Source organism: Lissotriton helveticus, chromosome 7 (assembly GCF_964261635.1).
Source record: "Lissotriton helveticus chromosome 7, aLisHel1.1, whole genome shotgun sequence".
NCBI classification, from domain to species: Eukaryota; Metazoa; Chordata; class Amphibia; order Caudata; family Salamandridae; genus Lissotriton; species Lissotriton helveticus.
This window is the reverse complement of record NC_136068.1, coordinates 139,729,152-139,873,330: the sequence shown is the minus strand read 5'-3', so window position 1 is coordinate 139,873,330 and position 144,179 is coordinate 139,729,152. Positions and strand designations below refer to the sequence as shown.

Genomic DNA, 144,179 nt, shown 5'->3' with positions numbered 1-144,179 from the left:
GTTTCATAATTTCCCAAAGAAAGCCCCATGAAACGCGGTCAAAGGCTTTCTCGGCATCAAGCAGGATCATTGACATTTGTCCCCCCGTGGTAGCTATGGCATCAAATAAGGCGATTGCCCTACGGGTGTGGTCTGTGGTTCCTTTGCCAGGTATAAAACCATGCTGCCACGGAGAGACAAGGTGTTCAATGACCCTGCTGAGTCTAAGTGCCAAGATTTTTGCATACAATTTGGAGTCCGAATTAATCAGGGATATAGGACGGTACGAAGTTAGCTGTTCGGGGGATTTTCCCTTTTTAGGAAAAACGATTATGGTAGCCTCATCCCAAGAGGTGGGTGGGACACCATTGTATTGAATCCCAAGAAATAAGCAAGACCGGGGCTTAGAGTGAATGAGAGGCTGAATGACGATAATCTCAAACAGAGATCTCCTGTGAAGTGGAGTATAAGTGCAGAAAAGGTCGTTATTTGATTAACTTGTAGAGAACATAATCACGGGAACTTTTCTTGTTTTTGTGATTACTTACCCTGTTCCCTTGTGGCTCAAGGGGTTACGCTCCTTCTTTTTATACTGTAATTCTGAATTTACCAGCAGTCGTACCCTGTGCATGTAATGCCCAATACAATTTTTCCTAATGCCAGTTCAATGGAGCTGGTGCTGCTCTTCGTTAAATGGTAGGATGCATGGATAACACATTAGCTCTTTTGTCACAAAATGTAAGAATGATTAGTATGATTAAAGAACCAATGAGCTTGGGCGTGGCCAAGATGGCGGAGTGAGCGGACGTGTCTCGCCTCAGCTCCTGCCAACGGCCCTAATTTCGCACCGGATCCGGCGCCTTTCCCGACTGAAGTCGGTGTCCGAGGCTGCCGGGTCCGTCCTTGCTCCAGAACGGACCCAGCTAGGGGGTCGGCGGCGCCGCGCACAGAGGCGGCAGAGCGAAGCGGACGGAGAGCGCCCTTCCCCCCATCGGGCCTGAAACGAGGCCGGCGGGAGCAGCGGAAAGCCGAGCTACGTGGCCTTGGTGCGGCGCCTGTGCGGAGCCCGGGACCCGCGGCCCCAGCGGAGGGTGCCGTGCACGCCCCGGACTTGTGACCCGGCCGACTGGTCGGACGGCTCCGCTTGAGGGCTTCAGGAGGAGCGGAAGACGGCAGCAGTCTGCAGCGCCATACTGAGAGGTGAGAGCGGGCTGGGAGCGCGACAGGCGGCGCTTGCCTGACTCTGGGTGGCAGCGAGGAGCCTAGTGGGGTGGGCCTCTCGGCGGGCACATCGGCCCGAGGCCTGAGTGTAAAAACCTGATTCGGGTCGGGGACAATCGATATTTGCCCGGCGGTATTGCCTCTGTGACCCTCTAGTTATTTAATCAATGAAGAGGCAGGCGCTGGAGACTGGAAAGCAGGAAACAAGGTTTTTATTCTCTCCGGAGGAGAACACGGCAAAACGGACAGCAGGTATCGTTCTGAGGTGCTCTACCTTATGTCTGAGGTCTGGCCCCTTATATACAGGGTTTTGCGGTTTTTATTACAGTTTACATACTCATGACAAAGCTTTGATGTACGGAAAGACATTCTCGGAATCTCCCCTTTGGGTCCGTTCCCACACACATTTACAGTTGAAGTCCCCACCCTAGTCACAACAGGTGATGAGTATCGCGCAGCTGGATATTCCGCCGATTCATGGAATGCGGGGTTCGATCGGATCTCATGGGGTGGGGGCTTTGATCAACCCGGGGATCCTTTGATGGGGGAAGCTTTCTATTGTACGGGGAGGGGCAAGGAATAGTATCGGCAGAGCTGGGTGTCGGCCTGGGAACGAGGAAGACAAACGGGCACACGAGGAAAGGGGGTTTGCATCAAAGGGCCGGGGATCATGAAAGGGAGGAAGGGAGGTGTTGCGCAGGGAACAGGATGAGGGCCTGAGGCAGAGCAGCGCTGAAGAGGGGTTTATGATTCAAGGCAGGTGCAAGCAGGGGGGGTTGATCAGCGTGCAGGCTTGGTGAGGGCGAAGGGCTATGTCAGGGGCCAGCGGCATGCAAAAGGGTTTGTTCTGCTCAGGGCATCTTAAAATGGCGGGTGCGCATGACAAAAGTGTGGCATCAGGGGAAGAGGCAAGATGGCGCAGATAATGTTCACCAAACCGTACTAATTTTCAACAGTCCTCCCTTTAACATATTCAAGGCATCTTGCTGGTTCATTTTCTACTCGGTTCTATTGTGGGTGGCATGAGAAAGAAAGCAGTAGGAACCCTAGATGAAAGAGTTGTAAACAATACATTTTAAGATTTCTAGTTTTAGGAGGCGGACCTATTGATAAACTTTGATAAACTTGTTTAGCAGGAAAGTCATAGTAATGGAATGCAAAAGTGATTCGAAGTGAGAGCAGTGAGTACATTTCATAAGGTGAACTGATAGATTGTTACATATATCAGATTCGGATTGGAGCATAATCAATACAATGGCGGCTGGGAGAGAAATGAGGCGCAGCAGAAACGGTGATTGAGGATGTCAAAATGTTCGCAGTTAATGAGTTCTCAGTATTCTTTGTTGTCTTTCGTTGGCGCTGTGGAGCACCGGCGGTGGAGCTACGGGTCCAGCTCTATTCTAGGTCTCGCGTTGCAGGGCACGACCTTTCCCTCGCATTCCTGGTCGGAAAGGTCCTTTTCGCCCTGTGTCCTTTAAGGTGATTGTCAAAAAGTTCAGATGGAAGAAGGGTGCATGTGAGCAGTTCTTTCGGGTAGGTCGGAGGAAAAAGGGGGATGGAGCAGGGCCAGATCGGGTACAGACTAGGGGGACGGAGAATTTCAGATAGGCAGGCTTATGACCGAATTCAGAGAGCGGGGACTTGTCGGCAAACACTGGACGTCGAGCAGGGGCATCAGGTCGGCCCTTTCTTCTCATTTTGTCGAAAACAGTGCCTCGTCCTGCAGCTCCTTTCTGTAGTGGTCTCGCCTTGGCCAATGTCGCAGGTGTTCCATAGTCATCAGTCAGGCCTCGTGCTCCCACATCCGGTCCTTCTCTCTCCTGACAGCCGTACCCTTAAACGAGTTTGAAAAGACAGTCTTTAGAGAATTTGCAGAGGAAGGTAATCACAAAAGTCTATTTCTCTCCCAGCTCCAGACAGAAATGAAAACGTCCGTTATATTAGGGTTCACAACTAACATATAAATGACCGATGACGGGCCTGTTGGATTTACTATGACTTTCCTTCACAATTATTTATTACAGTTTCGACAGTTTATCTGATGGAGACCCACCATCGTAAGACGAGCCTGACAAAGATATGCCGTTCTCTAGGGTTTTATATTTACCAAGGGTACTGTGTGCTATCGACATGGTACTAAACAGGTATTTTGCTGAGGGACGAACATAGGCTAAACATTTCTTTTTATCAATGCGTCCTGCTTTTCAACCAAACATTTTTCACTTTCGGCAGGGTTCATTTCTACGATTTCTTCACTTTGGTCTAGTCTTTTAACCTTGTAAAACATCATTCTGGTTCCTACGTAGCTTCCTACGGCCTGATTACTTAATCAGAAAAGACAGGGGTTTTATGGGAAACAACTAGGGACATAGAAAACTTGTGGTAAGGGCGTAAATCGACCCATCTCTCACAACCGGGAATGAGGGACAGTTTCATAACTCCCGTCCGGAGCAGCTGATATGGGGACAGGGGCGTTCATGGAATATGAGGATGTTTTGATCATTTTTACTGTTTGGGTATTGCGACAATTCGGGGCGGGGAAGGTCGCGTATTCTGAGGCCCTTTATTATAACACAGGAGCCGCTGACTTGTAGTTCCCTTATTGCGGGTCAGATTAGGGAACCTCAGTCGTCTTACCTGTCCTTTCCCTTTCGGCCCAACCTCGGTTTCATCGACTTTTAGCAGGAAAGGAGAGGTAATGACACGGTCTCAGGGGGATGGTACTAAAGGCAAGTTTTGTGCAAATACTGACGGTATTTGAAGCCAATTGGGTGGTGTGCTAGGGGTGGCAGTCTGCCAATTTCGGGGCTAATCGCTCGGAAGAGTGGGAGTGCGAAAATAGAGAGAGAGAGAGAGAGAGAGAGAGAGAGAGAGAGAGAGAGAGAGAGAGAGAGAGAGCGAGAGACGAGAGAGAGAGAGTGCAACGGCAGGCTAAATAGTACACGTGCAACAGAGAGGGTGGCAGTGTATTCAAGAAAGGCTATTTAGTGCATTACACAGTAAAGGACATTCACGGGTCTGCGTTAGAATCTTGTAATCATGCAGTTTGAGCATTAGACAGGGTAGAGGGGACGTGCCTTGAGAAAAAGGAAAAAAGAAAGGAGGTACCATTTTGTCGCACTTTCTCGCATTCTCGGTCCTTTGACCAGTTGGGTCAACGCCTCAGTCACACACACACATTCTCTCATAGTTTCGCATCATACGTGACATGGGTTCATTCGTGTGGTCTGGTTCAAGGGTGATCACTTTTTATCAGGTCATACTAATTTTACGGGTTTGTTCGATACGTGAGTAGTTAGTAGGCGTGCTTAGGCACCACCTTGCAGCGCTAGTCTGCTTCGTGTATTAGACACGGCAAGGCTTCAGATCTTCGCCACACCTCGGCTGTAATCTCTGATGTAACCTGCAGAGGGAGGAAAAAAGGGGGGGGGGGAACAGCATTCGCGCATATTCAAATACATGGATTCAAGAGTCCTTTACTTACCTCTTACTCGTCTTTCCTCCTCGGGGCAGAGTCCCCGGGGATATGGTTTCTGGAGTCGGGGGGGCAGTGTGTCCATATAGGTCATGTGCGGGGAAACGTAAAAAGGAAACCAGAGGTGCCTAGTGCGAGGTATCTAGTCGAATGATGTATCTCACTATCGGGATCCTTAAACCTCCTTCAACGCTGTGACGTTCTAAGGTTCTTCGGTTCTTGGGTCAGCTCTGTTCCCTAATACCTTTGAACGTCGTACTTTATAATATTTACATCATTTCATTTCACCCTTCTTTTACATTCCCTCATTTACACCGTTCGTTTTACCCATCCTTGGAAGTCGAGGTCTTCCTCCATGCGAGAGTTCATGAGTCAGTCGCGTACTTTGAAGGCAGAGTGTCGTGTTGTCGATCCGATCCGACCTCCAGGGCTGGGCAACCATCTTCTTTCAACCTTAAAGAGAGAGCAGAGTAGGGTGCACAGAAAAGAACTCTCCCACCGATCCCACATTTTTAAAATAAAACATGCAATACCCGTCCATAGTTTCGAAAACCTTTATTTTGCAAAATCATTTCAGCACGTGGATTATGGGGGTGCGGTCGTATTTGGCCGGACGTGGCAATGGCTAAAGTGCGTACAGTGGGGGGTGTCGTTTTGCAGCAATAAAAACATTGGAAAGTTGTATTCATTCATTTGTAAGAAACCAAAACGTCTATTAATTGGCTGGGGGTTCGGGGGCATTTATTTCATAATTTAGAGGCATAGTCAGAATAGTTGCAATCAGATTTCCTATATGCATACCGTATGTGTGCGTCATAAATGGGGTTATACATCAGCTATAAAAATATAATACACCGTACATTTGTAATCAACATTTTTAACGGGATCCTTTCACAATGTTCGTCGAGTGAGCTCTCCTTGTCTTTTCTAGCCAAGTGTACAAAGGATCATATAAGTCTCAGAACATCAAGTTTGTATTAGTGCGAAGGAACACCACGAGGTGTTCGCAAGTTCCTATTGATACCAGCGCCATTTTGGGCGGGGCCGGCTCAGTCCGGAAGTAGCATCAGGGGGAAATGTTTCCCATAACTGGCAGTTGGACCAGAGTCCTTTTCGGCAGTTCAAGAATTCGTGCTAACAGAAGGAGTGGCGATGTCATGCTTGTTTCGTTAGTGATCAAGGCAGCCGTCCCTTACCGGAAGCCTGCAGGGGCCGAAGGCTCCGCCGGGGACCTTTGTAGAATCTTCAAGGCTGCGGAGATGCTGTCGGAGATGGGGGCTCGTGCCCCAGTGGGCAAGTGTCCGAGTTATATTGCTGGTCAAAGTTACTCTAGCGGCCGGGGCCCGCCTTCCAGCGGACCCAGACGCCATTTTGAGGCCCTACAGGGGCCACTCTCGTCGAGTTTGCAAGAGTGGAAGAGATCCTTCGGAGTGAAAGGAAAAGGGCTCTGTTTTGTGAAAGCAGGACGTTCGGCTGGGGTGCAGCTGTGATGCCCCCACCTGGGGGGCGAGGGAGACTCGTTCGCGCCGTCTCCTTCTCCCGGTGCACTCCAGGCTGCTCTTTTTCATCGGCCCGCACGAAGGTCTCTCCACACCCTGTGCTCCACAAGGTCCATGCTCGATGCTGTGGAAGTATGGCCACCTGCGGCGCACATTCGGTGCTGTGCAAGTATCGGTGCAGTCATTGCATATTCGGTGCTCCGAAAATATGGGCACCATTGCACGTTCGGTGCTGCGCAAGTATTGGGGCACCATCGCCTGACTGGGGGTGTTCGGCGTTGGGCCGGGGGCTGGGAGACCTCCTATCCATGGAGGTGGGGGAGGCTCGTCCGCGTCGCCTCTCCCTCCCAGCCCGACCTGGACGCATTCCTGCAGAGGTATGGACAGGGCATCCCGCCGCCCAGAGCTGCTGCGACTGTTACGGAAGGGAAAAGAAAGAGGTGTCTCGTTCTTCTCTGGACATGTGGCGGGACTACCTAAGACTATCCAGGCCCGTTGCGGCTGGGCCGAGGAGGCATGTGGCGGGACTACCGGCAACTACCTAGGGCCGTTGCGGCTGGACTCCTCTGGCCCCTGCCTCTCCTCCGGCTCCCCCATACGTTAAGATTTCCTGACCAAGTGTTGGCAGCAGGGCCCGCCTTATATGGGTTGCCGCCGGTTGGGCGTAGCCGTAACCCAGCCCTACTTTGGAAGGTTCCAGAATGTGGGGGGGGCGAATGTTCTGTTGACTTTCATGTTCTATAGTTTACCGTTCTTGTTTTTCTAGCGTTATTGTGTTTTTCTTTGCTTGTTATGTTAAAATAAAAGTTCGTGTTTATCAGTGGCTTACTGATTTCGTTTCCCATTTCTTTCTTTCCAGGTTGTTTCATGCTAAAATTTCTATTAACATAGTTTATGTAACATGGAAGCGCGTGCAGGGGGATGACGCAGATTCATATATTACGTACACACAAACTCAGACGGGGGGACAGTAAAAGCATGACACACAAGATCCAAAGACAAACATAAAACAGTGATTATTTGGCCAAAATTATCTTTTTCCGTCTGTTAATTTAGAACTAGGCTGGGTTCCCGTTTTTATATTGTCCGACCTAGGAAAACTCGAACATGTCGCTGAAATCGTTCTGGCGGAACCTGTGCCATCGGGCATAATCAAACGTGGTGGTTCTATCTGGTCTGTCCATGTGAGTCTGATTCTTCTTTGCCTCGCGCTTTTTCTCATTCTGCCGGCCTGTCGTTCCTGTCGGCCCTCTGCCCTTACTCACGCTCAGTAGAGTCGGGCATTGGGCTTTCCAGTGTCCGACATATCTACAAAAAGCGCATTGGTCTTGCCCTAAGTCTGGCCGTCTTTTGCGTAGTGTCGGGGGATAACTTTTGGGCCGAGGTGCCCCGGGGTTGTCCTGTCGGTATATTTCTCTACCTGGTTTGTCCTCGTCTTTTCTCTGTCGTTGCATAGCCTCTCTGCGCCACATACCGAGACTGTCGAGCATAATAGGCGTTGTCTTATTATTGCGAAGGGCTATTTCCAACGTTTCTATTTTATCAAGGTCAAAGGATCCTGCCAATGGCCACTGTTTTTCTTGACTTTCTTTGGTATACCTGTGCCACAATTTATTATAGGCTATGGTAACTAATCCATAGTTTATGAACATGTCCTTATTAGGGGTGCCTTCTAGTGGAGCTATATGGTCCACCTCTAATACACGGTCCGGGCTGAACCAATTATCAATCAGTGGGGAGAAGACAGACATGACGGCTCGTAACGAGGGACTAAAAAGTCAGCACTGCCTATCTTATCACTAGGTGCAAAGACTAGACAGAATATTCCTATTCTACGTTGTTTGCAGGCAGTGAATACCTCATGAACAAAAAGTAACAAATAACGAGGAACAATCAAACAATCAATAAATAAATAAGATAGAGTAAGATCAATGGGGAGAGTAAGTAGGGCGCAAAAGTCTGCGTCCTCTACCCTTTCACTATCCGCAAAGAGGAATCTGTTGTTTCCGGTTTGCAGACAGAGAATCTCCAGAAGACAATCTGCGAACAGTAGTTCGGGGTTAAAGAACCCAGTTAATCAGTGAGGGAGAGGGAGTCTCCCAAAAACCGTTAAGAAATAATAGAGTCAATGGGGGAGAAAGATAGGCGCGACGGTTACGTTACCTATCCTTCACTGTTTGCAAAAGAGAAGGAGCCTACTGTTTCTCCGCGTGCAGACAGTGAATCTCCAAATAAGTTAAAAAAGGGTAATACTAGTATATTTTTTTGTAAACAATCAAGCAATCAATTATTTTCGCAATCCGTCGTGTTTACACGACCTTACCCGGACCGTGTGGACAGTTTCTTGTCTTCCGAATCCAGCGCCCGTTCGTCCTCTTTTTCTCGTATTTCTCACGGCACTCCTAATGGTCCCCAGTCAGGACCGTAGATCACTCGAGAGAGGTCTGTTCGGAACTAGTGAAGTTCGGATGATCGGCTGCCAGACGAGGGTCTATTGGGCAAGAGCTCTCCCGATCGTTGCAGTCATTCACTCTGTCGTCGGGACCTCTCCCACTGGATCCACGAGTCGCTGATGGGCCCCACGCTTGGGACGCCAATTGTAAAAACCTGATTCGGGTCGGGGACAATCGATATTTGCCCGGCGGTATTGCCTCTGTGACCCTCTAGTTATTTAATCAATGAAGAGGCAGGCGCTGGAGACTGGAAAGCAGGAAACAAGGTTTTTATTCTCTCCGGAGGAGAACACGGCAAAAGGGACAGCAGGTATCGTTCTGAGGTGCTCTACCTTATGTCTGAGGTCTGGCCCCTTATATACAGGGTTTTGCGGTTTTTATTACAGTTTACATACTCATGACAAAGCTTTGATGTACGGAAAGACATTCTCGGAATCTCCCCTTTGGGCCCGTTCCCACACACATTTACAGTTGAAGTCCCCACCCTAGTCACAACAGGTGATGAGTATCGCGCAGCTGGATATTCCGCCGATTCATGGAATGCGGGGTTCGATCGGATCTCATGGGGTGGGGGCTTTGATCAACCCGGGGATCCTTTGATGGGGGAAGCTTTCTATTGTACGGGGAGGGGCAAGGAATAGTATCGGCAGAGCTGGGTGTCGACCTGGGAACGAGGAAGACAAACGGGCACACGAGGAAAGGGGGTTTGCATCAAAGGGCCAGGGATCATGAAAGGGAGGAAGGGAGGTGTTGCGCAGGGAACAGGATGAGGGCCTGAGGCAGAGCAGCGCTGAAGAGGGGTTTATGATTCAAGGCAGGTGCAAGCAGGGGGGGTTGATCAGCGTGCAGGCTTGGTGAGGGCGAAGGGCTATGTCAGGGGCCAGCGGCATGCAAAAGGGTTTGTTCTGCTCAGGGCATCTTAAAATGGCGGGTGCGCATGACAAAAGTGTGGCATCAGGGGAAGAGGCAAGATGGCGCAGATAATGTTCACCAAACCGTACTAATTTTCAACATGAGGCTCCTTACGGACTACGCCCGCGCTGAGGGCCCGGCCTGGGGGTGTGCTTTACCTCCCTCGACCCACACCGCAACCGCTGGCCGTGGCCAGGCTCTCCTTCCTCCTTGCGTGAGTGGCGACATTCGCGGAGGGTCAGCGCCGGGGGGCCTGCTGCGGTGCCCCGGGGGACATCGTTTGGGGCAGTGCTCCGCCACCCTGGTCCCGTGATATACTTGATCTGGCCGCGCCACGCGGTTTCTCGCACACGTGGCCTGCGGCTCTGCTTGGCGGGGCGCCCCTCCCGGAATCGGCGGCCCTCGGACCTAGGGGGCGCGGTGCCGGTGCCTTCTTCGCTTGCTGAGACCCTGGCACCCGTTACTTGGACGCCGCGGAAGGAGCCCTGCGGCTAATAATTGGATAAGAGGCGACGAGTGGCGCTGCCATACCTGCTCGGATTTAGCGGAGAGGCCGCCACTGGGAGAGAGGCCGGGCGAGGCCTCCACACATTGGCGATCGCATAGAGACGTGGGACCGGTGGTCTGCGAAGTGGTCGCCGGTGTGAGGCGTTTGGACCGCCGCGACGGAGGGATGTCCACGGGCAGGCCGCCACGTGGCAAGACTGTGAAAGAGCTGTTCGCCAAGACGCAATCCCCTCTACAGAAGGACGCCATGGCCCCGGCGCCGAAGAAAGTGGAGCGGGCCTCAGAGGACGGCGCGGAACCCATAACGAAGGCTTTCTTGGAATCTCTCTTTGCCTCCCTGCGCGATGATATCCAGACCTTTAAGACTGAATTCACCAGTGAGATCCGCGAAGTGCGGCGTGAAATGGACGGCATAGGCGAACGAATGGCAGACCTGGAGGCTAAGAGCGATGAACGGGAGACGGAACTCTCTGCTCAACAGCAGGAGATTATTCGCCTACACGACCAACAGGTAGACCTGCAACTCCACCTGGAGGACCTAGAGAATCGGTCCAGGAGACACAACCTTCGCATTCGCAACGTAGCAACATCGGATGCCACTCAAGATGTCTTTCGATATGCCAGGGAGCTCTTCAACCACGTGCTGGGTAAACCGTTGGATTCGCCCCTGCAGCTTGACAGGGCCCACAGAACTGGTCCTCCCCGTGCGGCTACGGCCCCTCCGCCCGACATCCTGATGTGCGTTCAAGACTATCGGACTAAGGAAGAAATATTACAGAGGGCGCGCCAGAACCACCCGATAATGTTCCAGGGCACTTCGCCGCAGTTGTTTCAAGACCTCGCGGCACTCACGCTCCACAAGCGCCGGCTCTTTAAGCCGGTCACCTCCTTCTTGCAACAGAAGGGCATCTCGTATAGTTGGGGCCACCCCTTCCGCCTCGTCTTCAGAATGGACAATAAACAGTACCAGCTTCGATCGGTTGCCGAAGCCTGCTCTTTGCTTGGCTTAGAGACTCCGGAAGAGGAGACGGCGGCTCAGGGGTCGGTGCCCGAGTCTGGGGGTCGGAAGCCACAATGGACCCAACAGTGGCGGCGGAGGCGGGTCAGGAAGCCGCCGGCGACGGAGATCGTAGCGGGACAACGCGCAGCAGTGAATGCAGTGGCCGCAGACGGCGGTGCCGGCCCCACGGGATGAACGCCTCACGATACATCTTGCCTTGTTGTTCGCTCTGGCCATCGGGCCGTTGGCGGGAGGAAGACTCCCGAACTGACTAGTAAGACTACCTTACTTTACCTCCTATTCTTCTTTTCGTCCTTGGATGAGAGACAATGGAACTTTTTAGGGCATACATTGACAGTTTGCAGTTGGGGGGAGGGGGGCAGGGAGTTGGGTAGGGGAAGAGTTCTTGGGGGTTGAGGGCTGGGGGGGGAGTGGGGTTGGGGGAGTTGGGTAGGGGGGGTGTCCTTGGGAGTTGGGGGTCTGGGGAGGGGTTCATGGTCCATGGTCGGCGGGTGTTGTGCTGGGTTAGCTCCCCTGGGGGAGGTGGGGCGGTACCGATGGGGAGTGGGGGATTCTACCAGTCGGAGCTCTAGGCGCTGTTTTAATGGCGGGCTAGCATACTTTCACTTTCTGGATGGCGCGGGATGACATTGTTGTTCTCACTTTGAATGTGAGAGGCTTGAACAATCCAGTGAAACGCAAAGCAGTGCTCCTGTTCTTAGAACATTCCAAAGCAGACATCTGCCTATTGCAAGAGACACATCTTCTAGCTAAAGACTGCCATCGCCTTCACTCCCCCAGGTTCCCGCAGCAATTCTTCTCCTCCTGTACGGAGAAAAAAGCCGGGGTGGCAATACTGGTGGCGCGCACCTTCAAGGGCAAAGTACTGGGTAAGGTGGCGGAAATTAAGGGGCGGCTACTGGTTTATAGATTTACACTGGGAAACATACACTACACGATTGGCTCGTTATACGGGCCGAATGAAGGTCAGGAGAAGTTCCTACACTTCGCACTTACGGAAGCGACTGCGACGCTAGATCGTCACATGCTGTTGGGGGGGACCTGAATCTGGTTCTAGACAATTCACTCGACCGCTCCTGCCAGCGCGCTAGTCAGGTGGGGGCACTGTCAGCGTCTGGCTTGGCTCGCTTGAACGACCTGGGGCTTGTTGATGTCTGGCGCGAGCTTCATCCAGGGGTGACAGAATACACACACTTCTCAGCAGCGCGTAAAACATATGCACGCTTAGATTACCTGCTTGTCTCCACAGCGGCGCGCACTTTGGTCACCAGCGCTGAAATCGGTACGGCGTCGCTATCCGACCACGCCCCGGTCGTGGTCGCCCTGGCTGGGACACGGGAACCGCGCCCGGGTAGGGTGTGGAGGCTTCGTGAATCCCTGCTTCACAAACAGGAAGCGGTTGCCAGAATTCAAGGAACCATAAAAGATTTCCTGTCCCATAATAGTAACGGGGACACCACGCTGGCTACTCAATGGGCCGCGCTCAAGGCGGTGCTGAGGGGCGAATTCATTTCGATTTCCGCCGCGGAAAACGTGGACCGCCAGGCCAAGAGGGATGAGCTCACCCAAAAGACCAGGGAGCTGGAGCACATTCACAGGAGGACGGGGGCCCCGAGGATCTGGCGTCAGTTACGAGCTGCTCGCCAACAACTGGCGGCACTGGACATTGACAGGGCGGAGTACGCAGCGCTGAGGCTGAAACACGCCTACTACACCGGGGGGACAGATGCGGGCGTCTCTTGGCGCATAAATTGCGGACAGTTGCCCAAAAACGGGAGGTTAAAGAATTAAAGCGGAACGACGGTACCGGTGTCACTGGCGATCGAGCGATAGCGGAGGCCTTTAGCGCCTTCTATGCTACGCTATACGGAGCGGACCCGCCTGACCCAGAGGCGGAATCAGCCTTCCTCGATGGAATCCCTCTACCGGCCCTGACCCAGGAGCAGATGGAAACTCTGGAGAGAGACATCCGCCCTGAAGACGTCATCTCAGCGAACTCACGTCTCAAAATCGGGAAGGCGCCGGGGCCGGATGGTTTCCCGGCGTGCTTCTACAAAACCTTCTGTGTTCAGCTTGCGCCGCTCCTTGCTAGACTCTTCACAGCGTTTGCGGAAGACGGAGCGATCTCCCGGGAACTCTTGGAGGCCTCCATTGCAGTTATACCCAAGCCAGGTGTAGTAATAAATCACTACCAATGGATAGGTTCCAACATTAAGTTTATTGTCATGAATACAACAGGTGCTTCCAGCTTGGCGGCAACAGCTTCAATCCGAACATTCTAACCCACACTCCAGGATGGAGCGCGGTTCATACCAAGAGGAAAGGGAGGAGAGGGGGGAACGGGGAGGGAGAAAAGGAGAGGAAGATTACAACACACCTCCCTCCCTATGAAAAGATGGAGAGAAAGCGTGCGGGGTGAGCTGGGATGGGGGGAAAAAGGAAAAGGGAAACCAGGGGGGGGTGGAGAAGAACTGAAGCGCATAAGAGGGTCAAAAGAGGGGACCCCATGCAAGGTTCTAAATGGAATGACAATGAAGGCTACACAGGAAGTGAGTACACTGTCTGAAAACTGGCTATGGTGCCCACTGGGGGTGGCTGGGGAAGGGCTAGTTAGATTCTCCCTCCCACCAATAGTTATAAGGGTGTAATGAATATGTCTAGACTATATCTTAAACCCATGCTGGTCTAGCGGGGAGAAAGGTGGAGCACTTACAAACTCATAGCGTGCCCAGTACAAAATTGTCATGTTGCTACAACCTTATCATACTACTGTAACTGTCTAAAGCAACAAGGGTGGGTACCCTCAAAGTGTGAACAAAGCAATTAGGTGGATGCACAAAGAAGTGCTTCAGCATCCTGGCATAAGTGATATGCTGGATAAATGTGTCACCCCTCAACGCAGGGTGAAGCTCTGCAAACCCAGGGTGAAATAGGAAGATTGTCATGGTGCATCAACCCCTCCTAAACAACTGTGACTGTCTGGTACACCAGGGGTGTGCACCAACATGATGTAGGCAATGCAGTTCAGTGGATGAACGAAGTGGAATTACTGCATCCTGGCATTGGCGGATTGCGGAATGTAAGACACCCCCTTTCCACCTTTGGCTCATCATTGTCTGATCTTGCCTCACCATCTATATTTCTGTCGGATTCCGCTCTCCTCATGTTGTAATTACTACTCCCTTTCTGAAGAATGAGAACGGCTGTACTATTCTTTTCTCTAGGCAGTGGCTTGGGCCAGGACACCCCCTGAATACTACCTCCTTTGAAATAAGCTTCTACTTCCATGTCCTTGTCTCTGCCTGGACTAAGCCTTCTTCTGCTCCTTTTTCCTTGGCCCTGACCAATATTACCATCCTTATAGCCTTTTATTTTCCACCGTCTTTGATCATTAGCATACGCCTCCTCAGCCCTAGATATGTCTTGTTGTTCACTCTTGGACATGTCATACAAGATCATATCTGTGTTTCCTGGACAATTAAACTTCGGCTTCCTCCAATTATAATAGACTGGACACCTCTCCCCTTCCATGACTTTTAACGGGGATCCTTTAAAGTTTCTCAGGATTTTCGTTCTCTCCTTCGTCATCAGCCTGTGATCCACCCCTTGTAGGTGTTCATCTTTGTTATCTCCTTTAGGCTCAATATAACTTGCACCACTTTTCTTTTTCCAATCAAAATTGTCCACATACTCCTCTGACATCCTGATTCCGAACCCGTCCCACTTGCTTATCTGCTGCATCTCCTTGTACTTGGACCGGTTACTTTTATTCATCTGACCTCCACGTTCTTTAGTAGTGGTCCTTTCCACCATTCCATCTGTCTCCATTTTATGATTCCTACTGTCCTTCCACTCCAGTTTCTTACGTATTTCTCTTTCTTCCACCTGACTTTGATATGTGTTATTTTCCTTGCAGGGTTCATCCCTAATAGTTCTTTCCTTCCACTCCTTTTTCCTAGTATCTCTTTCAGAAGCTGTATTACTCTTGGATGGCTGCATGAGAACTTTAACCGTTTCACCTCTGTTCTCTTGTTTGCTTAGACTCCGTGCCTGCTCATCATTTTCCTGGTTGTATTCGTCCCTAATAGTTCTTTTCTCCCACTCCTTTTTCCTAGTATCTCTTTCAAGTGCCGTATTACTCTTGGATGGCTGCATGAGAACATTAACCGTTCCACCTCTGTTCTCTTGTTTGCTCAGACTACGTGTCTGCTCCTTACTGAGTTCCTTTATTTTCCCATCCAATGAGATCCTCAACTTCTGTTGATCTCTCCAGCCTAGCATGTTGATACTACCTTCCATTATGTGTATAGTACTCTCCGTAATGTTTTCTTTGTAAACTATGTCCATGACTATGTAGCCAATAACCTGTATACTCTTCCCCGTATACGTCTTCAGGGCTGTGTTAGCCTCTTTCAATTCATCACCGTGTTTCTCTGCAAATTTTCTGTCCCAATCGCTCTTACTTACTAGACTATATCTTGAACCAGAGTCCACAATCATTTCTGTCTCAATTTCACCTATGATAACGGTACATCTCTGAGGTATCCTTCTGGTCTTTACATCCTCTTTGCCAATCATTTCATTCTTGAACCCTAATTCCCTTTGCACCTTTCCACTTGTAGCTTGTGTATAATACTCCTCCCACACGTACAAAATATTTTCGTAGATGTTTCTATCAGTTCCTTTCATGAATTCCTTCTCCATGTTGTGATAAATTTTTCTTTATTCCCTCCTAACTTCACACATGAAGGGTTAGGCAGACGAAGTCCTCCTTCTACTGTCCCTTTTCAGGGCCGGAACTTCCCGTCGACGACTCTGCGCAAGATCGGAACAAGACCTGCTCCGTCTTCTCCTCACGAGAGTTCCCTGCTTCTCGCCCACAGCATAACAGTCCTCACAAACCACGGAGGGGACTGAGCTTGGTGCCGATGAACGTCTCTTCACAGCCTGGATCGGAGCACCGCTGCCTTGAGTCATACGCTTCACCTCAACGTCGACGGTTTACTCCTAGTCTCCGCTCTCAACCGGCCTCGAGGTAGACCGAAATCTTTTTTTTTTTTATAAATTGGGTGAGACTTCCTTGTTGCTTTGCTCCGCTCAAGCGTCAAATATATCCAGGGGGAAAACACCACACTGACCCTGGCTCAGTATCCCGTCCTCGTCGCCATAAATGTAGTAATAAATCACTACCAATGGATAGGTTCCAACATTAAGTTTATTGTCATGAATACAACAGGTGCTTCCAGCTTGGCGGCAACAGCTTCAATCCGAACATTCTAACCCACACTCCAGGATGGAGCGCGGTTCATACCAAGAGGAAAGGGAGGAGAGGGGGGAACGGGGAGGGAGAAAAGGAGAGGAAGATTACAACACCAGGTAAAGACCTCACCGATTGTGGGGCGTACAGACCCATCTCCCTTTTAAACGTTGACCTTAAGCTCTATACGGGGATCCTCGCCTCCAGACTGGGCCCCTACATGGGAGGACTAATTCAACCGGACCAGTCGGGCTTCATCCCGGAGCGTCAGACTTCTGACAACACCAAACGGGCCCTCCACCTCATTGAGAAGGCGGCCCGCACGCCGGGCGAGTACATGATGCTGGCCATTGATGCAGAGAAGGCCTTTGATAGGGTTCATTGGCCCTATCTGGAGAAGGTCCTGCAGAAGGCGGGTATGGGGCCCAAATTCCGGACAAGAGTACTGAACTGCTATAAATTCCCTTCGGCCTCGGTCAGGGTTAATGGCTTGTCCTCCCCGCGTTTCCAGATTGAGAGGGGCACCAGGCAAGGGTGTCCGCTGTCCCCTCTCCTGTTTGCCCTCTACATGGAACCGCTAGCACAGCTCATCTGGTCAGACCCGGAGGTCAAAGGAATCAAATTTGGAGCGGACGTCCACGTCATCAGTCTCTACGCGGACGATGTCTTGTTGTCGCTAGCGGACCCCCGAAGTTCTCTCCCGGCCTGCATGGCCGACCTTGATAGGTTTGGCAGAGTGTCGGGCTTCAAAGTCAATCTGATGAAATCAGTGGCCCTTGACTTATCCCTAGCTGTGGACACGCGAGCCTCGCTGCAGTCCCAGTTCCCGCTGCAGTGGGCTACGGAAGCGGTCCCCTACCGGGGTATCAAATTGGCTGCCTCCCTTCAAACCACGGTGGACGTTAACTATGACCTCCTCCGGCGGAGGGTGCGACAGGAGTTGGGACAGTGGAAACACTACCCGTTATCCTGGCTAGGCAGGGTGGCGGCGATCAAAATGACGATTTTGCCCCAGATTCTCTATATTTTTCGTACCATACCTCTCGCCCCCCCTAAGGGATGGATTAACATGATGCAGTCGGAACTTTCCCGATTTGTCTGGAATGGGAGGAAACCGCGTCTGAAAGCCCAGATCGCGATGCTCACGCCCGAACAGGGAGGGATCGGGATTCCGAATCTATCCGCCTACTTTCAGGCGGCGCAACTACGCTTTCTGGCGGAATGGGTCCAATGGGAATCCGGGAAGCACTGGTTATTCCAGGACCAAGCGGTGGCGGGGCGCACTCTGCAGGAGATCCCGTTCATACGCACGGCACACAGACCCCGTAACCTGTATGCTTCCCACATTACTCGAGTCCCCCTTGAGATCTGGGACCGGGTTGGACTGGAACTCGGCCTTACCACCCCCATTTCACCTCTCACCCCCATCCTCGATAACCCTGACTTCCAGCCGGGGCTGGATGGGAAGGCCTTCGAGCGGTGGAAGTCGGCTGGCTGTCGATCTCTTTGCCACTTGTATGATTCCGAAGGGATAATCCCCTTTCCGCAACTTCGCCGAGACTTCGGTCTCCCGGAGACCGAGCGACTCCGTTATTTTCAAATCAGGCACTGGGCCCTTAACAGGTCAGTCAGAGTAGAGGCGGATAGGCGACTAACGGCGTTTGAGTACTGGCTGATCACCCGCAAATCAGACAAGCAGCTAATCTCGGACCTGTACAAAATGCTCACACACAAACACAAATACACCTATAGCGCGAGTAGGGCTCGTTGGGAAAGGGAGATGGGGAGGTCCTTTACACACAAGGAATGGGAGGGTATATACTACAGAGCAAGGCACTCGGCGTATCATATGGGGCTCACTGACACTCTGACGAAAGTGGTGACCTACCTGTACTACACACCTGAACGACTGTATGAAATGGACAGCAGCAAAGACCCCCTTTGCTGGCGGGGCTGTGGACAACTAGGCACCCTCACGCATACACTGTGGGAATGTAGTCTTCTGCAGGAATACTGGGGTCGAGTCCTGGACGACGTAGATAAACACTTTGATACCGAAATCCCACGCTTCCCCTCTTACGTCGTACTGGGGCTCCCAAATGCACTGACCTACCCATTACGATCACGAAGGGGTCGCCTGATAGCTATTGCCATAGGTTCGGCGCTACAAAACATCTTAGCACATTGGCGCACGACCCACATACCCACATATCAAGGTTGGCTCCACCGCCTATGGATGGTTCTGGGTATGGAGAGGCTCTCCCTGTATAAGGCGGGGGAGGGGGCGAAGTATGCTGAGCTTTGGCAGCCGTTTTTAGCCCTCCTGTCCTCGCAGTTTGTAGAAATCACCTGTCCAAGGTATCTCCGCTTGCTGAGGTTGACGGAGCCGGCCCCGAAAGTGGGACACAACGATCCCGCCCTGAACTCGAAGAAGTAATGGAGTGCGAACAGCTGACATGAGACTGTGGACCAAGGGGAGGGGGGGGGTTTGGATTTGTTGGGGTGGGACGTTGGGGGGGGGGGTGTTGGGCATGGGGTGAGGTTAGTGGATGCATGAGAGGGTGGGTGCGGGGGACGTTTCTGAGTCCTGGCAACCTACAATTAGATTTATGGGGGCCAGCCATATTCTACTTCAGCGAGGGAGGGGACGGATTGGCGAGAAGACTGGGAGCTGCCTTGCATAACATCGCACTGCTTGAAACGCGGCCGGCCCGAGATGGGTTGTAGGCGGCTTGCTGTGTATAATCACAATTTGCTATCTACTGTGTACCTCCGACCCTTTGATGCACTTGAGGCCTTGTGCGGGATGCCACGTACGACAGGTGCTCTTGTTTGTTGATACCTGTACTGTGTTAACTTGCTTAATAAAAATATTTAATACTAAAGAACCAATGAGAGAGATCGATCAAATGTAGATGAGCTCAGGACCATGTTCAAATGTATCTTTTTGGAAGAAATCAAGATTTATATTTTGCACGGACCATAAACCTTGACTATCTTCTTGCTAAAAAGTCTTGGAAAAGACAAGACAAGTTCACAGCTTTTGCTAGCACAATTCTAAGAGTTAAATTTTGATACAATGGCCACGTGACAGATTATTTGTCACACTTACCTGTCATAAGATGGGTGGTCCGAAGTTGAGTACGTAACTGGTCTAATTGTCATTGTGTGTGAGAGTAAGAATTCAATTATACAGAAAAAGTGGAAAGAGCGATGATCTTTGGAGAATATTTTGAGACAAGTTAAATGATTTAGAACCAAATATTGACCTTTACATACAATGTAATGCAATGTGGGTGGCCCAGTTTAGCCGAAGGTCTATGCATATTTGTGAGTTGTAGCTCTTTATAGCGTTCAGGCCAACAGAATGGTTGAAAGAGTTAACAGATTGCTCAGAGAAAGTAGCTATTGGACGTTGGAGCGGGGTTGATGTGTGTGTAACACTTTCATCAAGTAGTCTTAATTGTGGGTTGGATTTTGAGGTTTTTGCATCTTCTTAAGCATCCAATAATACCAGTGTGTTGGGCAATCACCAGTTTTGGGAGAGTGTACTTTTTAGATTTCGCAAAAGTGTATGGGAGCGAAAGTTGAGGTGCAGGAGGCTTTGAACAGTCAAATCACGTGGCTGAAGGTGGGAAGTGTTGTGACGGTTGCATGGAAGGGATCATGGATAAGCATACCCTCCTAGAAAAAGAAACTAGAGACCCGTCTTCCTTTTCAAACGGCAGCAAAAATATGGTTCTTCAATTTAAGTCCCTGAGTAATAAAAAATCAAACTCTTAAGAAACATACATCAACCACGAGACCAACCAATAGAAATACAAATCTTGAGAATACAACCCCAGACAAAAATTCAGAAGTACTAGGGCCATCCAAAGTGCAATTTCTCAATCATGAGCAGGCATACAAGTAGTGCCACGTTTGTAGCAACATGACCAGACCACCGGTCAGATCTTCATGCACCTCACCCAACTTTTCCCACTTAGGGCATACTACAACCACATCAAGCAATCAAACATGCAGGTCTGCCAACAATCCTACACTGAAACACTAGTCGCCATCACATTCCATGAAGCTCAATTTATCTCTCACATACACTTTAAACAACCGCATTTGGGCCAAAAGTGCCACTTTGCTGCAACATGAGCAGGATCTCATGCACTACAACCAAGCACTTCTGCAACCACACATGCAGGTGTCAGTGGGGGCTGGCATGTAAGGAGGGTGGTGGTGCAAAATAAAGTAAAAAGCGAAAGAAAGAATGAAAAAATAATCCCACTGACCTTCTCTGCGCGACATCGTCTTCCTTGCTTTGGTAGGTCTTCTCCAGGCAGGCATGATCCAGGAAACTGTAGTAACCAATTCAGGCACTGCTTTCATGCAGCATGAAAGAAGCGCCAGGATTGGAGGGAGCAGCCTCCATCAGCGCTCCCAGGGATACTGGAGCCCTATGCTGTCTCTAACCTAGCTGCCTTAGACAGCTGGGTTAGAGAGGTTTACACTGAGCATGCCTAGCTGGCCATCGCAAGACACCCGACCAAAAAGACGTGCACTTTAAACTGAAGTGCCCTGCTTATCACTGCTTTCTTCTGCAGCCAGACTGACAGCAGCGGAAAGCCCTGACACCCATCCTGACGCTCTGCTTGGGACAGGGTTTTGAAAAATAAAATAGTTATTTATCACCATTTTATTTTTCTATCCCTGGGGGCATTTTTTTAGTGGGGCAACGCTCCTCTGGCTTAACAGAGAAGCTACCCCTGAGAGGTGTGTAAACATATTACAAGCACACAAGCTGGTGCGCTGTATTCGTCCTGGAAAGTTAAAGTGCCACAATTCCACACTAGTGGCAGTTCAGCCCTATGCAACTACCAAATAACGTAAATTAATGTAACATAACATAGCATAACCATAACATACCTCAAGTGACTTGTCTAAACGGGCTATTCCTGCTTCCAAATAAATGGACGACTATGTAATATTGTATGGAGCTATGTTTTTAATCAATTTGTATTATTGTCTTTAACTTTTATTTACTGTGTTATTGTATATTATTCAAGTGATTAATTTTATTGTGCTGTTTTATGATTTTTACAGACAAATCGAATAAAGATATTGAATTAATTAATTAATGACAATATAATATATCAAATTGTTTTGTCAATTTTGTTTTACAAAGTAATCTGTTGGAATGATTAAGGACCATATTCAGAGTTGAGCGAAAGCAGGACATCTGCCAAAAAGTGGTATTAAGAGGGCAGTGATTTCAATAGCATTCTGTATACAGCTGACAGGATAGCAGGCACTTTTTGATGGATGTCCCACGCCACAAAACTCTAAAGATGGCCCTCAGTTGTTAGTTTTTTATTTTTGGTTGTTTTGTTCATTGCCATTTTAATTTAACACTCTGTCTCCATAAATTTAGATCTGTATCTGGTATTAATGGGGGGAATGTATTCTCTCTGTATTAATATGGTTTAAAATTGTTTTGTATTGATATGTTTTACTGCTGCTTCCAGCACTGACATCCCACCCCAATCTAAACACACAATAACACAATCATCCCATTAGATTCCAGCCTCTGTTCTCTGGCTCTAGAATAATAGAAGCTGTAAAAAGACATAACATAGGACCTGCAGAGTAAATAATAACCGTCAAATATAACTATATTTGTTTTGCATCTATCTCTTCCCTCCTCCTCCCATCACACTTCGATGCACTGCACCGGTCAATCACACACACACACATCACCAAAAGTCTTCCCACACAGGATAACTACAACCACCCCTCTCTACCAAACATGCACTCCTTCATGGTCTAGGGTGCAGGGGCGGTTCCTCCGTAATGGCGGAGGAGCATCACCCCACTGCTCAGAGCCAGCAGATCATAAATAAAATGATAATAACCCAATGCTAAGATCATTTCATTTATTGCTGTCTGAGCCACACAATAGGTATAGGGCGGGCAGGGCATAACAGGGAGGAGGAGTAATGTGCACTTATAAGAGCGCATGTCTGTTTGGCTGGCTGTCCTAGGCTGGCCAAATAGACAAGCACATTTGTTTCTCCAATCCAGTTGTGTTGCACAGCTGGGTTGTAGAAAAGCCACCGGCTCCAAGGCACTGTCTGAATGGCAAACGGGGCTGCTAAGACCAATCCTGGTGCTGCTCTCATGCTATGAGAGCTGTGTCTGGATTGGGTGTGGAGCCTGTGCCCTGGCCATCCACATCCAGGCCGTACGAGAGAAGCAACAAGGCGGCCTTGGGCATCAGCGGGAGCGGAGTGGCAGGTAAGTCTTCTTTTATTTTATATTATTACCCAACCCTCCTCCCCCCGCCCGCCCTACCACCCTAGATAGGTGGCGGCCTCCACTGATAGGATGAACCCCCGTCTGAAATTGCACTTTGGCACTCCACAACAGGGTACAAAGCACTATATAAATGCTATAGTTCAGTACAATTTCCAAGCAGTCAGTAAGTGAACCGTTTTTGAAGGAGCTGCCTGCTCTGCGTATGGGTTCTATTAAATAAGGAAGTATATTTTACTTCACGACCTCTGTATGTTTAACAGCGCTTCGCATGGTCTAACGGAAGTGGGTTGTACTCCTGAATATCAACACCAATAAAATTGTGGAACAAGGATATCGAAAACAGGATATCGAGGGACTAAATTTTCAAAAAGTAGGTGCATTTAGAGAAGTATATCTTTACTGTTTCTAACTCCGCATCTACGTACCTTGAAGGTATATGTACCGTGGAGGTACGTATAGATGGCGATGGGTATAAAAAATCTAGACTTGCAGGTAGATGCATCAAGCATTTTTGCGAGCGCAAGCGGTGCGAATCGCCGGCAAAAATGGCATTTGAGATGCATTAAGGGTTCATGCACTCAAAATTTAAGAATTCGCAAATAATTGTGAGTTCTCAAATTGCGCTTGCATTTAAGGAATCGCAATTTGCGATTCCTTAAATGCAATGCATGAACCATTCCTAGATTGCGAATTCGCAATCTGGGGCCGCTATTTACTGCGAAGTCAAACTACGTGGTAAATAGCTAAAACTTAGAAATATGCACTTTAGTGCATTTTTCTAAGTTGTATATTACACACACACATGTCCTTGGGACATGTGTGTGCGCAACACCAGTGAACATTACCATTTCAGGGGTGCAACAGGGTGTCCTTTGGACACCCTGGCACATACATGCCAACAGACCCGATTCAGGCGGGAGACTACCGATTTTCCAAGCCAAAAATGGCTTTATTTTAGCTGTCTCCCGCCTGAAATTGCATTTTCTATACGGAAGTCAATGGGGAATTTTCATTCTCCCGATTTTTTATTTTAAATCTCCCACTTCCTTGTCCTAAAATGTTGGCATGTATGCCCTGGCACCCTTGAAATTGCGGCAAATTTGCGATTAGCTAATTGCTAATCGCAAATAAGGAATGACTCCCCATTGAATGAATGGGAAAGCCATTCCTTATTTGCGATTAGCAATTAGCTAATCGCAAATTAGGAATCAGTAGGAATCGCAAATAACATTGCGATTCCTACATGCATCCCGTTTTGCGAGTCTTTAATAGCGAATCCTTAAAATTCGCTATTAAGGACTCGCAAAACATAACTTTGATGCATCTGGGGGTTAGTCACCAGTCGATATTTTATCTTCAATAGTCTGTCCTTGATGTTGTGTCCCATCCATATTGTGGTTTCGATATTCAAGATGGCGCACGCAGAAGTGCATACCGGAGTGAAGTTATAGCGCAGCCCTGGCTTGAACACAACACACAACTCGAATAAATGCTCACGTGCAGGTGCAAGATGCTTGTGGCTAAGCAGAGTAAGTGACTTTTTTTTATATTTTGAGCGCTCTTCATTCAGGGGGTGGCAGCAGGTTCTCTCAAAATGGCGGAACAGCCGTTGTGTGGGATTTCGGGTGGGCGATGAAAGAAAAAATGCAGTGAGGAGACAGACGAGAAAAACGAGGCCTGACAGATAAACACACACACTGGAAGCAGCCTGCAGCCGGGCTCTACTGAAATGAATTTTAATATTTTCATGTAGCAACAAAATTAAAAATATACAAAAAGTTTGTGGTATACAAAAAATGTCTTTTACAGAATGCCATTGGCTTGCCCTCCCCGATGCAGCCCTTTCCCTCGGATCAGCTCAGTTCAAAGGTGACATCCCCGGAAGCGGGTCCAGCGGCAACCGCATACAAAGATGGCGCTGGAAGCAGAGTCACAGACGGGAGGCCTAGAAAGATGAGACAGAGAGTGACAGGTGACGTTCTGATTGACAGCCAGGAAGCACTGGTAGCTGCGAGGGAAGAGACCTTCGCTATGGAGCAAGGTAGAAAGCGACTCAGAAAGAATGGACAGCCTGGGGCCATCTGCAAGGACAGAGAGAGGCCGTCAGTAGGCAGAGAAGTTGAGACAGTCGTGTGAGAGATAATGATCCTCTAGGACACGGGTGTCCAACACAGGTCCATGAGGGCCAGAACCATCCAACTTGTTCACGCCCCTGAGATGCATGCCCCCATTGTGAGGTCAGTGTATTTGATGACTCGACAACAAACAGGGTTTCCAGCCAAATCGGAAGGGAATAAATACATCAATGGTGCCTCAGCCTTCGCTCCCAATGGTGCCTCAGCCTTCGCTCCCACGCCCCTACCCCCTACCCCCCACCACCACATTTCACTAATCTCAGCAGCTATAAAATGGTGAATAATGAGGATGAAAACGGGTCTAAAAATGGAGAGATATGGATTTGGACACATCATTACAGATTCCAGCTGTAATTCCTCATTTCCCAGGGGACCCTCAGGAGCAAACCTTGCAGTCAGTAGTGAAAGGTGTGACTGCTTGCACTAAGGCGCACCATCCTGTATAACATGTCCACATCCAGCCACAGACCTGTCTGTCACTTCGCCCTGTGCACCCCTCTCACTCCTTCCTGCACCCCCGCCTGACACTGTTCTTCCAGGCTCGGCTTGCGCTTCGGCTCTTGGGGCCATATGTATCAAGGCCAAATGGGTTCGCAAACGCCGAAATTCACAGAATTTCGGCGTTTGCGAACTCATTTTCGCAAACTGGTATGTATGAAAGAATTTGGGTGCAAAATAAGGAATTGCAAAATTTGCGATTCCTTATTTTGCGATTGCATTTAAGGAATCACAAATTTTGCAATTCCTTAAATGCAATGTATTAAGCAAAAAAAATCCAAAATGCCCTTAAGGAATCGCAAATTACCACCAACTTCTAGTTGGTGGTAAGTTGCGATTTCCTTGAAAAATGCACATTTCAGCATTTTTAAAAGTGCCATGTGGCACACATACATGCCCTTAGGGCATGTATGTGCACCACATGTGCACCCATACTTACTTCAGGGGTGCAACAGGGTGTCCTTTGGACACCCCTGCACCCTTGCAATTATTCTCAATTTGCGATTAGCAAATTGCGAATTGCAAATTGAGAATAAATTCCCATTCCTTCCTATGGGCCAGGAGGCCCATAGAAATGAATGGGAAAGTATTCCTTAATAATTGCGAATTCGCAAATTGCGAATTCGCAATTAAGGAATATCAAAAAATCGCGAAAAAAATTGCGATTTTCTTGATACATACCAATTAGCGATTCTGAAATAGCGATTTCTTAAAAATCGCTATTACAGAATCACTAATTGGTATCTTGATACATATGGCCCTAAGAGACAAGCGGGAACCTTGGCTCGGCTCTGGCTCGACTCTTCCCATAAATTATCTGGCTTGTCCACTTCTAAGTGAGACAGCCAGACACAGAATAGCAGCAGTCAGAAGGGAGCGATTTAATTGACGAAAAGTGCGAGGCAGTCTGCACTCAGACAAGGGATTACCTCAGTCAGCGAAGGCAGAAAAGCAGCCAGGTGAGAAGTGCAAATAGACAGTCACAGAGGTGAAATCGTATGAGAAGGAAGCGTTCAGACCAGAGGAAGAAACAGTAAAGTGACTTGAGTCGGGCAAAGGAATAAGAGAAGGGAGAGAGATAGTCAGGAGACAGGGGCCACCAGAGAAGCAGGGGCGGCTCTAGGCTCATGGTGGCCCTGGGCAGGGAGCGTAGGTAGGGGGCCCCGGAAGAGGGGGTCCAGACGGGGCCCCGGATGAGGGAGGAGGGTCAGGGTGTTTGGAAGTGGAACAGAGCCGGAGGCCGCCAAATCCCTGCCAGGGGCCGCCACGCAAATATGTATCCATCCTCAGAGGATTATTATATTAAGGATATATATGCCACGCAAATATGTATCCATCCTCAGAGGATTATTATATTAACAATATATATTGACGTGGTGGCCCCTGGGGTTTGGTGGCCCTGTGCAGGTGCACAGCTTGCACATGCCTAAGGCCGCCCCTGAGAGAAGGTAGGATAGCTGTCAGAGTAGGAGAAGAAATAGACAGTCACGCCATGGAGGTGAAATAGTAAGAGAAGGAAGCGTTCAGACAAGAGAAAGTGAAGTGAATGAGTCGCACAAGGGAGCGCAGCAGTCGGGCAGGCAGACAGTGAGTCAGTGAAGTGAGACAGTCAGACATAGGACCGATGAAGCAGTCAGAGAAAGAGACAGCAAAGCCAATGATGTAGAGGACCGCAGCTGTCAGGGAAGGAAGAAAGACTGTCGGGGAGCTGAGTGAGGCATTGAGACGTAGGACTGACGAATCAGCGCAGAGAAACACAGCAAAGAGAGTGAGACAGACAAAAGTATCAGAAAAGGGAGAGGGACAGGTGGTTGAGTGAAGTTGCTAAAAAAGGAACGGAGACAGTCAGAGATGGCAGAAAAGCAGTGAGAGGAGGAAAAGAAACAGACAGAAGAGCAACAGGCAGGTAAGGAAGTGTGGAAGTTAGGAAGTAATAAAGCTCATATGCATTGATAGATGAAATCTGAGCTGGTCATTGCCACTTAGTAAATAAGTGAGGCTGCCCACAGCAAAAAGGGCGTTCAGTTTAACTTTCGAGCCTTGCCACTCTGAGATTACACCCCAGTGCATCGAGTGAGGACCCACATAATTATGCCACACAATTGCCACGATCTTTGAGGCTGATGAACTGGCTGGCGTGGGACACTATGCCGGTGACATCACCCATGTGGTAATAGCTCTATAAATACATAAATAAACAGTTTCTATCAAATAAATATACCCTCCCTAGAGAGGTGCAACCACTCCTTCACCCAGAAGAGGCGTGTGCCACAAGGCTCCGCTTCCTACAGAAAGTAAGAAAAGGGGAAGATATTCTGTCTGCACCTCTTCCCCTCTCATTTCGCTCCCCTCCATTAGTGAGTAGACCTGACTTTTTCCATTTCAAACCTCTCATCAGTGAACAGCACTGCTTTTCACAAGGTATGTGGTAACTTTCGGAAGTGCCTCTATTTGCTTTCTTCTTTGCGGTGCTGTCCCAGCAGTGACTACCTTTTCTCTGTTGCACCTCACCCAGCCTCTTCTCAATGTTGTACTGCTACCTTAACATCTCAAAGTTGCCTTCAGCCTCACAGGGCTATCCTACCAAGTCATCATTAACAACAGACCCAATCTCTTCTGGCTCCGGCCACTGTCTTCTCAGAAGACCAGCGCCATCCTACCGTCCCTACAGTGGTACTTGATTGAAATTCCTGAAGTGATGTCCTACATCCTTCTAGTCTCTTCTCATCAGTAGAGGCAGGTCGTCCACTCTCATCAGGACCATCCACCCTTCTTGGCAGTGCTGTGCTAGCCTATATATTCAGGAGTGCCTCCACCCAATCTACCCCTCTGATGTGGTCTGCTCCTCTATAGTATCGGCAGTGCCTATGCACAGCCGGTTCACAGCAGCGACGCCCTAACGCCCCAGCAATACCTCAGCCTAATCTGGTCCTAGCAGCACTTGAGTATAATCTTAGCAGCGCCTCCATTAACCATATTTTAGCACTGTTGGGCTTGTTTATCAATTCAGATGTGCCTACAACCCAACTTTTATCAGAAGGTCTGGGCTTCCCTAACATCCCACCACAGCCTCCAATTATTCTCCATTCAGCATCAGCATCCCTCCCTCTCTGCACTTCTGTGGTGCTGTAAAATCTAAGTGTTCCCTCTACACTCCACCAATTCACCAGTGTCCCATCATAATATAACATGTTTTTGTAAAATGTACATTGACCCCAAGAAGTATCTTGCTTCCAATAATAGATATTTATCGTCACACAGGCTAAAGGACTTCAGGTTATTGACCGGTGAAGACCCACCAGGCATCAAACCTATGACCATAGCATCAAACACACATCCCTGCAGTGGATGCGCTGGTCTTTTGAGCCACCAGACAGATGCTCTTCCAAAAAGTACTGTCCTGTTTTCTGTACCCCTCAATCCCTAGCTCCATAGACCTCCATCATGTTCGAAAGAAATTAAAGTCAGACACGGAAACTGTTTTCCTCTTACGGCACTGACAGTTTTCAGAATATATCTGATGTTCTCTCTTTGCTCAAGGACTGGGACACTAGTGTATGATTCCACATCTTGAAATGAATGAATGGCTGCAAGAGTTTAGCACCTGATGCCAACATTTGGTGGCATCTGAGCACCCCCAGTTTATGGATGTGAAACTAAGGCACAGGAGCATTGTTTGATTTACCTAATTCATCTTGTAGAGGCAGAAACCCAAGACTCACACCCGGTTCTTCAATCCACTCTTAGTTCCCGTCACTCTTCACTTCAATTCCTGCAATGAAAAGTTCTGAAAGTTGTATGGGTGGAATTGTTTGTCCTAGCTATTTCTTTGGGGGCACAAGACGGTCTCAGTGATGGCCTAGACCCAACTGTGAGATTTACTGATGTGATTGAAGCTCTGGCTGCTCTTCGTAATCTCTAAAAGTACACATTAAACATGCTAATACCTGAAGTGGTCAGTTGACCTTTCTGCCTGCCTGAAGGCACCCATTGAGCCTGCTGGGGGAACCTCTGGACCTCACAGGATCCCTGGAGATACAGTCAGCCTTACACATCCTATGGGGGTCCTAGAGTATCTTGTGTCCTTCTGGGGGCACTGGTTAACCCACCCACTCCACGAAGGCACCAGTGGACCTTACTAACTCACTGGAACTAGCAGCTGCCTCGCTCACTCCTGAATGGCCCAGTTAACCCCCTGACTAGTCCTGAAGCACACGTCAGCTTTGCTTATACTGGGAGGAACTGGCTGAATATATTGATCTTTTCTTTCTAGCTCCCTGTATGCCCAGTTTGACCAAGCTGACTTCTTGAGGACTCCATCTTCCTTCTTTTACTCAATGCAGGTACTAGTTGACAATGCCTACACTTCAGAAATCCATGTTATTCTTGTAAGCGAATTGAGGAACCATCACATAGCTCACCCCACAGAATCACTCCTTTACTGTTATTGACTCCCTAGAACCAAGTCAATCTTGCTCACCTTCAGGTGGCCCTATCGTATGCACTTCTGGAAACACTTGGTAACCTCATCGCCTTAGTGAACACATCATTGGCCCTTACTAACTCACTGAAACTACCATTTGGCCTTGCTTATTCCCTAGAGGGCCCAGATGATGCCATTTACTCCTAGAGGCAAAATGTAACCTTCCTTCCTTACTTACATGACAGGCACCCTTTGAACTTGTTGATTTTATGGAGTTAGTGGTTCTTCTTACACACTCTGTGTATGGCACTGGTTGACTGCAATCACTCACTAGAGACACTATATGGCCACATCGACTTCCTGGAGACTCAAGTGACCTTGTGTATTCACTAGAGCCACCCCTTTACTTTGACGACTCTCTACAGACATTGTTTAACTTTGACGGGTCCGTGGAAGCACTCGTTGACTATACAGATGCTCTGGAAGCACAATTTGGTCATTGCTCTCTCCCCAGATGCACCGTCTAACCTTGATGACTCTCTAGAGGCACCAGCTGACTATTCTTACTTCCTGGAGACACCAGTCCACCCTCCTCATTCTGTAGACATACTCGGTTACCTCCCTTATTCTTCGAATGCGCCACTTTACTGGCTTCTCAGAGGCTCGGCTTGACCTTGGTGATTGATTGGATGTAGCAATAGACTCCACTGTCCCCCTGGGGGCACACGTTGGCACTGCTGATTTCTTACAGAGACCAAATGGTCTAGAAACTTCATGGAGGCACCCATTCATCTTGCTTATTCTGTGGAGCTATTGTTTAGTCTTTTAGATTCTCTGCAGGCACCGCACTGACCAGCCAAGCTGGAAGCAACTGTTGACTTCAACTTTTGGCATGGAAACCACAGCTGACTTGGTTGACTCTTTGCAGGTGCCAACTTGTATCAATGATTTACCTGAAGAGCTAACTGGTCTTAAAGGTATATAGATGATGCCATCCAGTTTCAGAGACTACAAAGAAACTCCACACATTATCCACCTTGAGATTCTTAACCAAAGTAGGGGTATGTCAAGAACAAGAATGGCTTAAATGAGAAAGAGCTGAAAAACTTCAACTAAATACATAAAAAAAGAATATCCCACTACCTTCAGAACATGAAGGACACAACTCTAGCACCCCAATAAACAACGAATGGCATAAGCCCAGCCCTTCATCAAGAGCTGGTGCTTTTAAGACTTGGACCTGCCAGTGTCCTAACGGGAGACAGGTGTACATTACCAATGCACGAGCCAGGCTAGCACTATCACTCACCAAACTCGGAAAGTAGATTTGTGTTAGTGGCTTTGACTGGAAATAGCGATATATGACACAATTGCATTTAGTCTACACTTTAAAAAGTGTAGTTTGTAATAAAACTTGGCACCACACAGGTCTCACGTTCTTTTTAATTGAGTACAGTAATACGGGGTAGACTTGTTTCATTACCTGGCTCTTGCTTGGGATACCAGAAGTTAGACTGGCGGACCTCAGTTTCAGTTCCTTAGTTAAAAAAGGATACTAACTACTGAATCTGTATCTACCACTGTTCAGCAATGAGATTTCTGGTGCACTGTTAGCACTAAGACTGGGATCTTTCAGTGCCCCATAAGGTGAAAGATACCGGCATATGGCCTCCTGGTACCTGGCACAGTTGTATACTTGTTGGATAGGTATTTCAGCTTTGTGTCGACATTGGTTGTAGTCCTAGCCTTTAGCTAGAAACTGGTGAATTCCAGCTTTCCGATTTGAACCATATTGGACTTGTCAGCATTAGAATGTAGAACATTGGCGTGCAAGCCATCACAGTATCATGAAAGGAGTTTCCAAAGTAATATTTGGAAACATTACATGATCTGGAATCTAAGAAAAACATTTGCTCTACAACTCCTCAGACAGAAATCAAGTGAAATGAGAGCAACTTTAAAAGACACAGCAAGAAACATTCGAGAATCCATAAATCAGGGATCCAGTGACACCACCAGAGCTCCAACCCCAACGACAGGGACATTCTGACATAACTCAATTGGAAATCCAGAGACACCATGGCACACCCAATCTCAGATATGACATTTGTGAACATCTAAATCAACAAAGTGGTGATATATTCTCTTTGATCATGGTTTCAGGAAGACCAGGGTTTCTCGTTGAGGTGCGCCAGTTACATTACAGGGTTCAGGCCATGTTTTAGATGATAATTCATTTATATCAAAGAGTTTTAGTAGTAAAGTTGTAGAGTCAATGACAAGACCGGGGGCTAACGGATTATGCATTGGTAAAGTTATAGAGTCATTGCCGTTAAATTGCACTGTCCAAGCGAGGAACTGTAAAGCCTTGTCTTCAACTCTACCAATGGCAATAGCACATATTGCTGCAGCATGGAGTTTGTTTACGGTATGTCAGCCACCTCTGCCATAGGTTTGCTGCCACTGCAGAGCCACTCAGATTCCATGCATGCTGAATAGTCCGTCTCTGAGCTGGAGGGCCAGTCACCTGTGACAAGGCACACAAGATTGCTCTTAGTAAGGATTTGGGAGAGGTGTGGCGCAGCGGCCAGAGCAGATGACTCTGGAGCACAGGGCTCATGGTCCGATCCCTGGCGCCGGCGGCAGCTCAGCATCATGTAACTCAGGGCAATAGCTCACTTAATCTCCCCAACTGCACCCAGCACCTGAAACCCTTATTGGGGCGATAAGTTTGTGCTTTACAAATAGGAATTATTATTATTATTATTAGTCAGGGACTCATATTGACCCATTCTGATTCTGCTCTCATTTCCATATCTTCAGACCCAGACATTTTTCAGCAACGTCTAAGTCTCAGTTTATTTAGGTGTCTATGGTAGCCCACCATGACCTCATCAGGGCAGACTTTTCACCTCAAATCAACAAGAATAACGCTGAAAAAGCTCCCTTCTCTTCCTCTCGGATTGGAACCATTTCCTAAACATTTGCATCATTATAGCTATTTGGGATAAACCAGCTATAAAGGCAATGGGCACATGACTGGCAAAGCTGTCATCCACTCATGAGCTGAGGTGCCCTCTAAGCTAAATGGAAAAGACATATACATTTGTTGGTGTGTAAAATCCTCCTGAGACCATAACTCTGTTTGTCTGAGGTGCAGCATCGACGGTCCCACCTTCTTGATGAAAGCCTTAACTGGTGTTATGGTCACAACTTTCTCCTGAACCCAGGGTACTTGGCATAATGCATGTCCCTTTGTCGGCTCAAAGTAGACAGTTCTCCTGTTTGAATCATGTGGGCATAGTTAAACTGGACAGATAATTTGCTTTTTGCATTACCACAAAACTAGTGTTGTTGCTCAATAAATATGTTCTTTTCCCTTTGGCATTCCAAGCCTATCCGTAGTGTGTATGGAAACGATGTCGGGATTGACTAGCGAGGTAGAGTTCCGGAACAGGTTTGTTGCCACTGTGGCACCCCCTGCTCGCTGCGATTGGCACTGCTCTGCCCTAGCAATGGGAGAAAGATAGCTTTCCTCTGGAGGGTGGTCATGTCAACTTGTTAGGTTAAAGGCAAAAAGTAGCATTCCTTCCTTGACGGGACAGGCAACTATGTATTCTGCCTGTTGGTGGTGGAAGTTCTGCATGGTAAAGGAGGGAGTAACACCCTTACTTTTTGAGGAGGCAAAGATTGTCACCTCTGTGACAGAACATTATAGATTTCCCCTGAGAGGCAGAGCATGGTACCCTTGAAGGGGGAGACTGAGTGGTGCTTCTCTAAGGTAGAGGCTCAGAGTGCCATCTCTTGCTGATGGATGCTGATCAGTACCATTTTCTGGTTCAGTTTCAGATTCATACCTCTTTCTGGACACTGGTAGGTCATGAGTATCTCAGCCTTATGGAGATGGTTGTCAAGGTACATCTACATGCTTGATGTTAGAAGTAGCACCATTACAATGGGTAGATTACCTGGCCAGGCTGAAGGCCAGCATCCTATCACTGTGGACCTAATGCCGCTCCGGGCGGATAATGGGAAAGCACCATAGTGTGTTGGCAGATTATTCTTTCTGTAGCCTGTGACTCTGGTGCCAGGCATTTAGGCAACACTGCTTGCATATCTTAACAATACATCATCATGCCCTTGTTGGTGGAACCTGGTAATAATAACTGGCCTCTCCTAGATGGGTGCTGTATGTCCTGCCAGCTCTGCTTATGCTAACCATCCCCACACAGGGTCAATGCTGTCCTGATATTAGTATAGAAGAGATCTCTGTCCTCCTTCTGGGCCCTCTTGACACAGAGTTGGTTCAAAGCATGAACGCCTACAATGCAAGCCCTCTGAATGAGCACACCATGAGCACCACATGCTCTCCAGGTCTCCTTTTTTTCTCCAATTAAATTACTTGTACCTAAATTCAGAACCCTTCACATATCTCCTCACCTCTAACCCCATCTTCCCTGGTTCACTTATTACAAACAAAGGACAAAACGTGGTGAAATGCAAAGGAGATAACGTGACAGTCCCTCTGAGCAAGGGCGCAGTGGTCAAGAGGAGGTTGCACCACAACCCTGGCAAGCAACGACCAACTGCACTTGGACAAGGAGTCAGGAGTAGTGGCCCCTCAGGCTTCTCTGAAGCAGAGAATTGTGTCAGCAATAGCACTCTTGTGGCCTACACGGTGGTCTCGTACTCCATCACCTCCTGAGCCTCACCCACACTGCGATATTGCAGACGTGGCGTGGCTGGAGAGGAGTATTCCAGTGCTAAAATGGTTTTACGGAGGCGCCGGTCTATAAAATGTGCGTCCCATGCAGGGTACTTCTTCCGTGGCAAGTCTATCCGGATGACAGGCCCTTCTGTCCGTAGAGTGCGGGCCACAGGTGTGGGTGGGAGGCTAGGCCGCACTTGGAAGACAGGTATGCAGCTGTCCCTGTCTCCTGCTATGCCTTCCCGCTCAGCGCCTGTAGTCCGAGGCAGAGACCTTGGTGGGCTGGTAACCACCTCCCCAGGAGTCCCTGGACAGACCTCTTGCACCTCCTGGAAGACTGAGCCTTGAGTCTGGTTTCCAAACATAGGCCCATTGGGGTGCAGTAGGCAGTAGTAGATGCACATGAAGAAGACTCCCAGGGCAAAGCTGCAGGTCACTACACAGACTATAAGGAGTGCACTGTAGTCTGAGATACTGTTGTGGTGAATCTCACGGTATTGGAACCAGAGTAGGGTGAGTGCCGCATTCTCAGAAAGCACAATGAGGTAATAGGTGGTCATGCGGCAGCGCGTGGGACCCTCCTTGACGTTGAACCAGCAGAAGATGTAAATGATGCCCACCACCATGTTGTAGATGATCTCCTCCCACTTGGACATGCAGAAGTCTGTCTCGTCACGGATGATCCAGAAGGTCATGAAGAACCAGTGGGCGACAATGAAGATGCCAAAGTAGAGCTGGAACACAGAGGCGAAGAGGGAGAAGGCGATGGCACGTGCAGCGATGGTGAAGAGGTGCCAGAGAATCTGCACAAGCACCCCCGTGTAGGACATCGGCATCTTGTCATCTCGTGAGTCGCGAAGCACTTTCTGGTAGGAGCCAATCATCCAGGCCAGCGAGACCAGTGAAGCCGAGGCTGACAGACCTGCAATGAGAGAAAATTAAAGAAAGTGTCAACTGAGATCCACAAGGACAAAGAATAAAGGGTATTGTGAGGTAGGACTCAGGATAATAAAGCAAAAAAAAAGCATAAAACATACTTCCGGCAAAACTAGTACCCCAGTAACCTGGCCCATAAAAAAATAATCAGTTGTTATAGAATTTTGTATTCTATCCCACGAGCTCCATATAAACACCCAGAAGCGGCCCGTGGTGGGAGTGCTGCCAGGCAATGATGTGGGGCGGGGGAGGGGCAGGGTGGGGGGTGGTAAACTCCAGAATATGACCGCACAGAGGTAAGTACACAAACAAATACATTAAATGAATTTCGTTGTTCGCGCTGCATCGCCAAATGCAATGCAGCGTGCGTAACAAAATTCTTTTTATTGATTTGTTTGTGTGCTTACCTCTGTGCGGCTGTATTCCAGAGTTTAATACCCACGCCCTGCCCCTGCATGGATGGGTCAGAGAGACCACTATCTTTACGAAACACAAAGGTCCTCATTTACAACAAAATGATGCAGCGCGGTGCCGCAAGCCATTTTGCTGCGCCGTGGCTGCATCATTTTAAAAGGACAGGGATGTGTCGTATTTACCACAATACAAATCATCCCTGTGCTTTCCCCTGTGCTGGTGCACAATTGGCTGCCATGCACCAATGCAAGCACCCTTTCACCATGGTGAAAGGGTGCTTGCATTGCGGGGATGATTGTTGTTGTGCAGGAAGGGACACCTTCCTGCACAAAAACAATCATTGATGGCGTTTTCCTCTTTCTATGGTCATAGAAAGAGGAAAAATGAGGCGAAAAAAAAGTATTTCTTCTCTTTGCCCCTCCTTATGCCTCTCCTGGGAGGCCTAGGATTCTGATGCATTCCCAGGTTTACAAAACAATGTAAATCTAGGAATGCAGCAGAATCCATGGGTTTTGCGTTGGAACACCCAAAGCAACACACCCTTTCATGCAAAGTGATGTGTGAAAAGGGGCTGTGTTAACAAGGCCATGAAAGCCGCGCATGGTAGCTTTGTGAGGCCTTGTAAATATGGTGCAGCACTCTGCATAAACAAGAAATATTATATTGAAATTCAGAGTAATTAAATTGTATTTGTTAGTTATCATGACTTAACTACACATACCCAAGTTTTATATCTAACTTCCCAAAATATATGCATTTTCTCCAATGCTTGTGGGACTGGAGTTAAACTGATTAATCTAATCTCCTCTTCCCCCAAACAGACGTACTTTCCCAATGTTTGTGGAAGTGGAGTTAAAATAGTAAATAGGTCCCCACCGCCCCCAGATATATATATACTATCTCCAATGTTTGTGAAACTGGAGAAAAAATAGTAAATCACCCTGCACCCCCAATTATATGCACCCTCCCCAGTGTTAATGGGGCTTGAGTCTTTTTAATATGCCCTCTGTAACCCAAATATAAGCACTTTCCCCAATGTTTGAGAGATGGAGTTGAATAGTAAATCTTTTCTCATCAAAATATATGCAGTTTCTCCAATGTTTCTTGGAGTTGATATAGAATATTTTTGTTTTTTTGTTTTTAGGTTGGGCTTATTCTTTTAAAAAATTTTTTTTTATTGCAGATACACAAAAATTCCAGCATTCAAACAGTACTCCAGCTAGTCATCATTGCAGTACATAATAAAAGCAATAAAGTCTCACACTGCCGTTTGGCCCACACCCGAAGGTCGGGCGGCGAATAACGTCATTGCGCTGGAAATACAAACTCAAAAAGCAATCGTATGCACCTAAGAACCATGTAGAGCATCTGCTTTTACTTTTTGTTTTTTAATCCCTCCCACCCCCCCAACATTTCAGTGCAGCAAGAACTAGACAAGATAGTCGAGAATCAGCAGTATAAACACTCCCACGTCCCTCCCTACCCATCTCGCAGCCAAAAACAGTCCATCACAGTGTCACACATTTCCGAAGGAGCCCCCCCTGACACATAATCGAGTAAATTTAACACTTCCCATCCGACGTACCTCTATCAGCATTCCAACAGTGGAAAGGCCAGGTCCTAGAGTTCCGGGCCTTCACAATCCCCCATCCAACCCATGGTAGGGCCGCCATTTGGTCCACACCTTTCTAAATTTTTTCAGGCACCCCCTTGCTTTATACGTCACTCTCTCGGCTGCCATGTACATGTCCAACCCTCTTCTTCACTCCTCCAATCCCGGCGGTTCCGGTGACCCCCAATATCTTGCAATATCCCTTTTAGCCACTACTAGTGCCAGTACTAAGAGAATGAGGAGTGGGTGCGGCAGATCTACCTCGTTGGTCATGCCCAGCAGTGCCAGCTTGGGTTCACACTGGAGCGGGATCTCCAGAACCTCTCCTAGTTCTGTAAAGATATGCGTCCAGTACGTCTGGATCTTGTCGCATGTCCATATAGTGTTAAAAAAATCCCCATCCTGCTGGCAGCCCCGAAGGCAGTGTGCGTCTTCTACTTTCCCCATTCTATGAAGTCTCATCCTGTCATAGTAGGTTCTATGGAGGACGTTGAATTGAATGAGGCGTAGTCTGGATTTAATTGCCACTTCCCGGGGGTGCATTAGCACTACCTCCCAGTCTAGGTCCTCCATGTCTCCCAGCTCCCCTTCCCATGTGCGTCGAAGCTTCACCAAGTCGCCTAACATATTGTTGGTTAGGGTTTTGTTTGTGAGGGAAACCGCCTTCCCCGGGATCTGCTCCTGAAGGAGCCGTCCTTCCAAAGGCGCATATTCAGGGATATCAGTGAGTGGGACTTTCTGTGCTCGCCAAGCATGTCGTAGCTGGGTGTATTTGAAAAGTTGGGAATGGTGAAGCCCGAATTCTGTCCTGAGGGCTTGAAAAGATTTCAGCTCTCCTTTGGCGACCACATCCCCTATTGTGGAAATGCCGATGTCGTCCCATCCCCGGAAGCCACGTAGCTTGTGGAGTTCTGTCAGCCACTGGCAATGCCACAGCGGCGTCTGCCGAGTAGGCTTCTTTTCCCATCCCATGCGCCTCGTGGCCCTGGTCCACGCATTGAGCGTGAGGGTAGTGGCTGGAAGTAGCGGCGCCCATCTAGAGCCTCCGTATATGTAGTACAGTAGGTTTCTTGACGACAATTTCAGCCTTTCCAGGGCATAGGTTGGGTGATCCGCCGGGGCATGTAGTCATTCATTAATCGGTGCCATGTGTTCCGCCCAATAGTAAGCCTCCAAATTAGGGAGTGAAATCCCCCCACTATATTGATGCCTTTGGAGTGTGGTCAGAGCCACCCTAGGTTGCTTACCCAACCACAGGAAGGTTCTCAGATCAGAGTGAATTTTGGTAAGTACCGAGGCCGGAAGTGGGTAATATTCATTTTGAAGTGCGTAAAGAAATTTTGGTAGAATGATCATCTTGTACATCGCTGCTCGACCTAGGAGTGTGAGTGGGAGCTGCCTCCAGCGGTCCATGTCTGCCACCGAGCTCAAGATAATCCGTTCCAGATTCTTTCGGAACTATAGAGTCTTGTCTAATGTGATGTATATCCCGAGGTACTGAAAGCCTCAGTGGTCGTCAATAGTTGTTCAGGCAACCCAACCCACCAGCCCCCTCCCCCCGGGTCATAGAGAACAGATTTGTGCCAGTTAATGGTGTGTCCCGCCCATCTACCATAATGCCCTAGCTCTTGGAATAGTTCCGGTACCGTAGTCTCAGGTTTCGTAATATATAGAAGGACATCGTCTGCATAGAGTGAGATCTTCTCTTGTACGGGGTCCGTGTCGGTCCTTTTAAAACCTGAGATGCCCTCATTCTGACGTATCCTGGCTGCCAGGACCTCAATAGTGAGTGTGAAGAGGAGGGGTGACAGGGGACAACCCTGACGGGTCTCCGGCTGGATCGGGAATTCACGGGACAGCCTTCCATTGACCCGTACCCTAGCACTCGGGGTAGTGTAAAAGAGCTGGATCCACCTCTGGAAGTTAGGACCAAATCCAAATTTGTGGAGCACAGCATTAAGAAAAGGCCAATGAACCGCATCAAAGGCCTTTTCGGCGTCAAGGGAGAGAAACCAGTGCGGCTCGCCCCGACCCCTCACTTCCTGCAGCTAATTGTGGGTTCGTCGAAGATTCAGTTTGGTGGCCCTGTCCGGTAAAAAACCCGATTGGTCTAGGTGTATAAGGTTCGGGATAACTGTCCTCAGGCGTCGCGCCAGGATGGTCGCCAAAAGTTTAACCTCCATATTAGGGAGGGAGATGGGGCGATAGGATGCACAGTCCTCCTTTGGTTTACCCTCTTTGTTTATCGGGACAATCATGGCCACGGAGAGGTCTGGGGGGAGCCTTCATGCCTGGTAAGCCCCGGTGAAGAGCCCCTTAAGATGTCGTCCCAAAAGGTCCGCCGTACGTTTAAAAAACTCGGCCGGAAAACCATTCGGCCCCGGAGTTTTCCCCGGTCTTAGTTTGGCTATAGCTTCTGATATGTCGTCAGCTGTAATAGCAGCCTCCAAGACCCGGAGTGCCTCAGGAGACAATGTGGGCAGGTCCGTCCGTGCCATGTAATGGCCAGCCTCCTCGCATGTTCCTAAATCCCTAGCTGCGTAGAAAAGCTTGTAGTGTGAGGCGAATGTGTCGGCAATTGCCGCATCAGAGGTAACGAGCACCCCATTCGTGTTCCTTATGGCCTCGACCCATCTAGCCGCCTGCTCCTTTCGACTGAGCCGCGCTAGGAGTTTGCCCGACTTATCCCCCACATCGTATAGACGATGAAGGGTGGCAAGGGATTGGGTCTTCGCCTCATTAGTGACCTATAGCTATTAGCTCTCTATATTGTCTTTGGGTATCTAGTAATCTCCTAAGGGTCCCAGTATCTTTCCGGCACTGGTAGTCCCTTTCCAATGCTAGGATGGTCTGTTCCATGGCTGTGACCTCGGCTTGGAGCTTACGGCGTTCATCCCCCCTTCTACTCTGCAGTCTGTCCCGCAGGACCGGCTTCATGGCTTCCCAGAAGGTGACCGTCGATTCCACTGTTCCCTCGTTTTCTGCCACATAGACCTTGATGTCCGCCCTTAGACCGCGCAGAATAGCTGCGTTTTGAAGGTCTCAGGCCGCAAGGCGCCAGGAGGTTCCCAAAGAGCCCCGGATGTGACCCGTCTGCACCCATAATGGCGAATGGTCCGATATCCCTCTGGCCTTATATTCCGCAATATCGTCCACCTTCAAATACTGTCTGGACATGAATACATAGTCTAACCTCGAGAATACCTTGTGGGCCCCTGAGTAGTAGGAGTAAGCACACTGGGTAGGGTGAAGCCACCTCCAAATGTCTGTGGGACCTAAAGTAGCTATCTGACGGGCCAAGGCGGTCCGGGTCCCTCTACCGACCTCCCCTGAACGGTCCAGTCCTATATCCATCACATCATTAAAATCACCTCCCATGACTTGGATAGTGTCAGCCGTGTCGAGGAGAATGCTAGCAAGAGCCTTGAGTGTATGTGCCTGCAGCTTAGGCGGTGCATAAACCGAAAGTATTGTGTATGTACGTCTATTCCATGTCCCTTGAACTCCAGCGTACGTCCCCAATGGGTCTATCGAGGTGCGTGAGATGGAAAATGGGGAAGATTTGTTGATAATGACCGCTACCCCCTGGAATCGGACGTGTAGCCCGCATGCGCCAGTACTTTGAAACGTCCTCTGGCTATGAAGGCGCAGTGTGTGCCCTTAAGAAGGGTTTCCTGGAGTAAGGTAATATCTGGATCTAATCTTTTAAGGTAGGAGTTCACTAGCCCTCTTTTGACTTTGGAGCCCAATCCGTTCACGTTCCATGTCAGGATACTAACTCCCCTGTTGCCCGCTTGTGGTGTCATCAGGGCACTAGCCATTCGCGGATGGGATATGTCAGAGAGGCTGTGCTCCGTTGTGGGATAGTGGTGTAGAACATCAAAGTGTGCAACTGCTTCTTCCCTACTGCTACCCCCACCCCTCAACTCCCCCCTCCCCGACCCCCACCCGAATGAACGTGAGACCCACCTTTCGCCCCACCCCACCTCCCTCCCCTTCCAGTCCCATCCCATCACAAGACAGAACTGTCCGTAGGAGAAGGCCTGTCGCCCTCCCACACATCCCTCCCTTTAAGCTCTCCTAGCTCCCCCCTCCACTACTGGGCAAGGAGAGTGGTCAGAAACAAAAACTTATACAAACAATGAACGTAATTAACAAAAAGGGCGTGTCAACTTGCGTGCTTCCCATCACCGAGCTGCATACTCAATAGCCCAATCCACCATTGTTCATGATCTGGAGTCCTGAGTCTCTGATTCGGGCGCGCTGTGCTGTCCAGACATGTCCTGCTCCAACACTCGGATCGCATCGACCAGCGGATAGACAGATTGTCCCTCCTCCCCCCTTCCTCCCCTCCAGAAGTGCGGCTCTCAAGTTCCTCCTCGTCGTCTCCCTCTGAACGAGCCGTGGTTCGTAGACAGGTAAATCTCGAGCCCGCCTCTGCAGCTCCTCTCGGGGAGGCCGATCGTCCTTTCCGCGTGTTTCCCGAACCCTGGCCCCGATAAGGTGTCGCCGGAATTTGTCTCTTCGACCTCCTGGACTTCATCCTCTGTGCCTTCGGTAGTTCCCACTGGGGTCCATTCCGCAATTGCCTGTCCAACATTTCCCGCCCGACGGTCTCTCTGCTGTTGAGAATTGGGCGTTCCTCCAGCCACTGCCAGGCATCCTCCGGATGGGTGAAAAAGTGACTGTTCCTTGTAGAGCACCTTGAGTTTCGCCGGAACGAGGAGCATGTAGGAGATCTGTAAGTCTCTAAGTTTCGCCTTCATGGCATCAAAGGAGCGGCATTATTTTTGCACCTCCTGACTGTAGTCCGGAAAGATCATGATGTGCGCGTTTTCTAGACGGATCTCATCCAGTTTCCTCGCCTCTCGCAGGATCAGGTCCCTGTCCGCGAAGTTAAGAAAACGCGCAATGTTTGCGGTCTCGCTCCCTCCGGCGGCTTTGCCAGGAGGGCCCTGTGGGCTCTCTCAATAATGAAGCAAGGCGAAAATGATACCGCTGGGAAGGTTTCCATCAGCCAGGAGTGGAGGAAGGACACCATATCTGCCTTCTCAATCCCTTCCCTAAATCCAACAAAGCGCAGGTTGTTGCGTCGCGCTCTGATTTCGGCGTCATCAACCTACCACAGTAGTTGGCGATGGGATGCCTTGAGCTCCGCCATGTCTTTTCTCAGGGTAGAGATCGAACCCTCAGCTTCGCCCATCCGCGTCTCAGCAGAAGTCACCCTGTCGGATAAGTTTCGGAAGTCTTGCCTCAGCAGTGTTACTTCAGAGCCCACCTCGCCTATCTTGACCTCTAGGGCCGCTCGGGACTCCTGGATATCGGCCCGTGAAGCCTGGATGGCCCCCATCAGCAGTTCGGTGTCAGAGCGCACACCTGACGCGGTCGGGAGAGTCTCCGCCATCTGTCTCGGCGCAGCAAAATTGTCCATGGGCCCTTGTTTAGGCGCTTTGGGTAGTGGGTCCCTCTTCCCCATGGTTTGCAAGGCTGCTGCGTCAGGCACGCAGGGCAAGCAGTGTTACACCCGACCTCACGGGCACTAGTCGCGGCCTGATGGATGGGCCTTCGTATCTGTACCTCTCCCGGTGCGCTGGGGGTCAAAGAGCCTAACACTGCCATTCTCGTGGGCCACTGTCGTCTCCTTCTCGCACTCTGCGGTAATCGGGTCGCTGGTGAGTGGTGCCAGGTAGGTCCTTCAGGCCAACTTCCTCCGATGGTCGCCTCCCAGGGTTGCTCACCAAGCCCCGAGCCCCTGTCGCCACCTGAGACAGACCCTCTTTCGTGGGAAGCCGGGATGGGGGCGCAGGAATAAAAATCCTCTACTGTCCGGGTTACATTCAGTGACCAGGGCCTCCCTCAGACGGTCCGGGGATGAGTTATGTTATGTAAAAGTATTTGTATAGCGCAGCTTCCACCAAACGGTTTCTTGGTGCTGTGGGCGTGTGGGGACAGATCGGAGGGGAGCTTAATTATGAGCCTTGCAGAACAGATGGGTTTTCAGAAGGGACCTAAAGTGGGGGTAGGAAGCAGTGAGTCTGAATTCTAAAGGGAGTGCATTCCAGAAGGAGGGGGCCAAGAAGGAAAAACTAAGCCCACCATGTTTCTTGCGCCTAAAAACAGGGACATTTAGTAAGGCATGATGAGAAGAACGAAGATTACGGGGAGGGGCATAGTGATGAAGAAGAGAAGAAATGAAAAGAGGACCAAGACCAGCTAGTAGTAGGTGGAAGGTGTGCAGAGCAATCCCCGAGGCGACTCCTGCTGTGTCTGTGGTCGTTAGGCAGTAGGGCCGTCTGAGCTCTCCGCCGGGTGGTTTGCTGTGCGCCGTTATCTGGCTACAGGGCGTCGGGGTCACCGTAGGGTCCGATGCTGGGTAGTGGGCGTCCCTATCTGCGGTTGGCGGTACCGGCCGCCATCTTGGTGTAACTGCAGGCCCGATGCAGGCCCACGATGGTTCCTCAGGGGCTCCCTCTCAGACCCCACCCCTGGTAAGGCCGTCGCCTCTTGCCTCTCTGCCTCTCACCTCACGGGCCCCCAGGGCGATGGCTCGACGATCCCTCGGCACCCCTCATCACATCGCGGGTGTTCCCGCCGCCATCTTAGTTAAGGGATGATCGTCTCCGGAGCTTCTAGCCCCGCAGGTCGGGGGTGCCCTGGCCTGGCGAATCGCCACACAAAGAGTACTGCCCTCTGACCCCACTGCAGGGGCCGGTCGCCGGATCCGAGGGCCGGGTTTCAGCTCCTCTGCCGATGCTCGAGCGCCGCAGCCGCCATCTTGCCTCCGGCCGGGCGCGCAGAGCGGTAACAAAAAGTCAGCATATTAGGCGTTTCAGCCAGGTACACCGCTTGTTGCTCGCCTCTGCTGGGTCCCGCTGTGCCCCCGCTTCGTCCCTGCTAGTTTGGTGGCATTTTGGGTATCAAGGATGACGGATTTTGAAGCAGCTCGCCGGGAGCTCTGGAGCCACACGTCTTAGCTCGCCATGGTGTTGGCCACGCCCCCCTGATATAGAATATTTAATCTTACTTCCTACATATATTAACAGTCCCAATGTTTGTTTGAGTGGATTTACAATATTAACTAAGACCCCTACTCGCCCAAACGTATGTACTTTTCCAACTATTTGTGGGACTAGAGTTAGAACAGCAAAGCTATTTCCAATTCAGACAACCCTCAGCAATATGCACTCCCAAATGTTTGATAAGATTAGAGTAATAATATTTAATCACCCCAAAAATATATGTACTTCCCTCAATGTGACTGGGACTGGAGTTAAAACAGTAACCATGAAATACCAATTATGTGCTCTTTCGCCGGTGTCTTTGGGACTGCAGTTAGAATATTTATTTATACCACGTCAAATATAAGCGCTTTCAACAATCTTTATGGGACTTGAGTTAGATTAATAAGTACATCCCCTAAATATATGCACTTTCCCAAATGCTCATGGCACTGGAGTTAGAATATTAAATGTGACCTCCTCAAACATATGCACTTTCCTCAGTGTTAATTTATTTGGAGTTAGAATGCCAAATGCCATCTCACTTCAAATTGTATATATTATTTGCGTTGGTAGGAGTGTAATTATCATATCAGATTTTTTATGTTTTAACTTTTTTTGTACTTTTAATTTTCAATTTTATAGTGTTAATGTTATTTTTTTTAGATGTAAGAAAAGTTTTGACATACAGCAATTTATTATTTTACAATAGTAGAATAAATATTCGAGTATAGGTTTTGAGATTTGTGTTCACATTTAAATTATGTCTATTGACAATTAAGTATTTCCATATTGTTGGGAATAAATTAAATGATTAAATATTTTTTGTACAATTTAAAATAGTGTACATTAATTTATAAAAACATTTCTTATTATTTATGCTGTTAGGCCAAACATACTTGTTACAAAATTCATCAGATTTCTTTATAATGTATATTTTGTCAACTATTTTTTTAAATATAAACTGTTTATAGCACTTTTAATTATTTATTCAAATTACAAATGTAGTCGTATTTTTCGGTAGAATATTTTAGATATATTTTTAAATAATTACAATATTTTATTCAGTTTAAATACTATTACTTAAAAATAAATATATGTTTCATAATTATAGCGATACTTTGGAACACTATTTTTTTTGTAGATTTTTGTTATGTATAACGTTCATTTTAAATTAGCATATAGTTATAAATGATATATTGGTAGTAAATATTTTCAAATGTACTACATTTTTTACTCTCACATTTTTACAGTAGACTTTTTTGTCAACTATATTATAGGTATAGAATGTCCATAACTTGGATGCAGTTATTTTAACCTTGCTACATTTGTTTGGTTACATAATTTTGTGGTCGATATTTGGGATGACAACCTTGTTTAGTAGGAGCAGACCAGAAGATAACTCTAGATTTGCTGAGATTAATTGGCAGTAAAAGTGGAAGTCTGTTTAAGGAACGTTTATCCTTGGCACACTTCAGGCTTGGAAAGCGCATCAATAAAATCAAGTATTGACCCAGATAGTGTTGTGATGGATCCCTGTAAGCTTACCATAAGTTCTACAACCTACAGACTCTAAATGGCTAATTACAGAAGAGTCTGTTTGCCCCTACCAGAGATCCTATTGTACTGATCCCTATCAACCAGAGTTCTAACAGTCAACTACCTGATTTGTCTCTGAAACACTAGTGCTGTCTTGCCCGCTGCTTTTACTGTGGAGAAGTGTGGCTCAATGTTTAGAGCGGCAGACCCTGATGCAGAGGTCTAGCCCGGGACCAGGGTTCAATTCCCGCCTCGGCGGGTCTTGGGCTCAATTTCCACGGACCTGATAATTCTCGCCTTGGTGCCTATTCTAATCATGGGTCCCACTCTGCAACTCAGGGCAATAGCTTGCTTAATCTCCACAACGGCCCCAACAACGCTATGATGCCTGGCTTCACCTTGGGGGTGCCCAGGAGTGGACACTTCACAGGGAAAAGCCAGGAAGGGTTCCACAGCGGTATGCGTACACGCGCCTGAGATACCCCTTCGGGGGTTGATTCGGGCACTATTCAAATACTACATTTACATTTACATTACCCGCCACCCTAATGTAAGATATTTGAGTACCTGAAGTGCTAGCAATACTCATACAAAGATGTAACCTTGTCATCCTGCTCCAGCCTCTTCTCACTGCAGGAGCTTTTCCAACTCTTGCAAAAGTCTAGACACTTTGAGCTCCAGCCAGATACATTAGAAATCATAGAGCACAGCTTGGACTGAATCATTTGTCTCAACCCACTCAACAGAGAGAAAACAAAGGCAACAACTAAAACTCCAACTGAGAGAAATCTTTGTGAGCATCCATACATCTTGTTTTGAGTCAGCTGTCGTGGGACATGTTCAACTACTTAACTCTTTTGACTTTTCTTTTTTCTTTACTACAAAAACCTCAAATGCAGGCCCGGTCTTGTGAAACATCCATCGGAAGAAGGCGGCTCTGTATATTGTAATCTGTTTGATATTATTTGGATATTTTACATCTGCATTGTAAGATTTATCGTGTTTTGTGAAGTTTTGTTTTGTTTGTGATCCTGTGCTCAGTTGCCAAGCATGATTTTAATGTGGCGGCCACATCAATCTAGCACAGAATGAAGAAATTAAGGGCCATATGTATCAAGCAAAATTGCATTCGCAAACCCCGAAATTCGCAGAATTTCGGCGTTTGCGAATGAGATTTTGCCAAATGGTATGTATTAAGGCAAAATAAGGAATTGCAAAATTTTCGATTCCTTATTTTGCGATTGCATTTAAGGAATCGCAAATTTTGAGATTCCTTAAATGCAATGTAAGAAGCATCAAAAAAGTGCAATTTGGCCTTAAGGAATCGCAAATTACCACCAACTTCAAGTTGGTGTTAATTTGCGATTTCTTTGAAAAATTCACTTTTTTGCATTTTTCAAAGTGCAATATGAAGCACATACATGCCCTTAGGGCATGTATGTGCACCCACATGTGCACCCATGCTTATTTCAGGGGTGCATCAGGGTGTCCTTTTGACACCCCTGCACCCTTGAAATTATTCTCAATTTGCGATTCTCAAATTGCGAATCGCAAATTGAGAATAACTTCCCATTCATTCCCAATGGCCTCCTGGCCCATAGAAATGAATGGGAAAGTATTCCTTAATTGCGATTCGCAATTTGCTAATCGCAATTAAGGAATATTAAAAAATCGCTTTAAAAATGTGATTTTTTTACATACATCCCTATTTGCATTTCTCAAATAGCGATTTCTAAAAAATCGCTATTTTAGAATCGCAAATCAGGATATTGATACATATGGCCTTTGGTGAACTAAGCCTTGGGACCTTTCCCGCTGGTGGAGATTTTGCTTCATATAACTAAATACAAACTAGTTTTTCCCTGTTTGACTGGGTTTCAGGGTATATGTCTGTATGTGTGCATGCATGCATGCGGTCCTAAATGGAGGGCTTTGATGACAGAGATTTTTAGACTTTTTTAGTAGCTGTCGCCATTGGTAACTGCTGCAGCCCATTTCCCCAACCCCCCGGCAACCATTGCATATGTCCGTGCATCTCAAATTTGGTTGCTATGGGTTAGCCACAAATGCTACAGTGAAGAAGAGATGAGAACTTATCCTAGAGTGGCTTCACCTGAGTTTGTTAACCTGGTCCCCACCAAAATGGATGAACCTAGCCGCCTATGCCACAGCACGTCCAAGCTAATCAGAAGATGATAATGTCTCAACTGAGAAACGCTTGGAAAACCTCTCTGGACTACACATAAGATGCACATCGCCATGCCAGACTAAATAGAACAAACACAAGGTGGTACACCTTGCTCCAGAATTAATGCATTCATATCTGTCAAAATAAGAAGATTCCCAAGCTTATGGAAACAATGTAAATATTGAGCTACTGCAATTTACTAGGCTTGTTAATCTTTTTTAAACAAAAGAGTTGCTTTTTCTTCAAAAGAAATAGCAGCGACTGGACATTCAGGTTATGGTGCATTGTTCAAGTATCAACTACATCTTAGTTTTTAAATCTCACCCTTCAAGAGTAGACTTTGACTGACTGACCACGCCAGGCTTTGAGAGTCAGTGCCCCAAAGGAAGGCTCTCTTCAGTTCTTTGAGATGCGCAGTAGTACCAGTCCCTGGGGTCCAGGGATGACTGGCAACCCTTATCACGAGGATAGGTCAGAACTTCTTACTTACCCCCAAACCTGGACAAATGGCCTGATTACATTCCTTCTGTTTCCTAAAGAAAAATCCCCAGACCTCTGGCAGAGGATGAATCCCCAAAGAGTACTTAGTCCCATTGAAACAAATCCTTTACAGTTCCTGATGTAATTGAGTCATACATAAAAAAGGCTGCTTATATGATCCAGGCACTCCCTACAGTACTGGTAAACATCAGTCTCAGGGGAATGTGAGAGGCAGGAAATGAACTCCTGCTGCACAGGTGAATGGCTGAGGAAAGCTGTCAGAGAAAAGGTCCTAGTTGTCAAAGAAAAATATGAATCTGGAAGAAATCATGAGACACATGAAGATTGTTTAAAAGGAGTTGTGGCAACTCAGCCGGGGGCGTAGTGGTCAATAGTGTACCTATGAATAGTGCAGCAAGGGCAGTGGCACCGGGGACCAGGGGGGCATTTGCATCCCAATAGGGGTGCTTCTCAACTACTCACCAGGACAAACAGGTATGGGGCTGGAATGCATTTGCACCTGGGCTTCATATCCTCATTAGAAGATGTGAACTATATTGTGCGGAGGTGCTTCAGACCAACCAAATAGTGAAAGTGAAAGTAGTGAAACAGAGGAGCAAGACAAAATAAAATAAAAAGTGGAAGCGAGAAGACGTGGTAAGAGAGCCCGTTAAAATATTTTAAAAAAACAGGGAGAATTTGTAAAATTATGTAAGAGAGAAAGAACAAAACATAAACAAAGTAAAAAAGGTACTCCCATGCAATACTAGGATGTGCTTCAGTTTTTTGTGTGTTTTTTTGCAGATTTTTATAGCCTGAACTCGACCCGGATGTATTGGAGCGCTTTACATGAGCACCGGTTACGTTACACAAGGACACATTCATTCAAGATCAGTGCCTCCCATTTATGCAATATCAGCACTTCGTGACATATACCATGAATGACCATAGCGTGAATGTTGGAGGGCACTCCTGTGAGGATAATGATATAAGTAGGCTGGCCATGCTTCTGGATTTGTTGGGACAGTCTTGGGGTTTTTCATCATCTGGCCCGCAGAATTCACTAAATTTAGCACATCAGTTAGCACATATGCAGGGGTGGCTGCTCTGTTGGAGCGGAGGAACCTCACCCCACTTAATACCCTCCATAACCCCATGAAAAAAAAAATGGTAATTTATTACCATTTCATTTTTCATCCCCATCCCATGCCAATCGTCAGGGCGGGGCACTGCTGAGTGACAGCAGCAGGGAGGAGGGTAGGCTGTCTGTGAACTTATTTTTAAAGTATGCGTGCCTTTTTGGTCGGCCGTCTTGAGACGGCCAGCCACACATGCGCACCTTAAACTTCTCCGACCCAGCTGTCTCCAGGGCGCTGTAGAGCGCTGAGTAAGGCAGCTCCCTCCAATCAGGGTGCTGCTTTCACAGCATGAGAGCAGTGCCTTGATTGGTCAAGGGAGTTTCAGGCTTCGGCTTCCAGTCCCTGTGGAGGTCGAGAGCGGTGGGCGTTGTGTATGCCTGGTAAGATTTTTTTATTTTATGTGCCCCCCCTCCTCCCACTTCCCGGTAGATGCCAGCGGCTTCTGCACATATCCTAGATTTAATTGAGGGTTGATTGAACACAGAGGGAAGCAACATTTCACGTGTTCCAAAACAAAATTAGTCAGCAACCCCTAGCAGAAAGTGGTTTACTAACACAATTAATACTTTGTGTAAAGATTGCATCTAAGTACCCTTAATGTCTCAATGCCTGTGCTTCCTATGCTGGCAAGTGCTGTCAATTAAGTTGTTCTGCGCCCTTCAACCTGTAGTCCTACATCTATGTTTGTGGAATGTCCTCGTTTTTTTTTAATCTGGTCTCTATAGAAAGGAGTGGGGGGAGGAATGCTAAACTGAATAGAAGGACTCGAGTGAAGAAGTAATATGAGGTGGCTAGGTTAGGATACAACTGGTAGCCCATTGGGAGTTTTACTAATGTCTACCTTATACACCACACCAGATGTCAATGTGAGAAGATAAATATGTGATTTATTATGAGATGAAGGGTCAGTGAAAGTCGTTTGTGGTTGCAAAGCCTGAAATTCGCCAGATCCAAACCTTTGTAACCACAACATAGTGCCGCAAAATGGTTTTATTGGTTCATTCTGAATCACAATTAGGAACGGCATAAAAGGGGTATTATCGCAATTGTGGTGGCACGGATGTGAATGACGTGATGAGGTCTTCTGGCCTTTGTAGTCCTACATCCCTGCATTTGCACCCATTTGTCTAGGCTCCCGTAATTCCTCCTGTTTCATTAATATTAAATGTTGTAATAATCTCATCACAAAATCTATATCCGAAGGGGGGTTTTGTGACCATGGATTTACTTACATATCTTTTATCACAGTTTTGGACCAGGGAGCCCACCATCCATATAGGGTCTTGAGCCCAAATATCCACGGACTCGATAATTCTCGTTTCGGTGCCTACTCGAATCACGGGTTCACACTCTGCAGCTCTGGGCATTAGCCTGCTTAATCTCCACTACGGCCCCCCTGTGGCGGGATGCCTGGCTTTCACCTTGGGGATGCCCATTACGGGTATCTCACAGGGAAAAAAGCCAGGACAGGTTCCCAAGGCAAGCGCCGAGATGCCTACGGGTAATCGAGTGCTGTATAAGACCGCATAATAATAATAATAATAATAATAATAATAATAAATAATAATATACCAAACAGCCAAAATGACCAGAGCACCATTGGAGTTGAGAAGGGAATACGTTACCCTGTAACAGATCGATTCGGCTCTGCTGGACCATGATGCTCAGCTGCAGGACCAGCTGAGGGGCGCTCTTCAGGAATGTTTCCAGGAGGCGCAGCATGCTGATGTCGGCACTCTCAAACATCATCCTCCAGTAGAAGTGTCTTTGCCGGTGCTCAGACTGCCAGCGGCTCTGTACTCCGAGGTAGAGGGCCCGCAGGTACCTGCAGAGTAGAGAAGAGACAAACAATCGGACAAGGAGTGAGTGTGGTTGTCTTGAGGTCAAAGAAGAGTTCTAGTGTTGAAGGCACTCAGGTGCCTTCTGATGAAGTAGACACAAGAGGCAAGACATAGGGTGAATATGTAAGCTGGGTGACGGGCCAGTATAAAAGTTACGCTGCTATCCATTGGTGCAAGAAGTTGGGCAGAGAGCGAGTGGGTCAAGATAGAGAGGAAAGAGATTCCCGCAGCCAAGAGAAAGCAAGAGATTAGACAGATGTGGATCAAAGCATGAATATCTGAACTCATAGACAGTCATGAAAGGGATAGAGATCAGAGAAAGGATGAGAATTGATATCTTCAGGCCAAGGTAGACATTGAGGTTAGAAGGTAAGGGCAGAAGGGGAGCGCAGAAAGCCAGCAACTCAGCAGACGCAAGCAGTGTACAAAGTAGGCATTTCCCAAGGACAATGAGGGCGGAGGACTGGGCAAAGGGCGAGGATGGAAATGTACAGATGATGGGAGAGGGCCAGGGTGCTTGTCTCATGGGCATTTGTAAAAGTGAGAGTTAAAATAAGAGACCACATGAAGAATGGGGTTTGGGATTTGGTGGGCACAGCACTGATGGTGGAGAACAGGAAGTTCTAAAGTATTGAAAGGCACTGCTCTCTGTCTAATACTTATGTGGAATAAGGCCGTTTGATTTTCTATTTGCACTCTACCCATGCCTTCAGTACAGCTGTGACATTGTTACTGCCAATGTCCTTGGAACAGTATTCATACCAGCTGTCTCTACAAGGAAACCCATGGTCTTCAATCATGTGATCTTCGGGAACTCTACTGATCTGTTAACTTTCACTCAAAGACTTTCACTGCTGAAGGCAGGAGAAATTTCAGTGTGAAAGTCTGGGCAAAAATAAGCAATTACTGGCAAAATCAGGACCCAAAATTACAGATTTCCATGGTATTTACTCAGTTCCTAGAAAGCCCAACTTGCAATAAGCCTCATTTCCACACCAACAGAATTAACAATCCACTCAGTATGGTTAACTCCATTTCCAGATCACTTGTAATAAGGGCTTATATGTTTCTTAAAATTTTTGTTAAGGAACAAGTTAAAGTCAGTGACTTTGGTAGCATTTTAGGACACCGAATGAGTAAGAGAAGTCTCAAATTTGCATATTTCCTCCAAAAGTTAAAGAGGCGGCTTTCACAAATAATGTTCAGCTCCAGGTTACCAATGTGATATGCAGTTCAGATTCAAAGTTTGAGGTTCAAAGATTGCAATTTCTAATTTGTAAACCACATTACCAAAATAATCATTATTTTTATTCTCAAAATGTTGGGGACTTAAAAACACAAAAATGCTGGACAGATTTACACTAATCCAAAAAAGCATACCAAATGCAGTGGCCTGTTTGCTCGTGCTCACTTTGGTGATGATCTTTACAGCATTTGTTGTGATATTCTTGACAGCAAGGCAATGTTTATCCCCAGCTCTCTAAAGCATTTTGTTCAAAAAGCATTTTAAGTGATGTATTTCATTATTTCAGATTTAGTAGTCACTTATGTCACAGCACAAAATTAGGAAGTAAAATTGAGTACCAGGATTAGTGTTATTGCCAAACTCAGGACTTTGAGATGTGCAAAAAAAATGAGGCATTAATTATGGTACACCGTTATTATGTTCCCTTGCACACTTTTCACTGCACAATACCAACCAACGTTTTGCTGGTGAAATCTTGACAGTTTGCAAAAGCGGGTAATGTTTAATATATCTGCATCACCTGTAGAGGGTTTACTGATGAGAGGAAGTGGTTTATTAGTTGGGGTGGGTAGAGGTCCACCACAAACAATAGAGTTACTGTCTTGTTAGGTCCAGTTAAAGGCTTCGTTAATTTAAACCTGAGCTTCACCCTTGGTATCTATTGCCGAGAGCAGACAGGCCTAACTTAGAGAAAATGTGTAAAGCATTTATATCAAAGCAGTTAAAAAGTCAGAAATTGAACACACTAATCATCCGACTCCAATTTAGAAAAAATATAAGTATAATTTCATGAACAAAATGACACCAAAATGATAAAAATCAATTAAAGGGAGCCAGAGATATGAATATTTAGGTAAAAATAGCACCCAAAAGATCAAAGTGCCAATGATAGTCTATGGTCACAGTAGACCGGGACCTAGGTGCAATTTCAGGTAGACTGCAATGGAGCACAGGACAGATAAACCAACCAGATTCAACTCGATCAGAGGTTTTACCTTGGAACTTAGGGCCCGATTAGGATAGTGGTTGGTTAGGTTTGTTGCCTATCTGACTTGTAAGACAAAAGCTGGGGCCGTTTTATAGGGCCACCTAGCATTTCCTTGTGACAGGGAAGGCCCCCTTGAAATAAATTGAGTTCCTGGGCAAACCCAAACTGGTCTTACTGTCAGGGGATCAAAAACACTTCCAGCATCAAAGCCTTTCTCGCACCTAATCAGGGGCTATACACTGGCTAGCCAACAGTTGGAGAGCTAAAGCAATTTATCCCCCCGGGTGCTTCAGGCTGGGAAAAGGTAACTTTCTAAAAGTTAGTTTACCGTAATAATTATTATAAATCCAATTTCATCATTGAGTTGGGCTTTTAATAAATATTAAAAATAGTTGTTTAATACTTTTTTTAGCTCGTCCCTAACCGGGAATGACAGAATTCATATTTAATATAGCTTCTCAGTGTTTCTCTATGGCCTAGCTTGCCATGCTACACTGAAAATATGTTTGGGGTGGTAGTCATTGTAAGGATATGTGCAGTTTAAATTTCTGCATGTCCTTTTAAATATCATGCACCCTGCCTTGTGGGCTACAAGCCTATAAAGTTGTGACTAAGTAATATCTAAAAGGAAGGATTTCTCATTTCAAAAACGGTTATTTTGACAGCTCAGCCTGCAGGTTTCAAACTGCAGCAGCCAGGCTAAAGCAGTATGCCTGGTGTCATGTTTGCCTGGCCACACTGGTTGGTGGCACAGTAGTGGTGTATTCCATGGTTGCCATTTAACTTTCCATGCCATAGGTGTATTTTGAGAATTAGATACAATTTCCTTTTAGGAAAGTTAAATATGCCAATCAGGAATTCGTCAATTTCAACATGTTTTAGGAGGGAGATTACATGCACTTGGGCCTAGTTAGCAGGGTCACAGTTCACAGAGCCAAAAAACAGCTGCATCAGTCCACAAAATATGTGGGTGACTATGCAAAAAGCAGCACTTTCTCACAACTGATAATACTTTTTTTGCAATAATGGTGATGTATATGGCGAAGTAGCTAACACATACATTTATTATCTGCACTCTACTCAGAATGAGCATTTTGTAAAAGTAATTCTTATTAAAAAAATTATGACAGTGTACAAGTCGTGTTATGTTATATAGTCCACAGAGACTCTCTAGTCAGTATATGTGCTATTCCCACATTTGTTTAGTGGTACTCATGTGAAAAATTATCTTTTCCCGGAATTATAATGGCTTCATTTCCGGTCTGTTTGCTTTGTGCATATTTACATACATTAATTGGTATGAACCTATATTTGTTGCCCTGAATGTGCATCCAGTGGAGCAAAGATGCCTTTGTTTGTCCGAATGTGCATTCATTTGTCTGAATACATTTCAATCAGAGCAAATGTACATTTATTTGGGCTTAGCTCCATAAACCTGTACCGCTAATGAAAGGCCTGAATCACAAAGTCATTTACAGCTCTGAGCCTACGTTTAAGGCCATATAAATATCGATTTCCACATGTCAGCCATTTACATAAGGATATCTTTCAATCTTTAACAATGTACAATTCTTTCCCAGGGGTGCATTCAATTATGCATTAGTAGGTGGGGAGTGACAGGAACAAGGTGTGGTTTTCATTTTAAAGCCACCCATTTCCACCTTCAACATGGTCTGAATTTTACAACAGAAAAGGGCTGAAGTAACTCCATTTTGAGGGTGGAAAGGCCAAAACCTGCCTAGAGAAAATTGCAGTTGCTGCAGCGATATGGAAATAGAGTACACCGCGTAATCTCACACAAGCGAGGGACATGAGTACCCTCTTTTGATCAAGGGATGGGAAAGTTCAGGAAGGATAGATCATTTGCGACCATTTTGGTAATCTTGGAAATATTCTGCAGGAGAGGAGACATGACCTATGACCTCTAATGCTACCAAGCAATAGTTACTTCTGGGAGGAGTAAACTGGTCAAGGGTGTAAAGGATGTCTGGCAAAAAACTCTAAACATTGGTAAAGAAGTAGCATCTGTCTAAATTAAGAGGCTGTGAAATAGAAACCTAGTTGCCATCTAAGAAAAGGGGAGTAACAGAATTGGCACAGAGCTCAAAGTGAGACCAAATAGGGTGAAAGAACGAGAGACTGAACTATCTGGCGACGTCACAGCAGTTCCCCCATAGAAAAAGAAAAAAGACTAATACAGAAGATTCGAATTGTTCTGGTAAAGGCCATACAGGGAACAGACAGGGACACAGAATCCACATTCATGCAGGCGCGTATAAAAACAGGATATCGATTTAAAGGCGCTCAGAGACATAGGATGGACGCCAATTCATCAATATGGCATACATTTTATGAAATGACACAGTGCAGGCTCTTCTTCCCAATGACACCACAGGGTTGACCCCAGGGCTAGCTAGAGTACCAAAGGGCAAGTCTAGAAGAGCAGGTGATATCCCTGACTACTACTAATTGAAGTCACTGAGAGAGAGGAAACAAACAGGTGATCACAAAGACAGCATTCAACCCACACAGATGAACTGAAAGACAAGATGCAGACAGACATAACTTATTAATGCAGTTTTCTAAAGCGCGAAATAACGTAAATACACCAGGACAATAAACACATTCCATATAATCAATTATTGATGAAGGGTCTTGTTACTGACGAGGGGCAGGTCCGCGTAACAGGGGAACTATGGGATAGAGTTATCTTGAAATACACAATATAACAATGTCTAATGGAATAAAATATAAATTAGCATTACTGGATATAATCCCAAAATAATTTTCAATCAAAACCTGAACATTAACTGTGGGTTAACCTAAAGTCCATAAACAGAATTCATTTCTGAACATTGTAAGCAATGCTTCAGGTTACACCTGCATGCCTAAATTTGAAATCCCTATTTACTTCACTACCCTTTCGCTCTGTGCTTTGCATGTACTTTTTGACTTTTTGCACTCTTCAGGCCGGTGAATCAAACATGAGAAAATTCTTTAATGAAATAAATGTTTGCAGTGTGTTTATCAGATTAATTTACAACACTTTGCAAGTACATTATTTTGAACATTAGACTCTGTCTGGACACGGCTCTTACGGAACCGAATCTTTCAGATAAATTCAGCATAAAAACCTTTTATAAGTATATCGTCAATGTCATTAATATTCTAGAGCACACCTGAACTTTACGGACGTAGTCACCAACGGGCTCCGGTAGATAATAATGGTGTGGTTTTTACAACCATGACAGTAAACTCCTTAGGCTATAATTCAGCAGACACTGATAAAGCAAACCCCTCTGTAGGAGGTTAGAAACACTAGTGTCCTCAGTTCAGAGCAAGATGCACCTAAAACATTCGAAAGCCCCTTGGCCATCTGGTAGTATATGCTGATCAAAAGGGGGAGGAGGAAATCCTGATCCTTCAGTTTCCTAATTTTAATCCAAATAATCAAATGGGGAAGGATCACTTGTCCTGCATGAACCAGGGTATGCAGGAGATAAACAAAGTGTCTCCGATAAAAAACCCTCATGCACGTGTTGGGAAGTATGGGTAGCGGTATATCTTGATTCTCCTCTCTTCCTACACGTGTGTACATAATCATAGGGTTAGTTTTGGTATGCAGCCTCCACCTGGAGGATCTTACCCATGGTTAAAAACAGTAGTGACCCAGTGATGTGGACAGTGTTCAGTTCAAAATACCCGTACAGCCAGATAATGAACTTTATTAATTCTGGATTCGGGTAGCCCCTCTAGGGGAATGCTAAAAAATAGTGCGTTCTATTGAAAAAATTAGGATTTCAGAACGCGCTAGCATTTTAGTGAATAATAAAAATGGCCGACATGTCGGTCATTTTTATTATTCACTAGAATGCTATATCAGAAGGAAAGTCTTGCATATATAACACCATTGTGACCACCTGGGGAGGGGGTGGAGAAAACTTTGGTGGGGGATTCAATTTCCTAATTTTCTTGCATTGGAAGTGGGGGCGGGGGGAGTTTTAGGTTGTAGAAACTTAAAATGACAACATTCTTAGCTTGAAAATTGGGAGTCTCTCGCCTAAATAGACAGCGTTGTTTTGTATAAAATCCATGGGGATGCTGCAGCACCCCCAAAATAACCATGCTAGATGTCAGAAGGTGAATGAGCTATAAAGAAGCCTTTAAGACGCATTTGCAATACGTCCAAAGACAGGGGTACAATGTCAGGCTGTCTACTGATAAAATAATGCTTATCCTTTTAAAAGGAATATTGGTCTTTAGTATTTTGCTGACTCTAAAGGGAGAGGAGTTTGATTAGCGAACTACGGACTATCTTGCTGGGGTACAGGGAGCGTGAAAGTAAAGCCTTTTTTAACATACAGCACAATTTAAATGCCTGTAAATGAAGTGTACACATACTTCAAACTGTATCGGCATCAACTTCAAGGAAAGCATACATGAGGCCCATTTTTAGTTCTGAAGTGTGATGGAACCAAAGATTTTAATAGAATCAAAGCAAATCAAGATATTTACTTGGTGAAGCACAAATGATATTTATTTGCTGAAACCTGTGTTCCACACATCGTTTGTGTGCTACATCATCTTATCAATAAAACCGTATGTCTGTGCAAATTTAGTGGAAATTGTGCTATCTTAAATGACAATGAGCTACCACACAATGCTTTAGTAATATATCTGGGACCGTATGTTCCAAAATACACCACCGGACACATGCTACTATTACCACTCTCTTGCTGAATGGGCGTGGCTCATTTACTACACTTGCGTTTTTGTGTGACACTTGGATTTTTCCCAGTCCTATGTCTTTTGTGAGGTAGCATTGGTGGCAGGACCTCCATTCCAAATTGTTCCAGCACCACTGTCCTCGGGATCCTTTCAGAACCTCTCTTGTTCCAACTGACAACTGATACTTAGATTCAAAAGCTCCAAGCATGCTCAACCTTCCGAATGCCTCTGGCTAGCTGTCCAATCAGAAGACCGCTATTCACAACAATGGAGCAACAGCACATTCCATTTATGCAGAAAACAGAAACTCCAAGTTTGAAAATCCAGATTCATAGTCACTCTCAAAACTAGTTAAGGTCAATCAAATAAATGCGTGAGAATTCATATAGAGAAACCGGCTACACAACATGTCTCTCTACAGGTACCGGCACAGGGTCAGACTGATTTGCATACGGCCATGTCTGAACTGGGGTGGCTGAGTGAGTTAAAGAACGGTGATGGATTAAACCCAGATCAGTTGACTGGGGTTGAGTGTTTGATTGGCTCAAACGCTCCGTCCATCATCCCCTTTTGTATCGCTTTGTTCGCGCTAAGTTGGCAGGGTATGCTCAGACGTGAGTCCCTTGCTCACTTGGCCACTGGATTCAAGATAGCCTGGCTGATGAGGATTTTGAATCCGAAACCGGTCCCAGGATGCTTGTTTCCGGTCCAGGGAAGACATGGCTGGGCAGTTCGGGCTGGACTGTTCTCATGAGGCACAGGGTCAGACTGATTTGCATACGGCCATGTCTGAACTGGGGTGGCTGAGTGAGCTAAAGAATGGTGATAGATTAAACCCAGATCAGTTGACTGGGGGTGAGTGTTTGATTGGCTCAAACGCTCCGTCCATCATCCCCTTTTGTATCGCTTTGTTCGCCCTAAATTGGCAGGGTATGCTCAGACGTGAGTCCCTTGCTCACTTGGCCACTGGATTCAAAATAGCCTGGCTGATGAGGATTATGAATCCGAAACGGGTCCCAGGATGCTTCTTTCCAGTCCAGGGAAGACATGGCTTGGCAGTTCGGGCTGGACTGTTCCCATGAGGCACAGGGTCAGACTGATTTGCATATGGCCATGTTTGAACTGGGGTGGCTGAGTGAGCTAAAGAATGGTGATGGATTAAACCCAGATCAGTTGACTGGGGGTGAGTGTTTGATTGGCTCAAACGCTCCGTCCATCATCCCTTTTGTATCGCTTTGTTCGCCCTAAGTTGGCAGTGTATGCTCAGACGTGAGTCCCTTGCTCACTTGGCCACTGGATTCAAGATAGCCTGGCTGATGAGGATTATGAATCCGAAACCGGTCCCAGGATGCTTGTTTCCGGTCCAGGGAAGACATGGCTTGGCAGTTCAGGCTGGACTATTCCCATGAGGCACAGGGTCAGACTGATTTGCATATGGCCATGTCTGAACTGGGGTGGCTGAGTGAGCTAAAGAATGGTGATGGATTAAACCCAGATCAGTTGACTGGGGGTGAGTGTTTGATTGGCTCAAACGCTCCGTCCATCATCCCCTTTTGTATCGCTTTGTTCTCCCTAAGTTGGCAGGGTATGCTCAGACGTGAGTCCCTTGCTCACTTGGCCACTGGATTCAAGATAGCCTGGCTGATGAGGATTATGAATCCGAAACCGGTCCCAGGATGCTTGTTTCCGGTCCAGGGAAGACATGGCTTGGCAGTTCAGGCTGGACTATTCCCATGAGGCACAGGGTCAGACTGATTTGCATATGGCCATGTCTGAACTGGGGTGGCTGAGTGAGCTAAAGAATGGTGATGGATTAAACCCAGATCAGTTGACTGGGGGTGAGTGTTTGATTGGCTCAAACGCTCCGTCCATCATCCCCTTTTGTATCGCATTGTTCGCCCTAAGTTGGCAGGGTATGCTCAGACGTGAGTCCCTTGCTCACTTGGCCACTGGATTCAAGATAGCCTGGCTGATGAGGATTATGAATCCGAAACCGGTCCCAGGATGCTTGTTTCCGGTCCAGGGAAGACATGGCTTGGCAGTTCGGGCTGGACTGTTCCCATGAGGCACAGGGAGGTGTGCCGCCGCGGCCAGGGCGACTGACGCTGGAATCTGGGGACCACGGTTCGATCCCCGGCTCCGGCGGCAGGTTAGCCCAGCACCATGTGACTCTGGGCAATAGCTCGCTTAATCTTCCCGACGGCCCCCAGCGCCTAGAGACCCTTACGGGTGATTGTGCGCTTTACAAATGTGGACTTTACTTTACTTTTTACTGACTTGCATATGGCCATGTCTGAACTGGGGTGGCTGAGTGAGCTAAAGAATGGTGATGGATTAAACCCAGATCAGTTGACTGGGGGTGAGTGTTTGATTGGCTCAAACGCTCCGTCCATCATCCCCTTTTGTATCGCTTTGTTCGCCCTAAATTGGCAGGGTATGCTCAGACGTGAGTCCCTTGCTCACTTGGCCACTGGAATCAAGATAGCCTGGCTGATGAGGATTATGAATCCGAAACCGGTCCCATGATGCTTGTTTCCGGTCCAGGGAAGACTTGGCTTGGCAGTTCGGGCTGGACTGTTCCCATGAGGCACCGGGTCAGACTGATTTGCATATGGCCATGTCTGAACTGGGGTGGCTGAGTGAGCTAAAGAATAGTGATGGATTAAACCCAGATCAGTTGACTGGGGGTGAGTGTTTGATTGGCTCAAACGCTCCGTCCATCATCCCCTTTTGTATCGCTTTGTTCGCCCTAAATTGGCAGGGTATGCTCAGACGCGAGTCCCTTGCTCACTTGGCCACTGGATTCAAGATAGCCTGGCTGATGAGGATTATGAATCCGAAACCGGTCCCAGGATGCTTGTTTCCGGTCCAGGGAAGACATGGCTTGGCAGTTCGGGCTGGACTGTTCCCATGAGGCACAGGGTCAGACTGATTTGCATATGGCCATGTCTGAACTGGGGTGGCTGAATGAGCTAAAGAATGGTGATGGATTAAACCCAGATCAGTTGACTGGGGGTGAGTGTTTGATTGGCTCAAACGCTCCGTCCATCATCCCCTTTTGTATCGCTTTCTACAGGTACCTCCATCACTTGTTCTTGAAACACACCTATTGCGATGTGATGAAGGACCGATGCAGGGATAAGAGCTAAGGTGAGGTGGAGCAAACACTACGGAGGTCGGCGTCACAAAAAACGCTTTTACTGCCGCCTCCAACTTTTACCAATCCAATGTTCTGATTAACCTAAAAGAAAGGTGTAGGGAAGGAGAGGAGGAAAAGAAAATGGGATCTGCAACAATAACAATGGATTGAATATGACCCATTTCAATTCTTTAAGATCAAAAGGTGACCATGGCAGTCATTTTTTAAGGATTTTCTCCTAGGTAAATACTTCAGGCAATCAGCAACAGATCCATAATCTACAGATCAAGTTTCTGCCTGCGAGAAACAAAGGAGACAAAAAAAAACTGGGGTTTGAACGCGCGAATTACTTTCCTCAGCAAAATGACTTATTTTGGACAAAATATGTCCATGGAACTGAATGTATCGAAGGAATGGACTTTTTGCAACTCGTGTCTGAATGAATGCAGGTTGCACATAATCTGACCTAAAGTTAAGCTTCAAAATCCATTCCTGGCCACCAGAAATGAATTCTCAATAATATATTTAAGGAGGACTTCACATATTCCGGGGAAACACACTTCTCGTTACAAAAGACACATTTCTTATTACACGTGAAAAAGAATGCAGAGAACCTTTTATGGTCTTGCTCAAGAGCCAGCCTTCATGAATAGATATTTTTTACTGGATTGAGGTCCCTATCTCCTTCACCTTTAAAAAGCCATTCTTCCTCATTCACTCTCCTCGCATTGCAGCAGGATCATCAATGTAGGCAACAACATTCTATTCTTCATCAACAAATGTTTCCTCCTTGGGTTTAGCACACCGCAATCTAGTTAAGCAGTTAGTTGACATCTGTGAACAGGTACATATGCAATGTCAAAAGTGCACTCTTGAAGCTTCATACTAAGGCTGAGAATACACATTGTTGAGGCCAATTCTCCTCCTGGTGACAAAATCTGCACCAAAGGCTAGTGATATCTATGTAGAGAAAATCTATTCTCCCACACAAAGTGGCTGAATTGGTTTGTGGCCCAAACATATGCAATTGGCTCATTTTCAATACAGAATGTTATCTTTCATATTCATTCAAATGTTTGGAGGAAACACCACTACTCATTCTTTCTTGCCAGAACTTTGGAAAAGAAATGCCCCCAAACCATATGTGCTCACATCAACACAAACAATACAGAGTTTCCTAATAGGAAAGGATTGTATAATTGGCACTTTGACAATACATGTGTAAAATAAGTCAAATGCACACTTTTATCCTGTTCCGCTTCTACTGCTATCTTTAGAAACATATATGAAGTTTCCAATACTGTGGCTAAATTCATTACAAAGTTAATATAGTAGTATATTAAAAAAATCAATGTGGCCCTGTTGCCAGGGGCTGTGGCATTTCTAATAGCATCCACCAAGAATTCTTTGGAAGCAACACACTTGGCAGAAACAGTGTGACCATGATAGTCCACCTGAGATTTGAACAACTTGTATTTTTCAGTAGATATGATGACTCAAAACTGTTCTAGGATATCAAAATATGTTCCTTCTTGTCTTTCATGAAGTCTAAACAACATCTTGAAAGCATCTTACATGCTCCTCCATATCCTTAAAAATATTATCTTCAAGTTGGAAGACAATGATGCTGATGCTAGACAGAAGGCATTTTTTGTTTTGAAAAACACCAAATGGAGTGATGAATGCTGTAGGAGGTCTAGAGTCTTTTGAAAGTTCAATCTGGTGGCAAGCCTTGTGGAGATCCAATGTAGATTAGACAGTTGCCCCACCCAGTAGAAACAAGAGTTTGTTAGTCTTTGGTAGAGGACGATTGTCCGCAGTGATCCATGTGTTTATAGAGATCAAAGATCTGCATATAGTTGCTAACGCGGGATTACTGGTTACTAATTATCTTACCAAATCCCATTTCCTGTCGACTGAATCGTTGGTACCTGTCTTGAGTAAAAGGTAATCTCGCAGTAAACAATCAATTTAAGAACTTACACCACTCTAAATGACCACTGACCAAAATTAAGTTTTAAAGATTTAATATAAAGTCAAAGATAACTGAAGATACAAACTTCTCAAAATGAGATTAAGAAGATAAATCGGTATCACTATGAACATGAACTTTTTGAATAATCTGAGTCTGAAAAACAGAATAATAAGTACAAGCTCGAAAACCATCAGGTTTGCCAAAATGGATATAAGTTGCAACCTCAAAGTCATTACAGAAAAGAAAATTAAGGTTAGTCTGTCCCTACACTACACTAAATGACATCCCTACTGCAAGATCTTAACCCTCTAGGTGTCAGCCGTGGTGACTTCCTAAGAAGATCACGCACTTCTCTTTGTCTCTTCTCTGATAATGGGTCTCTCCTGATCAGCCTATCTGCCTACCCATCCGCTTTCTTAGGCTCCCAAAATCATCTGCTCTGCTCTCCTCCCGGGTCTCTTTCCCTAATACCAAATCACATTTCTGATAGGAACGCCCCTTGGGACGCCCCTCACGTGGTACATCTTTGCGCGGCAAACTCCATGATGGTACTCTTGAAGACCCTCGTTATAGTTGACCTTGGTTCCCAGGCTTCTTCTTCCGTGCGCTGATACCCCCTGAAATTCCTGGAAACTCCTACAGGCCTGCGCAAGGCGCCACTGAACAAAGTCCCTTTCATTCGAGCTGATTAGGACCCTCGCACCTGCATACAGCTCGTCCTGCAGTGGGCCTCAAATTCCAGACTCCACCATATCTCTAGTCATAAAACACTCTCAAAGCTCGGTGCTGGACACCTCGCGACCTCTTCTCTAACGAGCACATGACGATTTACACGACATGACATTATCTCCTCTGGCCTACTTGATTTACATGCAGCAGGTCCCTGCACTCTTAAAACGTTAACTTGATTTAAACAGCAAACATTCTTAACTAGCATACGTTTCTAAAATAACACATCTATAAAGCATATACTTTTAACCCTAAGTTCAATAGTACATTTGGAAGAACCATGTCAACCTTATCTCACATTAATTTAGCAGCACGTTCAGGTTTGCTGTGAATTGCCCTAAGGCCTACACATAATACTGGATTTCAAAGTTACATTTAATTCGGACATGATTCTTTTAACATGAGAACATGAGGTTTTCACATATATTCCAACATTTCTACATTAATCTCACACCGTTATAATTATAGTTACTCTACTTAATATTCTATATGTTTCACTACTGAATATAAACCACTCGTGTGCAGAACATGTTTAAACTAACTACGTGCTTGTAAATATGGCATACTTATACATTTTTTTCAAACTTGTGCTCTCTCAGTCCCCCCTTTGATGACCTTCAGGGGTCATCATCACCAAGACATTAAAAATGTAGAACCTTTTAAAGTGAAGACAGGGCAGTTCCACCTCTTTTCATACTCTCTAATGCTTTCAGACTCTTATATTGAGTGTCCTGCATCGCTGTCAACTCTTCTTCCTGTTTCTTCATAGCTCTCTGTAACCTATTTGCTCTATAACATTGATACAAACGCACCAATCCCCACAAAGTGATTACACAAATCACTATTATGATGATGGGTTTCAGTATGTACCAAACGATACCTTTCCCTAGGTTGGCAAACCAACTTCCAACTTTACCCATTCCATGACCTACTTTTTCCCACACATTTACCTTTGCTAGGTCCTCAATTTCATAGTGTATGGCAGTGATATTTTGTATATACTTCTCTAGAGGCTTTGAATTGTCTGGAATGTAAGTACAGCATTCCTGGACCTTCAAGGCCCTACAGACTCCTCCCTCTTTTGCTAACAGAACATCTAAAGCAAGTCGGTTCTGAAGAACCATTGCCCTAATCGATTGCATCTCCCCCTCTATCAGCATCAAGGATCTTGCAGTACTGGCAGACAGTCTATCTACGACTGTAGCTAACCTCCTGATCTTAATGTCATTCATTATCAATCCTAAGAAAGGGAATGCAGCACCTATTACATCTCCAACTACTTCTGCTGCACCCAGCCCTCGCTTCCATCTAGTTGATATTTCTTTCTTAGGCGTGTCTAAATTCTCAACATGATATATTTTAGGGAAGACAACAGCCAGATAGCATGATCCGTACCAATTATCTGGTAACTTCACATAGGCATATCTTCCACATACAAAATATACATTTGGTATTGCTTGCATCCCTTTCATGAAGTTCTTAGAGTAGTACTCCAATTGAAAGGCATGTTCACAATTTACTTGTCCTACATAAACGTTTTCATAATAGGAGTAACTCCTGTGAATGCACAGTTTCCCCCGTTTCTCCTTATCCAAAGCAATTGGACCAATACTACCTTTTCGTTGTTGTGCCCTTTCCTCCTTGGTCCAATCTGTTTCCCCTTGTCCTGATGCCTTCAATATCTTCTGCCTCCTGTATCTAGTATCTACCTGAGCTATAAACTTTTTCTCAACTTCTGATATTTGACAAGTCAGATTGTTGATTCGAGCATGTGAAGTATCTAACGTTCTCCATGGAATAAACCATTTGTGTAACCTGTCTTCGCTTTTGTAGTAGTCCCATTTGTTCAAATGCTTGAAATTCGGAACCTCTGGCAATGTCGAGTCGAAATTCGAGAAGTAATACTCAAATCCGTCTCGTCCATAAAACATACTTAACAATAAACTGCACGTTATCCCATATGTCAACGGGAGATGATGGTATTTGATACCCTCCTCCACCGAAATTGGTAATTGCATACAGACATAGCAATCCTTTACCTCCATGGCATCAACATATTCATAAAGCAACTTAGCATAAGCATTTGACTTGTAATTCCCCTGTGACTCATCCATGTGTAACCTTTTTACTTCTGCATCTAACAACGCTTTGTCTTTCTCATTGATGTTTCCCTTCTCCTTAATAATGGTAGTTCTCGGTGTTGACACTCCCTTATCCTCCTTAACTGTGGTTCCATCCCCTTCGTGTCCCGCTAGGAATGAAACAGTTACCACTAAAATTATAAGAGAAACCACTACTCCTAAAAATGTAACAGCTATACATTTTGCCCTGCGGTTCGGGTTGCCAGCCTCCATGTTCTCAAACAGTGTAGTTTTCGACTATCTTCCAGCATTCACTTCCTCTTCTTTTCAAACAAAGTCTTTCTCTCTTGCAATGTCTTTCTTGGAACACTTGGAAGCTTGACAATTTATTTCCGCAAAACAATTCAAAGTCCAGTAATATAGACAACCCTAGCCCTTCTCCATCCGCTAAAAGGAAACCCCTACCATTTTTTTTTTCTTCTTCCACTCGGCGCTAGGTTATCTTGCAACAATTTACAATTTCTTTTCAAAAGTCTTATTTTCGTCTGAAGTTATGTATGACTCAAGGAGTGACACTACTTCTTCATAAACGTCCATCCGAAGTATCATTCCCTCAGGTTCTGGACAGTTCGTACCACAACATGGAAAGTCAACCTTTTCTAGGATTATTCTCCTTATTTCGCTCAAGACAAGTGGACGGACGAAATTGAGAGTTAGCGTTTTTTCAATTTCCAATCCTGGTACTATCAGTTCTACATCCACAATTACAAAGGGGTCCGTTCTAATCAAGATCACTTTCTTCACCTTTCCAGTTCTGCGCCCCTTTGAAGACATTCACAATATGGTATTAATCCACAACAATAAGCGCTCCTAACATTTCTACTATTCGCTCAAGCATTTCCAAACGAAGAAGAGTTCCCTCCAATATTGGATATCGTGAACAGCAAACTGGAAACTCAACTGTCTCTAAAATCAATTTTCTTATTCCACTCAGGAGAGCAGGATGAACGATGTTGAGTGTCAGCAACCTTTCGGTCTCCGCTCCTGGTAGTAGAAACCTTATTTGCACTGTGATGATCGGGTCAGTTCTGATCAGTTCCACTTCCCTGATCCTCCCTGTTCTGTGTCTCCCAGACATCTGCAACGAGGTAGGTCCAGTCGGGAGTAGAGTATCTTCTACTAGGCACTCGCACCCTCCTTGATCTTCTAAGACCCTCCTCGGCTTGATCCTGGATATCTTCTTCTGGATCTGAGTCTTCGGATATAGGAGTAAGCGTTTCTTCCTGGGCCGACCTCAAACTTAGCCTTCTTCTCCTTGTTGGCCAAGTGGCAGCTCCAAGCCTTATTCTCCTATTCCTTGTCCTCCCACTTGGTTCTTGGTCGCTCCGATACGGATCTGAGTCTGAGTCGTATTCACTTCTGCTCTCTCCTTCAGTTGCGTCTTCTGTCTCACTGCCGTCCTGCCTTCGCTCTTCTTCTGAATCCGATGCGTTCCCAACTTCTTCCGACACCTCCTCAGCTGCCTCAATCCCTTCTTGCGACTCTTCTTCCACTTCCGGGCTTTCGTCTGGGATGGGAGCTGTTCCTTCTAGAGGTGCTGGAACTCTTCTAGTATGGGATGCATGGATCCAATTTGGCAGCCCCCCGCACTTCACCGCGGTGTTCGTGATCAGGATTACCTGAAAGGGCCCACGCCAGCGAACATCTAGGCAGTTCTTCCGGACGTGTTTTTTAACTAAGACCCAGTCCCCTGGGTTCAGGTCATGACACAGGTTCCTCGCTGCTGGAACTTCAACTGCATGCACCTGAAGGGACACAGAATGGATGGCGTCAGACAGTCCTTTACAATAATCCAAGATCAGATCATCTGTAATATTCAATAGAGCAGTAGTTGGAACTGTAGGAAGTCTCATGGCCCTCCCCATCAGGATCTCGTGGGGAGAGAGACCTGTCCTCCTATCAGGTGTGCTGCGCATGCTCATAAGCACTAGAGGAAGAGCATCTGGCCAACTCAAGGATGTGGATGCCACTACTTTAGCCAATCTATTCTTCAAAGTGCCATTCACTTGTTCCACAATTCCTGAAGCTTCTGGTCGATAACTACAATGCAGCTTTTGATTGATATTCAGTGTGGAGCACAACATCTTCACTATTTCGCTGTTAAAATGTTTTCCTCTGTCAGATTCCAAAGAGGCAGGCACCCCGAAGCGCGGTATCAACTCCCTGAGCAACAATTTAGCCACTGTGAGTGTATCGCACCTACGTGTAGGGTACGCTTCAACCCATCTGGAAAATACGCATACAATCACCAACACATACCGAAGGCGATTGACTCTTGGCATTTCGATGAAATCTAGTTGCATTCTATTGAAAGGCCCCCCCGACCTCCCAATGTGACTCAGTGTGACTGGTGTTCGTTTGCCTACGTTCAGCTGTTGGCAAGTAACACATCGCTTACATACTGATTCTGCTGCTATTCTGAATTTCGGGCAATACCAAGTCTGCCTAAAAACTCTCATCATAGCATCCCTTCCTAGATGTACTGGACCATGTATTTCTCTCGCCATGGGATTAGCTAATTCTTCAGGTAACACAGCTCTCCCATCTGCTGAAACCCAAAAATCCATTTCACTTCGCACACAGCCTGCTATTTCCCATGCCTTTTTCTCTGTTTCAGGTGCGTTCTCCTGCATTATCCTTAAATCCTCCCAAGTGTCTACAGTTTCTAACATCATACTTAATTCAGTCTTTTCTTCTGCACCTTCTATTTCCACCTTTGAGAAAGAATAACTTTGTTCCGCACAATAGCGTGCGACTTCATCAGCATATCTATTACCTTGTGACACAAAATCTGTATTCTTAGTATGAGCTACACACTTCACTACTGCAATGTCAACAGGACCTTGTAATGCTTCTATCAGCAATCGCACAAATTCTCCATTTCGAATGGGCGAACCAGAGGAGGTCATGTAACCCCTCTGAGACCACAACTGCCCGAAATCATGAACCACACCGAAACCATATTGGCTGTCCGTGTAGATGGTGACTCTCTTTCCATTTCCTGCTATGCAGGCACGAGTTAGGGCAATAATCTCTGCTACCTGTGCGGAATGTACTCCTTCCAGGCAAGCGGCTTCCACAACTCCAGTAATGGTACAAACAGCATAAGCTGCTCTCAACCGACCAGTATCGTCTCTTAAACATGAGCCATCAACAAAGTAAATTTCATCGGGGTCAGACAATGGCTCATCCACTATATCTGGTCTGGGTTTCGTGCATAGTTCAGTCACATCAAGGCAATCGTGGTCTTCACATCCTTCGCCTTCTATTACCGAAGGTAATGGCATCAAAGTAGCAGGATTCAAGACAGAGCATCTCCTGAGAGTCACGTTTTCTGCGGCAAGTATAACTTGCTCATAACGCGTGAGCCTGCTATTGGTCAGATGCTGCGTCTTCGTCCTGGTCATTAACAATTCAACTGAATGCGGTACATACACCACCACTGGATGTCCCATTACAATACTTTCGCTCCTTTCAATGCTGACACCCGTTGCGGCAACGGATTTGAGACATCCGGGCAACGCTGCGGCTACTGGATCTAATGTAGCCGAAAAATATGCAACTGGTCTACGGGCATTACCGTGGGTCTGTGCCAAGACTGACAAAGCACATCCCTCTCTCTCACAGCAATAGAGTGAAAATGACTTTTCGTAATCTGGCATTCCCAGAGCCGGAGCACGACATAAATCGTCTCTCAGCTGTAAAAACGCCACCAGACATTCTTCATCCCATGGTACCGGATCACTCACCTCCTTGTGCGTCAGTTTCTGTAAGGGCTTTGCTTTCAGTGAAAAGTTAACTATCCACTGTCGGCAGTAACCCACCATTCCTAAGAACATTCTAACTTCTCTCTGTGTTGTAGGCGCATTCATTTTCATTATCGCCTCAATCCTCTCTGGGGACACCTTACGTTTCCCTTTTTCTAACCTGTGCCCTAGATACTGTACTTCTGTCAGACAATACTGTAACTTGCTCGGAGATACCTTATGTCCATTTTCAGCTAAATGATTCAGTAAGGCAATTGAATCTACTTTACAAGCTTCCTCTGTTTCTGACGCAACAAGTAGGTCATCTATGTACTGTACCAGAACCGAGTTCTGTGGCAGTACTAGATTCTCAAGATTCTTTTTCAACAACTGATTAAAGATGGATGGACTGTCTGTGAATCCTTGTGGGATTCGACACCATGTTAAAACGCGATCTTCCATTTTAAACGCAAAAAGGTACCTGCTCTCTTCATCCAATGGGATTGAAAAGAAAGCCTGACAAAGATCTATCACTGTGAACCATTCTGCTTGACATGGTATTTGAAACAATATTACTGATGGATTCGGTACCACGGGACAACATGAAACGACTATGTTGTTAATTTTTCGTAAATCCTGAACTATCCTAAACTTCCCGCTAGGTTTCTGCAAACCCATAATCGGGGAGTTACAAGGACTGCCCACGATTTCCTTCAGTATTCCCTGCTGTATCATTGACTCGATCACAGGCTTTATTCCCGCAATCGTTTCCTGGGACAATTTGTATTGAGGCGTTCTTGGAAACTCAACATTTGGTTTTACCAGAATTTTTACCGGTTCTACCCCTTTAATCAATCCTATATCTTCTCCTGTGAAATCCCACACCTCTGACGCCACTGCATCTCTTAAGTCTTGTGGAAGATCTTCTACAGTCAGAGTAGGATATAGTTCTACACAGAATTTTGAATTGGCCACCTTAAAGGTAGCATCATCGTCGGTAGTCTGTACCTCCACTCCTTGTGGGGTGCAGTATATGGTGCAATTCAATTTGCATAACAAATCCCTACCTAACAGACATACCGGACTCGAGTCACAAACCACAAACTGATGTTCGTTCATGTGGTTTCCAATTTTCACAGACACTGGTTCTGTCAAGGGACTAGTCATTCTTTTATTTGCGACTCCTACCACTTGAATTGTTTCCCCTGACATTGGCAAGTCTGGAACTACCGCTGATCTCAGAGTCGAACGAGTAGCCCCAGTGTCCACTAAGAACGTAGTGGGACACCCTGCCACTTCTGCCTCAACAAATGGCCCTCTCTGATCCACTTCTAGAACTGCCCCGAGGGTACAGTCCTCTTCACTGCTCACCCGTTGTCCTGTCAATGGATCAATGTAATAACATTTTTCTTCCTCAATAAACAGAGGCATTTGTTTAAAGACCTTTCCTCCAGCTGTTATCTTCGGTGGCTGTGGGAATTGGGCCCGTGGAGCCGAAGTCCCCCCTTTGGCCACCTTATTACTTGGGACTGTCACCTTTTGCACTGGGTCTTCTTGGACCTGTTCTTCTACTTCTAGCTCCCCGTTTTCAGGGTTAAAGGGACACTCGCGTCGCCAATGCCCCACTTGATGACACAGATGACACTTTGTCGTTTTCTTTAAAGTGGCAAAGTCTATCCTAGGTCTCTGCCCTTCTTCATTATCTTTGTTCTGACCATTTGGTTTTCGTCCCATCCCCTGCTTCTGCTGGCCACCCTTCCCAGCGGACTGCATTTGCACCACCATCAATTTCTCCTTTAGATTCTTGGCTTTAGAATCTATCTCGTCACTGCAGTACCTCGCATATCGTAAAATCTCATCTAGTGGTTTGTTCTGCCAACAGATTAAATGTTGCTGTATCATCAAACAAATATCAGGTCTCAACCCCAAGACAAACTTTGACACGAACTGCCCTATGTCTTTGGGATCCATTACATCTAGTCCACTGTATTGCTTGAATGTTTTCAACAATCTTTCATAAAACTCGTGAACTGTCTCCTTGGGTTCCTGCCTTGTTCGGTCTATTTTTACCCAATCTATATCCTGTGGTGGTACCTTATCTTTCAGCCATGCTATTACCCTTTCATACTTTCGCATGACAATCTCAGATGGTCCATTTGTTCGAGCATCCCTCAATGGTTCAGCATTTGGCCATTCGACACTAGTCTTACAAGGGGTCCATAGATCAGATGGGACCACGATGTCAAACAACGTGTTCAAATCTATCCACAGTACTTTCGAGATTTTAACGAACCTCTCTACCTGCTTATACCATTCGACTGGATTGTCCCGCAACTTCGGAAATGAGTTGGTAAATGCGGCTAAGTCTCCTCTACTCCAGGGCACATGTACATAATTTCCATTTGATATTTCTCGCAAAGGGAATGCCTCCATCTGCATTACCCTTCCCTCAGGGGTCATCACATTTGTACTTCGCCTAACTGTGCCCTTTTTCGACCACCTTTCTTCCCATTTATCCAGTTCTCTCCACACTCTTATCCCTGTTACCAACTCTCTTATGTGTGTTTTTAATCCAGTAGTTCTCTTCTCCTCTAGATCTTGGTCTGCGTACTGTAATCTGTGGTTGCTCTGCAATGCCCTTGTCCTAGACAAATCCACGGCATACTTGTCTGCCAAATCAGTCAGTTTTTCATGAAACGCTCTAGCTTTCCTAGTAATATCCTTTGCCATGAACAATAACTCATCCTGTTCATACAATTCTATCCTTTCCAAAGGCAATGTTCCATCTATTATCTCATCAACATCTGATTTTAAACTGGTAACATCAAGCCTTTTTGCCTTTATTTCAGCTTTCAAGACACTCAATTTAGCTCCTCCATCCGCATCTCTCCCATCCCAGCTCCGAGATCTACGTTTAGGTATTGGTGAATTATAGGGAGTCCTCCCCTGTTCCCATCTCTCTAAGTCCCATGCCTTTCCATCTTCTCGGGGTGGGTGGTGAAACACTCCTTCATGCCTCCCAGCCTCTCTCTCTCCATCCTGGCTAGTTTCACGGGATAGAGGGTAAGAGGTTCTATTACTCCCTCTTTCTTCCCTACTTCCCTGTGATTCCTGATTATTCGAGGCGTGGCGGGACCTATCGCTGTTCTCCTTTCTCCAATGTTGAACGTCTTCCCCAAGTGTATGATGAAGGCACCTAAACCTATTCTGAAAAGCCCGTACCGCCTCATCTCCTCCGTTCCCCCAGAGACGGGACATTCCCTCACATTCTACAATCTTAGTATTTTGTTCCGGCTGTTCTCTCTGATTTGTAGGACATGCATCCCCTCTATTCTCTTGACTTTGGCCTTCCCGGCTCTGACTACTCTCGCTGGCCCCACAATGAGATACTGTCCCGTTTCCCCTGCTTTCCCACTCTGGTTCCGTTCTTGTCCTGTTACTCGGAGATACTATGGACCCGTCCCATTCTCTCAAATCAGCTCTTAACTCTGAAAAAGATCTTGGCCGCGGTCCCCTTAGATCCATTGGTCCTCTCGGACCTCCCTGTTCTGAATTGGGACCGACAGTTGTGTCTAATGGGGTGTTCCACGTTACCGAACCTGGTAATTGTTTCCATGCATTCGTCACATTATTCCTCCTTTCCATCTCAATCCTTTCCCTATCCAATTGCCGTTGTTGTTCCCCTCTATCTCTCTCAGAATTATAGATCGAAACTATGGGTCCTATGGTAACAGGCACTTGAAGAGCGTCTGGCAATCCCACAGACTCAACCCTTTCTGTGGTTGGCGTTTTCTGCACCACAAACCTTCCCACTACACTCTGTACAGTGTTGTTTGGAGGTGTTTCTCCGCCTTTGCTAGGTGTCCATTCCGATATAGGGAGTGGTGTATATCCCTCTATCTCATTCCCATCTTCCCTTGCGAGCCCTCTATCTTCTATCGATCCCACTCTCGGAGGTGGTCTATCCATTAACAATCTGTTTATCAGATTGTCCTCCGACTCGCTTTCCTCGTCTTCTTCCATGAGGTTTCCTCCTCCTGACACCTCCCTCATCGGATACATCTTCTCCACCTCAATAGTCTGTACCCTCCAACGCTTTTCCTCCTCATCCCATTTGGAATCTCGCACTGCCCTTACCGATCGCGTCAGCCTTTGTTGACGCCTGTTCAAATTTCGGTCGTGTGCAGCCTTAATCCATGCATTAAGAGCCTCAAACTGTGTTGGTCTAGGTGAGGGTTTCGATGAGGACATGGTTGCTTTTAGCCGATGTAACACCTCTAACTTAAACGTTCCATACCTCGGGAACTGCATTTCCTCATTCCCTTCCGTAAGCTTATTCCAAGCCCCAATCCACAATATCGTATGCAGCCCAACATTCGTTGCCATATAATGAGCTGGCGTACCCTCTGGGGGAGCCTCTTCCCCGTAATAATGTTCACTTCGTTTACGTTTAAAAATCCCTTTCAAACACTTAAAACACTTCATGATTTCTCTTTTCTCCGCGTTTGTTTACTTCCTGATGACACTCCACCAATCTCGGCGCCGTTCTCACTAACTGGCCTATCCGTACGCGACTTTCCTCCGACGTCACGCTAGCCGCCCAACCAGAGCGCGGCTCTAGCTAACGTCACACCAACCGCTCAATCAGAGCGCGGCTCTAGCCGACGTCACCTGTCCCCCTTCGCAGCAGTTCCCCTCCTTTCTCAGCTCGTCTCCTCGGTCATGCACGCATCCCATTCATACTCTGAAAAATGATTACTTCCGTCCAAGCGATCACCTTTCTTGACTGTACGCCCACAGTCTTTCTGTAGTTGTCACCTTAACTTGGCGAAATGTCTTTCCGTTTACTTCCAGACAATCGCCTTCTCCGATAGGTTACTCACACACAGTAACTTTGGACCAGCGTCCGTTACTCATACACTCACTCTTACACTCCCCCTATCTTGGATCCACGGCGGTCAATGGTACCTCGTGACCTCCGTACTATGGTCGACAACTACCCTGGATGTTCGATACACCCAAAACCACTTAAGCTCTGGCCTGAACTTAAGATTTCACCAGTTCACCCGTTTACCAGGTTACCAGCTTACCAGGTTGCGCGCGCTCACAACCTTCTCCGATTCACACTACAGGCATTCAACTCCGCAAGACATTACAATACAAATACAACACAAAACACCGCAATCTATTCACGCATGACCCTTTTTATACTCACTCTCCGATACTGCTGCTTTTCTCGCACCGTCTGCACCTCTCGGCACACGATTCTTCCGCTGCTCGTCTCTCGGCGTCTCGGGCCTTGGGGTAAACTAACCTCTCTAGATTACCTTCCTCAAGAAGATAACCATCCTCACTCTGCTACCAACTGCTAACGCGGGATTACTGGTTACTAATTATCTTACCAAATCCCATTTCCTGTCGACTGAATCGTTGGTACCTGTCTTGAGTAAAAGGTAATCTCGCAGTAAACAATCAATTTAAGAACTTACACCACTCTAAATGACCACTGACCAAAATTAAGTTTTAAAGATTTAATATAAAGTCAAAGATAACTGAAGATACAAACTTCTCAAAATGAGATTAAGAAGATAAATCGGTATCACTATGAACATGAACTTTTTGAATAATCTGAGTCTGAAAAACAGAATAATAAGTACAAGCTCGAAAACCATCAGGTTTGCCAAAATGGATATAAGTTGCAACCTCAAAGTCATTACAGAAAAGAAAATTAAGGTTAGTCTGTCCCTACACTACACTAAATGACATCCCTACTGCAAGATCTTAACCCTCTAGGTGTCAGCCGTGGTGACTTCCTAAGAAGATCACGCACTTCTCTTTGTCTCTTCTCTGATAATGGGTCTCTCCTGATCAGCCTATCTGCCTACCCATCCGCTTTCTTAGGCTCCCAAAATCATCTGCTCTGCTCTCCTCCCGGGTCTCTTTCCCTAATACCAAATCACATTTCTGATAGGAACGCCCCTTGGGACGCCCCTCACGTGGTACATCTTTGCGCGGCAAACTCCATGATGGTACTCTTGAAGACCCTCGTTATAGTTGACCTTGGTTCCCAGGCTTCTTCTTCCGTGCGCTGATACCCCCTGAAATTCCTGGAAACTCCTACAGGCCTGCGCAAGGCGCCACTGAACAAAGTCCCTTTCATTCGAGCTGATTAGGACCCTCGCACCTGCATACAGCTCGTCCTGCAGTGGGCCTCAAATTCCAGACTCCACCATATCTCTAGTCATAAAACACTCTCAAAGCTCGGTGCTGGACACCTCGCGACCTCTTCTCTAACGAGCACATGACGATTTACACGACATGACATTATCTCCTCTGGCCTACTTGATTTACATGCAGCAGGTCCCTGCACTCTTAAAACGTTAACTTGATTTAAACAGCAAACATTCTTAACTAGCATACGTTTCTAAAATAACACATCTATAAAGCATATACTTTTAACCCTAAGTTCAATAGTACATTTGGAAGAACCATGTCAACCTTATCTCACATTAATTTAGCAGCACGTTCAGGTTTGCTGTGAATTGCCCTAAGGCCTACACATAATACTGGATTTCAAAGTTACATTTAATTCGGACATGATTCTTTTAACATGAGAACATGAGGTTTTCACATATATTCCAACATTTCTACATTAATCTCACACCGTTATAATTATAGTTACTCTACTTAATATTCTATATGTTTCACTACTGAATATAAACCACTCGTGTGCAGAACATGTTTAAACTAACTACGTGCTTGTAAATATGGCATACTTATACATTTTTTTCAAACTTGTGCTCTCTCATAGTCTTAGGTTGACATTAATCTTATTCGCCAGATTCTCGGTTGAAATCCTGGTAGAGGATTCCGTCTTTTCATTGATATCATCATTTTGTAATTTGTCAAGAACGTTCTGTAGGTCTTTAAATTCACAAAAAGTCCATTTCTACGCTTGTATTTCACAGTTACTGCAGTATTCTTCAGTTTTAAGTGATGCATAAATCCCTTTAACATCCTATGGTGTTATTTTTTAAAACTACGAGACAAGAGTTGCTGATGTGTCCTCATGTCAGGATTTGTTATCACCAAGGCACAGGAATTGAGAATTATTTTAAATAATTTTTGATCCCTCCTAGGTAGGATATCTGCCAATCTAAATATTTTTATGTTGCTATAATTAATCCCTTTCTCCTTTTGAAACTTACAGTAGTAGTAAAGAAACTTCGCTTACATTTAGTCCAAAACATTTCTGTACTCTAGTAGAAAACAAGAATTTGAAACTGTTCTTAGATATTATTGTCAGAGGAGAACCGAAGTCTGCAATGAAAGCTAAATTTATATTAAACACCTTTAAAGTATACATTGGAGGTTAAGCCACTCTTTCCTTCTCCGTATTATTATATACTTGAAAAACAAGGATCATATTCTTAGTTGCTTCATTTTCTTAATTTTTGCTATATTTTAGGCATGGGTTCCTCAGAAATTTCTGCAATTTTAGATTTCCCTACCTTGTTCTCCATCTCTGCAGAGTTTTGCAAAATGCAAGTTAAAATGACATGGCAGAACGCTGTCTGTAGGCACGCATATGAGTGGAGCTGTCACATCTATAAGATAACAACTTGGTTTCATAACTATGGTAGTGTGTAATTTCTGTTATGTTGGCTTTGGTACTCAAGTAGCAAAGTTTACTTTCTTTTTTTGTGTTTGTCTTCATGTACTCCTTGAACCCAGAACATAGATTATTTAATTGCTGTGGCTGCCTTGATCACTTCTTCTAGAGTAGGATCTTATTATCTACAAATATACCTGATTATGTTTATTTTTAATGTTAGCCATTAGTGGAGCCCTTATAATTTCATCAGTATTGGCACCAAATCAGCAGGTACTAAACAAGCATTTTGATACAATGAGAAAGTCATCAATACTCTTACAATCTTTCTGATGCCTGGTATAACAAGCATTTGCAATGTGATGGGTCTCGCATTTGCGAGAGTTTAAGCTATTGGCATTGTAAATGACAATGCCTTTTATTTAGCTGTTTTGATAATTAACACATAAATAAAATGTATTGTCATTTACAATGCCAATAGCTGAAACTCTTGTAAATGCGAGACCTATTTGATTTGAAAGAAGCGGCTGCCATTATCCTGGGCTGCTTGGAAAGTGAAAGCACACATGGCAGGCTGAATGTTGCAGGAAAGCATGTCGTGCCCGCAGTAGGAGAAACTCAATAAAGAAAATAGTGATTACAGACTAAATAAGACTTACGGTATAACAACAAAAGTAAAAGGGCCAGTGCTTATGATGGGAAGTTACAAATGAAGACAAGACTGTATGTACTAAGGGGGGACTAAGACGCCTATTAACGAATCAGAAGCCAGCATTTACATAGGACAATGACACAAGCCAATGAAAAATATAGGCGGAGAGTGGGCAGAGTTTCAACTCCATACTCGAATACAGCATGCATCGCAGAACAACACATCCACTGCTCAGGCTCGACCTAAAAATGAACTCTTGCTAATGTTTTGCTTCTAGTGGGTTTAAAACGTCCGTCCTGTGTCAACATTGCTTCTTTGTATTTATCATATGCAAGCTGCCCTTTAGGGTCTTAGACTGTGAGAAAAGATCTTTAAATTTCTTGTTCTTCTGAAAATAGGAACTCTAAAAGAATGCATTTTTTGCCTTTCTATCAGCATCGTATCAGCATCAATCGCCACTAGGTATGCGACAAATTATTCTTTCCATCTTTTCCATTGTAAGGGTGTAGAAAAAAACAACTTTAATTGCATGTGAGATGGTGCTATATTTATTTTGATTAGCACTGGAATAAGGTCACTGGGATTCATTTCTGTTGGGGCAGGAATGCCCCCTTCATGGAGAAAAGGGGTGTGTACTGAGTGTCTGACTATCTGGTATTCCAACATGTTATTTTGGCCCTGGCAAACTAAACCTATGCCGGTCTCTGACAATGCATAGTCCAAGACTCTTCCTGAGACCTGGTGGGGGCGAGAGTACAATCTTACTACTGTCCTTATCGTGGGCTTTGAGCATAAGGTGGTGGTGGCAGCACATCAGGATTTATGGTCTCCTATAGTTGACCATGCCTTTTTATCTGTGCCAGTGGGGGTGTGAACTACTAGCCACTCTCCTGTAAAGTTCTGCTGTAATGTAAAAACTCAAGTATATATATAATAGGGGTCATGCCCAAATCGCCCTCATATACCTGAGCATAAACATCAACGATGTAGAATCAAAAAAAGAATGGTATGAAGGGATCAATCAAAAATTATTTCTTTTCAGTACAATTAATTACCCTGTTGGTCTCTATTTTTATTAAAGACAAATTAATTTATGTTATTCTAGCTTGTGTACGTTACAAGTGACGGGAAAGAAAACACAGTATAGTCACAACAAACTAATACATATACAAATTTCATGTATACACACAATATACACTTTGTTGCAAAAACAATTAGATCATACTTATATATATGATACACTACATATATAAAATATATACAACATATACAACATATATCAATCTTATACACATATCAAAAAAACAGTAGCTCAATAATTGGTTCCCCTACTGAGAGTGTACACTCTTAAATCAGAGCAATACACTACAAGGTATTCCCTATAGCGCCTGAGGAATAACACCTCACAAAAAATATACAAGGGGCGCTTTACTTTCTTCACACAACTCTACTTGGTGGGACTCCTTTAGTAATGTAAAAACTCAGCACCTTGTGCTGACATCCTGCGTGTTTCCGAAAAGCCTGTGCCTGTATAATTTGAGTGTAGTACATGTGTAGTATTGGTGACCAGAGTGATCCTTGGGTGACCCTGGTTTTGCAAGGCACAAGATGGAGGACAGCTTCCTCAGAAAGTGGAAGTGCATTGTCTCATTGATGTAGCTGGAGCATAGGGAGCTAGACACTGATGCGGGTGGAGGCGGGGCTACCTTTAAAAATTCCACAATTACTTTGATAGCAAAGGGGTGAGGATTAGTTCTTCCTGAACATTGCCCATTGATAGACCATAAGGATGACAGGTGACACTGCACCCCATGAATCACACCATCAGGTGGGGTGGCAATAGGGTTGTAGGGAGCTGGAGGTACCACAGCTTATTATCTACATTTTGTTAAAGGTGTGGGTGGGGACATGCAAATTGGGTCATTTTGTCATGGCTAATTATTGGATGTGGAGTAGGAGAGGGAAGCAAATGAAAAATCACAAGCAGATTCAAGGGGTTTGGTATCAACAGCATTGACCCAGGAGGGACAGTGCAAGAAGCTCACCTTGTTTTTGAAAGCCACACACTGCACTTCTCTTAAGTAATTACACCCCTATGTAGCTCCACAGATTTAGATGATTTAAACTGCTTGATACTCTTCTGTCAAACCACTACTTCGACCAACTTAGTGATGGAGTAAGGAAGGATGAAGAAGAAAGAAGTAACTTGATGTTCATGGTCTGGAAAGAAGAACATGGCGACAAGGTGGGGGGGGGGGGAGGTGGAATATGTAGAGACACCTCAGAAGGTGACCCCATAGAGGACGGTGACTTCCTTGGTTGGAAACAGTCTTAATAGGCGGACAGGGGTCACTATTGTGGGGACGCTTTAACCCTTGATACTGAGTGGGAGGGAAGGTGCCAGTATCTCAGTTTGCGGGATATCAGACTAACAAATCTGTGCCCAAAATTGGGAAACAGTTTCACATACCTGGGAGATGAGAGGGAGCAGCGCGGATCAGTCAAGCCCAGCAAAATACCAAAAATGACATGACAATTTTGAAAGATAGGGGTATCGGGGCTCAGAGTTATATGAGAGAAGGGACCAAATCGGGCGGAGGTGCAATAAAGGAAGTCGAGGGACCAGAAAAGGCTAGGGAAAGGACAGGAAGACCATGTATTATTTGAAGAGACAGGTGTGTGTATTTGGGTGCATATATACCAATGGTGCTAAATACATATGAGCCTTGTTAAATGGTTAAAAGAGGTTATCATTTTGATCATTCGATGAGGCATTTATTCAGATAGAAAATCAATTTAGGATGGTTTCTTTTATCTCATCTGAATGTTTCTCATTCTGGTTTTTTAGATTATCTAATATTTATTAATGCATACATATTTTTTAGTATTTATGTATTTGAGTATGTGTACAAGTATATATATGTACATGCCCAAACGATTTTCACATATCAATTATTGGATGGAACATAATGTAAGGTCCTAATTCAATGCAGTCTTACTTCTATATTGAAAATACTGCCAGCCGGCGCTATTTATGCTACAATGAAATATAATATGCAGCTTTTGTCTAAAACAAACGTAATAATGATTTAAAGTCTTTTTTCCATGATAATTAGTGGTCACGTGACACACTAGGGTGGTATAATATAAGTCACTGCAACGTATTTTCACATGTGATCAAGGCCGTTTTATCTGCTTTTGATCACATGTGGAATCATTGATTAAGTTGACTGTTACCTGTGAGAAATAAAGAAGAATTTCGCATAATTGCAGAGGTAGTTTGTGCTTTCTTTATCGCCACAAGGAGGTTGAGGAAGGCTAAGCAATCGAGTTGGATATATATATATATATATATATATATATATACACACACATATATATATACATACATACATACACACACACACACACACACACACTAACACAATAATATTAAAACTGCTCTCAGGTTTAGCTTTTTAGTTAGGCTAGGGAAGGGCAGGAAGACCTTGTAATATTTGAAGAGACGTGTGTGTGTGTGTGTGTGTGTGTATATATATATATATATATTCAATGAAAAAACCATAGGTTTGAGACCATATTTAGGGGCCGATTAGGATGGCGGACGGACTTGCGTCCGTCCGCCACCCCTGAGTAGGAGGGACCGTCCGCATGGGCAGCGGCGGTCCCTCCATGGCAATTAGGATGTGACCGCCAGGGTGGCGGTCACATCCTCTATTTTTTACATTGCGGCGGGTGCAGCTTCAAGCTGCACCCGCCGCAATGTTAAAAATGCATGTGTTGCATTTACATGCACAAAGCGGCAGGCACCGCACGGTGCCTGCTGCTTTGTGTACGTAAATGCAGGGGGGTACCATAGGTACCCCCCATGTGCACCCCCCACCCCCCATTCACCCAGGGGGCCCGCAACGGGCCCCCAAAGTGAATGTTCGTATGCTTTTACATGGCGGAAAAGCCGCCGTGGAAAAGCATATTTACACAAACATCATAATATGGCGGATGGTGTCTCATAGACACCGCCTGCCATGTTATAGCTTTTCCGCCGCGGTCGGAAGCCGACCGCGGCGGAAAAGCGGCGGACGGAATTCCAGACCCACCAGCCATCCTAATTTGGCGGTGGGTCTTTGGAGTCTCCGCCGCGGTTTTTCCGCATCCTCCAGGCCGGCGGACACTTCCGCCGGCCCGGAGGATGCGGAAAAACCGCCATCCTAATCGGCCCCATAGTTAGGTGAATATTTTAATCATACAAAACCAATGAAATTCCATATATAGTTAGTTGCACTAACTATATATTTCGCGCACCCGCAATCCACTGCTGATGATGTTACATATTACATCATTCATGACATGGTCAGTGACATCACTGATGACATCACTGATGACATCTCAAATGACATCACTGATGACATCTCAAATGACATCACTGATGACATAATCCAGTGACTGTGTGTTTCTGTAAAGTTTAAATATGTTTGACATATTGAAGAATGAGTGGATGTATAAGTGTCTGGATGAAGGATTTAGTAGGTGCGTGACTGACTGTATGAGTGAGTGAATAAATGTGTCGTACTAAATGCATGGGTTAGTGACTAAACTGTCTGAATGTGTGCATCAGTATGTCTGTTGTGATGTAAACTGCTGCATGTGTTGATCATTAGCTATACGAGAGGCTATATGTGTTATTGATTGGTTGCCCAAGTATTTGTATGGGAGATTGAGTTTGTGTGGGGGTGGCTGAGAGGTGTGTGACTCTGTGCATAGATGTGTGAGCAGTTGATTCACTAGGTGTATGAGTTCAAGAGTGCATGTGGAAACAGCTACATGGGCGGTTGACTGTGTGCATGAGTGTATTGATGAGTGAATGGATATCTCAATGCTACATGTCATAGTAAGTACATATGTAAAACACAGTACATGTGAGAGTTGGCATATATAAATAACTGTGCATGAGAGCCAGTGAATGTGTGAGTGGCTGTATGGATCATTGTGAACTTGTATCAGGGATTGTATAAGAGAGTAAATATGTGTTAGTATATGTTTGAATAAGTAAGGTGTGTATAACTGTATAGTTGAGGAAATGGAGGTGACATTGATTCTTTGCATGACTGACTAGGTGTGTGAGTAACTCCATGGATGAGTGACAGTGTGAGTGTCTGTATACACTGAGTGTATCTAAGGTTATATTAGAGTCTGAAGAGGTTCATCGTATTAGCACATGAATGATGTCATCAGTGATGTGATCAATGATGTCAAATGAGATGTGATCAGTGATGTCATTTGAGATGTCATCAGTGATGTCATCAGTGATGTCATCGGTGATGTCATCGGTGATGTCATTTGAGATGTCATCAGTGATGTCATTTGAGATGTCATCAGTGATGTCATTTGAGATGTCATCAGTGATGTCATCAGTGATGTCAATGACCATGTCATGAATGATGTAATATGTGACATCATCAGCAGTGGATTGCGGGTGCGCGAAATATATAGTTAGTGCAACTAACTATATATGGAATTTCATTGGTTTTGTATGATTAAAATATTCACCTAACTATATATGGTCTCAAACCTATGGTTTTTTCATTGAATTTTCAAGGTTTTGTAAATGCAAATACCTAACTATATATGGTCCCAAACCTATGGTTTTTTCTGTGAATTTCAAAGGTTTTCTGAATGCTAATTCCTAACTATATAAGGCCCGAAACCTATGGTTTTTTCAGTGAATTTGCAAGGTTTTTTAAATGCTAATTCTATTAGCGGATAACGTTTTTATATATTCAAACGTTTTTTAATGCTAATTCCTAACTATATAAGGCCTGAAACCTATGGTTTTTTCAGTGAATTTCAAGGGTTTTTTAAATGCTAATTCCTAACTACATAAGGCCTGAAACCTATGGTTTTTTTAGTGAATTTGCAAGGATTTTTAAATACTAATTCTTAACTATATAAGGCCTGAAACCTATGGTTTTTTCAGTAAATTTCAAAGGTTTTTTAAATGCTAATTCCTAACAATATAAGGCCTGAAACCTATGTTTTTTTCTTTGAATTTCAAAGGTTTGTTAAATGCTAATTCCATTAGCGGATAACGTTTAAATGTATTAATATCCTAGTGGGACCACCTGAGCAGCCCTAAGGGGTCAGGGTGTTTCTACCCTGCCCCCTTTTTGTGTTCTACACGTTTTGTTTCTGCTTTCTTGTGCCTCAGTCTACTAAGACCCAAGATGGATGCCAACACCTCCTGGTTAGAAGTGTTGACAGCCAATGAGCATGCAGCTTTCTCGGGAAGGCATGCTGATTGGCTGTCACTGTCTGTCAACACTAGCACAAGATAGATGCCAACACCTCCTGGTTAGAAGTGTTGACAGCCAATGACCATGCAGCTTTCTCGGGAAGGCATGCTGATTGGCTGCCACTGTCTGTCAACACTCAAAACCAGGAAGTGTTGGCAGCCATCTTGTGCCTTGTTAGAACCAAGGCACAAGAAAGCAGTGAAACAAAGGTGTGAAACTCGCAAAGGGGCCAGAGTAGAATCACCCTGACCCCCTAGGCCTGCTCAGGGGGTCCCACAAAGACCCCAAAGGCAAAAAAAAATTTATTTATTTTTTTGTAAAAATCGGGGTACGCGTACTGTGCGCGTACGCGTACGGTACGCGTACCCCGCGACTATTAAAAAAAAAATATATATATATTTTTGCCTTCGGGGTCCTTGTGGGACCCCCTGAGCAGGTCTAGGGGGTCAGGGTGCTTCTACCCAGCCCCCTTTTTGAGTTCTACACGTTTGTTTTTCTGCTATCCTGTGCCTCAGTCTACCGAGGCACAAGATGGCTGTCAACAGTTTCTGTTTTGGAGTGTTGACAGACATTGGCAGCCAATCAGCATGCAGCTCGTGCGCTTGAGGTATGCTTACCGTACGCGTACGTGCGCGTACTGTAAGCGCACTGGTAAGCTCACGGGTAAGCTGCTATAGATATATATATTTGTTTGAACCTTAATTTCTCAAAATCCACTGGACCGCATATCTTGAGACCTAGCAAAGGCACATCGGGCTAACAGTCCCTACAATTTTGCCAAGTTTGGTGGAAATCCATTCAGCCGTTCGGACTAAAAGTGAGTCCAACCGCCCTATGGAAAATTGCATGGGGAAAACACGTTTTGGGACCCCCTTTTTTCTCAGCCCCCGCTTGACGAATCCCCCCCAAACTCTTAGGGAAGGACCGGAGAGTAAATGTGCCATTTTCAGGAAAATTTCAGCCAATTCCGTCCATCAACGCCAAAGTTATTCAACATAGAATTTTGAAAAATCCCATAGGAAAAAAATCCTAACTATATATACCTACTGGCGACCGCCAGTAGGTAATATATATATATATATATATATATATATATATATATATATATATATATATATATATATATATATATATATATATATATATATATAAAATTTCTATGGCAAAATGAAACCCCTCATTTTGTTCCTTTTCAAATTAAATGTATTAAGTGTTACCACTTTATTCCAATCAAGATGACTTCAGGTGTGCCATACTTTTGTCATAAGTAAGACTGTTAGCGTTCTAGTTGTTCTTTAGAACACTCTGGGACATTCTGTCATTGGGCTATAGTTGGGCTACTTCTGGCTGATATTTGGGCTACATTTGGGCTCTTTTGTCTCTGGTGGCCATCTTGGGAGACTGCATATCAGAATTTTTTTAATGAAATATAAGAGGATTTGAGAAGTTACTGAAAATGTGCCCTAATTTTTCTTTCTTCAGCACTAATCATAATTTCTATGGCAAAATGAACCCCCTCATTTTGTTCCTTTGCAAATTAAATGTTTTAAGTGTTAACACTTTATTCCAATCAAGAGGACTTCAGGTGTGCCATACTTTTGTCATAAGTAAGACTGTTAGCACTCTAGTTGTTCTTTAGAACACTCTGGGACATTCTGTCATTGGGCTATAGTTGGGCTACATCTGGCTGATATTTGGGCTACATTTGATTTTTTTGTCTCTGGTGGCCATCTTTGGGCTACATTGGGCTACATTGGGCTACATTTGGGCTCTAACATATATATAGCCCAATGTAGCCCAATATATATTTTTCAAAGTTAATTTTTGTAAAAACCACTGGAGCATATATCTTGAGACATAGCAAAGGCACATCGGGCTAACAGTCCCTACAATTTTGCCAAGTTTGGTGGAAATCCATTCAGCCGTTCGGGCTAAAAGTGAGTCCAACCGCCCTATGGAAAATTGCATGGGGAAAACACGTTTTGGTACCCCCCTTTTTTCTCGGCCCCTGCATGACGAATCCCCCCCAAACTTTCAGGGAAGGACCGGAGAGTAAATGTGCCATTTTCAGGAAAATGTCAGCCAATTCCGTCCATCAACGCCAAAGTTATTCAACATAGAATTTTGAAAAATCCCATAGGAAAAAAATCCTAACTATATATACCTACTGGCGACCGCCAGTAGGTAATATATCATCACGCTCCATGGGGTGTCCAAAAATTGAGCAGCACAAGAGACCACAGACCGCTTGTTCCCCATCAAGCCTTTATTGGTACAAACAGCTCGCATTATCCAGTCCTTTAAAAAGCAGCCGACCGCCGCCTGACGCGTTTCGAGATTGACTCTTTCTCAGAGGCAGTAGCGGTCAGAAGAAGGCATGGAGGACTGCAACTTCCTGATGTGCGAAATCATGGGTCCTCATTGGTCCGCTCTATATGAGCAACACGTTGCAGTCTGGGAATTGCAGTCCTTAATATTACCACTGATGGGTAATATATATATTGATGGGATATATATATATATATATATATATATATATATATATATATATATATATATATATATATATCACGCTCCAGTTTCCTTCCATCATGAAGAAAATATACACACACACACCAACCAGACACACAATAATAAAAAAAAACCTCACATTTCAACCTCCAGACTCTGTACTCGTGATTGTTGACTATCACTGCGAGACACTGAAATGAGGGTCAGAAGAGGCAGCCGGCAGCCCGCGCAGACAAGCATACACAGAGAATCCATGTCAGGCATATGAGTACATGCCACAGATAGGGGACTCGGACATTACCCAATCAGAAACAGAATAGTTCACGCTTGAGCACAGAGGCCTACACAGATGAATAAAGAGAGGGCCATAATAATTCAGAAGAAGACAGAAAGATCATTTAGAAGAAAAAGCTCACATAGAAGAATATAAAGAGAGGAACCAGGCATTTTAGAACTGCACAGAAAGATAATTTATTTACTACAGCAGGTGAGCACAGAAACAGCACCTAGCCCACACAGACGAAAACAGAGATCGGGTTTAGGCAACAGACATCTGAGCGAGTGTGGGGGTGGAGAGGGACACTATTTATACTTTTTTTTCAAGTTTTAAAAGTAAAGTTTATTAAGTAGGAAAAAGGGAAATAGAAAACAGCAAGTTCACTCTACTGAAAACATTTGAATAATAATAAGATAGAACAGGAAACTATTTGCAAATATATGTTGAAAAGAATATTTAGACGTAATTCTGTGCCCCTGGAGTTACTCCTGGGACACTGAAGCTGATAATGAGGCCTCCGACACTGTGCTCTGAGTTTTGGCACTGGTCTTTCCTGACCTACCTAAGACCCACCCTGTGCAATAGAAGCAGACGGCGCTGCCAGCGACTGTAAATGTTGAGCCGCAGTCTCATTAGGCGACAGCACTCCTGCAGGGCTCACGCGGCCTTCCATCCGGACCCACATCCGCTCCTCATGGGTCTCTTTGCATTACAACAAATGGTTTGTTAATATGCACATGGAGATGAGGTGCTAATTTTAGCCGCTCCTCCGGTCTGGAGAACACAGTGTGCAGCCCCAGAGAGTGAGGTAGGACTAAGAGTGGAGGGATGGACAGAGGGCAATAGAGACACGCGTACAACAGCCTGATGAAAGAGAGCCTGCCAACACCATTGTTGTGCTAGGCGGCCTTTCTTGGTAATGCACACATGATCAATACAAGAGTATGTGGGAATTAGGCATAGAACAACATGTTTTCTTTTTGAAACTCCATTTTAACCCCTTCTATGCTGATGACGGCCCAGTCTGTCATGCATCACGGTGGGCTTGTGCTGATGACGGCTGGGGGCCGTCATGATCCCGCCAACTCAAAAGGCCGCACAGGTGCAGAATCGCGGCCGCGCCCAAGGGGTTTACAGTGCTCAGGTAAGGAATTTTTTGGTCTCTCTGAGTTGCATGCAGTGCTTGCAGCCATAAGGCTATCGCCCCTTGTGCAGAATTAGCTTGGAAGGAACTATGTTATGTTATGTTAACTATAGTTTGTATTGCGCGTAATCTCCTGCAGGTCTCTTAGCGCTTGGAGAGAGATATAGGGGCATATGCATCAAACGATTTTGTATTCGCAAACGCTGCGATTCGCAAAAAAACAGTGTTTGCAAATACAAAATCGCAAAACGTAATGTATGAGCCTTTTTCGCATTGCATTATTAAGGGATCGCTGAGTTTGCGATTCCTTAATTGTGCGTAAGCATTTAAGGAATCGCATATTGCGATTCCTTAAATGCTATGTAAGAGGCACCCAAGTTGTGCGATTTCTCCTTAAGAAATCGCAAATTACCTGCGATTTCTTTGAAAAATGCACTATTTGGCATTTTTCAAAGTGCCATGTGGCGCACATACATGCCCCTAGGGCATGTATGTGCGCCATATGCACACACATGCTCATTTCAGGGGTGCATCATGACACCCTTGAAATTATTCTCAATTTGCGATTCTCTAATTGCGGATCGCAAATTGAGAATAACTTCCCATTCATTTCTTTGGGACTCCTGGCCCATAGGAATGAATGGAAAGGTATTCCTTAATTGCTATTTTGCTATTTGCTAATCGCAATTAAGGAATACTAAGTAATCACAAAATATTTGTGAATTTTTAAATATATCCCGATTTGCGATTCTCAATTAGCGATTCTCAAAAAATTGCTATTTGAGAATCGCAAAAACGGATTTTGATACATATGCCCCATAGTTGTTACATAGCTGCCATCTATGCACTTCTGTAAGACAGCATGGTTTGCATACAGAAGTATCAGCAAATGTGCCCACTCTCCAGGAAATCAGTGGAAGCTAATGCATAAAGAGAAGCCCAAGCAAGCATATGCAATGCAATAGGTCTCTCATTTATGAGAGTTTGAGCGATTGGCATTGTAAATGACAATGCCTTTAATGTATGTGTTGTTTTTAAAACAGATAAATAAAAGGCATTGTCATTTACAATGCTAATAGCTTAAACTCTCGCTAATGGGAGACCTAAGTAATTGCAAATGCGTTCTATGAAAATAAAAAAAGCGTTAGTAGAGATCGTGTCCTGCCTGCAATAGCAGGCAGGACAACGTTATTTGAGAAAATAGTGCTGAGAGGCTGTAATTATAGCCTACCAAGCAACAACACAGGTAACATGGGGTATCGACATGGAAGGTTACAAAATGAGACAAGGCGGTACTAAGGAGGGACTACTAAGCCTTTTGACCAACGAACGACCACAGTTTACAGTGGACAATGAAACAAGCCAATAAAAAATGTGGGCAGGGCTTCAAATCCCTACCTCAATACAGCATGCCTCGCAGAGCAACGCATGCGCTGCCCAGGCTTGACCTAAAAAGGAGGGGCTAAACACATGGACCAGATACTGAAGGAGACATCGCTTTCCAACTGCAGGTCCGGCAGCGAAGGATGGTATGCGTGTGCGAGGAAACAAACATGACTTAGCAAAGTTAGCTACGTAGGGAAGCGAACATGAATTGGCAAAATACGGTATGTGGGGAAACTAACATGATTTAGCATGTTGTAAAATAGCTCAGTGATACAGCCAAGTAATTATATAGTTGATGATACTTTTGAATAACAGATGAATATTCTATACTAATTAGAACAGGGATAAGTGATGAGGCAGGTTGGGGCTTTCATCGAGTTGGCTATGGCTTTAGTGCTGAATGCTGAACTTTTAGTAATAATTACCATAAATCTGACACTTCTGTTTTAGAGATGATTTGTGCATAATAAATAACCAATGATTCTAAAATACAAATCACTGTGTGTGTCTACTGTTTTGTGGGACTGGTTGGGTTCTGCTTTGTAAATACCCCCTGCAGATGAGAGATACTCTGACAGGATTATAGGAATTCTAATACTCTCTACCGAAAGGAGTAAAACTAGTTAGAGAGAGGTATGGTGGACACCTAACCAGTTCTCCTTTTTTCCGAAAAGTGTACAATACCCATAAGTCCTCCTGGGTGAAGTATCTGGGTGTTTAAAAATAGACTGGGGCAGGAATGAGGCATGGGCATCAAAACAAAAGTTGCCAACATTCCCAAATCAGATTGTTAAACAAGCATTTGCAATGCAATCTGACTCACATTTGTAAAAGTTAGAGCTATTGGCGTTGTAAATGACAATTTATTTTACTTTTTCTTTTTACTTTGCAGTGGAGTGATCATGTTTGCATTGTGCCGTTGCCATTGGTATGCCCATATGGCACTGGAGAACCAGAAGATGGGAAATAGGTTGCGAGAGAGGGCAGGTGGAAAATAAATGATACCAATGGAAAAAGGATTTTAAAAAATAGGGAGGAGTTGCTGTAAAGGGTCAGGGATAATGCATGACAGGAGAGAGTGTGATGCCGGAGTAGGATATGTGTGTGAGAGACAGAGAGAGCAAAAGAGGGTTTAGAGAGAAGTGTGAGTGAGTGACAGGGAGAACAGGATGGTTAGAAAAGAATTGGCTAGGAAAGGAATATGAGAGAGAGTGGGAAACAGGGTGTAGTTGTGAGTATGTGAGGAAGACAGTAGAGCAGAATGGATGAAAGAGAGACATGGGGGAGTTGGTGCATAGATGGAGAGGAGAGAGTGAGGAGTAGTTTGGGTGTAGTCAGCCTTCTTGGCCACAGACTTAATGAAAATAATTCTGGGACTGACACAGAAGGTCACAGTCACGGTAAACAGTGTTTACTTTGAATGCCGAACAACGCATGCCATAACAACACGGTCATTACAAGGACTGCGTTGTTATTTCGCATACCATTACAATACAAGTCGAAACCATGACTTGCGTTAGGGGGGGAGAAGGTGTTGGACTTAAAATCCAACACCTTCCCTAGTGTCCGCAAAGACTAAAGTTGGAATAGTAAATTATACTATTCCAACATCCAGCACCCCCTAAAAGCAAGTTGTGGTTTCGACTTGCGTTGTAATGGTATGGGAAATAACAACGCGGTCGTTGTAACGACTGCGTTGTTATGGCATGTGTTGTCAACACATGCGGAAAAAAGGCACATATTCCACAGTCACACATGGCAGGAGCCAGAGAGAGGGAGGGAGACACCGAGACCAAGAGAGAAATTGGAAGAGAAGTGGGGGTGTGGTAATGGAGAGACGGTGCAAGAGCTGAAACCGAATAAACACATGCATCTATAGCGCTGCTGCAAACTTTAAAACAAGATGGCCGGTGCTGCATGAGGGCTGGGTAGCAAGATGATACCCCTCAAGCAAACTTCCTGTACAATACTATATTACCGCTTTTTGGAAGTTTTGTGTGTGTCGGCTGTGTCATGAGGAGTGACTACATGGGGAGGAAGAAAGAGGGAGGAACAAGAGTGGAAGGAGCAGCGGTCGGATGTGGGGTAACAGGCAGAGCGGCTGACATTGAAGCTGAGGAACCAGGTTCAAGTTTTTGCTTTGGCTCAAGCATCCTGTGATTGTGCGCAAATCATTTAATCTCGCCGTGCTTCAAAAAATTGAATGTGTTCATCTGCAATGCAACTGGTGGTCATGTAAAGCACTTTGATACCTTTGGGTTGAGTTTGTGCTATATAACACATCCCAAAATTTTTTTTTTTAAAGCAGCATTATGGGACGGGTGAGAGGGGTGGCTGGGAGGGGTGAGCACAGGGAGATTAACTGTTAGCTTGAAATCGTACTCCTGATTGGAGGATGTGTTCATGAGCTGCAAATAGCAACAATGTGCTCGGGATGTAGTGCCAACAAAGGCTGCATACACCACCCTAATGCATAAGTGTATGCAGAGACTGCCACCCGCGACTGCCGCAGTTTATCCCCTAACCCTTGGGCTTATTAAAAAAACCTGCATTTACTGAAATGTGCTTGTGAAATTGAAAAGCATTCGTTATTTCAGAGTGTAAAAATATTGTTGTACTTAAATGTTATGAGCCTGTTGCTTTAGGGCTTGTAGCTGCATTGAATACTATATTACTGCTTTTTAGAAATCTTATGCGTGTCAGAAGTGTGCCAATTAACAACATACATTGGCAAATCTTGAGCGAGGCGTACCTAGAAGAAGTGACCACATGAGGAGGAGGAAAGAGGGAGGAACAGGAGAGGAAGGAGCAGCAGTCGGATGTGGGGTAACGGCCAGAATGACCGACCTTAAAGCTGGGGAACCAGGTTTGAGTCTCGACGTCTGCTCAAGCATCCTGTGAATGTGCACAAATCATTTATTCTCCCCATTCCTGAAAATTGTATGTCTGTAAATGCAACTTGTGGTCAAGAAAAGCGATCTGATCCCCTTGGATCGAGTTCACGCTATATAACCAACTGGGTCATGAAAACTGCTCAGAGCTCTTCGAGTGGAGTTTTTGCTATATCACACTGCAAAATAAGAGAATAAAAAAAGCAGAGGGAGAGTAAGTGGTGACAGAGGTGTCAAAAAGCAGTGTTGTGGGAGGGGTGGCGGGCCAGCACGTGGAGATTAAGTTACAGCTGAAGCTAATAAACAACGTACAAGCTGCTAATAAAAAAAGAGTGCGCAAACAGAAAAGGAAAAAACCTCGAGAGAAAGGATAGCCGCAAGAGGCCAATACTCCAGGAGAGCAACCCCCCAACACAAGAAGTTTGGACAGATAAGGCCAATAGACCAAACAAAAGCTTCGCTTTTACGAGAGACATAACAGTAAATGAATAGGCAGCAAGGGGTAGAATGAAACCCCACATACTGAAGACGGCATTTCTCGAAGAGACAGACTGTGTAGGCGAGACCTAAAAAATGGCCTATGTTTGGAAATCAGGGCACTTTTAAACTTGTAAAGACAAGTTGTATAGCTGTTTTTCAACATATGGGAGACAGCATGAATGTGTGCTTGCTGCTGGCAAGGCTTATGACAATATATTGAAATTCAACAGTAAAAATTGTCTCATAAGACCCTAAAAAAGGCCCACAAACAGCCAACAAACTGACCCACACACTGACCTGTCTGTCAAACCAGCCCTACTGGCACAGACAGGCTGCCCCATGGTCCAGTCTAACCCTTTGGGTGTGCTCTCCAAACAGTGAAGTTCACAACACCATAGAAAGTTGTAGGAGGCTTCGACACCCACCAGTTTGCTATGTATTATTACCAGTGGTGGTCAGGAAACAACAACGCCCACCCCATGCATAACACCCTCACAAAGCTTGCGTTTTGGCCAACTGGATGTAGCATGTTGGGAGTTGTGAAAAACAATACTACAAGTTTCAAGATTATAAGTGTCGTTCGCAAAAAATTGCTGGAGATGCAACACTCAACATGGGGGAACATGAGGGCCATGACGGTCAGTTGTAGCAGTAATCACAACTATTTATTATTAGAGGGATGTGTCCCCACTCTCAATATTTATTTACAAGTTTTCTAAAGTTACTTTTGGATGAGAGGCAACATATGGAGAAAAGAAACAAGTAAAAGCATTTAGCGACACGACATCTTCAAATGTTGTTTTTTATCTTTTATTTTCTGCTATGCACAGTATGCAGATGACGAAACCAGCCAACGCGTTTCACCCAAAACTGGGCTTCTTCAGGGCAAAAGAATGATTGGTGATGAAATATCAGTCATATGTGGATCAAGAGGCGGTGAGAACTGTTATTTCTGATTAGAGAACGGCTAAGGTCTCAAGTCAGTGGGGGACTCTCATAGAGTAGCCCCGAATCCCATAGGAATCATAACGTGTCCGTGGAGCCGTGTCCGGAGGCCGTTTTGCAGGCAGTGCAGAGTTAACGCAATTGCGTTAACGGACACGTTATGATTCTTATGGGATTCGGGTCTACTCTATGAGAGTCTCCCACCGACTTGAGACCTTAGCCTTTCTATAATCAGAAATAACAGTTCTCGCCGCCCCTTGATCCACATATTCATGATATTTCATCACCAATCATTCTTTTGCCCTGAAGAAGCCCAGTTTTGGGTGAAATGCGTTGGCTGGTTTCGTTATCTGCATACTGTGCATAGCAGAAAATAAAAGATGAAAAACAACGTTTGAAGATGTTGTGTCGCTAAATGCTTTTACTTGGTCCTTTTCTCCATATTTTGCCTCTGATCCAAAAGTAGCTTGTGATAATGTTTTATGGTCTACTAGCAGCAGGCCATTTGAGGTGGGCAATATACTGTACTAAAACTGTGACCAGTCCTGGTAGTGCAGTCATCTATGACCCAGCTGCTCGGTGCTACTTATGTTTTCTAAAGTGCAGCATGCTTTCTCTTGGCTTTATGTTGGTCAGGTGGTTCTGTATAGTAGTGACATTTTGTGCAGGTTGGGAAAAAACAGATATGGCAGGGAACAGGGCCAGTCTATTGGCGAGAGGGAGGGGGGGAGCTCTCTTACTGTACCACTAGCGATAGAATGACTTGGTAAAGTAGCGTTTTTGGTCTTTCTGGACCATCTTGTCACCATCCAGATGGTTCAAACGTTGGCACTGTTGCACTTACAGTTCTTCCTCCAAGTTTGCTTCTTTAGGACATCTACAGCCAGCCTGACCTTGTTGGTATGTCTGGACAGTCAGTTCCTGGCTGCTACTTTTTTCAGGTACCCCAAATCTCTTTCCACAAAACATTGGTGTACCATGCATATGGCCTTTTATTGTATTAGTTGTTCCTTTAGGGCCTTGTGCAGGGCTTTCAAAGTTAGGTGTTTGCATTGGTACTTCTTCAGTGTTCCCGCCACACACTTACTTTCATTTCCCTCGACATACCAGCAGCTTCTGAACTTCACCTCATCGATTTCCTTGACCTCAGTACAATTACCTCACTAATATTACCTCACTAGTACTTTTAACTTAAATAAAATACATTACATTATGCAAGGTAAGTTTAGTGCCAGGGCTGGAGTGGCAATAGCGGGCAACAGGCTTTTACCCGTGAGGCTGGAAGAATGGGGACTGGTCTTACAGCAGTGGGGGGTGTTTTTTTGTTACTGGGGGCCTATCTTGCAGAGGTGCTGCAATATTGTCCCCCAGTAACAAAAGCAGCAGTGCTTCACACTTGCATCCACTGCACCCTTTGCCCCCCTGGGGTCCGGGGGCGGACTATTGGTCCTACAAAATTACCAAGGCTGCTTTGGGGTCCCAGTCCAACCCTGTTTACCGCTAGGAAAATGCTGCTTCTTTCATCCCCTGCGCTGCACACAGACAGGTTGCCTAGCGCCTCGCACAATCTTTTCACCACGGTGCAGAGGTGTGTACCTGATGTCTAGGATAGGATTTGTACTGGAAACATACCCTTTCAGTACAAAATCCTATGTGTGGATATTATCTAATACATTCCTCAGACTGGAAGTGTGCTGTACAGTGCAGCACTTATGCAATGTGCGGAATGTTTGGAGAATTAAAACCATTTCTCTAAGTTAGCACGTGCTTCAATGAAGCATCATTTTTTGATGCAAAGCCTGGTCTATCTAAGTGGACCGGGTTTTAGGTCAAAAGCGAGGGTGTTTGCGGTGATCGCCCCGTTCTACAACCATGTGATGTCACCTTTATAGGAAAGTAGTGCAAAGCAGCACAAAGTGCCGTTTGCTCACAAAAAATTGCATTTTCCATAGCAAATTTAAAATACCTTGGCTTAGATTATGAAAGCTGGCAGGCAACGCAGCTCAGCCCCCAAAGAGGCTGCGTTGCAGGACAGGGAGGGAACAGGAGAGTGCCATATTCACTTAGAAATGGTTATCTCCTCCCCTCTCCCTAGCACCGGCACAGATTTCAGCTGCTGCGCATCAAACACACACCGTAGCGCCATGGTGCTAGGGTGTGTGCGTGAGTCTAACATAGGTTTTGTTTCCTTCCTGTACAACATACTATGCTTAGACAAGTGAAAAAGCTTTTCCTACCTTGTATGTGTACTGCAAAGTCGAAGAAGCACAGAGAAATGAAAACATTTCTACGTTTAATGCCTGCTTATCAGCAGCATTATTTGTTGGCGCTAAATCCTCTCTACAGATGTTTGAAAATAGCCTTTAGCGTCAAAAAGAAAGGGTGGTAGTACGGTTACGCCCATGTACCACCCATGTAACGCCCTTTTGACAAAAAGTAATGCAAAGCAGAGTTTCGCGCTACTTTGCCTTACTTTCCCAAACGAACCAACGCAAATTTTGTGAATCCCAAAAAAGGGTTAGCGTCAGTTTTGCGTTACAGAAGTAACGCTAACCCGACGCTAAACCTTTGAGAATCTGGGCCCTTGAGTGTAGGAAACTGAGGGGCTTATTATTTATATGCCCCTTGCTCCGCCGGTGCGTCACTTTTAATATGGGAAAAAGTGACACACCGGTGGCGCAAGGGGCTTGTAAATAAACCCCTAAATCCCCTTGCAAGACTTTGCGCCGCTGCAAAGTCTTTGGAAATCTGCCCGCTGTGCCCTAATCCTTAGTTTTGCGCACAGATGGGGTTTGATTTGCTGTGTGCACCTTACAGATGAATACATTCCAATAATGTATGCCAGGGGTCTCCAACCAGTTGCTTGTGAGCTACTGTAGCTCTTGAGCTAACCCCGAATAGCTCACCTGTGTGCAGCTCAGCATATTAAATTAGAAAGATGTTGCTTGGTTGAATTAATATACATATAAAGAAATTGAAATTATACTACACTAACAATATTAGTGGCTGTTAATGTGTTTTATTGCACATAAGTAGCTCTCAGTACAGACAAGGTTGGAGGCCCCTGATCTATACATTTTACCCTGCAGCACTTGGCATTCAAGTCCCAGCAGCCAAGATGGAGACATGCAAGGGTCCGACCCCCAGGAGCATCCCCCTCCCGCCGCCTGTGACCTGCTGATGAGGTCGCTGATCCGCCTCCTGCTGGGGTCCCCAGGTCTCTCATTAGCTCTGTCTCCTGGGGAGAGGCAGAGAGGGGGATGCATGCAGCCCGAGGCAGCCTCGTCTTGCTGGGAGAGAGAGGCTGCAGCTGCGAGCACAGCATTGTCATTACAGGGACAAAGGCAGGGGAGGGGGGGGGCTGAAATTATACACACCAGCTAATGACTGAGCCAGACGCCTGCAACAGGTGCCCCTCCTCCGCAGAGCACGAGGCCAGGAAGTGCAGTGCAGCCTAGCCGCGGGTGCAACCAAACCACCTCACAGACGGGGCGCGTGAAGGCAATGAGGAGACGTGGCAGGGGGCATCCACGGGCCTGAGCTTCAGGGGAGCACACAGAGGGCCGCAGGTGAAACTGACGGGCGCGTGTGTGTGTTATATACACAAAGGGTTTTCAACTTTTTAACCCCTTCCCTGCACATGACGGAACCTCGCCGTCATGAGCCACGGGCGGCGTGTGCTCATGACCGTGTGGTTCCATCATGCTGCTTCCGGTCTGCCCACGCAGCACTCAGGGCCGGCCTAAGGCATGTGCAAGCTGTGCACAGGGCCGCCAAATCCCAGGGGCCGCCACGCCAATATATATCCTTAGATACATATTTGCGTGGCGGCCCCTGGCAGGGATTTGGCGGACTCGGGCCCCCTACCTACACTGCCTGCTCAGGGCCTCCGTGAGCCTAGAGCCGGCCCTGCAGCACTGGTTACCCGCCTGTGCAGGAGAATTAGTTAGTGGGCGGGGTCGTGACGGAACCACGCCGTCATGAGTATAGCTCGCCCGTGACTCATGAGGGCGTGGTTCCGTCACGAGCATGGCGGTGCCGCGCTCACCACCCAGCCCCGCGGCGGAATTAGCTCCGCAGTGGAATTAGCGCCGCGGCCAAGGGGTTAAACAGACTATGAATTAAACATTACTATGGTCAAAACCACTGGAATTATGCAGCAGGGAAGGGTCAAATTATGCGTTAGGGTTGAATAAATTATGCGGCAAGGAAGGGCAAATTATGCTGCATTATGCGGCACAATTTGTGATAATATTACTTCATTATTTTGTCATTGTTAAGCTTTTCAACACTGTCTGGGCATTAGCTGTATCTCAATAGTAACAGTTTGACACCCAAATATAGCAATGAGTTACAGAAAGGTGACCAGTCCACCATTGCAAAGGGTCTTCCACTGCGCGGCAACATGTGTTGCTGCATTTTTACTAACTTTTGAACCGCTTGAGCTAGAAACAATTTTTTTTGTTAAAATTGGCAGATTATGCGGCCTATGATGGATTATGTGGCAAATGCGGCAAATCTACAATTAGGCAAAAATCGCCACAACCGCACAATCCCATAATTCCAGTGGCCTTGGCTATGGTCTATGAAAGGGGCAAGGGCTTCAGAGTGTCTCAATCACTGCTGTTCTCCTCTTCACACTCTCTTCTGCAATCAGTTTGTTGTACATTTGTGCTCTTTTTCTCCTCATATCATTCTGAAAACCTCACTCTTCATATCTCGCACCTTAACTCTTTCCTATCCAGCACCCTATTTTCACTCTCTCCGTTACGTACTGTCTTGCGTCTCTTTCAATTCACCAATCCCCCCACACACACTATGTACCCACCCACCTTTTCTTTAAATTTAGCCCTGTCACTGATTTGACACCTCCTACACACACTTTTAAATATAATCACAATTACAATTGGCACACCTGACCATTGCTCTGTGCACTCTGCAGAGAGGCCAATGTTTGAATGAGCACAGTATTCCAAATCCCTTTATGACTCACCGAAAGGGACTGTGAGAATTTTCACTGCTTTTCGCCTAAACTCCACAATTCTCAGCCGTGGCCCACCCACAACCTGAACTCACACAGCTATATAAGAATAACTATTTTCACTCAGCCCATCAATGAGTAATATGTTGCATGAAAAAACTTAAGAACAGAAAGACACAAACCTGGAGAAAGTAAATACGCGCAGGAGAATGCAAGCGTAAGTAAACATGAAACGTAAATAGGAGCAATCTCGCTTTTCCCAGGTTGAGAACACAGCATCTGTTTTTACTAGCTGCGGCTGTCGTCCATGGTAGGGCACAGGAAGGGCCCGAACATGTACCCACTGGCGGGTGGTGACCCTCAACCCTGGAGCGGCGTCGAGGGGACAGAGAGACAAAATCAATGGGGGGCAAAAAAATAATAAAAAAAATACTTACCCGTGTTTCGGTCTCTGTTTTCTTCTTCCTTCTGGCATCAGTGCAACGCTGCTCTCATGCTGCAGATGAGAAGCATGAGAGCTGTGTCAGGATTGGCTGGAGCGGGCTGCCTCAATGCTCCAGCAGACACAGGAGGCCTGTACCTGCTTTCCCCCTGGCTGTCTGAGACAGCTAGGTGGAGAGGTTTACACTACGCATGTCAGGCTGGCCGTAGCGGTAGCAAGACTGCCGGCCATAGAGACTTGCGCAGTGTAAAGTGGTGGAGTGAGCAGCAATGCCCCGCCCCCAAACCCTGCTCGGGCTGGGAGCAGTGAAAAACAAAACGGTAATAAAACGGTAATTCATTATATTACTGTTTTATTTTTCACTTTTGCTGCACTGATAGCACGGGGGTGACGCACCTTCACCCTAATGGGGGGGGGGGGTGCATTTACCGATGAGGCCCTGCCCTACTAACCCCTCCCACATACCCACTCCCCACGTTGGCACCAGTTGTGGCCTAATGGCCAGAGCGGTTGACCTTAGTTCTGGGGAACTAGGCTTGAGTGCCTGCTTCAGCCCAGCATCCTGAGAATCTTGACAAACCACTTAATCTCCCGGCCCTAAAAAAGACAGGCAATGTAATCTGTGGCTCTTGTAAAGCAGTGGGGCTAAAAGTGTGCTATGTAAAACTACAAACAAATACATAAACCTGTGGAGTGCAATTAAGTAAAAAAAAACGGCCTCACCTAACATAATCAAAACACCGCCATGCTCCAAATTGTCCTTTATCGGGGGGGGGGGGGTCACCCCAGTATTAAGGTAACCAGTAGATGCCGTCTGGGTGCATAGATGACAGGTGAATATATAATTTATTTCCAAGCAAAATCTGAGAGTTGTCAAAATGCAAAGGTAGTGTCAAAATGTGTCTGTTAGCCAACAGTAGAAAATTAAGCATAACTAATTACTTTTCAACGGATTAGTTTAAAGAAAATGTTTTTATGGCATTATGGAACTATAGCATTCATTAACATGGTTTTTTAGCACATACATATATATTTTTGTTTTACACACACACACACACACACACACACACAGAGTCACACACACACAATTTCACTTAAAAACGTTGTTAAAGGGAAGTCATGGTTTTGTATTGAGATACAAAAAGAATGTTTTTTAATTTAAAAAAATAGCCTACAAATGTACCTGAACTATTTGAGTTCAAGGGACATTATAGTTAAAGTCCTAACCGCTTAAGGAATTCACAAATGAATGTGAGCAACACAGCCAAAGCTAGCCCAATGCACTGCCCTGAACCTTGCCATGACCTCACAGATGACATCACAATTAACATCATCAACCTCAGTGAAGCTGCTTTTGAGGTTGAGGCTCTCATCGCAGGTTCTGTCTGAAAGCCAGATGGTGCATTCACAATGTATTGGGCATAGACAAAAAACAAGTACAGTAAGCCCTAGGAGAAAGAATGAGGAACGTCAGATTTAGTTTACGGCTTGCACACAGAGATCACTGGGCACAGCCGTTATCTGTCCACAGTGGGATGTGGACATTAGGACGTTGCCTGTGGCTACTTACCGAGACCATCCACAATACCACTGGGACCTGATGGTCACACCCTTTAGCTGTGTATGTGTAACCAGGGGAGCCCGTTGCCCCAACGGTTAAAGACCCCAGAACCCCAACGCCGGAAACAACGACATCACCCCTTCGCAAGACCTCTGCAACTCCCTCGCCTCCTACTTCCACAACAAGATCGCGGACATACACAACAGCTTCAGCACTCAACCGACGCACGCCACGACCGAACCCCCGCCCCCACCACCACCCTCCGCGCCTGGACTCCGATCAACACCGAAGACACCATCCGCACGATGAACTCCATCCACTCCGGATCTCCGACCGACCCCTGCCCTCACCACGTCTTCAACAAGGCCGACGCTGTCATCGCACCCCACCTGCGGGACATCATCAACACTTCCTTCAACACCGCTACCTTCCCGGAGAGCTGGAAGCACGCCGAACTCAGCGCCCTACTCAAGAAGCCATCAGCCGACCCCACCGACCTCAAGAACTACCGCCCCATCTCGCTGCTCCCGTTTCCGGCTAAAGTCATCGAGAAGACCGTCAACAAGCAGCTGGCCGCCTTCCTCGAGACGAACGGATCCCTCGACCCCTCGCAGTCTGGCTTCCGGGCAAACCACAGCACCGAGACCGCCCTGATCGCTGCCACCGATGACATCCGTGCCCTGCTCGACAACGGAGAAACAGCAGCCCTCATCCTCCTAGACCTCTCCGCGGCCTTCGACACTGTCTGCCACCGTACCCTAGTACAGCGCCTCAGCAAACATCGGAGTCCAGGAGAAGGCACTGGAGTGGATCACCTCCTTCCTCGCCGGAAGGACACAGAGAGTCCGCCTCCCTCCGTTCAGATCGGAAGCCACCGAAGTCATCTGCGGCGTCCCTCAAGGCTCCTCGCTCAGTCCAACCCTCTTCAACGTCTACATGGGCCCCCTCGCAGACATCGCATGCCAGCACAACCTCAACATCATCTCCTACGCCGACGACACCCAGCTGATCCTCTCCCTCACCAACGACCCCGCCACCGCCAGAGACAACCTACACGAAGGGATGAAAGAGGTGGCCGAATGGATGAAGAACAGCCGCCTGAAACTGAACTCGGACAAGACGGAAGTCCTCATCCTGGGATCCTCACCCTCCGCCTGGGACGACTCCTGGTGGCCCCCCGCCCTGGGCAGCGCACCCCAACCAACAGACCACGCACGCAACCTGGGCTTCATCCTGGACTCCTCCCTCTCCATGACCAGACAAGTCAACGCCGTCTCCTCGTCGTGCTTCAACATCCTGCGCATGCTACGCAAGATCTTCCGGTGGATCCCCACCGAGACCAGGAAGACGGTCACCCAGGCCCTCGTCACCAGCCGTCTGGACTACGGCAACTCCCTCTACGCCGGAACCACCGCCAAGCTCTAGAAGAGACTTCAGCGGATCCAGAACGCCTCAGCACGTCTCATCCTGGACATCCCCCGTCGCAGCCACATCTCCGGACACCTGAGAGACCTGCACTGGCTCCCGGTCAACAAGAGAATCACCTTCCGACTCCTCACCCACGCACACAAAGCCCTACACAACCAAGGCCCGGGATACCTCAACAGCCGCCTCAACTTCTATGCTCCCAAACGCCAGCTTCGATCAACCGGCCACGCCCTCGCCGCCGTCCCCCGCATCCGAAGAGCCACCACAGGAGGACGGTCCTTCTCCTACCTCGCCGCCAAGACATGGAACTCCCTCCCGACCCACCTCCGCCTGACCCAGGACCACCTCGCCTTCAGGAAGCAACTCAAGACCTGGCTGTTCGAGCAGTAGCGGACCCCCCCTCCCTAGCGCCTTGAGACCCTTTGGGTGAGTAGTGCGCTATATAAATGCTGTGATTGATTGATTGATTGAACCCTGATCGGGGACTCATCCCATGACACACCCCTCTCGTCTCTACAGCAGCAGGAATGGTGGCAGACTGACATGCCGTGGCAGGCATCCGAAGATGACGAAGAGTGCGGCTCCTTTAACTGGACGAAGGAGGGAGAGTGGGCGGAGTCAGACGTCACGTCAAAAGTTGAGGTGAGGCCGGATCAGGTGTGCTTGTTCAACGGAGGACGTTGGAATCGAGGAGAAGAGGCGAGTGAGTTGCTGCAGGAGGAAGACGGATCATTGGGGGGAGCAGCGGGAGCAGAGGAGCCGACCGAACGAACACCTATGGGAATCCGGACAGAGAGAGAGGAGCTATCGGCGCTACGAGAGCCAGGAGGCCAACGGCAACACGAGCTGCCCAGCCGCACGCCAGGAGGAGGGGTGTGGCTCCGCGAGGTACGGGGTCGTATAGCGGGTTGGGTGGGACGCAAGGGCGGGTCCGTAACGTGACCACTACCCTTGGTTGTTTTCCCGGTGTTCCTGTCCCTTCACGGACCTACCATTTCCTCTCACGCGTAGACGAGCTGTTGCACGGTTGGTGTTTCCCTCACTCCCTTCCCCTGTACATAGAGTTCGGGGCACTTGGACTGATACTTGTCCTCTCCTTATCTCCCCGCATCGAGCGTGACCTGGCATCACGGAGCCGAAAGAGACGAGACATCGGAGAAGCCCCGCCAGAACAGCAAAGGCCGAAGACGTCCCGAGGAGGAGAAGGCGGACGGACCGAAGTCGTTCCCCACCGAGAGTGTCCTCTCGCATAACTTGCACAGACTACCTCTTGTCTAAAATAAAATCACCTATAACGAAGACACGTCTCTTGCCCTTTCCTACCGCTACCGTTACAGTATGCTAGGCTCTGGGCACAGGGAACAACATTTCTTAAATGGGATCCACAGATGCAATACTACAACATAGATGATGTCTAATATATGCCATGCCAAGACAAAAAATGGTAGATTCCACAAATCCCAGCTTGGATCCATGAATTTCACAAAGAAAAATATCTCTCCTATTTATTTTCAGTGACTCTCCAAGGGCCCAGAATGTGTTCTCTAGTCCAATTATATTTTTACAACACAGGGTCCACAGATCCTTTGCATCACATAATGGTGGTAGCAATATCAGAACCAGCCAATCAGATTGCTTGGATACGTAAATCCTCATAGGATCTGCCAATCCTGAAAGCTCAGAGTAAAACATGTTCTTTTGGCAATCAGAGTCGGATATGTTTTTGTTTTTTCCTCCTCAGACCCCCCACACATCTGGGGACAATTCGTGGATTGCCTGTCGAAATATACACCCTTCGAAGTCCACCTCACGTCTTTTTAATTGGGCTCTCTAAAACTATCTAATGGATGTAAGCTAAAGTACATAAATTGCCTATTCTGCTTAAAGTTCTGTCTTCATGCCACGGTTGTGTAATTCTGTCAGTGTTCAACGGTTTTTGTTGTAGCAGAGGGCAAACATTCCTAAAGAAAATTATACTACAAAATGTTGTCCCTGAGACGGATTAACACAAAATTTTATAGAAAGACCTGAGTTGAGTCACTAATTGGGGGCTAAATTTGTGCAAATGCTAGAAAAAAAATCAATTTCCTATAAGGCCTCGACTGATTTGTAAATTATAAACAGCTGCGGTCTCATTAATTGGATCATTGAAGATCTTATGTTGAATAATCAGGGTGTCTCAAAATTGAGGGCTTTATATGAAAGCTCATAATAATTTTTAGAAAAGCCTAAAATAAGAGTAACTACATTTAACATGGATATAGCGACACTTTCTTTTGCATGCTTTAATAAACTCTGCTGTAATTCTGTTCAATAGTTTTGTTATATTTTTCAACTATAAAAGTTCTGTATATGTAAGTAGGATCCAAAACGTTCCGCAGAGATCTGGGATCATCATGAGGTCCGCAAAGTTGATGTTCTATATTGAAATTAAGACTCTCTTAATTGCCCATGTTTAAAGTTTGAGTACAGTTCTCAAACCTCATCCAGCGTAACACCAATTAGCCATACCTGTAAAGCATTATGTAATAAGTGTCTCACCTATGCCTAGATGTAGTACACTCCTCTTCATATTGGGTTGTGTCCTGGCTCCATCTGTGTATTGTTAGAATTGTAAATTGCATATCTCTAAAGTGTAGTGAAATATGTGTCCCATGTATGTTTAGACTAATTTCACCCCTCTTCACCTACTGATTTTTTACCTCTCTTTATATGTATGATTACATTTGAGTTTTCTATGCCTATAAAGTGCTAATAAAAGTATATCCCATCTATATCTAGAAAATCTTAAACCCTCTTCCTGCGGTTTCTCACATATTTCGTATCATGTATGTGCTACATCTGTAAAAAGTAATGTAATACCTGTCTCACATATACCTAGACAAATTGTATCTCTCTTCCGACAGCGTTATTTCATGTCACTCTTAGACAAACAGTTAGAAGTGTATCTTTTATACCGGTACATTACTATGTAATATAGGTGTCTCATCTATGTCTAAATAAATCACGCCCTCCTCCTTATCTGCTATTTCCCACATAGTTCACATCTCTTTTACACTTATAGTAAAAAGTATATCCGTTCAGGATTATGTAATATGTGTCTTATCTACGTCTAGACTAATCACACCTCTTCTTCTTACAGTGCTGTTTTGTATATACTGGCAGTCGCCAGTAGGTAGGTGTAGTTAGGACCTCGTTTCTATTCACAAAGTGTTTTTTCTTTTGCCAATATGTTTGGCACAGTTTGACAAATCTTCGCGTCATTTTCAAAACGAGTGGGTCGCTCCGGTCAGCATCTGTCTTGAAAGTTTTGGGGTGAGTCGTCAAGCGGGGGCCCAGAAAAAAGGAGGAGTCTCAAAATGCGTTTTCCCCATGTTAATTTCCATAGGAACCTTTAGACAAAGCTACAGCCCGAACTGCTGAACGGAATTACACCAAGTTTGGCAAAAAGGTAGGTCTTGGTTCACAAAGAGCCCTTTTTAGGTCTCGCCTCAGCCAACTCGCATGCGCTGCTCTGCGAGGCTTCTAGTAAGGACTTTTAACTGGGACCACACGCTCATGCATGTGCCTCTTTTTTCATCACACTCTTTTGGCCATTGCGTGCGTCTTTCTAAGAAAGACAGCACGCAATTGGCCAAAGGCGGGTGCATGTCCCGCCTTCTATCCACCCTGGCCTAGGGAGCTCGGGAGTGAGCAGCAGTGTGGCCGGGGTCCAGCTGCATACCTCACATTCCTTTCGCGGCCGCGCTTGTTCTTTGTGAAACAGCCTCCCGTAAGTGAATATTGTACTAAAATCATGTCATGTATTTTTTTGCAAAATGCTATGATACGAATGTTGTGAATTTCACAAATGTTGTGGTTAAATTTAAAATTTCGTCTGGGCCTACCCTTGACCTTCTATGCAACCGACTCGAAGTACCATGCTTCCAAAACATAAACAGTGATAACTTAGACACAGATGTGCCCTCCTAAACCGGGCCTTGTTATCGCTTCATGAAATCACAAGGTCTGTCAGGAACTCAACAGGCATAATTGCTTCTCATATCTATGCCCTCATATTTTTTACATGAAGATGGAAATCACGCCACGGCTTGTGCGGCTCTCACTGCTGCGGGGCACAGCCCTTTCACAGGAGGCCGAGAAACCTTACAGCTGCACGGTAAGAATGCAGCCAAGTGACCGCCAACAAACCAGGTGTCGGTTTTCGAAGGGCGATGGCCCTACATCAGGGCCCCACACCAGATCATCATGTGACTTGTTTGCCCGCCCCCACCATCCCTCCCGGATCGCTGTTTTTTTTCACCCATAAAGCGCTTGCAGACCATTCACGGAGCGCTGTACTTTAATTTACATTCGGCATGTTTCCTGTGATTTTTTTTAATATAGTCCGGCAACGCACGACCCAGAACATCTGTGTAATATTTTCGTATCTCAGTGGGGGTCAGGGTGACATATGCCATTCCTCATTCACGTGGCAAACTCCACAGCCTGAATTCTGTTTCGAGACCTGACATATTGCGCATTTTGCATCATCCCCGGGTTGGCAGGCCATGTTCGAGGGCATGGGGAAGTGTGCGGGAAGGGGGAAACCAGATAAGTTGCCAGTGAACACGCCTGGAACTGGGCCATGGTGGGAGTGACCGAGAAACGTTTGTTCTTCGTCATATTGCTCTAATATCTAAGCCAAGGATGCATCTCAGTGAGTTGAGCAACAAAAGGAAGTGTATGTATGTGTTTGCGTGTGTGCGTATCTGTGCATGCGTGTGTGTATGTGTGCGTGCGTGTGTATGTGCGTATGCATGTGTGTGGGCGTGTGTCTTTCTCTGTAGATCAAAGGTTCCCATCTCTGTAGGGCCCCCTATGCCTTTCATCCTTCTTCGTTTGGTGCCATCCTCCCTCTGACACGGCATTGCTGTACCCGCTGACTGTGTGTGGCTCACACCCCTGCCACAGACCCTAGAGACTGAAGACACATAGCATCAGTGAGTGCTGTGATGCTGAGCAGTCTGTCTAGCAGCACAGTCCCAGCATGCCACCGGGGTGCCAGGACACTCCTTCAGCTACACTGGCTGCCAGTGAAGGTATGAGCCTCCTTTAAAGCACTGACAGTTGCCCTCAGAGCCTTTTAAAGAGACCGGCCCAAGTTCCCTTATGAACAGGACGACCCCCTCCCCCCCACAAACACACACACACATCCCCCCAAAAGAGCCCTACGCTCCCAGTTGGCCCATTTCCTATCAATTCCATTTACCAATAGAAAGAAAAGGGTGGTTCTGCTGCTCGGCGATGGCAGCTAAACTCTGGAAGGAGCTTCCTTTCGCCCTCAGATACATCCCGGATCACAAATTATTTCACAAACAATTGAAAAGCCGCCTGTTTAAGGGATTAGATGCCTCCTACCCTCTCTCCTGGCTCTGCCTAGTGCCGGCAAAACAAACAAGATGATGGACGGAATGTTGCACAATGGCAAAACATTCATCCCCAGTCACAGATCTGGGTTTAATCCATCGTTATTTTGCTCACCAAGCCACCCCAGTTCAGACATCAGTCTTGACCCTGTGCCTCATGGGAACAGTCCAGCCCGAACTGCCAAGTCATGTCTTCCCTGGACCGGAATCAAGCATCCTAGGTCCGGTTTCTGGCTATCAGCCGTCTTCAGCCAGGATAGCTTGACTCCAGTGGGGCAGTGAGCACGGGACCCATGTCTGGGCATACACTTCCCACATAGGGTGAACAGCAAAACAAACAAGATGATGGACGGAATGTTGCACAATGGCAAAACATTCATCCCCAGTCACAGATCTGGGTTTAATCCATCGTTATTTTGCTCACCAAGCCACCCCAGTTCAGACATCAGTCTTGACCCTGTGCCTCATGGGAACAGTCCAGCCCGAACTGCCAAGTCATGTCTTCCCTGGACCGGAATCAAGCATCCTAGGTCCGGTTTCTGGCTATCAGCCGTCTTCAGCCAGGATAGCTTGACTCCAGTGGGGCAGTGAGCACGGGACCCATGTCTGGGCATACACTTCCCACATAGGGTGAACAGCAAAACAAACAAGATGATGGACGGAATTTTGCACAATGGCAAAACATTCACCCCCAGTCACAGATCTGGGTTTAATCCATCGTTATTTTGCTCACCAAGCCACCCCAGTTCAGACATGGCCATATGCAGTGCCGGGACACACATGTAGTATCCAGGCACACTCTACAAATCTTTTCATTCATGCAATCATTAGGCCGCAATACAAACAGTTGTTACTGATGTATGTACTTCAGGGAGGGAGGCACTAGTTGCTCTCATCTCACTTAGGGTGTGGACTGGCCTTATACAGGCCACAGCCTGGCTTCAGATGTCTGTCTCTGGCAGAGACGTTTTACGCCATGGGCAAAGTGGGCCCAGTCTCCCGGGGAGGGGTGGGGGGGACTACTAGAGCCAGCTCCCTTCTGCAGAGTCTTGCCCTGATGACCTTGAATAATTCATATTGTTTTGAGTACGAATTTCCTTTAATTTATTTTTAATGTGTATGGTGTATTACAGTCATTTTGCAGAGAAATGTTTTTCTTTTTCAACACTGTGCAACATCGGCTTATTTTCTTTTAGATCAAGAGCAGTTAGCAGGGCTCTGTTTTCTTGCACTCTCCTTCGCGTGTTTCCCCTGCCAAATATGTGTGGTTTGTGTGAAAGGTTTTGGGGCCAGACTAGCCTGCAGACCTATGCTCAGCCGCGGCCGGTAGTGGGAGTACCGGCCGGGCGGTGACGTGGGGAGGGGGAGGGGCAGGGTGGGGGGTAGTAATGTATGGATTACGGACTTTAAAAGGTAAGTAAACTTAAAAATAAATAAAACGAATTTCGTTGCACACACTGCATCACCAAATGCGATGCAGTGTGTGCAACGAAATCCGTTTTATTTATTTTTATGTTTAATTACCTTTAAAAGTCCGTAATCCATACATTACTACCTCCACCCTCCCCCTCGCCCTCCCCACGTCACCGCCCAGCCTGTACTCCCACTACCGGCCGCGGCTGCCTATGCTGCTCCTCTGTTGCTGCCTCTCGGGCTCTGCGGCGCGGCCATTGGAGGAGGGGGTAGAGGTGGAGCGGGGGTCGCTGTATCTCCTTTGCAGCTCCCTTCTGCTAAACCCTTCATTAACTTTCCAGAGGCTTCAGAGGCAGACCGGCTGGCTGAGACACTCTTGGTTACTAAGGGTGTCCGTTTCATTTTGCATCATTACTTCTGTCAGCCTGTTAATTCATAAATGCATTTAATAATTATCAGGCTGACAAAACAAATGTTGCAAAATGAAACGGACTCGCTGTGTAACCAAGAGTGTCTCAGCCACCTCCGGCTGAGCCCGGAACTTGCAAACTAATTATCTGCTGAGTGTAGCAAGCACAGAGCACTTTCAGTTAACAAAAAGAAACATTTAACAAGCAGTTAACAAAAAGAAATATTTGGGACTAAACGTAACAATATACCATCTCACATGCAGGCTTTAATCAAATCTGTTAGAAATCCCTTCCATTGCACTGCACACTGGCTTTTCTTAACCTCTTTAGAGGTTCCTTTCCACACTGACTAGTCGGCCTCCCTTTTTTCTACCAATTGCACCCGAACACCATCATACTAGTGGTAAATGTAAACCTCAGATATCGTCAATTTTAATTTTGATGACTTAGAAGGTCCCAAAGGGGTGTGTGTGTGGTGAGGAGCTGTATGGGGTATGTTTGTGTGTGTGTGTTCTTTCTGCCTGTGGGTGTGAAACTTTGCAAGCATGTAGGTCTACCTACGTGTGCTAATGGCCATCTGTTGCTTGCTCTGAATAGTGCATGCATGTGTTCATCCGTGTGTGTTTGTTGTATAGCTCTTCAATCCCTGGCAAAACATGCACCCAGGATAATATCCTGCATAGCTAAAATGTATACGGTCCCAACGGCGAGACCTATTCGCTATGACAATGCTTGTTTTTAAATGGTGTAAATCCGTTCAGTAGTTCCTGAGAAATTAGAAAACGAAAAATATCGATAACTGAGCACCGAGGAGGAGCCGCTACTCCTCCTGGGCACGAGCTTCACTCTAATTGGCTGCCAACACTCTAAACCAGAATGTGTTGGCAGCCATCTTGTGACTCGCTAATCGAGTCACAAGAAAAGAGTAAATAAAAGGTAAACAACAAGAAAAGGGGGCAGGGTAGAAAGACCCTGACCCCCTAGGCCTGCTCAGAAAAAAAAGCATTACAAAAAAAGAATCTGTATAATTTGCGCTGCGTGCGCGAATCCAACCGAAAAAAACAAAAACAAAGCGCAGGGCTCTTGTGCTTCTTTACTAAAAAAGCCGCCGGGTGGGCAAGGTCCCGGGGGCAATAGAAAATTAGGGTGTGGGGGCCTGCAGGGGCCCCACAAACCCCAGGGACCGCCATCTCCCCGGGGCTTATTAATTTGAATGTGGGGGCCAAGCACCCCCCCCCCCACAGCCCCGGGGACCGCCACTTCCCCGGAGCTTCCTTAATAAATGTGTGGGGGGTCCCAACCCCATGTACGCTGCCCCAGGGACCGCCACCTCCCTGGGGCAATTATGTAAATAGGAGGGGGGCCTTGCGGGCTCCCCCGAACCCCGTGGACTACCACCTCCCTGGGGCTATAAATAATAATAAGTGTGGGGGCTCAAGCCTCCTCCCCACATTGCCCCGGGGACCAACATCTCCCCTGGGCACTTAATATTCAAATTCGGGGCTTCGTTATGGACCCCTGTTCCCAGGACCACCACCTCCCCGGGGCTTTGAAAATGGAGGAAGCCCTTGGTGGTCCTTGGGGACAGCCACCCCCAAGGGCCAGCTCCTGCAATGTCCCGGAGTGCCCACCCCTCTGGACATTGCTGTTTGCTATGGCTCCCGCCCTGTCATAACAAAAACTGCTTTGCTTCCTTAAAGTGACAGCAGGAAAACCTGCTCTCGCTTCAATGAAGCAAAGCAGGATTGCTTTTGAGCAAGGGGAGCTGCTGCTCCCCTTGCTCAAAAGCAATACCAGCTCCCGCAGGAGGCGGGGAGCCGGCGGGACAGTGGGGGCATTGGGGCTCCCCCCACGGTCCCCTACGGTAAGGCCGGGCCCCGGGGGGGGGGGGCGGGGAGGATGTAGTCTCCGGGGCCAGAAGTGGCCTGGGAGAGGGGCCACATGGCCCCCCTCCAACAAAATAAAAATAAAAAGGGTGCCAGGCCCCGGGGGTTGGGGTCCCCAGGCCTCAATTGGCCGGAGCAGGGGGGCCTCGCGGCCTCTAAGGCCTCTAAGGCCTCTAAGGTTGGAAAGATATTGGGAATGAGTAACTCAGACAAAGAAATAAGACAGAGAAAGAGACAAAACAGTGAGAGGTATAAGAAATAGGAAATAGGAAATATATGTTGAGGGACCAGGGAGAGAGCGCAAGAGAGTCATATTGAGCTAATATGTGAGAGATCTTAATGCAGCAAGTTAAACCTCCACCTCTGCTGTATCGGCGCTTTTCATGAGGGATTCACAAAGATGTCCTAGGCTATCTTTGCAGAAATCCCAAGGGAGGGCCTGCATAGAATTTTTTCAGGCACGGCAGGGGTGCACGTAAAAAGCAATCAGTACATGGTTTATGAAATTGTCTGTCTACTAAGATATGAAGGCCTTTCTGCTGAAATATTCTGCAACGTCATCCCCAACAGATACTGCAGACTGATACGGTTTAAAAGAAGGATGATAGAGTTAGAGATGGCCAAGCCTCACCCAACCTGATATACAACTTTGATAAACTCTTCAAAATAAAAAACAAAACAGCATTCCTTTAACATACAGAAGAGTTTCAATATATATAACATCAGATTATATCACTACATTGAAAGGCATTTATCGAAAGTGACAGTTTTTAATAATGCATTAAAAAATATCCATGTTCCCTCACCCCCCTCCCCAATGTCATTAGTGAATTTGGAGACAAGTCAGTTGTTTGTGGCCTAGATTCTTACAAGGAGCAACATTTTAGTCTATTTAAATCCGGCACAAGAGAGGTGCTTGTATAGCACACACCCTGAACTTGTGTATCTCAAAGTGTCTCAAAGACAATATGGAAAAAAGAAGCAGTGAAATAAAATATTTGCCTAGGATCACACAGTTTGTTCAAGCAGGGAAGTCTGTAAAATTCCTAGGTTTTATGATTTCACGTTGAGCCATTCCGCCACTAGATGGTTATCTATTTCTGTCTCTTGTTTTGCATCAAAGATTAATGTTTTTTTCTTCAAATCTTGGCACATTAGGTTAGAGCGTGGGTGGCAGGCAGAAGCCGTATTAATATTCGGCTCGTTATGGGCTTGAGCGCCAAAGAGGACCTCGTGCTGAGCGAGAGCCAGGTATCTGGCTCGAGCCTGGCTTGAGCTTTCAGTGCCTCGCCCACCTCTAGATACATTAAATGTAATGGGGTGACCCTGTAACCCTCAGAACCTGGGCGGGTAATAGAACAAATAATAATGGTTCTGTCGGACCAAAATACACAGTGATATAGTATTTCTTATTGTATTCTTTAAAACATCCGTCCCTGTCATGGTACAAAGACAGTGGTACCTATACCAATGTAAACAAAACACACTGACCGCAATGAAAATTAAAGTAAAGTTTTAGTCATAAACTTTCATATTCTCTGAATTGTATTAAAACATTAGTTTTGCTGTCCAAACAAACATAAAACATATAGACCACATAAATTTAGTGTGGGACTGATATACATTTAAAACAACATACAAAGATGTCAAATCACACAGAATTATTAGCGAAGTCAACTATATATGCAATAATCCAATAAGTACATCAATTAATTCTTGGGTCCTAGTAGATTTTGTATAGTTGATTCATGAAAAAGAAATGGGTCGACGTTTCGACCCTGGGGGGCGATGCGCTGGTGGTGCGCATCAGGTGCGGGTCTTCATCAGGACTTTGCAGTTGTGGGACAGCCTTTTACGAACCTCGGCATTCCCGCATCTCGAAGCAAAGGAGACAGACGCTGACAACCTTACAAATCTAGGAAACAACGCCTTCCTCATCCTACCAAGCTGTATAATTAAGTATTACAGAGATCGAAGGATTACCTCGATATTGGCTGAGTCGGCTGACCAGCAATACTACTAATACAGGACCAGGTATCCAAGTGATACAAGCAAAGGAAAGAGTTTACAAGTGATCTCAGTTACCAGTAATGATTCTGCAGCGAAATGCTACATACCCAAAAATAGCCTTTATAAAAGAGTTCTTTTGACACAGAACCAGTTTCTTGGTGCTGACAGCACATACTTATTGTTATACATCCCCAGGTGATCTTTATCGACTTGTTGAGTTTGAATGGCAGTGACGGATTGAAATTTGAGGTGGCTCCTCTGCAAAGTACATGGAGGGAACCCCACGACCCAGTCAGTTGCCTTCAAGTCAGGGGCCCGTGCACAGTGCCGGAGGAACCCGCCTAGAGCTTGGGGAACCCACCACGCACAGCGAGGGGTCTCTGGGCTAATGCTACGCCACGGGCAAATGGTCTATTGAATTCACTGGAATTGAAAGCTATGACAACATTGATCACCATGACCACTTGCCTAATCAATCAATCAATCCGGGGTTTGTAAAGCGCACTACCCACCCTTGAGGGTCTCAAGGCGCTGAGTGGGGTGGGGGGCGGCTCCGGATCAGTCGAAGAGCCAGGTCTTGAGGTCCCTCCTGAATCTGTGCAGGGTCGGGGTGCGTCTGATGTTCACCGGGATACCCGGCATAGGGTGGATTGTACACCCATCAGATTCACTGCACTCAATCCCGTCGCCAAAACATACTTCGCGAAACACAGCTGACAAAAGACAAAGTCAGAGCTATTTCCTAGCTCTGTTTATCAATGGCTAGAAACAGCTTGCAAAAGCCACAAGACACACATTGCAGACAATGGCCGATGATGTGAAAAACTCAGAAAAAAAGGAAAGTCAAGCTGTGTTTTCAATCAATGGACCCATTGACAAGCGCCTGGATACGCTATCGGGTGATTAGCTGCACTTTATAAATCCTGATTGATTGATAGTATCTCACTTTCACCCCTTCCAGCAGCTGGCCTCTCTGTGATGATGCTCTGTTCCGCAAGACTGACACCGCATAATGAGATGCTCTAAACCTATTCTAAATACACTGCAGTGGGAACTAGACCCAAGACACTTCAACAATAAAACAAGAAATGCTTTTTCTGAATGAAGTGAGAACCACACTGGAGTAAGGTGCTGTGTACTGGAATCATTCAACTTTTCTGCTGCCAACAAGTCCAAAAATCAGGCCTGGACTGCACCTCAGCAGGGCCTGGAAACATATGCTCTGTGCTGAAGAGATTAAGACAATGTAGTTACTGGTTTCTTCAACTGTCCTTGTACACAATCCCGTCACTGGCGCTGCAGGGGCTGGGAACTGCATTGCACAATTCAGAAGACAGTGCTTAATTTAAGCAGGTGGTTTCCGGTGCTCGGCACCAGCACTTAATTGTCAGTACCGTCTCCTATAGCAGTCTGCCACATGGTGGCACTGTTTATATTATTTATAGAGTAGCATAACAGCAGCTGTTTATAAATTCAATATGCATTGAAAATTACTAATACCCGATCCCAAGCCATTCTGATGACTTGGGCGGCCTGGAATTGTCTTAATACTCACACTTGTAGGAGTGTGATGGTTAGTAGGTGTGTTTGTAATGTCATTAGCAGCACTGGCAAGGGCAATGGGTGTGGCGAGCTGAAGTGGCCGCCTGGTGGGGACCATGGCATTTTTTATTTTTTTACAAATGAAGCTCTCGACAGGTACATCCCCACAACCCCCTCGCGATAAGCAAAACTGAACTACCCTGACCAGAACCAATCCTTGCATTGCTCTCATGCTGTTTATAGAAGTAAACTGCACAAGAGTAATGCAAGGATTGGTTGGAGCAGATGAACCTGCTCTCCATATGAGACTAAGGGGGCTGTGCTGTTTTCCCCTGGCTGCTTAACATAGTGCAGGCTTGACAGGCCCGAAGGGCACGTGTCGGGCTGAACACTGTAAGAGACCTGTCCAACCTGACATGCGCACTTGACTAAATCCCCACTGCCTGCCAGGTGGCCAATCAGGAGAATGAGGAAAACCAAAGGAAATGATGGACGGAGCGTTGACAATACAAGCACTCACCCCCAGTCAACTGATCTGGGTTTAATCCATCACCGTTCTTTAGCCCACTCTGCCACCCCAATTCAGACATGGCCATATGCAAATCAGTCTGACCCTGTGCCTCATGGGAACAGTCCAGCCCGAACTGCCAAGCCATGCCTTCCCTGGACTGGAAACAAGCTACAGAGGACCGGTTTCTGGCATTTCAGCCTTCTTCAGCCCGGCTTGCTTGAATCCAGTGGCAAAGCGAGCAAGGGACTCACGTCTGAGCATACCCTGCCAACTTATGGCGAACAAAGAAAAACCAAAGGAAATGATGGACGGAGCGTTGACAATACAAGCACTTACCCCCAGTTAACTGATCTGGGTTTAATCCATCACTGTTCTTTAGCCCACTCTGCCACCCCAGTGCAGACATGGCCATATGCAAATCAGTCTGACTGTGTGCCTCATGGGAACAGTCCAGCCCGAACTGCCAAGGCATGCCTTCCCTGGACCAGAAACAAGCTACCGAGGACCGGTTTCTGGCATTTCAGCCTTCTTCAGCCCGGCTTGCTTGAATCCAATGGCAAAGTGAGCAAGGGACTCACGTCTGAGCATACCCTGCCATCTTATGGCGAACAAAGAAAAACCAAAGGAAATGTTGGACGGAGCGTTGACAATAAAAGCACTCACCCCCAGTCAACTGATCTGGGTTTAATCCATCACCGTTCTTTAGCCCACTCTGCCACCCCAGTTCAGACATGGCCATAGGCAAATCAGTCTGACCCTGTGCCTCATGGGAACAGTCTTTTGCTGCTAAGATACCCATGGAACATAGAACACAGACCCATGGCTGCGGGGGAGGAGCTGGGCAAATAAATGAAAACTTAATTGCTGTTTCAATTAATACCTGTGGCGCTCGGGCTGCTTTGTGGGGTAGCAAGCCCCAATGCAACAATGAAGGAGCTGTCTCTGCCCTCTTCCTGCAGTGTTATTTCACATCCCTCTTACACACACACAGTTAGAAGTGGATCTTGTATATCTGAACAGTATTATGTAATATGTGTCTCATCTATTTCTAGACTGATGACTGAAATCATTCTACAGCATCCTTTCACATCCCTTTACACTTATAGTCAGATGTGAATCTTCTACACCTGTACAGTATTACGTAATATGTGTCTCACCACTGCCTAGGCTAATCGCAACCCTTCTTTCTACAGAGTTATTTCACATCTGTTAGTTGGTAGTGTATCCTTTATACCTGATCAGTAATATATAAGTGTCTTATCTATATATAGAGTATTTACTACCATCTTCCTGAAGCATTAGTTAACATCTCGAACATTTATTGTTCGAAGTGAATCTTCCGTACCTGTACGGTATTATGTAACATTACTGTGACATCTATGTCTAAAGAACCGCACCACTGTCCTACCGTGGCATTTCACATCCCTCTTACACATACAGTTAGAAGGATATCTTTTTTACCTGAAAAGTATTATGTAATAAAAGTGTCTCATCTATGGGCCTGATTACGAGTCTGGCGGTCCAAGGGCCGATAGACTCCTGGGACGTGGCGGTGGCAGTCTTCTGACCGACTTATTACAACTAGGGCGGTCGGACTGCCATTGCACTGCCGCAAACAACAGGGATCAGAGATCTCTGGCGGTGGTGGGGCGGTCTTGAGGGCGTAAAATGCTTGACGGGACCGCCGATGTCCCGAAAAGCTTATTACGAGTTTCTTCTCTGCCGCAGCTTTAATGGCGGTTCCTCCTCCCTTAAAACTGTGGCAGAGAAGAAACGGGGTCCTACAGGCGCAGGCATCCAGTACCTGACGGCATGGACTGCACTAGTCTATTCCATGCAGATACTGTCTTTGACCTTCCCATTGCACTGTCTATTTCATGGGCACCGCCGTTGAAACGCCAAAGAACCGCCTCCACCAACTTAAAAATTCATAATATGGTGGGCGGTGCACACACAGGTTTGGTTGTGCGGCAACAGGCTGGTCCCACAACTGCATCACCAAACTCGTAATCAGGCCTATATCTAAACAAATCACTCCTCTTTCTACTGTGTTATTTTATATCTCATTAACAAATAAAGTTACAAGAGTACCTTCTATACCTAAACATTATTATGTAATATAAGTGCCTCGCCTATGTCCAGACAAACCACACTTCTCTTCCTAGAGCGTTATTTCACATCTCTCATACATGCATAGTTAGAAGTGAATCTTCTACACCTGTACGGTTTTATGTAATATAAGTGCCTCATCCATGTCTAGAATAAATACTACCCTCTTCCTACAGCATTATAACACATCTATCTTACAATTATAGTTAGAAGTGTATGTTCAATAGCTGAACATGATTATGTAATATGTGTCCTATCTATGTCTAGATTAATCCCGCCCTCTTTCTGCAGCGTTATTTGACACTTCTCTTATAGTTAAAACTCATTTTTTATACCTGAACATTATTATGTAATATAGGTAAGTAAATGTATTTTTATTGTTCCCAGTTACTTAAAACCATAACAATTTAGCCAGAAAATGTATAACAATTGTAAGGAAAGAGAATCAATAAAGTCACAATTGACCACTCCAAACACACACAACTGTCAATTCAATGTGTCATTAAAGTGCTTATTCATTACATCTTTTCCAATCAACAGTAACATCGTGATGTATAAAATAAACTTTCACTAAAATAAAGCACATTTCTGCCAACTCAATCCCTTGACAAAATTCAGCATAAAAGAATATAGTGAAATATATTTCAAAATAACTGCAGAGTTTGATGGAATTGCTGCATCCCAAAATTCGGAAGATTTGACAAGTAGCGTCTTGGAGCCGCTAGTACGCCAATTTGGACATTGGGCCAGAGATCACCTTTTGTACATCTTTGATACTAAGGACTTAAATCACTAGACAACAAATCCTGGTATCAGAATGGGCATTACAGTGAGTAACATAGATGCTGTGTAATCAAGGTCATAAAGTTAATTTTAGTGTGTGCCTGGCCTACAGAGCCTACCATGCACTAGTCCAAAACCAAGGGTATAAGGCGTGAGGGTGGACACTTATTGCCCACCAACCTGGAAGGGCAAAAATTTAAACCAGTTCATTAAGTACATTGAGCAATATCATCAGGCTTATCTAATATAAGTGTCTCATCTATCTCTACGCTAATTGCACCCCTCTTCACATTGTGCTATACGCTAATTGCACCCCTCTTCACATCGTGCTATACACTAATTGCACCCCTCTTCGCATTACGCTTTACGCAAATTGCACCCCTCTTCACATTGTGCTATACGCTAATTGCTAATTGCATCCCTCTTCGCATTGCGCTATTTCAATCTGTATTATATATATTATTCATAATTCTGGACATGTAATGCGTTTTGTTATATAAATGTCTCACTTATGTCTTTAGACTGTTTTTTATACAGGCACCACCATAAAATATGGAATTGATTTAAAAAGACTTTAAGAGAGCCCTAAGTACAAAGACAGTATAAAGGATTTTACCTTCCCAGGCTCTTTCAGAGTTGGATGTGGTGACCGAGACAAAGGAATAAGGTCTTATAATAAAGTGCCAAAAATTTCCTTTTTTGAATAATTGGGCATTAGAACCACGAAAACGGTTCAAGATATAGTTTCATTGTTCATTGGTGTTTGTCTTGATGTATGTAGATATTGTAGATATTGTACAAACATACATGTTAAATGTGTTAGATGTGTATATATATGTGTGAAAAAAAGAATCCGAAAAAGAGAAAATTGATTTTCCTTACAAAAAAATATGGTGTACTAAATGATTTATGCTAACCATTTTATGTCTGTTTTGATTTATTTAATTGTTTAGATGGTGACTAGATTAATATAAAACATATATTGAGATTAATTTAATGAGTATTTAAATACCGAGGATAGATAATTTATGGTATCGGTCCTACCTTAAAATTTTCTGATAAGCATTACCATAGGCATCATTCGTACGTATCACTTATGTCTATAACACAACCTGCCGTCCCCAGGGTCTGAGTCCACGCTACAGAAAAATAAAAAAACATATACAAATAAAACACTTGCATTATATGAGAGGGGGCCAACGCAGTACGAGAACCTATTCATCGAGTCTTATCTGCAGGAGAGTGAGTCTGGCCCTAATCCTGCCCTTAGAGACCAGGCCAGCTTCATTCATTGAAGAAAGTGTACTTAAGGATAAACCACTTAATCCCAAGATTAGACAGAAAGAACTGCAATATGAGACTAATGCAGCATGTCTGGACGATGTGTTGTCCATCACCGATCTAATTCAGCAACAAGCGAGAAGACAGCCCTGGAAACTTTTAAGTAATTTATTTTTAGGTCTGGTGTTAGCTAATTTAGTTTGATTTACTAAAACTATATATGCAACCTACTTACAGGGGCTTTCAGCCAGCCCTCTTTTTTCCATTGGTGTATTGTTGAGCCATTCAAAATTTTCTTCCGCCCACTACAGCATACAACATGGGGCAATGGGTCAGCCCATTTTAGCCATTGGCTAACTTCACTGTGAGTGACAGCATCCTGCCCTTACATAAGGAGCACATCTGCACACAAAGTAGTTTCCTGCAGTGCCAGAGACTACTATGACAATGTGTGTGTTTTTTAGACTAAAAAATAGTATTGCATTCAGCCAAATGATATTTTTTGTTTTTTTATTTTTATTTAGATTGGTGAAGGTCTGGTAGCTTCTTCGACATGAAATATTTGCATAAACCATAACTTTATAAACCAAGCAATGAGAAAGCCAAAAGGCACACAGCCAGTGCCAGACCTATATTTTTTGTTACCAATGCCTGTTATATATTGCCGTCACTGGCTATTGGTGCCATCACATTGTAAAGCACAAACAGGTACACTCTTAAGTGTCACAGTCCACTTTTCAAATTGCGAACTTGTGTCTTGATGGCCTCGAAACCCTGTGGGCTTTATTCCCAATGACGGGGGAGTACATCCCACATTCTAATGTCAGAACAACTTCCAAACTCCTCGCCCTCTTGGCCATGTCAAGAACTCTAGGTCACTGTCCCTGTCTTCATGTGGCAAGTCTCCTCAGACAAAGAACACGGTGGAGGCATCTATGCAACATGTAAGTAGATGCAACCTCAAGAGGCATGGCCAATGCATACATGCACCTCCAGGCACCGAGCCAAGTAAACATACTAAGAACTGGAGGTACTTGCACTCAGGCAGGGAGCTCTCAGCACTAGAACACTTCTCCAACTTGTGTAAGCGTGCTGGCTGTGGTGAACGCCGCACCACCTGAAGTGCCACTCAACACGGGTGAAGAATGGGATTGGCCTTGTCTAGGCAACACCCTTTCTCAGCTCTCTACCGTCAACCTGCAGTTGATGCCATCGTTACTTCCCCAAAGATGGCAGCTATGAAGGACCCAATGCACAAGTCAACTTTTGGATATGCACCCTGGAGGGAATCACGTCCTGCTCCTGACGTTTAGTTGTGAAGAGATACACAGAAGGTTTCTGAGGGTATTGAGCTCGGTTACTGAGGATGCCTACCATGGGCAGGTGCAGTCCTCTGTACGTATTTTTGGAATCAGGTAAAATAATACAAGCACTGGTTGAATATCCCGCAAGAGCATCCTGTTCTGGTCTATGGGTTTCTCCAGGGGCGGAGCTTCAGGTGTGGTGTTTGGGGTGTTACCCCCCCCCACCCCCAATAAATGTATTTCCTGGTAATTAGTTGCATACAGGTGCTTTCAGTCGGGTATTGTGAGGAGTCTGTTACATTTCAGAAGGAATGTTGACATACATACAGGCAAAAATGCATACACTCTCTCTCCCTCTCTGCTTTGAAAGCCTTCAAAAGTTTTGATTATTTGACCAAATATTGTGTTTTCTCCCACTTAGTACTCCCACCCATCAGTATTCTTCTCCATTTCCACTGCCCCTAAAGCCCCTTCTCGTGCGCCCTGCTTGTCTATAATGTACTTTAACATTCCATGCCAGAGTGATTGTTGGAAAATCTGCACGGTACACTCACCCAGTCTTGGTGACCAAGCAACGCCCCTGGCCTTTTTTATCAGATAAAGTCATGGGGCCACACCTGGCTCATTTATGGAGAGGATTGTGTACATAACATGGTGGCCACCAAAGAATGTTAAAGACTAAAGCACCAATCTGGTTCCCGGGAGTGGACACCAAGTACCTCCCTTCCAACCAAAGAGTCAAGAGAATAAACAAGCTCTTCTCACGGAGGACACAGCGCAAAGCCATGAGAGATAGCCAGCAGCATCTTCTGTGACATCCTTGATGATGGGCAATTCGAGGTCCTGGTGGTTGCGTTCTCCTGTTTCCCAGAATTCGAATTCGTATCAGAGGTGCTGCACCGACTAAAAATACGGGATAAGAAGCTAGGCAGTGGGCCACAAGGAAAGAAATTCCAGAGGAATCTTAGAAAACTCTTGGAATTCATCGTCAGTGTGTCATGCCCCGTTGGCCATAGTGTAATCAAAGTGGAAATATTCCTGCGAAATTTGAAGAAGACGCTAGAACTAGCAAAGGAGCAATGAATGGATATGGACTGGACTCTGCTGGTCCAAGAGGGATTACAGAGACTGCAGTCTTTCAATGAGTTTGCTGCCTGCTAAGTTACTATGTTGACCTATCATCTTCGCCAAACCTTTTTATGAAACATGGACCTCAGTGATTTCTGAAGCCTTGGAAGCAGAGAAGATAAGATAAAACATATGAACAAATAAAAAAATCATTTAGTGGATAAGTTTCTTAAAAAATTAAATTTGAGCTGATGGCTTGGTATTGGAGCAATAACCCAGTGAACAGATTCTGAATGCCTTTTGAACCAGATCCTCCGACTGTGGAATGACAGAAATGTCAGTGGTGGTTGGAATCTTTGGAAGTGGTAGGCCATAAATAGACCTACCACCTTCACATCCACTGACCAAGCAAGGTGGGCAAGCCCAACCTTTGCTAGATGGTTTGTGGGGAGCAGTCTTCAAAAACAGGTTTGTAAAACAAGGACCCATGCAAGCATTTTTCCAACACATTTGCTTAAAAGCTTCAGGTTTTACAGACTATGTTTTCTGTTGTCTGTAACATATCCTGAGCCTCCAGTTAATATTGGGGTGAAGGGTAGTTGCACCCCTCAACAAAAACATTATAAAGTGCAGGTATAAAAGTGCATCCTTCAGCAGAAGTCCATAAAAACATCATAGGTTTTACAGCAGGTCAATTAATCTGGGCATGAACTTTGGCACAGCCTCGTATCCACCTTGTTTATTATCGTTTTATTTTTGCTCTCGGAGACAAGGCTTGAAGGCGGGCCCAGGGGGGTGACAATCACTAGGGTGAGTGTTTTGCATTGTTATCAGTGCGCAAGACGACGAATCCGGCCATCTCAGGATGGCCAAACCGTCATGCTCAGTGAAGCTCTCTCCAACCCGAGCTGCGTTGCCGGGTTGAAGAGAGCCGGCACAGGCTCCCAGTTTAACTGGGAGCGCAAATCAAGGGTGCTCAGGCCAATCCTGACGCTGCTGAAATCAGCATCAGGATTGGCCGCAGTGGACTTTGGGAGCCTGTGCCTGCAGTGGAGAGGAGAGCAATGTGGTGATGTAGCAGGTAAGTGGTTTTTGTTTGCCTTTTTTTGTTGCGTCATCCAGTCGTCCTCCACTTACACCCCACCCGAAACTCTATCGAGACACCAGCCGCTGCTGCTCATATTATATGCAGGCACACATAGCATCATCTACACTTCTGTTGTCGACTTCCTTTCATTTTAACATTCTTCTCCTTTAAAGAAGATTCTCGGTTATATAAAAGAACTAAGAATAACACTTGAAGATGCAGTATGTGAAAATAAAATGTTATCCAGATCCAATCTCAGTGTGTAGACAGCGGAACTATTGCTCAATTTTGGAAGAGTTCACAGGCACAGACAATAGAGCGTATATAAAAAGAAACCTGCAGGTTTAGGCAGCAGACACATGCCTTATGCGCAGATTAAAGACAGAAGTAGTGATGATAATGCTATGAAACACCATAACAGCTTTATCAACATAGATGACAACCCACTTCCTCAACAGTCATTAAATAACAGCCAGCACAGCAAATGCCCTATGGCACCAAAAAAATCACATCATCTGAATAAGTACCCAACTCCGCATGAGCTTTAAGTATATTATGGAAAATACAATGGTCTTTGGCTCAAACAACATCAGCTTGTCATTTTACTAAAAGACACATATTTTGTCCCCCAAATACAATCTTTCCTTTATGCAAATAAATGTATTTTTCCTCAAACACTAAGGGCCTCATTACGATGTCGGTCGGAAAGCATTCTGAGTGACTCCTTGTCGGAATGGTTTCTGACCGACTCGGGTTCGGGGAGTCCGACCGATTACGATGTTTCCGAACACCAGTCGGTCGGATTCCCATTGACTTCAATGGGATGCTGTGTTCCGACCGCCAACACAGGCTCCCATATTGGAAAAAAGGGGTGGTTCCGGATAATCTTGCACCCTGTGGTGGGCACCCCATGGTGCCTGCCACACTGTGCATGGTTGGAAAGAGGGGTCCCATGGGTACCCCTAAAGGCCAAAACCGGAGGCCTCCAGGTGAAGAGGGAACTGCTACGGGCCCCCAAAGTCAGTTTCCGACATCCGTTTCGTGTCGGACAAACTGATTCGGAAAGGCTGGCAGAATCCTACATTGTAATACGGTGGTCGGAAACTTAGTCCATAGCCCTGTACGATTCAGCTCCGACCGACTTGGAGTCTCTGAATGCCGGAAAGACCGAACGGTTATCATCTATCATCATCAGCCGTTGGAAATGTTTCTGAGTCCATTGGAGCCTTTCCGACCGACATCGTAATGAGGCCCTTGGTGTCAGTATTCTGAGAAAAAACATTTTCCTACCAAATACCAAAATTTATTTTTTATGTTCAAGTACTGAGTTCTTCAAAACAACTTGTTATTGACTCAAAATTTGAATCTGTTCCCAAACACATACACACACACACACACACACACACACTCAGTAAATGTATAATACAATAACACATACACACACACTCTTTCCCGGGAAGCAGCAAGTATCAGATATGCCAATCAGAAGTCAAGGACGGCCAAAATATGACAATAGTAGGCATCAGTCACAGTGTTCGAAGTGCCACCGTTGTGCCAGAGGAAAGAAGTGTATAATTTTTCATTTTTAAATTCTCCAATTATTCAAGAGGTACTCTGGGGAAGATGCGACAGTTGGAGATTCAAGCGTAAGCAGTAAAGCAGGCATGCCTAATTGTAGAACTGAGCACATGGGAAGTTAAACATTTCCCCTGCACTGCATTTTGCGTGGTGTTTCCTGCCTCATCTCAACCAGGAAGCAGATTTACTTCTGCTGCCGATGGGTGTAAATCTCCGACCGTTTCCAGAGGGCGAATGGGCAGAGAAAAGTGTTAACACTCACAAAGCACCAATTCTCCCACGGTATCCCTATCCAGCAATGTCGATTACACACCCAGTGGAGCAGATTTACTCTCACATAATAAGAAAAGTGAATTTGCCCTCATAAATCAAGACTTTTTCTCCTGTGAGCTGAATCTACGTGCGCAAGTGGCTTTGTGAAGCGGGTCCACGTCACAGCCATGCCCGCCACTGCAACAGAACGCACTCGCTACATTTATGTGTGTAGTGCAACAAAGGGCTGGGGTTCACACTCTTCCAGGGCAGCCTATTAGGTCTGGCATTACAGCAGATCTTTCTGAAAGACAGTGGGCCATATGTATCAAGCAAATTCGCATTCGCAAAGGCCGAAATTCGCAGAATTTCGGCCTTTGCAAATGCTAATTTGCTAAATGGTATGTATGAAACATGTTGGCTGCAAAATAAGGAATCGCAAAATTTGCCATTCCTTATTTTGCGATTGCACTTAAGGAATCGCAAATTTTGCGATTCCTTAAATGCAATGTATCAAAGAAAAATTAATTCAGAAATGCCCATAAGGATTCGCAAATTACCACCAACTTCTAGTTTTCCTACATACATACCATTTTGCGATTTCTAAATAGCGATTCCTTAAAAATCGCTATTTAGAAATCGCAAATGGTGATGATGATACATATGGCCCAGTGTTATCTATTCCTTCGCATATACAAAGAGTGGGCTTTGGACTCACCCAGAGAAGTAAAACCCTATCACTGCATACTATTGGCTGTTAGATGTATCGTTCCGCCTCCTGTAGAGTGCCAACTGTACAATTCACCGTTGGCTATTTATACCTCTCAAAAGGACATCAAACCATTGCTCATTAAGCTCTTTATCTCACGCATGCATTGCAATCAGAAAGTCATCTTTGTTTCCAGTACCGATGGCTTTTTGCATGCTTCAGCCACGACTCGGAAGACAAGTCGCACCAATTGGCTTTGCTGATCTAAAATTCTCAGTGGGTGGGGCTATGACTGCGTGAAAAAGTGAAGAGGGACTGCACGCCGAGACGTACTGGCGCTGGCCGCTGTCCTTCGTCCTGAGGCGCGCGCTGTCCTCGCGCCACCTCGGTCAGTAGAACCGGTGTGCATTGGTACATTTGTGCAAATCTAATACGTAGCCAGGTTTAGGCACAACCTCCCGTTATACGCTGACCCGAAGACACGGAAGACCAAATGCACACACAGCACACATAGTACACAGCTAGCAAAAGACACATAGAGGTATAGGGCCGGATATGCACACAGCTCCAGCTCAAATACACCAACGCAAAACAGCAAGATTTATTTTATTTTATTTTATTTATAATTAAGCTTATATCGCGCACAGCTACCCACAATGGGTTTCCCGGCGCTAGGGATAGACTTTAGAAGAAAAGGAGGTAGTTGCATCTAAATTGATAAACACAGCAGGCTATGAGGCACGTTGAGAAAAAAGCCAAGTTTTCAAAGCCTTACGGAAGCAGAACAAGTTGGTCTCGAGTTTTAGGGCCAGTGGGAGGGAGTTCCAATATCTAGGGCCCAAAGTAGAAAAGGAACGACCTCCCATTTTTGTCAGCTTCCATCTAGGCACGATGAAATTTCCCACGTCCGATGATCTTAGTGGACGTATGGGTCTATAAGGTGTTATCAACCCTTGAAGATAGGCTGGGGCGCTACCCTGCTTAGCCTTGAACATATAGCATAGTGCCTTGAATTTGATGCGTTCAGGCATACTCAACCAATGAAGGTCGCGTAAGGCGGCCTTAGCTGAAGTGCGTCTGGGAATATTTAAGATACACAGGGAAAGCTCACAGCTAGATGTGTACACAGATGATATACAGGCACAGCGTCAAATATCTACACATCACACTGTGACACACAGCTGAAGTATTAACGCAGATGCACACAGCTGGATGTACTCACAAAGACACACAACTAGATATATGTCTAAACCTAGATACCCAAACAGTGATAGCTAGATATACACAAAGAAGTGCACAGTTAAATATATGTTTAAAACTCCTATTTTTCAACAAGAATATATATGTACAACTAAATACAAACACACCCAGAGCTAGATGCACACAGGTAAATCTAGGCCTAAAGCTAGAGATACACACACAGACACAGCTAGACACACACAGAGGCACACAGCTAAGTATATGTGTAAAGAGACAGGCGGCCAAAGGCTCACAGGGACAAAGAGTCAAGCAGCTGAATATACAGAGTAAGACACACAGCTGAAGTATGCACCTAGAGACACACAGCTGACGTATGCAACTAGAGACACACCGCTGAAGTATGCACCTAGAGACACACCGCTGAAGTATGCACCTAGAGACACACCGCTGAAGTATGCACCTAGAGACACACCGCTGAAGTATGCACCTAGAGACACACAGCTGAAGTATGCACCTAGAGACACACCGCTGAAGTATGCACCTAGAGACACACCGCTGAAGTATGCACCTAGAGACACACCGCTGAAGTATGCACCTAGAGACACACCGCTGAAGTATGCACTAGAGCCACACCGCTGAAGTATGCACCTAGAGACACACCGCTGAAGTATGCACCTAGAGACACACCGCTGAAGTATGCACCTAGAGACACACCGCTGAAGTATGCACCTAGAGACACACGGCTGAAGTATGCACCTAGATACACACCGCTGAAGTATGCACCTAGAGACACACAGCTGCCGTATGCACCTAGAGACACAGCGCTGAAGTATGCACCTAGAGACACACCGCTGAAGTATGCACCTAGAGACACCGCTGAAGTATGCACCTAGAGACACACCGCTGAAGTATGCACCTAGAGACACACAGCTGAAGTATGCACCTAGAGACACACCGCTGAAGTATGCACCTAGAGACACACCGCTGAAGTATGCACCTAGAGACACACCGCTGAAGTATGCACCTAGAGACACACCGCTAAAGTATGCACTAGAGCCACACCGCTGAAGTATGCACGTAGAGACCGCCGCTGAAGTATGCACCTAGAGACACACCGCTGAAGTATGCACCTAGAGACACCGATGAAGTATGCACCTAGAGACACACCGATGAAGTATGCACCTAGAGACACACCGCTGAAGTATGCACCTAGAGACACACCGATGAAGTATGCACCTAGAGACACACCGCTGAAGTATGCACCTAGAGACACACTGATGAAGTATGCAGCTAGAGACACACCGCTGAAGTATGCACCTAGAGACACCGATGAAGTATGCACCTAGAGACACACCGCTGAAGTATGCACCTAGAGACACACCGATGAAGTATGCACCGAGAGACACACCGATGAAGTATGCACCTAGAGACACACTGATGAAGTATGCACCTAGAGACACCGATGAAGTATGCACCTAGAGACACACCGCTGAAGTATGCACCTAGAGACACACAGCTGATGTATGCACCTAGAGACACACCGCTGAAGTATGCACCTAGAGACACACCGCTGAAGTATGCACCTAGAGACACACCGATGAAGTATGCACCTAGAGACACACTGATGAAGTATGCACCTAGCGACACAGCTGAAGTATGCACCTAGAGACACAATGCTGAAGTATGCACCTAGAGACACACCGCTGAAGTATGCACCTAGAGACACACCGCTGAAGTATGCACCTAGAGACACACCGCTGAAGTATGCACCTAGAGACACACAGCTGAAGTATGCACCTAGAGACACACCGCTGAAGTATGCACCTAGAGACACACCGCTGAAGTATGCACCTAGAGACACACCGCTAAAGTATGCACTAGAGCCACACCGCTGAAGTATGCACATAGAGACACACCGCTGAAGTATGCACCTAGAGACACACCGCTGAAGTATGCACCTAGAGACACACCGCTGAAGTATGCACCTAGAGACACACCGCTGAAGTATGCACCTAGAGCCACACCACTGAAGTATGCACCTAGAGACACACCGCTGAAGTATGCACCTAGAGACACACGGCTAAAGTATGCACTAGAGCCACACCGCTGAAGTATGCACCTAGAGACACACCGCTGAAGTATGCACCTAGAGACACACCGCTGAAGTATGCACCTAGAGACACACCGCTAAAGTATGCACTAGAGCCACACCGCTGAAGTATGCACCTAGAGACACACCGCTGAAGTATGCACCTAGAGACACACCGCTAAAGTATGCACTAGAGCCACACCGCTGAAGTATGCACCTAGAGACACACCGCTGAAGTATGCACCTAGAGACACACAGCTGAAGTATGCACCTAGAGACACACCGCTGAAGTATGCACCTAGAGACACACCGCTGAAGTATGCACCTAGAGACACACCGCTAAAGTATGCACTAGAGCCACACCGCTGAAGTATGCACGTAGAGACACACCGCTGAAGTATGCACCTAGAGCCACACCGCTGAAGTATGCACCTAGAGACACACCGCTGAAGTATGCACCTAGAGACACACTGCTGAAGTATGCACCTAGAGACACACCGCTAAAGTATGCACTAGAGCCACACCGCTGAAGTATGCACCTAGAGACACACCGCTGAAGTATGCACCTAGAGACACACAGCTGAAGTATGCACCTAGAGACACACCGCTGAAGTATGCACGTAGAGACACACCGCTGAAGTATGCACCTAGAGCCACACCGCTGAAGTATGCACCTAGAGACACACCGCTGAAGTATGCACCTAGAGACACACCGCTGAAGTATGCACCTAGAGACACACCGCTAAAGTATGCACTAGAGCCACACCGCTGAAGTATGCACCTAGAGACACACCGCTGAAGTATGCACCTAGAGACACACAGCTGAAGTATGCACCTAGAGACACACCGCTGAAGTATGCACCTAGAGACACACCGCTGAAGTATGCACCTAGAGACACACCGCTAAAGTATGCACTAGAGCCACACCGCTGAAGTATGCACGTAGAGACACACCGCTGAAGTATGCACCTAGAGACACACTGCTGAAGTATGCACCTAGAGACACGCCGCTAAAGTATGCACCTAGAGACACACCGCTGAAGTATGCACCTAGAGACACACCGCTAAAGTATGCACTAGAGCCACACCGCTGAAGTATGCACGTAGAGACACACCGCTGAAGTATGCACCTAGAGACACACCGCTGAAGTATGCACCTAGAGACACACCGATGAAGTATGCACCTAGAGACACACCGCTGAAGTATGCACCTAGAGACACACCGCTGAAGTATGCACCTAGAGACACACTGCTGAAGTATGCACCTAGAGACTCACCGCTGAAGTATGCACCTAGAGACACACCGCTGAAGTATGCACCTAGAGACACACCGATGAAGTATGCACCTAGAGAAACACCGCTGAAGTATGCACCTAGAGACACACCGCTGAAGTATGCACCTAGAGACACACCGATGAAGTATGCACCTAGAGACACACCGCTGAAGTATGCACCTAGAGACACACTGCTGAAGTATGCACCTAGAGACACACCGTTGAAGTATGCACCTAGAGACACACCGCTGAAGTATGCACCTAGAGACACACAGCTGAAGTATGCACCTAGAGACACACCGCTGAAGTATGCACCTAGAGACACGCAGTTGAAGTATGCACCTAGAGACACGCCGCTGAAGTATGCACCTAGAGACACACCGCTGAAGTATGCACCTAGAGACACACCGCTAATGTATGCACTAGAGCCACACCGCTGAAGTATGCACCTAGAGACACACAGCTGAAGTATGCACCTAGAGACACACCGCTGAAGTATGCACCTAGAGATACACCGCTGAAGTATGCACCTAGAGACACACCGATGAAGTATGCACCTAGAGACACACCACTGAAGTATGCACCTAGAGACACACCGCTGAAGTATGCACATAGAGACACAACGCTGAAGTATGCACCTAGAAACACAACGCTGAAGTATGCACCTAGAGACACAGCTGAAGTATGCACCTAGAGACACACCGATGAAGTATGCACCTAGAGACACACAGCTGAAGTATGCACCTAGAGACACAGCTGAAGTATGCACCTAGAGACACACAACTGGGTGCACACTCTGAAAAACACCGCAAGGCACACACAAAAATACACTGTGTAGGACAGGCGTGCCTAGATACACACAGCTGGGTGCACATGCTGAAAGACACTGCTAGATACACACAAAGATACACTGTGAAGGACAGCGCCCATAAAGGCACACAGCTAGAAATACCCAGCGAGACACGGCTACAGATACACAGAAAGGTATACAGCCTAATGAACACAAGTCGTGCCTTGCACATATTAACCCCCCCCCCCTTTCCAATAACCTATGTCCAAGCTCAAAGGAAAATGAGGAGGTACCCCCAGCAAAATGCAATCAGGGGCCCCTGGGTCTCCCATATCTCACAGTTATTCGTTCATTACGGGGGGCTGGGGTTGGAGGGCTCCTAAAGAGGTGGGGCCCCCTGCGCTAACCCACCCCTAATGTCAGCATAACCCAACCCTAACACCAGAGTAAATCAACTCTAACATCAGAGTAAACCAACCCAAACACCAGACTAAACCAACCCCAACACCAGAATAAACCAACCCTAACACCAAGGTAACATCAGAGTAAATCAACCCTAATACTAGGGTTAACCAAAATGTGCACCAGGGTAACCCGGCTATTAAGCTAAAGTGAACCAATCCTAACACCAGAGTAAACCAGTCCTAACACCAAAGTAAAGTAACCTTAACACCAGAGTACACCAACCCTAACACGAGGGTAAACCAACCCTAACACCAGAGTAAACCAACCCCAACTCTAACACCAGGGTAACCCAACCCTGACACCAGAGTAAAACAGCCCTAACACCGGACTAAACCAATCCTAACACTAGAGTGGACCAATCCTAACACCAGAGTAAACCAACCCTAACACAATAGTTAACCAGCCCAAACACCAAAGTAAGCCAACATTAACACCGAAGTAGTCTTGACGCTAATGTTGGAGCAATCCAGCTCTAACACAAAAATAACCCAAGTAGCACCAGAACAAATTTGCTCCAACAGAACAGAAATTACCTTAAAACTAGAGCATGTCTGTCGTAACAGCAGAGCAACAACTGCAATATCAGGGCTCTCACTATAAAACCAGTGCAACTCAGAACTAACATCAGTGCAACCGCTGTAAACCCAGATCTCAAACCAATCTCAAAACAATAACTGAAAATCTCTCTCGCCAGAGTGACCAACAAATGTCGAATTAGAGCATCCACTACTTTAAACCCAAGAGTGGCGCTTCCACTCTAATAGCTATCACCACAACAACAATCCCGGCACTAAATGTGAGGGATCCCCACACTTACACCAGAAACACAGCTGACTACAGATCGATGCTCCTAATAGGACATGTCTACTTAACACCAGCGCTATCTCTAACCCGAGAAGTCTATCTGTTTTGTTTCGAGATCCAAGAAGCAACACAACCACCTAACATCAGAGCATTATGAACACTAACTGTGAAGGTGACAATGTTATTTTAGGATGGTCATCGTGAAGTACTACAGTGAAACCCATCTTGTAGAGTTGAAGATCAAGTCTGACAAACGAATGCTGCCTGCCTGAGCCAGCGCCCTTGCTACAAGATTCTCCCCAACTGTAAGCAGGGCAGGACATGGTCAATACACATATCAAGAGAGGATTAAACATTGCAGCATTGTGTCCTCAAACTTCAATCATCCATCCAGGAACGCTAAAACATTGTGTCCTCAAACTGCAATCATCCATCCAGGGACGCTTAAACATTGTGTCCTCAAACTTCAAATCACCCATCCAGGGACGCTTAAACATTGTGTCCTCAAACTTCAAATCACCCATCCAGGGATGCTTAAACATTGTGTCCTCAAACTTCAAATCACCCATCCAGGGACGCTTAAACATTGTGTCCTCAAACTTCAAATCACCCATCCAGGGACGCTTAAACATTGTGTCCTCAAACTTCAAATCACCCATCCAGGAACGCTTAAACATTGTGTCCTCAAACTTCAAATCACCCATCCAGGGATGCTTAAACATTGTGTCCTCAAACTTTAAATCACCCATCCAGGGGCGCTTTAACATTGCAGCATTGTGCCCTCAAACTTCAGATCACCCAGTCAGGAATGCTTAAGCATTGCAGCATTGGGTCCTCAAACTTCAAATCACCCATCGTGGGACGCTTAAACATTGCGGCATTGTGTCCTCAAACTTCAAATCACCCAGCCAGGGACGCTTAAACATTGGGTCCTCAAACGTCAATTACCCATCCAGGGACACCTAAACATTGTGTCCTCAAACTTTAAATCACCCATCCAGGGGCGCTTAAACATTGCAGCATTGTGACCTCAAACTTCAAATCACCCATCCAGGGATGCTTAAAACATTGTGTTCTCAAACTTCAATCACCCATCTAGGGACATTTACACATTGTGTCCTCAAACTTCAAATCACCCAGCCAGGGACGCTTAAACATTGGGCCTTCAAACTTCAATCACCCATCCCGGGACGCCTAAACATGGCGTCCTCAAACTTCAAATCACCCATCCAGGGACGCTTAAACATTGTAGTATTGTGTCCTCAAACTTCAAATCACCAATCCAGGGACGCTTAAACATTGCAGCATTGGGTTCTCAAACTTCATTCACCAATCCAGGGATGCTTAAACATTGTGTCCTCAAACTTCAAATCACCCATCCAGGGATGCTTAAACATTGTGTCCTCAAACTTTAAATCACCCATCCAGGGGCGCTTAAACATTGCAGCATTGTGCCCTCAAACTTCAGATCACCCAGTCAGGAATGCTTAAGCATTGCAGCATTGGGTCCTCAAACTTCAAATCACCCATCGTGGGACGCTTAAACATTGCAGCATTGTGTCCTCAAACTTCAAATCACCCAGCCAGGGACGCTTAAACATTGGGTCCTCAAACGTCAATTACCCATCCAGGGACACCTAAACATTGTGTCCTCAAACTTTAAATCACCCATCCAGGGGCGCTTAAACATTGCAGCATTGTGACCTCAAACTTCAAATCACCCATCCAGGGATGCTTAAAACATTGTGTTCTCAAACTTCAATCACCCATCTAGGGACATTTACACATTGTGTCCTCAAACTTCAAATCACCCAGCCAGGGACGCTTAAACATTGGGCCTTCAAACTTCAATCACCCATCCCGGGACGCCTAAACATGGCGTCCTCAAACTTCAAATCACCCATCCAGGGACGCTTAAACATTGTAGTATTGTGTCCTCAAACTTCAAATCACCAATCCAGGGACGCTTAAACATTGCAGCATTGGGTTCTCAAACTTCATTCACCAATCCAGGGATGCTTAAACATTGTGTCCTCAAACTTCAAATCACCGAAACAGGTATGCTTAAACATTGCAGCATTCAAACCTCAAACTTTATTCACCCATCAAGGGACGCTTAAACATTGCAGCATTTGGGTCCTCAAACTTAAAATCACCCATCAAGGGACACTTAAACATTGTGTCCTCAAATTTCAAAACACACATCCAGGGACGCTGAAACATTGTATCCTTAAACTTCAAATCACCCAACCAGGCACGCTTAAACATTACAGCATTGGGTCCTCAAACTTCAAATCACCCATCCAGAGACGCTTGAACATTGTGTCCTCAAACTTCAAAACACCCATCCAGGGACGGTTAAATATTGCAGTATTGGGTCCGCAAACTTCATTCACCCATCCAGGGACGCTTCAACATTGTGTCCTCAAACTTCAATCAAATCACTGAAACAGGTATGCTTAAACAAAGCAGCATTCAGACCTCAAACTTCGTTCACCCATCAAGGGAAGCTTAAACATTGCAGCATTGGGTCCTCAAACTTCATTCACCAATCCAGGGATGCTTAAACATTGTGTCCTCAAACTTCAAATCACCGAAACAGGTATGCTTAAACATTGCAGCATTCAAACCTCAAACTTTATTCACCCATCCAGGGACGCTTAAACATTGTGCCCTCAAACTTCAAATCACCCGTCCAGGGACGCTTGAGCATTGTGTCTTCAAACTTGCAATCACCCATCCAGGGATGCTTAAACATTGTGGCATTGTGTCCTCAAACTTCAATCATCCATTCTGGGACCCTTAAACATTGTGTCCTCAAACTTCAATCACCCATCCCGGGACGCTTAAGCATTGCAGCATTGTGTCCTCAAACTTCAAATCACCCAGCCAGGGATGCTTAAACATTGGGTCCTCAAACTTCAATCACTCATCCAGGGACGTTTAAACATTGTGTCCTCAAACTTCAATCACCCATCCAGGGACGCTTAAACATTTTGGCCTGGTATCCACAAACTTCAAATCACCAATCCAGGAACCCTTAAACATTGCAGCATTGGGTCCTGAAACTTCAATCACCCATCCAGGGACGCTTAAACATTGTGCCCTCAAACTTCAAATCACCAATCCAGGGATGCTTAAACATTGCAGCATTGTGTCCCCAAACTTCAAATCATCTAACCAGACACGCCTAAACATTGCAGCATTGGGTCCTCAATCTTCAATCACTCATCCAGGGACACTTAAACATTGTGTCCTCAAACTTCAAATCACCCAATCAGGAATGCTTAAATATTGCAGCATTGGGTCCTGAAACTTCAATCACCCATCCAGGGACGCTTAAATATTGTGTCTTCAAACTTCAAATCACCCATCCAGGGACGCTTAAACATGTGGCATTGTGTCCCCAGACTTCAAATCACCAATCCAGTGATGCTTAAACATTGCAGCATTGTGTCCCCAAACTTCAAATCATCTAACCAGACACGCCTAAACATTGCAGCATTGGGTCCTCAATCTTCAATCACTCATCCAGGGACACTTAAACATTGTGTCCTCAAACTTCAAATCACCCAATCAGGAATGCTTAAATATTGCAGCATTGGGTCCTCAAACTTCAATCACCCATCAAGGGACCCCCAAACAATGTGTCCTCAAACTTTAAATCACCCAACCAGGCACGCTTAAGCATTGCAGCATTTGGTCCTCAAACTACAAATCACATAACCAGGCACGCTTTAACATTGTGTCCTCAAACTTCAAATCAACCAACCAGGGACGCTTAAACATTGTGTCCTCAAACTTCAAATCACCCAACCAGGGACGCTTAAACATAGTATCCTCAAACTTCAATCACCCATCCAGGAACGCCTAAACATTGCAGCATTGTGTCCTCAAACTTCAAATCAACCAGCCATGGATGCTTAAACATTGCAGCATTGGGTCCTCAAACTTCAATCACCCATCAAGGGACCCTTAAACATTGTGTCCTCTAACTTCAAATCACCCAACCAGGCACGCTTTAGCATTGCAGCATTGGGTCCTCAAACTTCAAATCACCCAACCAGGCACGCTTAAACATTGTGTCCTCAAACTTCAAATCACCCAAGCAGGGACGCTTAAACATTGTGTCCTCAAACTTCAATCACTCATCCAGGGACGTTTAAACATTGTGTACTAAAACTTGAAATCTCCCATCCAGGTACGCTTAAACATTGTGTCCTCAAACTTTCAATCACTCAACCAGGGACGCTTAAACATTTAGCCAGGTATCCACAAATTTCAAATCACCAATTCAGGAACCCTTAAACATTGTAGCATTGGGTCCTGAAACTTCAATCACCCATCCAGGGACGCTTAAACATTGTGTCCTCAAATTTCAAATCAACCATCCAGGGACGCTTAAACATTGTGTCTTCAAACTTCAAATTACCCATCCAGGGACGCTTAAACATGTGGCATTGTGTCCTCAGGCTTCAAATCACGGATTCAGGGACACTTAAACATTGCGGCATTGTGTCCTCAAACTTCAAATCATCTAACCAGACACGCTTAAACATTGCAGCATTGGGTCCTCAAACTTTAATCACTCATCCAGGGACACTTAAACATTGGGTCCTCAAACTTCAAATCACCCGATCAGGAATGCTTAAATATTGCAGCATTTGGTTCTCAAACTTCAATCACCCATTAAGGGACCCCCAAACAATGTGTCCTCAAACTTTAAATCACCCAACCAGGCACGCTTAAGCATTGCAGCATTGGGTCCTCAAACTTCAATCACCCATCCAGGGACGCTTCAACATTGTGTCCTCAAACTTCAAACACCCAATCAGCAATGCTTAAACATTGCAGCATTGTGTCCTCAAACTTCAAATCAACCAGCCATGGATGCTTAAACATTGCAGCAATGGGTCCTCAAACTTCAATCACCCATCAAGGGACCCTTAAACATTGTGTCCTCTAACTTCAAATCACCCAACCAGGCACGCTTTAGCATTGCAGCATTGGGTCCTCAAACTTCAAATCACCCAACCAGGCACGCTTAAACATTGTGTCCTCAAACTTCAAATCACCCAAGCAGGGACGCTTAAACATTGTGTCCTCAAACTTCAATCACTCATCCAGGGACGTTTAAACATTGTGTACTAAAACTTGAAATCTCCCATCCAGGTACGCTTAAACATTGTGTCCTCAAACTTTCAATCACTCAACCAGGGACGCTTAAACATTTAGCCAGGTATCCACAAATTTCAAATCACCAATTCAGGAACCCTTAAACATTGTAGCATTGGGTCCTGAAACTTCAATCACCCATCCAGGGACGCTTAAACATTGTGTCCTCAAATTTCAAATCAACCATCCAGGGACGCTTAAACATTGTGTCTTCAAACTTCAAATTACCCATCCAGGGACGCTTAAACATGTGGCATTGTGTCCTCAGGCTTCAAATCACGGATTCAGGGACACTTAAACATTGCGGCATTGTGTCCTCAAACTTCAAATCATCTAACCAGACACGCTTAAACATTGCAGCATTGGATCCTCAAACTTTAATCACTCATCCAGGGACACTTAAACATTGGGTCCTCAAACTTCAAATCACCCGATCAGGAATGCTTAAATATTGCAGCATTTGGTTCTCAAACTTCAATCACCCATTAAGGGACCCCCAAACAATGTGTCCTCAAACTTTAAATCACCCAACCAGGCACGCTTAAGCATTGCAGCATTGGGTCCTCAAACTTCAATCACCCATCCAGGGACGCTTCAACATTGAGTCCTCAAACTTCAAACACCCAATCAGCAATGCTTAAACATTGCAGCATTGGGTCCTCAAAGTTCAATCACCCATCCTGGGACGCTTAAACATTGTGTCCTCAAACATCAAATCACCCATCCAGGGATGCTTAAATATTGTGGCATGTTTTCCTCAAACTTCAAGTCACCAATCAAGTGACGCTTAAACATTGCAGCATTGGGTCCTCAAACTTCAATCACCCATCCAGGGACGCTTAAACATTGTGTTCTCAAACTTCAAACATCCAATCAGGAATGCTTAAACATTGCAGATTTGGGTCCTCAAACTTCAATTGCCCAACCAGGGACGCTTAAACATTGTGTCCTCAAACTTCAAACACTCAATCAGGAATGCTTAAACATTGCAGCATTGGGTCATCAAACTTCAATCACCCATCCAGGGACGCTTAAACATTGGGTCCTCAAACTTTAAATCATTTAACCAGACACGCTTAAACATTGCGGCATCGCGTCCTCAAAATTCAATCACTCATCCAGGGACGCTTAAACATTGCAGCATTGAGTCCTCAAACTTCAAATCATCCAACCAGAGACGCTTAAACGAAGTGTCCTCAAACTTCAAATCTCCCACCCAGGGACGCTTAAATATTGCGTCCTCAAACTTCAAATCACCCATCCAGGGACGCTCAAACATTGTGTCCTCAAACTTCAAATCACCCATCCAAGGACGCTTAAACATTGAGGCATTGTGTTCTTAAACGTCAAATCACCCATTCAGGAATGCTTAAACATTGTGGGTCTTATCTACAAAACCCCTGTGGAAGGGGCTTGTAAAAAAGCCCATGTGTCCTCAAACTTCGCTGTAGGTGACTATATTCAAATGAGACATGTCCTTCAGGTAAAGCTAAGCGGAAGGGGGGACATGTTTGTGAACATTGGAAACACCCAACACCACCTGGAATTCAGGAGGGCAATAAAGACCTGACTCTTCCCCAGATGATGAAGGCCCCGCCAATCAGAACACATTATCTGCCCTCCGCCGCCCCCAAGCAGGACATGGATGCTACAGAACTCCGGATCATACCCAGACATGTCTCCTCGTGATGGGTAGACATGAAGAACCCCTGCGGCGGTGGGTCTCGCTCTCCATGGCTACACCTGTGCTTGTGTTCAGCTACACGTCCACAGTGGCTCAGTAGGAGCAGCACCTGCCCTAAATGCATTACACTAAAACAATTCCCACGTAGGCCACACTACGCCCACACCTCTGTTGCAGCCAGACACAAATGCTTCCTAAGCTTCAGCGTCCTATCTCTCCCTCCTTTTCACCCCGATACATGCCAAGCTGAAGGCCAGCTCTGTCCATCGCGCACTACACCGAAACATTCATGCGTGGGACACAGTACAATCACACACTGTGCCAACAAAACACATCATACGAAGTAGCAGATTTCCCATCTTCAAAGCACCCCAGCGCCTAGCCAGGGGTATGAAGCGCTATATCAATACAAATCCATTCCAGTGGAAATGTGCTCGACACATGGATGGGGTCAAGAGATCGTCTGAAGAGGCGCCTGGAAGCTTATGAAATGGATACCGTTGCTACAGCAAGAGCCAGCATTGCTACACCTGTGAGAGCTTCCTGCTTCAGAACTTTATTCCCAGCGCCAGCCGTTAATACCATCCTCCGAGGTTTGTCCACAGACAACCAAACTTCAGCACCCTGGACAGCAGCAAAAGAGTCTAGTGCTGAAAAGAGCTGCTTTTAGCTGCGCCGCGTGGACTAAACATTGGACACCATTGTTGCCTATGACTGTGTCTGTTTGCTTTTAGGTTTTATTGTGTCATATATTGATATTATTTTTATTCATCCTTAATATGATGCTTTTAAGGTTATGGAAAAAATGCTAGTGAGCAAGTAATCTCACCCAACAACCCTGGGTGTATCTGAATCTGTACCCTATGGTCAAGGGCACTTGAATTATGTGATATTTCAGCCGCTATGCTGTCCGCATAGATATGATTTTGCTGCATGTGCCACATAATCCACCCTCTTCCGCATAATTTTGAGATTGAAACAAAAATGTACAAAGGTACTATAAAAAGTGCAAAACACGGCGCTGCCCAGTACTAGACCATTTGCAAAGGATAACTGGTCAACTTTTAGATGCAACGTTCCTAGTGTGGGTGTTAAACTAGTAAGGTGAATCCTTTCCTATACAGTAATACTGAAATAATGCTGCCATCTAACGGTGCCGCATAATTTGACTTTATTGTGCTGCGTTATTTAGTCGATCCTGACGCATATGTTGGTCCTTTACTGCCATTTATTTCCAGTGGCCCGGTCTGACGATGACACAAATTAATTAACAGTCACAGGTTTGAATCGAGACAAGGTAGACTCAGCCTTCCATCTTGTTGAGGACGGTAAACGGTGTTCATTTAATTAATAGTTGTAACACCCGATATATAAGCAGGGTTTAAGGCCGGAAGAAGTGTGGCATGATGAAAACAAATCACTATTAAGCATTGAAGTCAGACTGTCCTTGATTGACAAGCAGGAACTGCTTAGTGACTTTGGAGCGTAGTTACCCCCCATTGTTGGTCCTAAATAATTCTCCAGTGAAAGCCTGACAAGTCATTCATCCCCTGAACTACAGCTCTCACTCCCATAAACCATGGCATTACTCTGCCTTACGCCTGCCCTAATGATAGACAGCCTTCCCCCCTATACACCCTCCTATAAGTGTGGTTTCCGCATTCTCTTTAAATGATATACACACTGCCATAGACTTGGTTTATGGCCTTCTCGTGAAATGGTGTAACACCCCCCTACTCTGGAAATGGTTTATCCCGTGCCCTGTGTAAAGTCTGTGCTTCCGCCCTTGGGGAAGCCCCCAGCAGGACACTTCACCACATGCGCTGCAGATGGTTTACGCTGCAATAGAAATGTTTTCAGTTATTACACCCTGGGTGGTTTGCTGCCTTCTCTGGGGACTGCTCCACTGCCGAAGGGGTGTCTAAACCGTGCTCTAGGAATGATTCTCCACGTGCGTTTGGCATGCCTCACATCCTTCTCTGTTAGATTACATCCTGACCTGGGTATGGTTTAATTCTCTTCTGTTGGCGATCTACCCTTTGACCTGGATACGTTACCCATGGATTGTTCACTCTCTGTCCCGCATATGGCTTTCTCCTTCGAAATTGATGCTTTGCGCTGAGCCATAGGGGTGGTTGCACTCTGCCATGGGTGTGTTTACCTTACCCCCACCCTCCTGATGGTTCACCATTTGCCCTCGAGATGGTTTACCCCGGCCCGGGGTGATTTACAGTCATCATAGAAATGGTTTACTCCTTCTATAATGGCGGTTTACCTTATGAATTCTGTATTTTAACATCTTCCATGTGCCTGGTTCACCCCCCGTTCTGTGAATGGTTTCACCTCCAGGCTGGTCTGATCTCCACGCCGTTACCCCTGTGCTGTGAGGTATCTTCCCCAGACCCCACTCGCCTACAGACCTCCTCGAAGGCTATGCACCCACAGTACCCCGTGGCTAATTTCCCCCGGATTGCGGCTATTCCAGGGAGAGGGTGTCTAGCCTAGCACCCCCCTTTCCACCTCTCCCAGATCGCTCTCACCGCCAACCCTGCCCTGCGATGCTCCAGTGTCCAGGCCTCGCCACCAGAGCTGCCTGACACATGGCAGAGTGCACGCGCCCCTATTATCCTCTCCCCTTCCTTTCAGACCATGTGCTCTTCTTGACCTTTGGCCTTTTCCCCCATCATGGAGGATACTGATAGGACCATATGAGGAGGTTGGGGGACGTCACGAGTGGAAGATCGTGGTCTCGAGATAAGAAGGGCTGCGCCCCTGAGACTGCACCGTGACGGTTCACTCTCGGGACCCAACCCTCCTCACCTCGAGACCATGTGGCCTCCCACTCGTGAAGATCCCCGACATGTGGTCCTACCAGTATCCGGTGGCCTCCCTGTGCCTCATTCACCAGTGCATGGTGCACCCATTACCCCCAGACCATCTGGTCTCCCAGCCCCTCGAGTATCCCCAATACCCGTCCCCCGGTGCATGGTCCCACTTCACTGCTACACCTCCCTGCCCATTGGGTGTCACTCACCAGACCCCGTGCCCTCCCTGCCCCTTGCGTGTGCACCACCCCCCCAGACCCTGTGCCCTCCCTGCCCATTGGTTGCCCCTCACCAGGCCCTGTGCCGCCCCTGCCCCTTGCGTGTGCACCACACCCCCAGACCCTGTGCCCTCTCTGCCCCTTGGGTGCCCCCACACTCCCTGTGCCCCCGCTGCCCCTTGGGTGCACCACACTCCCAGCGCATGGTTCACTCATCACCCTGTGCCCTCCCTGCCCATTGGGTGCCCCCGCCCCCACTCATCGCCCAGTGCCCTCTCTGCCCCTTGCGCGTGCACCACACCCCAGACCCTGTGCCCTCCCTGCCCCTTGCGCGTGCACCACACCCCCAGACCCTGTGCCCTCCCTGCCCCTTGGGTGCCCCCACACTCCCTGTGCCCTGGCTGCCCGGCGCCCCCCTCGCCCCCTCTCACCTCCAGACCTGCCCCAGCTGCAGCAGGTGGATGACGCTCTGCAGGATCCAGCCGCAGAGGCGGCAGCAGCTGGCGCCGGCCGAGGCCGGGGGCACCGCCGAGAGGGCGGCGGCGGCGGCGGCATCGGCGGGCTGGGCGCTGTCCTTGGTGCCGCCCTCCTTCAGGCTGGGGCCCCGCACGGCGGCGCTGGCCGGGCCCGGCCTCGAGTGGTCGTAGACGAACCACCTGAAGCTGAGCATCTGCACCACCAGCGAGGGCAGCAGCACGAAGAGCAGCGTGAGCCCGAACCACCAGCGCTGCCCCCGCAGCAGGTAGTCCGCCGCCAGCCACAGGTCCGTGGCCCCGTCCGAGAAGAAGACCAGCAGCGCCAGCAGCACCCAGGCGCTGTCCCGCAGCCGGTACTCCCGGGGCGCCCGGGCCCCCGCCGCCCCCGCCGCCGAGCCGCCACCGTCCGACTTAGCGGCCATGATGGAGAGAAGACGGGGAGAGACTTCCGGAGGGGCCGGGAGAGGTGGGGGGATGGAGAGGATGGGATGAGGGAGGGGAGGGGACCGGAGGAGAGCAGGGGAGGAGACAGGAAGACGGGAGCGGCGAGGGGCAGGCCGGGGAGAGAGATGAGAGAGGGGGGAGGGGACACGAGGGGCGAGGTGCAGGCCGGGGTGGGGCGAATGGATGGAGGGAGAGGACCGTGGAGGTAGGGAAGCGCTCTGACACCTTCGGGTGAAGTCCGCGCTATATAAAAACGCATACAATAAACAAAATAAATAATTAAATAAAGGACGCAGGTGGGATGATGAGGGGTTACGGGCATGTTGGCGTGGATGAGAAGAGGGAAGGTGGGCGTGGAAGGGCGAGGCGCTATGTGGGGGAGAGAAGGGGAAAGGTGAGAGGCGAACCACGAGGGATAAGATACACTGGGGGAGGGGGCGAGATGCGAAGGGAGACCGGGGGGAGCAGATCTTGCCCCTGCATCTGTCACTGCACATTCCTTACCGTGTCTTTCCCTGTATACATTCATTCAGTAACGCAAATATCCGGGC

The 144,179-nt window shown here is 46.2% G+C and overlaps 1 protein-coding gene and 1 long non-coding RNA gene across 2 annotated transcripts; both read right to left on the bottom strand.

Moving 5' to 3' along the window:
• Positions 1-24,350: 24,350 nt before the first annotated feature.
• Positions 24,351-32,093, bottom strand: LOC144768250 (uncharacterized). Its single transcript, XR_013598504.1, has 2 exons — positions 28,949-32,093; positions 24,351-24,575 (listed from the first exon to the last, which is right to left on the bottom strand). It is a non-coding gene; the product is annotated as an uncharacterized LOC144768250 (long non-coding RNA).
• A 1,473-nt stretch (positions 32,094-33,566) lies between these two features.
• On the bottom strand, positions 33,567-143,617 carry XKR7 (XK related 7). The gene is made up of 3 exons (XM_078650445.1): positions 143,140-143,617; positions 51,326-51,525; positions 33,567-35,316 (listed from the first exon to the last, which is right to left on the bottom strand). The coding sequence occupies exons 1-3, from the start codon at positions 143,604-143,606 to the stop codon at positions 34,358-34,360; spliced, it is 1,626 nt and encodes a 541-aa protein (XP_078506571.1). The 5' UTR covers positions 143,607-143,617; the 3' UTR covers positions 33,567-34,357.
• Positions 143,618-144,179: the final 562 nt, after the last annotated feature.

What these genes read in the sequence shown, in the direction of transcription:
- XKR7 (XM_078650445.1), bottom strand. Translation starts at nt 143,606, where the DNA reads ATGGCCGCTAAGTCGGACGGTGGCGGCTCGGCGGCGGGGGCGGCGGGG. An exon ending in CAGCTGGGGCAGGTCTGGAG is followed by an intron (nt 51,526 to 143,139) that starts GTGAGAGGGGGC and finishes TCTACTCTGCAG; the next exon opens with GTACCTGCGGGCCCTCTACC. An exon ending in CCGAATCGATCTGTTACAGG is followed by an intron (nt 35,317 to 51,325) that starts GTAACGTATTCC and finishes CTCTCATTGCAG; the next exon opens with GTCTGTCAGCCTCGGCTTCA.